The sequence below is a fragment of the Carassius gibelio genome, chromosome A5 (assembly GCF_023724105.1).
Source record: "Carassius gibelio isolate Cgi1373 ecotype wild population from Czech Republic chromosome A5, carGib1.2-hapl.c, whole genome shotgun sequence".
NCBI lineage: Eukaryota > Metazoa > Chordata > Actinopteri > Cypriniformes > Cyprinidae > Carassius > Carassius gibelio.
The window spans coordinates 38,462,281-38,596,755 of record NC_068375.1 but is presented as its reverse complement, the minus strand read 5'-3'; the positions used below and the strand labels follow the sequence as shown (position 1 = coordinate 38,596,755).

Genomic DNA, 134,475 nt, shown 5'->3' with positions numbered 1-134,475 from the left:
AAAACAAAAGCCAGAAATAAAATAAAATAAAGTTTTTCAGCTAGCTGCCAAGGAAATAAAATCATTTATTTAGTTTAACTTGTGCTAAAATAATTCAAAGTGAAGAAAAAAAAAAAAAGTCAAGTCAACATTTCTTATTTTCATTTAGCTTACCTTAACTAAAAAAACAAAAACAACTAAAACTGACGCTGGACTTTTGGTAGTTTCTAGGATAGCAAAGTCCACTAAAGGAGGTAGAGCTTTCTCACATTTGGCTCTCAAACTCTGGAATAGCCTTCCTGATAATGTTCGGGGTTCAAACACACTCTCTCTGTTTAAATCTAGATTAAAAACACATCTCTTTCACCAAACAATCGAATAATGTATCTCTTAAATTGGGACTTCAGTTGTATTTGATCAAATGCACATTCTTACTCTTTATCTTGGGTTAAACTAATTAATTTTACTTTATTGGAACAGCAGCTATGCTAATTAAGTCTATGTGTTTCTCTGTTTTGCCACAGGATTTACACATACATACATACATACGCACACACACACACACACTCACATTTAAAAAAGCTGATAAAAAAAAAAAACTAAAATTACAGAAACGCCCTAAAAAGTATTAACAACCAACAAATCCTGCATCAAACTGATGTTATTTGCACAAGCGTCAGCAAAAGCACCACAGAGGTCACTTGGAAAAGCATTTAGACGGAGTGTTTGGGAAAGGCAGGGTTGGCACAAACACAAACCCTCCGTCAGTCGGCTCTGAGGTCTCGTCCGGGGAGAGAAAGCGTGAGGAGAGGTCAGCAGCGGGCCACTGTGCGGCTCTTGGCCGGCTGTACGGAGAGCATGTGATTCCACAGATCCACAGTCAGAAGTGTTTTCTGTCCGGATCTGCGTCTACAATATGGCTTTTGTTTGAGATCTGAGCCACTGATGAAGAGTAATGGAGGATAGGAAATGATCAGATATATCCCATTAATTTCACATAAATGTCCATGACACACAGATAAAACTTCATTAAAACTGAAATTAGGTTACGAAGGGGACTTTTCTCACACACCGCAGTAACCTTCTGACCTCTGCTTACCTCAACATAACATAACATAATAATCATAATAATGTATGAATCTGCAAATTTAAACGATTATAACCATTCAGTCCTGTTTATTAAGTCATATTAGTTAAAATTGGTTAATTAATGAATGTTTAACTCACTAATGGGCTTTAAATAATATTTTTGTAACTATTTATATTTGTTAATGTCAGTTAATATATATACATATTAATTCATATTCATTAAATACTTATAAACAAGGTTTCATTTATTAAAGGTATTAATTAACATCAACTAACAATAAATATATTATTTTATAATTAAACATATCTGTTAATGTGATTGGATATGCTTTACATTAAGGTCTCTTAATGTTAGTTAATGCATCAACATTATTTTGCAATTAACAATGTTTTTACAATATTCTATAATCTTTGTTAAAGTTGGTTAACAACAAGATATTTTCATTGTTAGTCCAGGTTAGTCCTTAAATATTACAGAAAGTATTACAGTAAATATTAAAACTTTTGCAATTAACAATTAAAACGGTAAAAAATAGAATTATTAAATTGATGAAAAAAAAAGATCAACGTAAATGACAAAGTAAAACTGATTGTTAGTTTGTAATGTAAACCGATGGAAGTTTATTGTAAAGTGTAAGCGATGACTAAGCCTTCACTATGACATCATAGAGAGAAAATATAAGGCAATAAAAAAACTCCGTGCTAAAACATCCACATTAATAAAGACCTATATGCTACAACAGGACATCAATGGGGAAATATGCTTTTTGGCAGCAGAGTGGTTCAGTGTAGCTCTACCAGCTGACTAACTAGCCAAACCTTGACCTCACACTCTCGGCTAAAGCCATACATTAGATCCAGAGAAACAACAGCTTGAAGAGCGTAAACAACACGGCGCCACTGACAACAGAGGTTTACTAACATCTCATGAACTAGAATACGGCTTTTCTCAAAAAATGGCTAACAGCTGCAAGATGTCAAATATAGTCATTGCTTTATTATTATTATTATTATTCATGCACACGCAATGATAATTTAAAAGATTCAGTCACAAACATATTCCAATACTGTTGAAAAGTTTGTTCTCTGTAAGGTTTTTTTTTTTTTTTTTAAGAAGGCTGCATTTATTTGATCAAAAATACAGTAAAAACTGTCAAATTATGAATTATTATTATAATTTCAAACAATTGAATTCTGTTGTAATATACTGTACTAATACTAATTGATTGCTGTGGTCAAAGCTGAATTTTCAGCATCATTAGTCAAGTCTTTAGTGCCACATGATCTTCAGAAATCATTATAATATACTGGTTTGCTGCTCAAGAAACATTTCTGACTACTATCGATGTTGAAAACAGTTGTGCTGCTTCATATTTTTTCCATATAATTTTAGCATAAAGTTATTTGAAATAGAAACCATTTGTAACCTTATAAATGTGAATATACTACTATAAACTACTGGGGTGCCTCAGGGCTCTGTTCTTGGACCGCTTCTCTTCTCTGTCTACATGGCATCACTATGTTAAAAAAAACCTTGCTACGTGTACTGCATTAAGCTAACCAAGACTTGTTATAGCACTTGCATATCCTTGCTATTTGATTGCTTCTATTGTTCTCATATGTATGTCCCTTTGGATAAAAGCGTCTGCTAAATGACTAAATGTAAACTGACTTCAGTAGCATTATTTGCCTGTTTTTTCTTTATTAATCCTAGTCTTCCTGTGTCGGTCCTCTATGTTTGATGTATTCTAATGAAAAAGCCACATGGCACACATTATTGTTTACAAAGTCTTCCGATTGCACACAAAAAAAACATATCCATAAGAGGAAGCCAAGAGGATGCAAGTTATTAATAAAAGCATTAATCACGTAGAGCACGTTAGCGGGTCATGATCAAAGCAGTTGTTGCGCTTGTAGACATACACAAACACACTGACCTTGTGACATATACAAAGGGGAACACACCAAATTATATGACGCAAGCTCTGAGAATATGATTTTTCCCAGCAGGAATCCACACAAAACCTCAAGCAGAGGGAGAACAGACGCTGTGTGTCAGAAGTCAATTCCCCTTTGACATTCAGATGATGTTTTTATCTTTGGGCGAGCACAGATCCTGATCTCCACCCACAGACCGAACCAATAAAACCAACGGCCCACATCTGAATCTCATCAGCTGAGCTGCAAACTGACAATTATCATTCATTACAGTCAGAGATCCTGAAACACTGCTGGACACACGGTGATGAACTCCAAAGATCTCAGATGGAGTCACCGCAGAAAACAAGGCCGTGTGGGACAATGAATGAAATATCACATGCAGATGATTCTACTATTGGGCTCCACTGCAAAATATTGCTTATGTACACCCCCATTCTAATTTTTTTTCTTGGAAATATATATATTTTTTATTTAGCAAGGATGCATTAAATTGATCAAAAGTGACAGTCGAGGCATTTATAATAATCAATGAAATGCTGCTCTTTTGAACTGTTTGCAACACCAATAATGATCAGAAATGTTTCTTGAGGAATGATGCTGAAAATACATTATAGCAATAAATTAAATGTTAAAATTCACATATATACAGTATATTTAAAATATATTTCACAATTCAACAGTATTTTGTCAGTTTTTGCTCAAATAAATGTGACCTTGGGGAGTAGAAAAGACTTCTTTGAAAAACACTGACCCCAACTTTTAATGGTAATCTTCTACATGAAAATATTTAAAGGAATAGTTCAATTGTACATTAAAATGATTTATTAACCCCAAACTGTCTGTCTGTATCTGTGGAACACATATAATGTCATTTAATCCAAGTGAATGATGGCGGTCATGCTCAAAATACAAATGAAAACGAAAGTAGAAAAACCAAAATAGATCGTAAACGAAATAATCCTTTCTAGTAAGTCTAAATAGAAACAGAAAAGAGGTATTAAGTCTTCGCTGCTGACTAATCGCTTCTCCATTAGACAGTTATTATAGCCTGACAGTCACGATCACTATAAAAAAAATAAAGATGGATGAAAAAATAAGTGTATGTTTGGAACGACAAACAATATCTAAAAGATTCATTTAAGCCACAATTAACTCAGGATTACACACATTTCTAAGCTGAAATGGTGGTGCCAAAAGGCATTCAGCCTGAATAACTGAAGTATATAGAGTGTGAAACACAAAAGATCATCTGGGATTGCATGACACCACAGTTAAAAATGACCTGGGATAAACAAAAGCCCATCAGCATGTTTAGCTGCTGTTTGCTGTGTGTACGGTGTGTGTAATGCGACGCTCTGCCGCACAGACTGTTTACCTGAAAACTCCAGAGGAATCTGTTGTATAACATGCCACTGACAGACACAGATACATCCCAGCATTCCTTTCTCTTCTAATGACTAAAACAAAAGACTGCGGCCCAGTGACTTTAAGAGCTTTGCCATGCATCCACTTCATCCACACACACACACACACACACACACACACTGACCTAGCTAACTACACCAGGACAGGGTCGACAAGAGTTTTAAATACTTTTATTCAGCACTAAATTGATATATAATATAATCATATAATAAAATAATTATATAATAATCTTAAAAACTTTTAATATTTACAAATTCTGGTAAATTAAGTTTCAATATAATATAACTACAACAATTTTAAACAACATTTATTTTTGGATTACCGTTCTTCAATCAAGTCAAGTTCTTAAGGAAGTCCTGTATAATTAGACTGGTTTAGCATCTTCACGTCCACCAGAAACGATCAGATGTGTGTATTAGCAATAAATAAATGGCTGCTGAGAGCAAGAAATAAATAGACTGAATGACAATAATCTTTTATTGCAGAGTCCCCACCAACAACCGGTCGGAAGCAATCGTTTAACAGTCAACGAGTGAAAAGTGCTGCTTTAAAAACAGCAGCGGCGCTTTGTGGTGGTCGACCGATATATCGCCAATGCCGATATATCGGCCAATATTTGTAATTTTTCAATTGAATGCTTTAAACTTTAAACTCGTGATTTCAAATTATTCTGCGCATTATGCATTTGCCCACTGTCATATTCATGTCATTTTCACTGTGTGCTGTATGTATCTATAATGAGGCATACCTGGCTTTATTTGAAAAACATGATTCCCAGTGAACACAAACTTCCCAGAATACTGAGTGCCCTGATGGTTACAGTGTTTACTTTCTTTTTAATTATATTTTGATTTAATATTTATTTGTGAAAATACGGTCATCTAAAGTATAAGCATGTTTCTTTCACACATTTATTTTTTAATCCATTGTCAAATGACTTAAAATTATCGGTTTTATATCGGCTATCGGCCCCGCTGCTTTCCAAGATATCGGCTGTCAAAAAACACAAATTGTTTGACCACTAGCGCTTTGAAGGATGTGAACTTACACACGGATCTCCTCATCAGAGAGTATTCAGTGCACTGACAGACTGTGAGCTAAAGCACGCCGTCAACACGATAAAACCCTCTCCGACAAGCGGCATCCTTACCATGCATTCATCCTCTTAAAAAGTATCACCAATTAAAAATATCCAAGCTAGGGAACACCGGCCACATTACAACCTCAACTGAAGTCGGTGCAAGGAGACAAAATAAAAGAGGCCAATGAATGGAAACTGTGAAAGTAGAAGGAAAAATCCTCATAAAGATCACAGCCAAGTGTTAGCGATTGGAAATCCCCCATTTAAAAGATTCAAAGACTCGCTGATAAATCTGTAAAGGAACAGACAAGACACACCTGCTGATGGAAACGCTGACCTCACCGCTCTCGTCTACAGCCGAAAGAAAGACGCATTTCATGCATTCATTGCTCGTCTAACTGCAGCTCAAATGTTTCACAGGGAAATCTGGTTAATAAGTTTAAACCGGTGCTATTCATCTTATGCTTATCAAGAGCTTTTCACAGTTAAAATTGTTAACCCAGGGTCACTTAACCCTTTGTTAATTAGTGGTTAAAATAACCAGTATTGATTTTATGACGGCCGAAGTCAATATGGAGTAGAGTGGCCAATAGCCAATATAAAGCGTTTTGAACAGTAATACAACATGCAGCAGTTCTCAAATGCAATGTGTGTTTTATTTAACATAATGTATCCTCAAATAATTAGAAATAAATCATTTAAAAAGGAAATCTATTTAAAAACAATTGAACTTGATAAAAAGAGACAAATTTATCAGCCAATCACAAGCCTCAATCACAGATTCATACTGTATGCATCATCTATTTCAAATAAACACTTCTAAACAGGAAATAAATACAAAATGATCTGTGATTGGTCATTTAAGGTGGAAAGTGGGAAGCAGTTGACCGGATCAAAAACTAGTGGTCAACCACTATTGATTTTCAGATTGGACCAATGTCTATTTCTTAAAGAGCAAGGTAGCTGATATATAAGCCTATATAAATGATATAAAAAAATATTTCATTTAAAGATAGAAGAAAAAAAAAAACATGCACAATTGCTGAAATTAAGTAGACATTTTTACAGAATATTAACTCAATTATAAATACAAATTTAAAACCAAATGTAAAAGTGTGCAACACTGCTTAAGCCAGTGCTAAAAGTGTCCTTAAAGGGACAGTCCACCCAAAAATGACATTCCTGTCATCGTTTGCTCATCTTCATGTCATTCCAAACCTCTATGGGTTTCTTTCTTCTGCTGAACACAAAAGATATTTTGAAGAAAGCTGGTAAACAAACAGTTTCCGTTCCCACTGACTTCCGAAGCATCTTTAGACATACTACGAGAGCCAATGGAAACCAAGACCAGCACTTTTTGAAACGTCATTTTCTGTGTTCCACCAACGCTATCTTATGACCAATTCGTACGTATTTTACAAGGTGGCTTATTCGTACGAATTTGTACGACCTCACTTGTACGATTTTATACAATTTGTCTAACGGTTAGGTTCAGGGGAGGGGTTAGGTGTAGGTCATTCGTACAAATTCATACGAATTGTGCAACTCGTAAAATACGTACCATTTGGCAAAAATCGTATGAAATTGTACGAGTGTGGTCGTACGAATTCGTACGAATAAGCCACCTTGTAAAATACGTACGAATTGCCGTGAGATCGGGTTAGTCATACAGTTTTGAAATTACATGAGGACTATGCTAGAAATCCATGGTTAACTGTACATCTCTCTAGTGCAAAGCCTATTAGAGAGTTAAATGAGGGATTATCGTCTTCATAGAGTTTTATTATGGATTTACACAAGAGTCAACAGAGGAGATTAATCAGGCTTTTACAGGTAGTTAAGAGTTCAAAACCACCACAGAGCCAATTATTTGTGAAATCTCAACTCAGGACATGCTACGAGTCGACACACAGACTTTAATCAGCTTCATAAAAACAAACCCAGAGTCCCTTCCTGTTGCTCTCGTCTTCATTCAAATCATCCAGAATTCCACAATGACACGAAGGAAACAACAAGCTATTAGTAGGCCATAAAAGCATGTCATCTGATTGGCTCGGTTTGGTGCAACCAGAAGTGATGGCACTGTGAACCCAATCATATACTGCAATAACCTGTAACATCTGCTAGCCTTCAATACATCACCACCGACACTCACAGGGGCGAATGATGTTGCACAAAGGCACGTGGAATGTGGTTTGCATCATTCACTTACATTACTGATGTAACTGTTATAAAGTCCAAACGTGTGGTAGTTTTGTTCTAGCATTGTTCTTCTGTGTTCAGAATGCAAATCAGGAACCGAAACAATTAGTAAATAAACTAATGATCAATTTCAGATTAGGCAGGGGAAATGGCATTTCTCAGACGTTGCTCTTTAAAAGCACAGGACATTTACTTCTTCAACAATTCCCGAGGAGAAATGAGAAGGAACAAAACTGAGTCAATGCATGATATATAACAAGTATGGGGAGCTTATATTGAAAGCTAAAGCTAAACCCATCTCCAGTGTTATTTAAGCATTATTTATATACTATTATAGAATTTAGAAATATTATAAATTATTATTATATTAATCAGATACAATTCTAGAATGTATTATAAAAAATATATTTTGAAATTTAAATGAAATTTCGGTTTTCATTTTAGTTTTATTGTGATGTCATTTAAAAAAAAATATTTATCCATTTTTAGTTTCAGTAGTTTATTTGTTTTACTTGTCAGTCAGTTGGCAAGGCAGCATTTCTAAACTTGACATTTCTAAACATTTGACTTTTACATTTTTCATTTAATATTTGTATGTTTATTTTATTTTGTTTTATTTTAAATTGTGAAATGTCCTGAATTCAGAGTGAAATATTGTTACTAAAACAGCAACCCGAACCATTATTTTATTTTTTATACTATTATTGAATATAGTAAAATTACAAATTATTTATTTTTAGACACTATCTTTATTTTATTTATTTATTCAAAAATATATATATTAATTTTAGTTAAAAGGTTTTAGTAATTTTGTTGATGTCATTTTAAAAATGTTTACAATTTATTTGTATTAAATATGTTTATTCCTTTATATATTTAATTAATTTCTATTTCAGTTCTAGTTCCAGTAATTGAATTGATTACTTGTCTAACTTTTCAGCTGAGTGGCAAGGCAGCATTTACTACTATAGAAGTTATAAATATTACAATTATTTGTAAAAATATTTTTATATTTTCAGTTTTCATTTTAAATTTTAGTTTAGTTTATGTACAGTAATTTTGATGTTATGTTTTTTTTAAATATTTGTATTAAATAGTTTATTTCCATAGATCTTTATTTTTATTTCAGTTCTAGTTCCAGTAATTTACTTGTTTAACGTTTCAGTATTTTTTCAATATTTATAAAGTTTTTTTTTCTATTGCAAGGTTTTCATTTAATGTTTTAATTAAGTTTTATTTAGTTAATTGTGAAATGCATCGACAGCAACCCAAATCCAGTCATTTTAGCATTATTTATATACTATTATAGAATTTATAAAAATAAATATACATATTTAAATACTAAATCGAATCAACTAATATTAAAGCCATTAAAAAAATATTTGTATATTTTCAGTTTTCATTTTATTTTAAGTTTTAAAAATTCTGTTGCGATCTTTCATTTTTTAATATATATTTCTATATCCCTTTCATTGATTTTTATTCCTTTTTTTTCATTGTTTAATAATGTTAATACCTCAACACAAACTTGTTTTTCAGTTAGTTGATAAGGCAGCATTTCTGATTTTCAATTTCTAAAAAACAATTCAATTTTCTAGATTTTTTTAATTCAGTTTTATTTTAAAGAAAATCACCATTTCAGGTTTCTACTACAAAATATGACATTTTATTCAGTGTGTTACTTGCACTTGTACAGTTTCTTTTGCTTTGTTTTTTGTCAGCACAGATCATTTTATCTTGGGAGAACATGATGAGAAATGTTTGCATTTATGCCGAGATCTCTTCTGAAACTCAAGAGAGATTCTTCTTTCCGAGAGGAACATTAGGAGACTAAAGCGAAAGCTGGAAGTCAAACATCAACAGGTCGGGACGGATGGCCTGTTATCATTATCAGTTTCCAAGAGGGAAATATAGACAGGAAATCCATCTGAACGAGGGGAGGGGAGGCCTATCGGAAGCACAGAGTAAACAAACTCCTTTTTAATCATCCAGACTCGCGTCTTCAACCTAACGCTTTGATCTCGTACTCCATTAATGCATCCATCCCGGCCTCCCTATCATCCGTCCTCCTGAGAGATCAGACGGGACAGGAGATAGTTTGGAAGAAGAAAAGTGGAGAGTTACACGATAGATACGAGGCTGCCAAGACGTCTGCTGTCACGCTCCTCGTAATCCAAGAAGCCATTTCTGTAAGGTCACACGAGAAACATGAGGTCAGTTTGCAGATCGGCTGACGATAGTGAAGGTTAGGTGAGAGCTGGGCAGCCATCAGAAGTACTTCTTTTAGCTGAAAACTGAATTAAAACATATGCATAAACTGTAGAAAAAAAAACTTACATGCATTATCATTCAAAAGTTTGGGGTTGGTGCGATTGCTTAAGCAGATCTAAGCAGAAGAGCAAAATCTCCCCCGAACTCATTTGACCCATCATGCCACACAGAACTACTGTAAGAGGATCTGATCTTAGATCCGTAGCTTCAGTCAGGGGCTCAGTAGAACCTGATACGCCTCTTTGTGAGCGTTTACAAAGGTTAAGCTGACCTCTCCGCCACAAAGCGCCAAACAAACGTGAAGGGAAGGAGGAGGAAACTAATCTAATAGACTTAGAAGGAAAGCACACTCTTTAAAACGAGTTAGCATCGTTTAATTGACCCACCGGAGGCTCAAACCGGACCCTCGCATCCACTGCTAGATTCAAAAACAATTTGGAAATTAATTCTTCCCTCAACACAAGAGTGACTGAAGTGTCCAGATCTGTCATTGCATTTTTTTTTCGGCTAAAGCGTGCATGTGCATCTTCTTTACAATAAATGCATTGTCGTTTTATTGATTTAATGCAACACATCCTCACATTTAAATCATTAGGAATCATTTCTCAATTAGAGTAATGAAATGCATGATGATTCAGTGTGTGCAACGAATGTACCAGCTTTGCAAAATATGCTCTTCTTAGTATTTTTGTCTTCTTGTTTCCAGTCATCTGCTCCCGGCCAGGTTATGTTCACACACAGTGACTGACTCGAAGTTACCTCTCTCTTTTGGAAACAGGCTTGACTTAGTACGCTTTCTCGGGTTTGACAAACCTTCCTTCTGAAACGGGCCTCTGATCATCTCTTCCTCTTGACAAGTTACAGCACAAAATAAACACGAGTGAACATCGGAAGCTATCTTGTTTTAACCGTGGAAGGACGCCAGTACGCACCATTTTTGATGTTCAAGCCCACCGACGTTAATCTACTCGACTCTGGTTTGTTTGTCGGACAACAGAGCAGATTCTGGGTTGTGATTGGTCAGATGGCCTGTCAATCAAACTCCCGGAAAAGGGTCGATTCAGACTTTTCCCTCGCAATTCTGTATCGTTTCACCAAAACCAAATTAGAATTAGAATCTTTCTTTCTCAAAAGTCTTTTTATATCTCACTTTCTTTTCTCAAATATAAGAGATTTGCGAGATAAAGTCATTATAACCTTGTCTTTATCCTGTGGGGGAAACAAGCTTCTTAGTTTATAATATTTAGTCCATATTTAAATACATTTTGGGGGTTGCTGTGTTTCTTTATTGGCATAAACAGCACCAGACACAAGTTATGCTTAGGCTATGCATCTGGAGAATTATGAAAGACAACCGGTGTGGTAAAAAGACTTCACATCATGTGTTTTACTGACGTACAAATAGCACGTCTGTACTGGAATATTAGAACGATATATAATCTAATATATTTTTGGTTTAAACAGCAAAAGGTACCACTTGTGTCAAATCAAATTGCACATTTGTAATGCAAAATAAACAGAGCCTCCATTAAAGACCAGCGGCTGCGCCAAGAGGCCGTTTCTCCTTAAATAAAACATTTCCACCATCATCATGTCTGATCTTGTTTTTCTCTGCCTGTGATCCGCCGACCGGCCCAGAAAAGCCAGTCGAATTTGGGTAGCGCCGCTCGCCAACCTGTGTCCTGGAGAAACAACATGCTTAGGAAGATCAAATGGGACGGGAGATGTGTAATTACTGGTGGTTATGAAAACTGGCTGTCATCCTCAACGCGGCGAATTCAGAGCCGCCCGAGGACAGCGAGGCAGACACGCCTGGAAAAGCACTAATCCAGCACACTTATCTAAAGAGGCATGTTGCTTCACTCATTCAGTTTGGAATTCAACACAGAGGCAAATGAACCGTAGACTGTAGGGCCAGGTGACATATATTAAAAGTTCACCTTGTATTGGACTGGAAATATAAAATTAACAACACTGTCAACATCATAATGATTTCAGTGCACTTCTTATTTGGCTAAAAGAACATCTTTAGACAAATTTAGTTATTTCTTCCTCTGATTTTAGATTTGTTTCTCATATGAAATGAATACAGCACTCAATTTTAACCTTTCAGTAGAGTCATCGCTACAAACACAATTGTTATTTCTTTAAAAAATAATAATAGTAGTAAAAAAATGGTCTAGAAAATATTGTAAATATTATTTTCACTTGGTGAAAAAAAATTGTGGAAAACAGGCCTTTATTTTTATTTATTTTTATTTTTTTACTGTATTTAATTGGATAAAAAAGTAAGTTATAGAAGAAAAATATAATGTAAATATTCTTCCTGGAGTTAATTAGGCAAAAAACATGAATTGATTGACAAGATTATTTTATGTATTTCATGTGTGTGTGTATGTATATATATATATATATATATATATATATATATATATGAGAGAGAGAGAGAGAGAGAGAGATTTTCTAAATATTTTATAAAAGATTTAAAGTATATATTTTTCCTTGTAGCATTTGTTCAACAAAACATGCCTTTATTACTATTTTAACTTGATGTTATTTGTTTATGAAATATTTTTTAATCTAAATAGCAAAAGTGAAAAAAACTAAGCAATTGCAAGGCAAATACATATAAATATCCAGATTTATACATCAAATATTGTCAAAAGACCAAAAAATATAGAGATATAATTCCCCCGGCCCTAGTGCACTCCATAATTTGATGCACAGTATAAAAACAAGCTTTACAGAAGTAGATCATTGGACAGCATTCATCCCAGCAGGAGATAAAAGTCGTAATGTTGAATTCATGTGGGCCGGCCAAAGGAAAAAGTAAGGGAAGAAAAGATAGCAACTTCCCCCTACCCCCACCTGCTTCTATCACTTTGTCCCCTAGAGGAAGGGAACATTATGGAGGAGGACAATGCGCCAAAGCAAGCCAGGCCTGTTGCAACAGGTTGGCAGTGCAACAAAAAGCATCGGTCTGTGCGACATGCTCTCTGTAACCAAGAGACTGATACCCTTCTGTAAATCAGACACACATGCATGCATTATCTTTCTAATAATTAGTTCTTCCCAATTGACGTTTCTTAACCAATGCAAAGCACTCGTTCAAATACAACTGCCGTCTTCAGCACCTCGAGAGTTCACAAAACACCCTTTTACTGGGCTTGAACTTTCAACCTTTGAGTTACAAACCCACAATGTTCATTTGCACAGGCTTGCATTCATAATTTACACTTTGCATGTAGATACTAGTTACCGGCAGGCATGAATAACACCACAAAACATTTGTGAATTTGATAAAACAGCCTAAATAAACTCCCAGACTTTCACTGAGGAGAGACCAGAATATCACAGAGACTTGGAGGGTGGACTTTCTCCACTTGAAACAGTAAGAAGCCACCTAGCAACCACTCCGAACACCTTAGCAACCACCCACAACACAGCACCGTTTTGGACATGCGGCAAAAATCTAGTTACAACTTGCAACCCGAACAGAGAAGCTAAATGCATTTTGCCAATAAAAGAAATCTCCAGAAACACTTTTCTTTATCCGTGTCTAATGAAGCAATCATCTTTTAATGTGAACTGCAGTCAAATTCAAACACAACCTCATCAAGACGATCACAAACACGCATTGCACTAACTCGGTTTTAGTTTATTTTTTATGATGCAATAACTCTTTCCCACAGGGATAAAGGCTTTCAAGATCCATTTACAGTTAGTGCATCCCCTCTGGCTTGATCTGGATGGCTCTCGCAGAGAATCGCAGAACCTGCAGCCTTCAAAGCCTGAACATCTGGCAGTATGGCCTCAGAGAACAGACCTAACAGTTTACAACACCACAAATCTATCAGCTCCAATAAGACCCGGGCGGTTCTTGGCACTCGCACAGATGCATTCGATGACATCCCAGGTGAGCGATTCTGCATGCGAGATGACAACAGTTCTCCGAGGAGACACAACATTAGCGCTGTACACTATGCCATCATGTTATTGATCATGCAAAGAATTGTTGGTTGGCGTTTCTGGCACTACATGACTTGTATTATGGCCCAAAACTGTAAAATAAAAGTTATTGCATTTTTTATTTGTTAACCATTTTGCTAGAAGAGCATGCATTTGCTGTTTCTTTGGGACAAATGACACTTGCTTTTTTTCTAACAACTAATGCATTGGCATTCAGACAGTTTTAAGTGTTGTTCAGTCGTCCAAATACTTTTTTAGTGTCACTGTCTGCCAGTTTATGCCTCAAAGACCAAAATGATCATGCAAAGAACTGTTTTCTGATACTATATATGACAAAACATCTACAGTGACGTCAAAAATAAAGAGAATGTGATTGAGCGCTTGTGCCGTTTCTTTAATATAAATGACACTTGCTTTGATCTAACATCGAATACACTGACATTCAGACAATCTGAAAAGACTCCAAATACTTTATAATGCCAATGTCTGCCAGTTTAAGCCTCCAAGAGAAAAGATGCATGAGATACACAACTGGATTGCCTTACAGATCTTGCAAGCTGTGTTGGTTTTCGGAGGAATGCAATAGAACCTTTCAGTGAACAGTTCTTGAACCATTTTTCCCAGTATAAAGAAACATTTTAATAATCTAAAGAACTTTTTTCCACTGCAAAGAATGGAAAATTCCAAGAAGATGCCAACAAAGAACATCAGTCCAATGCATGACTGAAAAACCCTGAAAACATCTTCCAGCTCTTACCTGCATCAGTTTCCCTTCAGCATAGCCAGTGCTGCCCCCGGCGAACACCCCTTCTAGGGTGATGGGCCTGCTGGTGGGCTCCTGCTTCAGCAGTGACACCTTGATCATGGCTCGGGGTGTGGAGCGCTCGGACTCCACAGCAGCGGCTAGTTCCAGGCCCGTGTGACCCAACGCCACCTGCGAGGCAGCCATGAGCAGCCACGGCCAGAGCCCGGCCAGTCGCCGCACAGGGACCCTCATTGTCCTGGCCGCAGTGGCGGGCCCCAGCCATACATTATGCACTTTCCACAAAGCTATCCGTCCAATCAGAGCTCAGATAAACGACAGGAGAATCCTTAGAGGTCACTGAAACTGTCCAAAACAATCAGTGGCTTTTAGAGTGGGTAGTTTCTTTGTTTAAGCTCAGCAGGGTTGAGATTTGAAATAGAAGAACATTATAAACAATTTAAAGGAACTTCAGTTGGTGACTGGCCTGTGTCTCTGACAGAACATGACTGACAGAGTGATTGACAGCGGACAGCCTGCTGGCGCGAGCACTGATTTAAACCACAAAAAGAGTTTAATATGATCGCCTAAGGGTGAGATCAATAATATCACAGAGTTCCCCGTGGATTCCCGCGCGTCGTGATTGATAACGTGACGTCATAATGACTCCATTAGTGTGCGGTGCGCCGCGTCCACTTCAAAGGATTCCAAACATTCCAGAATGTAGCAGGTTGTAGCAGAATCCGCGTATCCTTCAGTGCAACAATGTCTCAGTTATATTCCACTCTGATCAAACACGCATCACGATCCCACTGAGAACGCCTGGAAATGTTTCCCTTGCGGTCCAAGATTTAAAAAAAACTGCGACGGAAAAAAATATACGTGTATGTATTATCCAAATAAAACCAGAACTTTGCGGGATCGATCGAGAAGACTATCAGGAGGGAGCCGTTTCTGAACACTCGTTTCCATGTTCCTAAATGAACTAAGACTTCACATTCACAAACCTGTTCGACTCTGGTTATATCTCCACGGATCCATGTCGAGAAATCCAGTCACTTCGAGAGTAGAATCCGCTCGCGCTGTCCCGAAGCCTCGGTGCTGTTGAACCGAGCAGCAGAACGCTGGAAAAGTTTCAAGTTGAGCGTGAACGCGAGTGTGTACCTGCTGACTGTCAGCGAGGGTGGAGCAGAACTTATCCGACCCATTAAACGCGTGCGCGCACACACACTCACACACACACACAAGTCTGGTTAACTACCCGTTTGGGCACTCGCCATAGGCGTAATGGTTTTTATACTGTACAAACGATAAAATGTATCGATCTACACCGACCGTACACCTAATCCTACCGCTCACACCAAACTTTCTGCATTTTTACATTATCATAAAAACTTATTTTGTATGATTTATAAGCGTGTTTCCCAATGGGGACCTCAATGTAGGTCCCCACGGTGACACAAGTCCCCATGAGTATGTTTGTATTCAGGTTTAATTCCTCGCCGGGATAGAAAAACATGTACACACATCACACACGCACACACTCTCTCTCTCTCTCTCTCTCTCTCTCTCTCTCTCTCACACACACACACACACTGCGCCCTCTAGCTGACATCTATGGAGTATAAAAATAAAGTAAGTAAAATACTTACATATAGCTAAACTATAAGGTTTATTTATTATTATTATTATATATATTTTTTAAAAAACTATTTTTTATTTAGTTTATTTTTATATTTTCTTTTGAAAAACAAAAAACAAACTATGTATATACAGTACTGTGCAAAAGTCTTAGGCCACCAGTATGGTGTAGGGTGGTGTTGGCGCAGTAGATAAGACCCGGGTTTGAATCCACTGTGAGAAACCAATGTGTCCCTGAGCAAGACACTTAACCCCTGTTGCTCCAGAGGTGTGCGCCCTCTGACATATATAGCAATTGTAAGTTGCTTTGGATAAAAGCGTCAGATAAATGTAGTATTTTCACAGACAAAAAATTGTTTTAAGTCAGTTATTTCTATCTTTTGCTGTAGTGTGTCAGTAGTAAAGATCAGTTTACATTTCCAAACATTATTTTTTGCCATTAATTGTAATCATCCAGTGAGATTTTTGTTTGCACAGTGAGTCTGACAACAGCCAGTGTTCACACAGAGATCTGATCACCATCAGTCTGTCTGGAGTAACATGAAGAAACAGAACAAACTGAGACAGACTCAATCCAGAAGAACTGTGCCTATGTCTTCAAGACACTTCAAGAAATTAATATATATTATATCAATATGCAGCAAATTATGAGTTTGAGGGAAAACCCTTATTTCACAGCGAATATGTGTTCCCTAATATAAATACATATATTTAACTACTGAGAGAACTACTGTAAAACCCAAACCCAGATAAAAAGAACTATTATGATTTTTAATAACAATTTACTATTATTATGAATTATGAACTGAACCGTTTTCACTAAAGACTGATTATTAAATAGATATTTACAACATGCTAACACTGATTGGATGTATTGACAAATTCATATTTTTATGAAGTTTATCATTCTGTTTTGGACTGATTTTTTTCTTCTCTTCGATTTTTATATAGTAAATGTAAGAATAACTTCAATAGCCCTAATATTTCCATGTGAAAGCTGGACTGAAGCAGCTTGGCTTTACTTGATTCTCCATCGATCCTTTTTTAGAAACATCAATGTGTCTCAAATCTGATCATCAGGATCTTTTGAGGAGTGTTTCTATTTCTTCATCTCTCAATCATCACTGGATTGCATCGTATTATATGTTTGGATCATTTATATCTTATCTTACTAAGACATATTATTGAAGAAACCTCAAAGTGCACGCTCTCTTGAGGACTGAGCTGTTTTGGGGATTGTTTATCAAAAGCCACAACTTTACCAGGAAGTTACTGCAGTTTACCTCTTAGAAGAGACTTATCAAACTAAACATCCATCATCATCAAGTCAAATAATCATTAAATGATCTGCAGAAGATGGAGACCAAATAAACGTCAATATAAACATTTCATAACAACATTATTACTTTTTAAAACGTCATTAGTCCATAATAGATACATCTTCGATTTAACAGATCATTAGAAATATTCTATAGCCTAAATATAAAAGTTGTGATCGTGAAGCATGTGTATCATCAAACTCTATGTAACTTTGTTAATGAAAACCGATTATTTAACGTCTTTACGTGTGTTTGTATTTACCATCGCCGAACGCGACCGTTACTGGAACCGTTATGCGCGTTCACACATGGAGTATGTTTAAACCGCATTAGAATGAGGCTCACTTGTCCTCTAAGCTCCAGCTTCAGAAGACATTTTATTCATATATATTGATTGATAAATAAACATTATGGAATATTTATTGGGAAAAAACATGAAAATGATTAGGCTTTGTGTTTTCTATTAATTCGGAAATTTACATTGCTTTATGAAACGCTTATTTTGACCATTTCGTTTTGGTCACCCTCTAAAAATTCCTTTAGAACTCATTTTGTTTAAAAAATATTTTGAAAAATCATTGAATATTTTTTATTATTATTATTTTTATTAATAGTCTTTGTGTTTTCTATTCGTTCGTTAATTTCCATTCCTTTATGAAACTCTTATTTGCGTTCTCTTTGGAATGTAGTACTGTTTTAGGCACTGCAGCTCACTGGTCACAAACAAACCTACAGATTAATGATCTAAATTCAACGTAGGGACAGCATTTGAATAACATAATATTTCCAGTTACTTATATATGACCAAAAATAAAGAACTATTTCAAATCAAGATCAAGCGGCGCGTGTCAGTGACGTCATTGCGCGTCGCTGAATGCGCGGTTGTGGCTACTTGCAAACGCTAACAACTCGTCGAAACAATCGTTGTTACTGAACATCTATAACTATTTATTTATTTATTTATTGATCAGAGCAACAGGGATGTCTCTGGAGACCGTCCCGAAAGATCTGCGTCATCTGAGAGCGTGTCTGCTATGCTCTCTCGTCAAGGTAAACGAGACATTCATCAAAACAGATGCTTTCATCATTGAGAAATGTACATGTTTACATATTCAGAGCAGATGAGTGTAGCACAAGACAACACTGACATAAACCTCTATAGATAGGCGTCCTCTGATGATGTTTTGAACATGTTATGAATATATTATGGTGAGTTGTGTGCCTGCTTCTTACAGTAATATAATGTACATTAAACATTATATTGTTAGATACTGTTAGTCATAGGCATTACAGTTACAACCCTTACTAGACTATATTTGATATGATTTCTCTATAATCTTCTCTGGTTTCAGACTATTGATCAGTTTGAGTACGACGGATGTGATAACTGTGAATCATACCTGCAGATGAAGGGCAATCGAGAGATGGTTTATGAATGCACAAGCTCTTCTTTCGATGGGTGCGTAATAACATTTTTTTTTTAGAAATCACTCCATGATCATCATTTACTCTCCCTTGCTTGCTTTCTTCCAGAGATATTTGGCAGAATGTATGAGCTGCTCTCATCCATGTAATGACAATAGGTGCTGATTCACATTTAAAAAGCATTATTACACTAACCAATGCAACTTAGGAAAGACAATTACACTGGTTTACAAAGTTATGGTGTGTTAAAACTGATATGCTATCTATCGTTGAGTCGATTATTCTTTTAAAAAACACATTAATGTCTGATTTCATTTGTGCACTGATGTGTGATGTCTTCATTGTAGTGTTATTGCTATGATGAGCCCAGAGGACAGTTGGGTGGCAAAATGGCAAAGAATCAGTGAGTATTTGAGTGCACTTCACCTGTGAGATCTTCAGAAGCAGCTATTTATGTAGCACTTTTACACAATACAGGAAAATAACAGTGTTAATGTTTTATCAATTATGAAACGACTTCAAGTTTAGCTATAAAGCAGCTTTACAAAGACACTAGTGTCATGAACAGTAATTCTCTGTCATTCCCTCAGGTAACTTCAAGCCAGGTGTCTATGCAGTAACAGTAACGGGTCGGTTACCTCCAGGTCAGTGTCTGATTTTGGTTGAATGGCTCTCTTATGACTGGAAATGACGGACATGTTGTATTTTCTGTGAAAACCTTTGCTGAAGATCCCTCGCGTGAGGTTGATGTTGTGTTTTGTCTCTCAGGTGTGGTGCGAGAGCTGAAGAGCAGAGGCGTCATCTACAGATCTAGAGACACGGCTGTTAAAACATGAAAACAGAAGTTTCTGGATCACTTGTTTGTAAAGCTAGACTCCTAACCAGCTGTTTTAGTTATTACTGATCTGTTATGCAATTTAATGTCTTTTGATTTTCTTTTTTTGCTTGCTTTTTTGGTATTTAAAACGATTATGGTTTTATAATGGATAAATGCACTTGGTTTAAACATGAATAAAGTTTTATAAACATTTTTTGAAATTCCTACTCCGACTGTGTTTATATACAGTGGTGTGAAAAAGTGTTGGCCCCCTTCCTGATTTTTATTTTTATTTTTTATGTTTGTCACACTTTAATGTTTCAGATCATCAAACAAATTTAAATATTAGTCAAAGATAACACAACATGCAGTTTTTAAATGAAGGGTTTTTTTAGTATTAAGGGAAACGAAATCCAAAACTACATGACCCTGTGTGAAGAAGTGTTTATATAATTTCTATAAAAATATCGGTGTGTGTGTGTGTGTGTGTGTGTGTGTGTCTATATATACAGGGGTTGGACGATGGAACTGAAAAACTGGCCAATATAGTGTTGGAGGTTTCATGGCTGTATTTGTGCAGCGTGGTGGCCAATCTTCAATAAGAACAGAATCTGACGGTTGAATTATCTGACAGTTTTACATAAACTAATGCAATGCACTCAACATAATGTGTGTTTAGCTGGCGCATCTGTGATCAGAACAGCAAGTCTTTGTGGTGTATCCAGGGCCACGTTGTCCAGAGTAATGTCAGCATACCATTATGAAGGATGAACCACATCCAACAGGAGTAGTGGTCCCCAGAGTGAAGCATGGGGTGAATCAGTGATGGTTTGGGCTGCAATATCATGGCATTCCCTAGGTTTAATACTTGTGCTAGATGGGCACGTCACTGCCAAGAAACCATTCTGGAGGACCATGTGCACCCAATGGTTCAAACATTGTACCCTGAAGGTGGTTCCGTGTATCAGATGATAATACACCGATATTACGATAATTCAAGTGTAATGTACAAGATTTTTTTTTTCTTTGTAAAAGGCAAAGTCAAACTTATAACATCTTAGTAGATAATTCAGTCTACTTTATTTTTGACAGAACATCCCATGTTTCGGTAGTGACAGTAATGCTTTTGGTGCTTAAAAGCAGAAAAAAGGTGTTCGGTAGTGACATTCCTTTGAGCTGCACACAGATTTTTCTGACTTTTGAGCAGATTTATCTCAAAATGATGGGGCCTATCTACTCACCCTGTAATTATGAGAGAGAGCGTGACACAAGAATATTTCCTGATCATAAATATAGGGGTGTAGTTCATTTCAGTCTCAGCCAATGGTTTCGGTAGTGACATGAAAATGCGGGACATTTTCATAATTTACTAGAAAATATAAAATAAATATTAATAATAATAATATAATTTTTGAACCACTTTTTAAAAGAGTCAACAATATATTTTACAAATATAAAACGACACTTTAAAAACTATTAAATAAATATTATATTATTATTATTATTTCTGGGCAGTCACTTCCCAATCGAAAGAACCCAATAAATGATGATTTTATATATTAACCTTACTAATATTTTAAGTATAATTTTGGGTTTCAATAGATAATATTAGGATCTAAGTACTGTTTTTTTTTTTTTTTTGGTTGTGGGAATATATATATATATATATATATATATATATATATATATATATATATATATATATATATATATATATATATATCCGAGCAGAAAGTCTCAAATTCATATTTGCATTAAATGTTGGATGCAATGCAAAAATAATATCTGAAAATATATTTTTGCTTGTTTTACAATACAAATGTAAAAATCCTTAAATCAAGATAGATTTACTTGATGAAGAAAATGAAGGTGTGAATTCTTGTTTTCTGAGAAACTGAGCAAACATGAGTTTATGCTTAAAACAAGAATGAATATCTGTCCATCTGCTTTTCAAGTAAATGTATCTGATTTAAGAATATTTTGACGTGCACTGGAAACAAGACCAAAATACTGATGAGGAACATCACCCTTTGTTTTTGTAGTGTGATCAGAAGTTACAGTAAAAGTTAATGTCATATTCAAGTGTTTGGGAGCAGAGCTGTTCAAACCTTAAGATTGTGCTTTTGTAAAATATTGTAAAGATTGTGTTTTAGCACTTTGCAGTGTTGCTATTACAACTAATTATCGGATTACATTTAGAGAAAATATTTAAATATAGTGTTCCCTTCTTTTTACTTCTTAAATATTATTACCTTGCTCTAAAAGTCTTAAATGCACCTTCATACACCAGCAGAAACCCTGTGTCATATTGAGAAGACACCAAGAGAGGACGCTGTCGCTCCTCAAAGTCCTGCTGATGGAAATAAAGCTGACACTGACTTCAGAAACAGACTAGAGTCTCAGATTCGGTAAAGGTTGTCACTGGGACTCATTATATGGTTAGTGATTTGAACACCCCACTTTTTGAGGATTTTATTCCTACCCTGTAATGCCTGAAAAATGTCCAGCCTGCTAAAACTGCTGGATATTTTGTTATGTTGTATTATTATATTCTTTCAGTTATCACATGCACAAATAATGCTTTCTGTCTCACACAAAAACTGAGGTGCAAAAGGAAAACAAAACCTGTGATAGCTGAAGGAAAACTGGTTGACAAAGATTGAATTCAAGATTTGGTGATCGAGCTTTAGGAGAGATTGACAAGACAGGGAACAGCTAATTATGTAAAGGATTTCTGAGTACAGCAAAGTAAAGGTTAAAGCAATTTAATTATTGATATATCCCTCATGAACCGAGTTAAGTAGATCTGAACAATTATGCATTTACTCTCATTATATCAAAACATGCAGGAAAATTCAGATTTTCCTCTATGTGCAACTATTCATAATATTGACAACTTCTGTACAGTTTTATAATCCCCAAATACAATTTGTTAGTCAGAAACTAATTTCTTTAACTAAAAAAAACTTATAATAAATATAATTTCATTCAAAATAAACTTCCATTTTTAGGCATTTATTTTGGCATGTCCAACTCTAAAAATCATGTAAGTGATTTTATTTAGATAAGCATATGGGCCATGAGTAATGTTTATGAAGATAATTAATGTCGTGATGTCTGTAGGTAATTGTCATGCAATGCAACAAAGCGTCACACTGATGCACATCTGTCAGAATCATTTACTTCATGAGCACTGCAACAAACCTTTGACTTATATATGAGCTTTCTGAAACCGTTTCTTTTTTAGATGTAGACGGGGAAAGTGTGCCGTGGTGGGCCTGATTTTTCCATGTCTGAGAAACACATCTACACCTCCGTCACGTTTTTGAGGGAACCATCACCTCCTTCACTCGAGCAAACAACAGTTACTGACTGACGCAGAAACGAGACTTCGTAGTCATTTCAGTCGTTTCATTGCAGCACCACACCGTCTGAGAAATGCCTTTAGTTCCCTGCACTTATCAGAAGTATTTTTACTGTAAATTTCACACACACACACACACACACACACACACACACACACACACTTCAAAATAAAACAAGCTCACTGTTCAAACAAGACATTTGACAAGAGGTTTGTACACTTTGAAATGATCAGCAATGAAAATATAATATCAGCATTTGAGTGGTATTTTATTTTCTCTGATGGAGTTCAGATATTTTGAAGTGTACCTGTAGTAAACAAGCAACACTGTACATGTGACATGAACACCAGAGAGGAAGTGGTTTCTCTAAAATTCTAATTGGAACTTCTTTTTTTTTAAGGTTACATGGTTGAGACAGAAAACAGCACTAAATGTCATTTTGAACGTCACTTACTAAACACGATGCATAAACATTAGTGAGTTTGACTGCTTGAATGAATCATAGTAAATCTAAAACTCATCAGGATCTGTAAGGTTTTATCACAGACCTGCGTCACTGCCTTTATCAAGATGTTCGATCAAGGTCATTATCAACAGAGATGTAAAGCTGAATCAGAAATAGCGTTCGTTTTGACACTGATCTTACTAATGATCATTATGATTACAGAGCTCATTTACATAGATGGACGGTTGAGTCTTCAAGTGCAAAGAAAATGTGTGTGAATATATGTCGAGAATTATATTTTATATATATTTAAATATACAGAAATTAATATATATAGAACAAATAAATTATATATTTATAGTTATATTTTTTAGTTATATTAATTTAGTTAAGTGTGGATATCCCCCCCCCCCATTTATTTATTTATTTATTTTTATCGGAAAATTCTATAATATGTTTCTAAAAAACAAAATTATCGGCAAGCATCTTGTTTTTTTAGCCTGAATATATAATTGTAATTTAAAAATATTTATTAATTCACAAAAAAAATAAAAAAAGAATAAATAGCCTTAATAAATAGTAAATAAGTCCTATGTTTATTTATTTATACATTTTTATTTATTTATTTTTTTGCTGTTGTACCCACCACAAAACTGATCTGAAGTCAGCGAGTTTTAATGGGGTTCATCACCTATTCAAATGAAGAAGAGAAAGTTACCTAAAATGTAGTAAATGAAACTCAAGAGTGAAAGTACGACTTCTCAGAACTTCTCATTAGTGCTCTGAAGAGAAATGCTAATTGAAATAATGTAAAATAAATATCACAGGTAATCAGTGTTTCGGATTCTTTAAAACAACACTAAAGCAAATGTGTTTCAAAAGAAGGTTCTTTACAGAAATGATGATGTTTTTTCCTATGGGTTTTAAGATCTTGTTTAGATTCAAACACATTTGAGCGCGAAAGCAGGTGAATTCGTCTTCCCTCCTCGATTTTTAAGTTCTGTTAGTTTTAACCACAGATACATAACAGCGACTCACTATGTAGGCTGTGTATGTGCACTTCAAAGTGTTTCAGTTTTGCACCCGAGTTTACACACTAAAACATGGTGCAAAAAAACACACCCACTCAGTTCAAAACCAGCAAGTCAGCATTCGACCAAAAAACCATTTACATACAACTCACATATATTACAAAATCCTAATCATGCTGATTGAATGCTGGCTTAAGTGTAATGATATAATGCACACGTCTCCATGCTGGTTGCATGCTCTTTATTTCGAATTTGTGTGCACATAAAATCAAATTTTTTATCATTTAAAACAAGTTCAAGAATGAAAGTCCTCATAATACACAAAAATGAGTTTGAGATAAAAACAAAGCTGAGTTTCTAAGCTTGATTGATAATCAAATGAAGAGAATTGAAGCCCAGATCCACACCAGCTTCCTGTTTCAAGATCAACCGTTGAGTCTCATGAGTCTCGTCACACTCCGATTGACCTGATTAAAAGCACGGTTCACTTTCAACTGTACAAAAACTACCCTAACCGTCACACGTGTGAAAATATTTAAGTTTTGACTAAAAAATATTTTGGTTGTGGGTTTTTTTTTTTTACTTCAACGGAATGGTGCAAAGGTTTTGTCACTTGCTATGTGAAGACAAATAAAATCATGGACATGATTCGAAAAGATAAAATGGTCCTGAAAAAGTAGTCACACTTTTTCTGTTCGCTGTCGAAAATTACAGCATTGGCAGCATTCTTCTGGTGGAAACGGCTGGTACTGCGCCCAAACAAAAACTTGGTCCTTTTTAGTGAGATCAACTTCAAATTCGGAACGAAGTTTGTTTAGATTCATGGCATTGATTTTTCATGCAGTTTTAAAGTAAAATATGTTTTGGAAAAATAAAAAAAGGTATTTTTGTGCATTTTTCATAATAATAAGCTTAAAAATGATTTTACTTCAATAATCTATCAAGCATTTTCTTTAAAAAGAGATCAAATCTGCGCTCCAAAGCATTAAAGATTTACGTCACTTTTGGAAATAATGTTGGAAAATGAAAATTTTTATTTTTTTTTGTAAATATAATTTTTAGGTCTAAAATCAAAAAGGGGTCAACAGATAAAAAATGGACCATGACTATTCCATAAATATAATTTAGTACCATAAAGTCCCTTCAAAACACAAAATATTAAATAAATATCAAAACGTAAAATTTTGTGTTTTTAATTTTATTAAAATAAAAAAAGTCACTTTTAACCTCAATGTCAGTGTTGTATTGATCTCTACATTGAAAGAAATTGAAAGAAATGTGGTATAGGATTAACTTCGAAACAGTTTAACTCAGAAATTGCTTGTAAATTAAATACATATAAGTGCAAGGATCTCATCTTATAAGGATTGTGTTTTGTGATGAATATAACCTTTAATCAATCAATAGAGCAATGAGAGTCTGAATCACTTCACTTATCAAACAAATCAGACCACATTATTAATCATGGTATGTTTCATAATATCCTCCGGTTGTAGTAAACACACACACACACACACACACACAGTTGGTCAATAGCAGGATCTCTGAGTGTCTCAGTCACACAATCTTCAGTGTCGTCGTGTGTGACCTCATTGTGACACGTCTGCCAGAACAAACGCTGTTGGCCGGTTCCTTCTATTGCCATATTTGGAGACGTGTGCACTAGAGAGAGTAGATGACTGATTTAATGAATGTGAGCAAAAAAAACCTCATCTCACAGCGTGGGTTGTCTGAATGATTTTGTATGAAAAAAAATCTGTGATCTTTAATGTGCATCTTTGGGATTTTTCCCACTTGTTTTATGTTCGAGCAGGTGAAAATAGTTCACCAGATCACTTACAAGCAGAGTAAAAGCTTACTTGCAAGACACTTGTAAATGAATTTTTTATATTAAATCATTTTGTAATAATCAGGCCAATAAAAGAGGCACTTGCAAATTTTGTAATATTTAACAGATTTGTAACATTCAGGCAAAAAAGGTACTTGCAAACTATTATGTCAAATTGAATAATTTTGTAATATTCAGGCCAACAAAAAAAAGAGGCTCTTGCACATAATTTTGTAATAATAAAGTAATTTGTAATATACATATATATATATATATATATATATATATATATATATATATATACATATATATATATATATATATATACATATATATACATATATATACATATATATACATATACATACATATATATACATATATATACATATACATACATATATATACATATATATACATATACATATATATATATATATATATATATATATATATATATATATATATATGTATATATATGTATATATATATATATATATATATATATATATATATGTATATATATATATATATATATATATACATATATATACATATACATATATATATATATATATATATATATATATATATATACATATACATATATATATATATATACATATACATATACATATATATATATATACATATATATATATATATATATATATATATATATATATATATATATATATATATATATATATATATATACACGCACACAGACAACAACAACAACAAAAAAGATACTTGCTAATTATTTTTTAACATTAAAGGATTTTGTAATAATTAGGCTAAAAAAATGAGGCACTTGCTAATTATTTTGGAATAGTAACTGTAATATTAATTTATGTAATATAAAAAACACGACACTTGCTAATTATTTTGTAATATGAAATAATTTATTTAATATTCAGGCAAAAAACAAGACACTTGCAAACTATTTCAATACATTAAGAATATCGTGGAAAAGTTCATTTATTTCAGTAATTCAACTCAAATTGTGAAACTCGTGTATTAAATAAATTCAGTGCACACAGACTGAAGTAGTTTGAGTCTTTGGTTCTTTCAATTGTGATGATTTTGGCTCACATTTAACAAAAACCCACCAATTCACCAATTAATCTCAACAAAATAGAATATAGTGACATGCCAATCAGCTAATCAACTCAAAACACCTGCAAAGGTTTCCTGAGCCTTCAGAATGGTCTCTCAGTTTGGTTCAGTAGGCTACACAATCATAGGTAAGACTGATCTGACACAAACATTCACAGAACGCTGTTCACAGAGTGCTGTATCCAAGCATGTTAACAGAAAGTTGACTGGAAGGAAAAAGTGTGGAAGAAAAAGATGCTCAACCAACCGAGAGAACCGCGGCATTATGAGGATTGTCAAGAAAAATCGATTCAAGAATTTGAGTGAACTTCACAAGGAATGGATTGATGCTGGGGTCAAGGCATCAAGAGCCACCAAAGTTGGTTAAATGACCATGGTGTTAGTGTGCTTGACTGGCCAGCAAACTCACCAGACCTGAACCCCAGAGAGAATATGGAGTATTGACAAGAGGAAGATGAGAAACAAGAGACCAAACACTGCAGATGAGCTGAAGGCCACTGTTAAAGAAACCTGTGCTTCCAGACCACCTCAGCAGTGGCACAAACTGATCACATCCATGCCACGCCGAATTGAGGCAGTAATTACAGCAAAATGAACCGCAACCAAGTATTGAGTACATGTACAGTAAATGAACATACTTTCCAGAAGAGCAACAACTCACTAAAGGTTACTTGTTATTTATTTTTTATGAAGTATTCTAATTTGTTGAGATGTGAATTGGTGGGTTTTTGTTAAATGTGAGCCAAAATCATCACAATTAAAAGAACCAAAGACTTAAACTACTTCAGTCTGTGTGCACTGAATTTATTTAATACACGAGTTTCACAATTTGAGTTGAATAACTGAAATAAATGAAAATTTCCCCGAAATTCTAATTTATTGAGATGCACCTGTATAATATTCAGGCATAAAAAAAATCAAGACATACATATACAGTGGGGATCGAAAGTTTGGGCACCCCTTGCAGAATCTGTGAAAATATGAGTAATTTTCAAAAAATAAGAGAGATCATACTAAATGCATGTTATTTTTTATTTAGTACTGTCTTCAGTAAGATATTGTACATAAAAGATATTAACATTTAGTCCACAAGACAAAAGAATTGCTGAAATTATTAAAATAACCCTACTCAAAAGTCTGTGAACCCTTGGTTCTTAGTACTGTGTTCTGTTACCTGATGATCCTCGACTGTCTTTCTGTTTTGTGATGGTTGTGCATGAGTCCCTTGTTTGTTCTGAACAGTTAAACTGAGCAGCGTTCTTCAGAAACATCTTTAAGGTCCTGCAGATTCTTCAGTTTTCCAGCATCTTTGCATATTTGAACCCTTTCCAGCAGTGACTTTATGATTTTGAGATGCATCTTATCACACTGAGGACATTTGAGGGACTCAAACACAACTATTTAAAAAGATTCAAACATTCACTGATGCTCCAGAAGGAAACAATATGCATTAAGAGCTGGGGGGTGAAAACTTTTGGAATTTAAAGATCAATGTAAATTGTAAATAATTTGTGTACCGGGAAACATATAAGTATCTTCTGTTGCTTATGAAGGGCAGAACTAAATGGAAAAAAATTACATTTCAACAAAATAAGACAAATTTGGCCAACTTCATCATGTTCAAAAGTTTTCACCCCCAGCTCTTAATGCATCTTGTTTCCTTCTGGAGCATCATTTAATGTTTGAATCTTTTTAAATAGTTGTGTTTGAGTCCCTCAAATGTCCTCAGTGTGATAAGATGCATCTCAAAATCATAAAGTCACTGCTGGAAAGGGTTCAAATATGCAAAGATGCTGGAAAACTGAAGAATCTGCAGGACCTTAAAGATTTTTCTGAAGAACGCTGCTCAGTTTAACTGTTCAGAACAAACAAGGGACTCATGCACAACCATCACAAAACAGAAAGACAGTCGAGGATCATCAGGTGACAGAACACAGTACTAAGAACCAAGGGTTCCCAAACTTTTGAGTGGGGTTATTTTAATAATTTCAGCAATTCTTTTTTCTTGTGGACTAAATGTTAATATATTTTATGTACAATATCTTACTCAGAACAATACTAAATAAAAAGTATTTAGTATGATCTCTCTTATTTTTTGAAAATTACTCATATTTTCACAGATTCTGCAAGGGGTGCCCAAACTTTCGATCCCCACTGTCTGTATATATATATATATATATATATATATATATATATATATATATATATATATATATATATATATATATATATATATACATTAATTATTCATTTTCAGGCACAAGACATTTGCTAAATATTTTGAAATATTACATTATTTTGTAATATTCAGACTCATACAGTAGTTTAGAGTCACATTTTAAAACCAGAGGAAGTAACAAACTGAGACCCCATCATCTGTAAAACACTGGTCAGCGTCGGTCCTGAGGACAGTTAGGACAGAGGGACAACGAATGAAGTGAACAAAGACACACGGGAGGACAGCAGGGAGGGGAAGCTGGTGCCAAACCAGAACTGCCTCGCTGTCAGCCAATCAGCTTTCAGCACAAGCACAGGTCACTTCCTGTTCAGACAGATCTAGAAGTTAACCTGTTACTTTAGCAATCACAGGAGTGAGAATCACATTGACTATCAACAGAATCACAAAAACATCTATTGATTTAACATTTGAAACCTTAGTGATACTGATACTTGATTTATTTGTGTGTGTGTGTGTGTATAATTTCCCTCTTGATAATTTCTATACAAATATAAAAACATGCAACAAATAAAAAAAGTAATTAAAATGAAAAAATATAAATATAATTTAGTTTTGTTAATAATTATGAAATGATATATATATATATATATTAAAAGATAAGGATAATTATTACTTATTAATTAAAATGAATATATTATTATAAATTATATGCAGTACTGTTATTCTGTATTGTCTACAGCTTTTTAATAAATAAAGTATAATTTAATCTGTCGAAATACATCCAAATAGGAAGCTGTATGCAATAAAATCAACTTTCAACTCCCATAATGTGCTGGATTTTAAAGTGAAAATGGATATTCAGCAAGAAAAACATTCATTTATCCTTCAAGAATTAAATGGATCATGGATAGTTAAGTATAAACAGCCGGATTAAACAGTGAATAATTAGCTGAGTATTGGTTAACACTAAACAAAATAGTTTATAGGTGGAGAATTTTTTTTTTCTTCTAAATGAACACTTACACACTAAGGGGATTTGACTTTCTATTGACATAAAATCACCTAAAAACAGAATGAGGTTTGATCTGTTTAACAATAATTGCTGTGGATGATATTTAGCTTCTATATGGACTAAACTGCACTGAAAGTCCACTTACTGCTGGATTAAATCACGACGGATCTTAAATTGCATACAAACCTTTTAATTTTCCTCATTAGCCATTTACTGTTACTAAAATTCTATTTAACAGTCTTAAATAGTGATATTTGCTACAGGGTTATTATAATTATTATAAGTGTGTGTGTGTGTGTGTGTGTGTGTGTGTGAAATAATTCAACTAAAACCATTATTATTATTACTTTAAATAAAATGAACTTTAAACTGAAATAAAATAAAATATGACATTTATTTATTTAAATAAAAATATTAATAAATAAATGTATATTAATTGACAAAATAAACAGTTATAATTTAGTAAATTTTAGCTAAAACTAACAAAATAAAACTAAAATATTTAATATAAATTAAATATATATTAAATTAATATAAACAAATAAAATATAATATAAAAGCTAAGATAAATAAAATAAAAATGTTATTAAAAATAAATTAATTAAATCTATATAGACATAAAACAAACTAATAAAAAATGAAATAAAGATACAAAAAAATTACTAAAACTTTAACCAAAGCGTTGAATATACAGGAAATACCTTACACACCAAACACATAAAAACTTTAATTTAAACATACTTAAACTTAGCCCCATGAACAGCATTGTTGTGTACATTTCAGAGATTTCAAAATAATATTTGCAATATTTACATTTAAAATAAAATGCATCTTAATTTTTAAATATTTAATCTGTATCCAAATATCTGATCTTAAAACAGTATTACTATATACTGAATATTAAATATGTATATATTTTTTATTTACACATTTAATTCTCGACCCTTTTTCCTCTTCTAAAAGAGAAAGACATTGAAACAGACGGGTACATGTGTCATAGCGAAACCCAACCAGACGAGAGGCGACTTCAGATCACATCTCTCTCACCACACCTTTTTCCACTCTGCTTTTTATAATTGTTCAAAAACCATGCGGCTCTGACCTCAAGCACACACACACACACACACACACACTTAAAAACCAAAAATCCCCAGCTCCCCAGCACTCGCTGTGTCAGGACTGTGCAAACAGACTTTGAAAGGCTAGTCTGATAACGTGAGCTGAGGAATTGAAACCCGGCCGGTGTTCCCCGTATGAAAATAAACGCTCAGGCCTTCAAACCCCAGCTATATCTGATGCCCTTGTTCAGACACAAAGAAGAAAGAGAAGCATCACATATAAACAATAAACCACTAAAGCAACAGAGCAGTCCTTTTCAAAACCACAATGTTAAAATCATTATTCATCTCTCAATATATCGACTGGTCTCCAGCTACAGCTTGTGTGCATGCATACATCACAATACATCTGACAGCAACACGCCGTTATTAAATACTATGTGAAATAAATAAACTACAAGCCACTTCTCATCAGACAGCATGCATGCATGCACAGTTTTTTTTGCAGGTGTTGCACACAGGAAATAACAGTCGGTTCGCTTCCTGTACCAGATCTGCATTACTCCTCTTTAAGGTCAACTTTACTTCATTTTAGCATGCTTTCAGAACTAATAACCTGGCTATTCCACACTCTTTAAACTGAGTGTATTGATCTGGATTCTGCTTTGAATGCAAACTCCTGCCATCGTTTCTCCCACACACTTTCCTCACTCATAATCTAGCCTCGGCTGATAGCTCACTTCCCTCTGAAGGGGATTGAAGAGACACGCTTTGGCGTTTCCCCTCGTGTTGCAACTCTTTAGCAATGGGAGAACAAACCGAAAGAGCTCAGGAGAACAGAAAGCAAGATAAGGCTGAATGCTGACTGGGAAATAGTCATCTTTGACATTTAGGTTCATTTGAACCATTTCATGTTTTAACATCAACTTGTGAAACATTTGGTCCCTCAGTTTTGAACATTTTGTTACATCAGTAGCTTGTATTTCAAGTTGAATCACTTGTGTTTTGAGATGAATCACTTGTATTTTATAATGAATTGCTTATATTTTAAGATGCATCACTTGTATTTTAAGATGAGTCGCTTGTGTTTTGAAATGAATCACTTTTATTTTAAAATGAATTACTTGTATTTTAAAAAGAACTGCTTGTGTTTGAAGTTTAATCACTTGCGTTTGAAGATGAATCGCAAAAGTGTCTGCTAAATGAATAAATACATTTTTAAATAGAGCAAAATAGCACACTAGTGCAACAGGCCTCAGTGATTGACAATAAAAAACACAAATGAGCATTAACCCGAATGAAGTCTCTTAAAGGGACAGTTCACCCAAAAAGGAAAAGGTTCTCATTTTCTCACCATCAAGTTCCTGCAAACCTGAATGAGTTTCTTTCGTCTGCTAAACACAATATACGATGTTTTAAAGAATGCTGGTAACCAAAAAGTTGACGGTACCCATTGACTTCCATAGTATTTTTTCCCCCAACTGTTTGGTTACCAACATCACTGAAATTCAAAATATATTTTTTATGTTCCACAGAAATTCATGAAGGTATCAGAGTGATTAAATCATTCATTTTTTGGATCTATTTAATTTAATTTTAATGTCTATTTTTTTTTTGAAGCATCCGTCTTCTCTCCCGAAACGGCACCTGTAAAATAAACGCTGCATTCAAACACGTCACAGCGAAGGAAATGCGAATACGTGAATACTGTATGTGTGTGTGGACATCAGCATGTGCTTAAACGAGTCGGGGGTCAAAAAGAGCAGCGAATGAAAATGAGGCGCAAGCCGCTGACTGTTATGCCTCTTCCTGTGTGGTCGAGAAACACGTGGTTGGCAGCGAGGTTAAATACGAGCACCACTTCTGTTTTAGGCCCATTTCTACTTGGGCTGAAGAAGAAGACGCCTGAAGAACCCTGGAGAAGAAGAAAGAGGGAAACATGGCCCTACTGGGCTTGATCTACAGAGGTATGGATGTATTTGAGCCATAAAATACAAGTTCTGATGGGTAACGTATGGTTATCGTTATACTGGGATGCGCAGGGAACAGGAAGCGATTAATTTGGTACAGTTTCTCTTGTTTCTTCTTTAATGTGCATAGGATTTTGCATTAATGTTCAGCATAAATATTTAACAGTTTTTCACTGTAATGTTCGAACTCTCCATTGAGATTCCATACATGCACTTTAAAAATTTAAAATATTTTTTTGTCAGTTTTTGTAATGCAATAGATTGTCAATTGTTTTTCAGTATTATTTATTAACGGACAATGTGTAGAATTCTTTTTAAAAAGAATGCATGTGCACTAGTTCCTGTTTAACAAAAATGTAAAAAATGCAAATTTTCTATCTTTGAAATTTTTTTTTTTTTTTTTTACACAAAACAACTGTAACCCCCCCCCCAAAAAATAGCATTTTAAAACAAATATCTGTAATAAAACACTTGGAAGAAAAAGCTTACTCATGTCGATCAATATGGCTGCCATCTGATGTGAGGAAGACGTTTGTGTTGCCACCGCCAGCATTCACGAATGACGCATTGTTTATTCTTAAATTGTTTTCATTAGAACTAACTCATTTTCAAAACAAAATTGCTGTATGGACTTTAACATAATTCAACAAATGCATGTTGCATTACATTTGTTGTTCATAACGTATTTTTAATAATCTAGTTCCATTGCAAAACAATTCTACTTTGCCTGTTGTGTGTTCAGATAGCAATCAATCAAACTCGATTTCCTGAAACGTTAAGAGTTTGAAGTCTGTGTAGAGTTTGGGTGTGGTTCACGAGCTGTGCAGAAGTGGAAGTGTGTGTGTGTGTGTGTGTGTGTTTATGTGAAATAGGAGTTTGAGATCTCCAGCGTTTCTCCAGAGGAGACGTGGACACCTGGACGTTTGGACATACAGTGCAGTCATCCATAAAGTAGAAAGCACTACTAAACCCCTCGCCACAGTGTAGTGTTTCCTACTTTATGGATGAGTGTACTGTTGGCTGCTGGGAAACTTCACGCCGCTCAACACTGAACACAGGAAAGAGAGAAAAGAGGAACTGGCTTGGTTTCGTAAAGCCGTGCACGTCTCATAGTGTCAATGCTCGTCCACGTGAGACGGCTGCACGCTTGTAGAAACTAAAGCCGGGGTTTTCTCTGATTGATGTTGTTGTAAAATCATTGAAAATGTCTTGTATGATGCATGTTGTCTACATTTTTTAACTCCAATAAAACAGAAACAAATAAAACACTTTTGTCTCCGAGATAAGGTTATTATTGTAAAAAAAAAAAAAAAAAGAAAAAAAAAAAATTGTCTCTTGCTACTTGAATTTTTATATATTAAACATAAAAAACATAATCATTTTAAATAATTTAAAAAAAAATTGTTTTACTGAAATAACAAAAAACTTTTTATTTATTAAACATTTTTGTTACTTGAAATATATTTTAACATAAAAGTTTTTTTTTTCATTATTTAAAACGTCAACTGAAATTAAAAACTAAAACTGAAATAAAGAATAAAAACTATAAAGACATATATAAACCATATAAAAAACAAAAACTACTTGCTAAACTCAAATAAAAACAGAAAATGTAAAAATAAAAACCTTTACGTATTACATCTTTTATATAAATAGCTATATGAGTCCATCACAACAGAAACCCATGTTATGTAAAAATATACTTTATTTCTGTAAAAAGTCCATATTGCAACAAGTCTTTCACTTCAAGTAAATCACTAAGACTTTCTCCACCAAGCAAGAAGCCCCTGTGACCATCCAAAAACAGTTTCGGCATGCACAAAAGAAACCCAAAAAATACTTTACCAAAAGGAGCCATATTTACAGGTGAGTTTCCAAAAAACGTATTACAAAAATGTACAAAATAAAACATCCTTCAACACAGACACAAGAATAGAGTCTCGTTCTCGCAGTATGAAAATATCACACCTCAAATCACAAAAATACCTTCTTCATGTACGGCAAAAACAAAGGTACGTGCAACTACAACGACACATAAATAGAATAAATAAGGCCGAGTATAGATGGAAACCCATCATGCATGCAGTCATTACAAACACAGCTGGAGTAAACTTGAAGTTAAGACTAAACGAGGTTTCATAAGGCTAGTTTTTATTATGGCCTAGGATATGAAGTTATGATGGTAAGATCTGCGGCCTGTGCGTTCCTCAGCTTTGCTGTGGCAGGAATCACAGCATGCGTCTGGATTATATAGTGCAGCGAGGGGAAAATCACCTGACTAGTTGATATTAGGGGCTGTACAGCGCACCACTACTCATAAAACGATTAAAGATGCTTGTTTGATGACATCTGCCATCTGCAATAACACTATGTTTGAGAAACGGTTGAAAATGTCACCTACTTCCTGTCTGTCAGGACATTTGGGCTCTAGCTCCGCCCCTCCAAGTGCCTGGCGTTCTGTGATTGGTTGCTGTTAGTGATGTGCAGAGCACCTCAAGCTTTGGCAAGATCGTGTGGTTTGGACAGTCTCGCCTGAGAAGAGCAAGAGCTGACTTAAGACGCGAAACCGATGAGCGCTTCGACCTGAGAAATGATTTCATGTGAGCCCTGTGAGACCACAAGAACCAACGGATCACGCTAGAGAAAACACACATTTCGCTCGCATTACATAGCAGTGTGAAGCTGAAGTGCGTGTGGTGTTGTGCTCACATGCTGTGTCTGTATTACAACGCTCCTAAAACGGAGGAAAGTTAAGACAGAGCTCATGCAGAAAGAAGCCAATGTTTCTGATGCTTTATCACACATTATATATGAGTGAATTATCATTGTTGCAATTGTAAAGTGAGTTCCATGTCGAAAAGGCCAAGCTGAACTAAAAAAAACAGTTCACTACGAACAATAAAATCTTCAGTGCAGCATCAGATGCACAATATCATGTTTAAAGAGAAAGATCAACATTTTCTGTATTGAAATGCTGTTTTAGCATGCAAATAACAAATTATATTGATATGAAAATTAAAATGCATGAAAATGTAACTGATGGCCAAAATAAGCTGAATTTATGGGAAGCCTGTTTCTGCAAACTGAATGAAACATAAAAAAGGTAATTGCGGCTTTTAATTTCACTATTTCTTTTAATCGCAGACCCTTTTTTTTCTCAGAATTGTGTGATAATTCAAACTTTATATCACGCAATTCTCAGAAATTACGTCAAGAATTGTGTGATGTAAAGTAGCAGCTGTGAGTTTTAGGATATAAACTCACAAATGTAAGAAAATAGTCTTTTTTCCCCCTCAGAATTGGACTTTATATCCATAAAAGTCAGAATTGCAAGAAAAGTCAGAATTGCGAGTAAAGTCAGAATTGCGAGAAAAGTCAGAATTGAGAGACAAGTCAGAATTGCGAGAAAAGTCAGAATTTCGAGAAAAGTCAGAATTGCGAGACAAGTCAGAATTGCGAGAAAAGCCAGAATTGAGAGTAAAGTCAGAATTGTGAGAAAAGTCAGAATTGCGAGTAAAGTCAGAATTGCGAGAAAAGCCAGAATTGAGAGTAAAGTCAGAATTGCGAGAAAAGTCAGAATTGCGAGAAAAGTCAGAATTGCGAGACAAGTCAGAATTGCGAGACAAGTCAGAATTGCGAGAAAAGTCCGAATTGTGAGAAAAGCACTGCAAATTTGGATTCCGCAATTCCAACTTTAGAACTTTAAATGTAAAGTTTATATCTTGGAATTTTGAGAAAAAAAGTCACAATTGTGAGATGTGAACTCGTGAGAAAAAGTCTGAATCACGAGATAAAAAGTCGCGAAAACCTTTATTTTATTTTTTATTCAGTGGCTTCCACACAGTAGTGTGTAGAATATAATAAAACAATATTTTAAGTAGAATACAACAACAATTCAATAATCTGAAACTGCGGAAAATATTGTGAGATGGATATGAAAAGGTTTTGGCCAGTCGGTGATCATTCAGATTTTCGCCAGTAAAAATGAATGAATTAATATGCAAAAATGTGAATTCAGTTCAGTCTGTATTGGTTTAACGAACTAACCGGTTTGTATTCCTCTACCTTTATCCGGATAAAGGCAGTCTTGGACCCTATTTGTAGTGCAAAATATATTTGTAGTGACAAAAAATTATTTTGTCGCCAACCTTTGCTTTATTTTAGTGTGTATGATGTTTGTGAACACTAGCAGATGATTAGTTCATGTCTAAATGCGGTTATATTGAAGTTAAGTGTTTATTTAGAATATATCGCTATCTTTTTACTCATTAAATGAGTATTTTTATAGCTTTTCAACAGGCATTTAATGGGTTTAAACCCATTTCCCAGCTTGCACATGCATTGCGATTATATTTGAAAGGAATAAACAGTCTGACACATGAAAGCGCTGGTAAATCTGCGTTATTATGGCAAACATCAGAGAATGAGAACGATTCTCCTACTGGACGGAGTCGGACACACACTCAAACTGACACCACATACGAGAAAAAGTGCAATCTGTAGATCTTCAGGCTCACAGCTACTCCTTCTTGCTGGAGCCCAGCTTTCTGAAGAGCTTCCTGCCCTTGGAGAAGAAGCCTTTCTTCTTTTTCTCGGACTGGGAGGCGGGCAGAGATGAGCTCAGGGTCGGTTTCTGCTCAGGATTGAGTTCTGGCTGAGCTGGTGGATTCAGGTCTAGTTGAGAGGAGCATACGGGAACAAGATGCTCAGACGATTCTGTCTGGCTCACCTGGGAGAAAAACAGACCAGAAGTGAAGGTGGGCAAGTCCCGTATTTTTCAGACTATAAGTCGCACTGGACTATAAGTCGCATTTATTTAGAACCAAGAGAAAACATTACCGTCTACAGCCGCTAGAGGGCGTTCTATGTCTTCAGTGTAGGATACAGGAGCACTGAGCAGCATAGAGCGCCCTCTGGCGGCTGTAGATGGTAATGTTTTCTCTTGGTTAATTTCTCTTCGTTCATGTCAAATTAATTTTGATAAGTCGCACCTGACTATAAATCGCAGGACCAGCCAAACTATGAAAAAAAAGTGCGACTTATAGTCCGGAAAATACGGTAGCTGAGATTTTAATACCATGTCATGTCATTCAAAACAAGAAAAAAAGGAAAGAAAAGAATTAAAATTACACAAGCTGTTTAAATGCACATAAGTGACCCTGGACCACTGTCAATTGTAAATTTTTCGAAATTGAGATTTATAGATCATCTGAAAGCTGAATAAATAATATTTTACATTGAAGTATGGTCTGTTAGGATCAGACAATATTTGGATCAATATACAATTACTAGAAAATCTGGAATCTAAGGGTGCAAAAAAAAAAAAACTAAATATTGAGAAAATCATCTTTAAAGTTGTTCAAATGAATTCTTAGCAATGCATATTACTAATCAAAAAATTAAGTTTATATATATATATATATATATATATATATATATATATATATATATATATATATATATATATACACATATATATATTTATATATATTTACAGTAGGGAATTTACAAAATTTCTTCATGGAACATGATTTTTACTTAATATCCTACTGATTTCTGTCATTAAAGAAAAATTGATAATTTTGACCTATGCAATGTATTTTTGTAAATATACCCCAGAGACTTAGGACTGCTTTTGTGCTCCAGGGTCACAAATGATAAAGATTTGAAAACTGTTTCTGGTAAGTTATTATTTAAGACGGTCATTAAGAAAGCTAAGAGAGTTAACTTTCTACCAATTACATGAGAGTTTATAAAATGAAATAAAATTCAGATTAAAATTAAGTAACAAACCAGCCATCAAATTTGCTTAAATGACAAATCAAACTCACTGAGGCATGTATCTCACTATGATTTTAAAGGGCTAGTTCAACAAAAAAATTTAATTCCTGTCATAATTTTCTCAGCCTCGTGTAGAACACAAAAAATTCTATTTTGAAGAATATTGGTGTCCAAACCAGGGTTATTATGTTATCTAAAATATGAACAAAAACTATAAATAGTCAAAAAGTCAGTCATAGAGGTTTGGAAAAAGAGGTTTGTCTCAGTGTCCTGTTCAGAGTCATATAGTGTATATATATATATATATATATATATATATATCTTCTAATGGGGCAGAGGAGATGCTAGCGAGGGTTTACTGCAGATCTGTCAAACACTTACGGTCACTGTTTAAAGTGAACACCTCTCCTCTGCTTCTGAAAACCATGCAAAAATAAAACAAACACACATAAGACGACATGCAGAACAAACGACAGCTGGAGAAACTAATGCTGTTAATCAATGACGGACAGAACAGAATGGAAAGAGCATGCAATAATTAACAGTAATCCATACAACACACACACACACACACACTCACTCACTCACACACACACGTTTGTTTTTGTGTAAAGTGTGTTCATCCCATAGGTGTAATGGTTTTTATTCTGTACAAACTGTATTTTCTATTGCCCTACACCAACCCTACACCTAACCCTAACCCTCACAGGAAACTTTGTGCATTTTTACTTTCTAAAAAAAACTCATTCTGTATGATTTAAAAGCATTTTGAAAAATGGGGACATGGGTTATGTCCTCATAAGTCACCCTCTCCTTGTAATACCTGTGTCATACCCATGTCATTATACAGAGTTGTGTCCTGATATGTCACAAAAACATGCGCACACACACACACACACTCTCTCTCTTTCTCTCTCTCACACACACACACACACACACACACCTGTGTATCCCTGCGCTTCTCTGTCTCCGTGTGCTCCACTCGCACAGTGTCCTCTTCCGTCTCTGGAAAAGCTTGCAGGAAGTTGGACGGCACGAGGCCTTTGTGTCCATTCAGATCCCCCTGAACACAACACATACCCATCATGCATTGCTGTTTGCTCAGTCATTCAGTAAAACGTGTTCATGCCCAGAAATACTGAGGTCCCAAAACTGAGCGATTCTGGGATACATTTACACTACATACAGTATGTGCACTTGTCCTGCATTTAATCAATAGCTGAGATAATTATCTTAATTTTAGATAACACTAGACTTTTTAAACAAGAAAAATGTAATAAAAAATGACTTTTGGTTTTGGAATGACAATATTTGAGTGGGTAAATAAAATAAATATATTTTTTAAAACAGATAATGCATTGATATCACTATAAAGAGGAAGCAGACACTTGGGAGGTCTCTTGTCAGATTATTGGAAAAAATAAAACAAATGATAATAAAAAAAAACTATTTAAAACGGTTATTTGAAATTAAGCTGAAATAAAACTAAATATAAATATTAGATGAAAACCTTAAAATGAAAACTAGAAATGTTGCTCTGGTAATAAGTGAAATAAGTTTAATATAAAGCACAAAAATTGTGAAGAATAAAACGAAAGCTTTATCTTAAATAATAAATAAAACCTGAATAGTAATATTTTTTAAATTAATAATAATAACAACAACAACAACAAAACTAATAAAAATATCAAAAGCACATTAATTATTAAAACTAAAATTAAAAAGTTATTATTTATAAATTTATATAAAAAGGCTATTTAAAATATAATTTCAACCTGTACTAATGCATTTTTAAAATCAAAACTTAGCTAACATGAACTAACTATGATCAAGTGGATTTTTATTAACTAACATTACATAAATTATTCATAAAAGTTGTAAAAAAATAAAAATAATGAATTGGTCTAAGGAAGGCTATTTTAAAGTGTTATCAAAACTAAAAGTATGTATAATAATACTTAATAATATTATAAATAAAGAAGGAGACGAATTAAGAGAAATTGATAAAGAAACAAAAAATACTGTAAATATTTAAAGTTCATTAAATTAATTCACAATATGCACACCCTCATTCTTAACCTAATGTGCTGAAAACAGCTCTGAGTTGCACGCATCCCTGGATATTTTGATCATAACGCAGACAAACATTCAATGTTTAGCTATATGCATCTATCTCACTGTTAGAGTGTTAAAACTCAATCTCTGTGCTGAAATTCATGCTCGACTAGTTTAAAAGCAATGCATTACAATATTGTGTTACTCCATAAAAAAGCAACTAAGTGGGTTACTTCGATACTTTTTATGAAAAGTAATGCATTAATTACTTTTGCATTAATTTTGTTACCTGGTATGGACACAGTTTGCGACGTGGCAAAGGACTATATCACTTTTATGACGCGTCTGTGTCTCATAATGATTCATGAGCCTGCTGTTTTCTTATCCTGTGATAAGATTACATGCTTGGCTTAATTATACACGACAACATGTGTGACACGCTTCAGACTGTGAGCACGCGTACACTAACTGAGAGAAATGTTCATGGATGGAAGGCTTTTTTGTTTTTGAGTCCAGCACAAATGCAGTTCATGCACTTAGTGAGTGTAACTTGATGCAACCAATCAAAAGGCTTATATAAACGCCGCAAAATAAGTTGGTGCAACAGCGAGTTCATTTATGTTTTTGATGCAAAGTGCACATGCAAATGGCGTACATTTATTCATGTTTTTAACTGAATGTGGGTGAAATGAAACTGCTTGAATCAAACTGAAGCTGTGTGTTGCCCGTCTCCCCTCTTCAGCGCATCACGCCCACTTTTTTGTGCATTATTCAAAATTGTGCTGAGAAATAACCGGTGCCAAAACAGGGGGTTTCATGACCCTCTAAAGGCCCTTTGACACCAAAAGTGAAATGAATCAGCCTCAGGCTGAAGGAATGCACCTTACTTCCAATTTCTCAGTGACTAAATGGAAAAACAAAGTAACTTGCATTACTTATTTGAAAAAGTAACTCAGATATTTTGTTGTACATTTAAAAGCAATGGGTTACTTCTCAATTTTAAATTAAATATATTAAAATTAAATAAATTACATTTAAGCATTTAGCAGATGCTTTTATCCAAAGCGACTTACAGTGCATTCAGGCTAACATTTTTTACCTAACATGTGTTCCCGAGGAATCGAACCCACAACCTTGTGCAACTAACACAATGCTCTACCAAAAAAAACCTCAATGTTGTATGGCCATGATTGTGTCAACTTTCACTCTATTTATTATCAATATATTAAAAAGACAGACTCACGTAGTAGAAGCCGTCGTCGTCCATGTCACCGAGCACATAGATGACGTCGCCGGCGCTGAAGGTCAGTTCAGCCTGGAGAAACCCATCATTAGACTACTGTAGACTAGAATAAGGATCTGTCTGTCATAGCTATAATGTCACCTCTATGTCTGCATTAGGAGAGCTCTCTCTCGGGTCGTAATCAAAGATGGCCACCATCCTGCGAGGTCTGGAGCTCCCCATCGGGCCGCCGGAGCGACTGAGGTCTGCAGGTCAAACACAACATCTGTAAAGATCCTAATTTGGAAATGAAGCAGCGCTCAAGGTGAAAATGACACAGAAAGTGACAGAAATGCCAGAAAATACATATTTATCTGATATCGAACATTTGATACATTTGTATTCACAGTATTCTAGGTTTATCTGGTGATGTTTGGTGTCTCTGAAGGAATGGCTCTCAAAACACGAAATGTTTATCACAATTATATCATAATCTGTCAGATTCAGAATTAGTTAATCTCCAAGTGTGTGTTTTTCGAGGAGCTCTACATACATACCTCTACGACATGGAGAACACAAAGAACATTTAAATAAGACTATTTTTCTATTTTTTTTTATAATTAATTGCTTTTGATTCTAGAATTGTGTGCATTATTTACAACTATGTTAATATTTGCTGTTTATTTGATTGAATGATTAATAGCCATTTTGTCCAGATTGACAATTTCAATGAATTAATTGATATATTTATTTGCATGATATATTTATTTGATATATTTATTTGCATTTGCATATTTTGCAATATATTTATTAGATTTTTATTTGCATGTAGATTACATGGTTAGAAAAAAAAATCTGCATAAAAAGCCTTATTATTTAAAAAGTTAGTCATAAACTTGACAAAATATAGAATAGACATACACCAGTCAAAAGTTTGCAGTAATTACTGTGTAACAAAATAATGTAATATTGTGAAATGTTATTACAATTTAAAATAACTGTTTTCTATTTGAAATGTATTTTAAAATGTAATTTATTCCTGTGATCAAAGCTGAATTTTTCAGCATCATTCCTCCAGTCTTCAGTGTCATAACGGTTGCTGAAAATTCAGCATTTCATCACATACATTAATTATATATTCAAATATATTCAAACCAAAAACTGTTATTTTAACTTGTAATAATATTTCACAATATTACTGATTTACTGTAAGTCTGATACATATGCTATGCAAACATCTAGCTTTATGTAAGCATGATTTTACGCATTAATGTATAAAGTTAGACTACAATTCATAGCAGAACACAACTAGCTGTAGTGAAACCCATCAGTCATCAGTTTCAGGTCAACAAGTGACACGGCAGGGGAATCGTTTAAAGACAATCTAGCTGTGCAAGTTAATTAAACCATTAATTAAATGGTTCAGAGACAGACATGAAAGAAACTCGGTCTCATTTGTGTAAAAAACAAACACTTCTGGTAAACCTCCTGCATTATAAACAGACGAGAAAGGCACTTAATGACACTCTTCAAGAGAAACACTTTTACGTTCGTGACAGAAATGACATGCAAAGTGAAGTAAGACAGAAGAGATGAGCACAGCTGTCAAATGAGAGACTGAGAGATGATTAGTGGTTAGATCAGAGATGAGGATGATTTAACAGGACATGTGTTAAACTGTCAGTCACATGCGGCTGGAAACAGGACGGGACAGGAGCAGCTCAAACCTTGACTGAAGCAGTCGACAGCAGACGTGTCGTCCAACACCGCAGCCGACTCCACTGGAGGAGGACAAAAGTGGGCGGGAGGGAAGGGTTAGACACAATCTGATTGGCTGTCTGACCTTGATTGACACTTGGGCTCATGAGGACGAAACAAAACAAAACAACCAGCCACAGAAGCCTTGAGGTTATTATTGCAGCATTCGTGAACCACACACACACACACACACACACACACTTCAGGAAGTCATCTTCAGAGAGATGGTGAGCTGTCCAAACATTAGAAAACACTAGAACATAGAAATCATTCCAGGTTCAACACAAGCTACGTTTGACAGCGTTTGTGACACTGTCGGTTAACACAAAAATATAAAATCACTATAAAATAAATTCACTATTGAGAGACAGAGGAGGTAGATGATTACTAAACATTTTTATTATTTAAATTTTCAGCTCCTTTTTTTCCTAAAAAGTAAAACAGCATTTGTGGCATAAAGTCAATTATCCCAAGTTCTTTTAGATTGTATACAATTATTATTTTTATATATTTTATTCATTTATTTATTTATTATTATTATTATTATTCATTTATCTTGAAATAATAGCATTTAATATATTATTTATGTATTATTAATATTATTATTATCATAGTTTGGAAAATAGTATTTGCGAAAGTCAGTTTCTACTTACTACTATAATGCTTTTATGTGTAAATTTATCTATTTATTTAGTGTTTTTTTTTGCTTATTTATCAAAACAAAAGTCAATTACCACAATAAATATATTAAATATTAAATATAAATATTATAAATATTATAATATATATATATATATATATATATATATATATATATATATATATATTTTTTTTTTTTTTTTTTTTAACAAGAAAAAAAAGCATTTGTGGCATAATGGCAATATATATTCAATTTAAATTAAAATTTTAAAATTTTAAAATTTTAATATTTTAATATTTTAATATTTTAATATTTTTATATTTTAATTAAATTAAATTAAATTAAATTAAATTAAATTAAATTAAATTAAATTAAATTAAATTATTAAATTGAATTAAATGCAATTAAATGCAATTAAATTAAATTTATGCATTTAGTAGACACTTTTATCCAAAGGGACACAGTGCATTAAGTCTATCAATGTTTTACCTATCACGTGTTCCCAGGGAATCGAACCCCCAACCTTGCGCTACCAATTGAGCTACAGGAAGACATACATATATATATACACACACACACACACACACACACACATATATATATATATAAATGATTGTTATTATTATTAGCCTATTTGTTTTTTCAGGTCCTTTTTGTCTATAAAAGAGAAATACAGCAGTTACAGTTCTAATAATCATTAGACAAATTAATGAGATTGATTCACATGCCATTGTAATTTAAATGTTTTAGAAGTGTTATTTATTAGTGGCCTTGTTAATAGACTTGAGCATGATATTTTTGGTTTACACCGTTTTTCGTATATTTTGATGCATCAGTTTTTTACACTAACATGCACTGAATCACACACAATAAGACCAGGAACATTTATTTGGACAGTAACTAAAAGGTTAATTATAAGTCTTTGCGATTCATAAATAACACTAGTGAGACTCAGTTTATCTAATGTTTTAGTCGGCCTTTGGTCAGAGTTCCTGAGGCAGAAGCAGAAAGCTGATGGGAGTGAGTTCAGCAAACCAAACGCAGGTGAAATCACACACCTTTCTTGGAGCGTCTAGGTTTCGGCGGCGCAGTGGGACGGTGTGGAAGCTGTGCATGTAAGCGGGCGTCTTTATGACATTTAAACAGGACACGTGGAAAAAAAGACAAGTAGCAGACAAGAATGAATGAGAAGCCAAAGAAAAGCAAAAACAAGAATAAGCATCAGCAATGAGGTGCCACGGTGAGAGAGGAGGAAAGAAAGAGCTGATCCACCCCTGCAGCAAAGCATCCTGGGAAACCAGATCCATAATATGCATATACACTTCACAACTTCATTAGGCTTATGACTTTTTTTTATTTTTTACATCATTTTATGCTATTCATTTCTTCACATGCAACACTTTTTAAGGCAAGACACTACCAGTGAAAAGTAAAAAATGTTTAACTGATAAATTTCACTATACTTCCACAGTTAATTAATCACACTGCTTTAAGACAAGCTGAAATATGCTAATAAATGACACATTATAATATAATTAAATATGCACTCATTTACATATATATTTCCAGAACACTGGACAAAGCCAGGTTAAAAATCTTGGTAATTTCGTTCACATTTTAATGTTTTTTTTTTTTTTGTATTTCTATTTTTATTACTCTGTAAATCGGAAAATACAGTCAAAATACAGAAAAAAAAAATAATTTCACCATGTTTTTAGGGATAAAATGTAATGTGAATCAGGTGAATAATATATAAAAATTCAGTACATATTTCCCAATATAGATAGGAATAAAACTGTAAAGTTTGGTGTTTGTAAGTGCTACTGAAGTGGAGAAAAATCTATTTGATTATCGTTTAACAATCTACATTGTAACTGAAACCTAAAGACACAAATACACTAAGTCTGACAAAGATAAAAAAAAAATATTAATTGACTAATGCATGAAAAAGCAATGGTTTTGCAAAAAAAAAACAGAGAAAAACCACTGCATGCATCTTTATGGATTACATAAAAGCACTGCTATCATTTAAAGACTTGATTTTAAGTTCCTCAAAGCTGTGACCTGGAAACATATTTTAAAGCTCGTGTCTACAGATGTGATTCTAGCTATGCTGAATCACGGCTTGTTCGTTGAACGATTACAGGGAGTTAAGAGATTTATTTTGATTTTAGAAACAAATAATGTGACCTCAAATAAATGCCAGTCAGACTACAGCTCTGCTCCAAAACCTAGTCAGTTTTCTATCTAGACAGCACTTTGTGAGGCTAGGCAGCGACGCTATGCTAATGCTTTTGAATGATTTCAGCTGAGTTTGATGTTAGCATATGCTCAGGAATCAAATAAGAACTAAAATGTCATTGCACACACAGGTATTTTGTGATAATCATACCTATCTTCTCCATCGACGCCTCGGTGGAGAGGAAGCCCTGCTTCAGGAGCTGGTCTCTGGTCTCCTCATCATCAACCTGGATCTCTGAAACCATGTTACACGGCACAAAGCCACGACGGCCACCCAGCTCGCCTCGGTAGAAACCATCTGCATCTTTGTCCCCATAAACCTGCGGAGCAGAAACACTGCAACTTTACTCTGTTTCAGATGCTTTAAGAACAACAAAATCATGTTTTCTGTGAATTATACTAATGTTATGCACTACAGATGTAAGCTAATGTGGGTGAGAATTTACAGTGTGTAAGCATTTCTGTCTATGCAGTTTTACCTATAAAGCCAACTTTATAAAATTTATAAGGCCTCAACCTGACCTTTTATCAAAATAAGTATTTATATCTAATCTTAAGAAGACATTTAATGGCACATAAAGAGTGATGACTACTATTAATATAATTGTATGTAAGTATCTGCTCATTTATTTACATTACAATCATCAGAATTTCATCATTTTTTGGTCATATAAATATTAGCATCTGCACCAATTTGCATATTTCTGCTTATTTTGGGCCTCTGAATAAAACTGATCATACTATATGAGCCATAAAAACCTGATGTATCAAATATGTGACCCTGGAACTAAAAACCAGTCTTACGTGTAATTTTTTCGATAAATAATCTGCATAAATAATCTTTCCATTGATGCATGGTTTGTTAGGATCGGACAATATTTGGCTGAGATACAACTATTTGAAAATCTGGAATCTGAGGGTGCAAAAAAATCTAAATATTGAGAAAATCATCTTTAAAGTTGTACAAATTAATTCTTATCTTTGCATATTACTAGTCAAAAATTAAGTTTTGATATATTCATGGTAGAAAACGAAACACAATCTTTACTTAATATCCTAATGATTTTTGGCATAAAAGAAAAACCTATTTTTGATCCATAGAGTTTTTTTGGCTATTGCTAAAACTATACCAAAGCAACTTACGACTGCTTTAGTGCTCCAGGGTCACATGTGATTCAAAACATATATTCAATTCAATTCTTTTGTCCAAAGGTTGAGTTTAAACTGTTCCACGTCTATTATTGACTATTATTTCACATTAAAGAATAATAAATGCATGTGTGAAATCACTTCAAACTGAGTCATACCTTGATAATCTGGCCCTCTTTAAAGGGAAGCTCCTCTTCAGCGGCGTCAGGATTGGGGGACATGAATGCAGGATCATACGGGAAGAGGGCAACAAACACTCTCACCTCATCTTCTCCAGATGTTCTGGCCTCTGTATCACCAAGGAGTCAAGAGATTATTTCACAGGACATATCATGTGACTTACACCTCTAGGATTTACGCAGCAACACACTGGTGGTTGATCTGGACATGCCTTTATCACATTTCGTGAAGCTGAATTCATTACGCTTGGGAAACATTACTGTCAGTAACCTGATGCTTGTGGTCATCCCTGCCTGAAAACCATAATGGTGCGGCCCAGGCGTGTCCTTAAGTGAGGTAATCATACTAAAACCTCCTGATCCTAAGCTGCCATGAGCCGCTACAGAAACGTGTGCACATGATTCATCCGTACAGAGTGAGAACGACAGGAAGAAAGACAAAAGTAGATAAAAGTGTCTACTTAATGGATAAATGCAACTGCAAAGATAAAAGTAGATGTATAGCAAAACACAAAAGCACCAAAACGCACGCCACTGTATTTTTCCAGCACTCTTTACTGGACATGCATGCTGTTCTGTATAATGGAGTCTGACAGCACGACCCAAGCATCTGTCAGGGTCATCGGGTCAAAGGTCAGCACCCTGAAGTCATCAGAATCAATTTCCTGTTTCTAGATGAGTTGGAAGAGGGTGTGCGAGGAATATAGTGTAAAACAGAGCTGTATAATCAATCAGTGGTGCTAATAGGTGTCAGTCGTGTCTGTGTTAAGCTCCAGGAGTGAGATGTGTTCATCTCGTTAGAGAGGATCAAGACCATCTGTAGCAACAATCAAGGGCAGAGCAAAGGAAACTGGACACTTCACAACCTCTGTGTGATATATGAAGGGCAAATATGAAGAAAAAGGAGCTAACCTTTGGGAAAACCACCTTTTGGGGGTGTCCTTGAAGGAAATGATGGTTACTTTATATTACTCAAGTATCCATAAATGCAAATATATGGGTTTTCAATTAAATTAAATGTCTGATCACATCAAAAAGTAACAGCACTCTTCAACAAGCCAGTTCTGAATATATTACACGCCAAACTTTAAAGGGGTAATTCACCCATAAATTAAAATTACCCCATGATTTACACTCCCTCAAGTCATCCTAGGTGTATATGGCTTATACAATTAGAGTTATATAAAAAAAAAATATCCTGGCTCCTCCAAGCTTTAAAATGGCAGTGAATGAGTATTTCTTGTCAATAGTCCAAAAGAAGTCCAATAAAGCGCATCCATCCATCGTAAAAAGCGTCCTACACGGCTCCGGGAGACGCATAAAGGCCTCCTAAAGCAAATCGATTCATTTTTGCAAGAAAAATATCCATATTTAAAAGTTTATAAATCTTTCTTAAAAGTTTGATGATGTAGGATGCTGTCGTAGCGTGATGTCCGCTGAGAATTTGGAAAACCAGTCTCCTCTTGGCTCATGTCGAAACCCTCCTATTTTTCTTTACAAATCCTCGTTTTGTGCTTCTAATTCGTGCTTCTAATTTTCCTCTCTCCTCTACTCTTCCGCATTTGTCACTTTTCACTGGACCTTACACTTCGTCCTACATCATCCGCCGGAATGAACTCGCGTACGACAGTTAGCGGAAGGTTATTTATGATTTATAAAGTTTCAAAGATGGGTATTTTTTCTTATAAAAACAGATCGATTTGCTGCAGGAGGCCTTTATTTACCCCCTGGAACCATGTGAGGCACTATTTTTTCTTGGATTGATGCGCTTTATTGGACTTCTTTCAGACTATTCATAGAAAAACACCCCATTCACTGCCATTATAAAGCTTGGAAGAGCCATAATTTTTTTTTATATGACTCAGATTGGATGAAAAAATATTGTCATATACACCAATAATGTCTTGAGTGCGAGTCAATTAGGGGATAATTTTCATTTTTTGGGTGAACTATCCCTTTACTACTTTGTGTTAAGAGGTTTGATCAAATCACTAACCCTAAGAGTGAAACACAACATAGAACACAACTAATTAGTTTTAAGCAAAACAGAAGTCATAAAATTGAGACTATGCTAGATACATGTGTCGGTTTAGCTAAAACTATGTTTGAAGAAGAATGGTTAAGAGCAGTTTTAAGATGGGTTGATTGGCAAGACTCAGAAATGTATAAATGAGAGAGAGAGAGAGAGAGAGAGAGAGTGAGAGAGAGAGAGAGAGAGAAAGAGAGAGAGAGAGAGAGAGAAAGAGAGAGACAGAAAAGGATGTGATCTAAATGGAAGCTGAATGCAGTTCACGGTGAGAGAGAGAGAGGGAAGTGAGAAAGTCTTACCTCTGTGCAGTCTAATTTCAGAGCGTGGCGATTTTGGAGTGACATCGCACCACATTGCACCTGGATCTGCCAACGATGCTTCTCTTCCACCTGCCTCCTGGTTTTCGAGAGACAAACAGTTAGATAATGACACATGTGGGATTCAGCCACTGACTTATATCATAGTAACACTTCATATTAGTGAACACACATTCACTTTATCCTTGATAAACTTCTAATTTGCTGCTTACTGATAGCAAGCAAGGTAGTTGTTTGCAGTAGTTATGTTTTGGTATATGGCAGGGTTGAGGGATCTAGAATATTGTCATGTCAAATAAGGGATTAATATGTCCTTTATAAGTACTAATAAACAGCCAATATGCTAGTAAAATACATGCTAATAAGCAACTAGTTAATAGTGAATAGTGTTCTCTAATCTAACGTGTTACCAACATCGCATTGGAACAACTGAAACATCACACAATCTGGTTTAAATCAGGTCAAGTTTGTGGTTATGATGCGATTCAACATTCACTCCCCCCACCTTCACATTTGTAACATTTGCAGTACACAGTATTCCTGTGTCCAGCTTACTTTGCTTAGCTTGCTACCTGTTAACCAAAAGGCCTGAAATGGTTTACACAACTATATGCAAAAGCTTCTAGCCATGGACAATGGACCAAACATCTGTATCTGCACACCAGAGTATTTAAAGAAGCCACATATAAACACAATATGAAGTTCTGGCTTCTTAGGCTAATTGCAAATAGCAAATGTTTTTTTTTTTTTAATTGAATTAGCAATTAGCCCGGAGCCCTGAAACACACACAAGTGAAAAAAGCCATTGCTCAAGCAACATTTGATACCAGATCAACAGAAGCAGCAATTGGGGTTGTTCTTTGTAGCAACACAGTGGAATTATGGGAACAAACAGGAGATCCCTGTGCAAGCACAACATACAGTTACATACAGTCCAGTCTCTACCTTAACTGCTCAAGCAGTCTCTGGACAACCTTGAATATGTGGGTTGGAAGAATCCCAGTTGTATAAAGGAAAGGAGATGCACTACAGCAAGTAAAACTACTGAGCAATAATGCACAGCCACAGTCTTAGCACAGCAATGTTCCAACTGAACACTGGGGAGAATAAGACGTAGGACAAATGCAAGAATAAGATGTAGGACAAATGCATAGAGCAGCTACACAACTACAAACACGAAGATGCTTCGACTAGAGACTGGGTAAAAGGGTGTAGGGTACAAAGTCAACTGCAAGGAGAATGAAGTACAGGCTTAAACCTTTTGCATCCACAGTGAAACTAGTGTTGGAGAGTCATTGTATACTTGTTGTAATCCCATATGCCACAGCAGCTGCCAGTATGTGATAAATGAATCCATTTGAACTGTTAGCTCCATGTAGAGTTGGGAATATATAACTATATAATCTTTTTTTTTTTTTTTTTTCATTTTTTGTCTTTCAGTTACATTAATGGGATAGTTTACCCCAAAATTTTTATTCTGTTATTAATTACTCAAACTCATGTCTTTCCAAACCCACAAAACCTTTATTCATCTTCGGAACACAAATTAAGATATTTTTGATGAAATCCAAGAGCTTTCTGACCCTCCATAGACAGCAAGGTAACTACCACGTCCAAGGCACAGACATGTGACCAGAACATTAAAGGGGGGGTGAAATGCTATTTCATGCATACTGAGTTTTTTACACTGTTAAAGAGTTGGATTCCCATGCTAAACATGGACAAAGTTTCAAAAATTAAGTTGTACATTTGAAGGAGTATTTCTGTTCCCAAAATACTCCTTCCGGTTTGTCACAAGTTTTGGATAGTTTTTTTCGAGTATGGCTCTGTGTGACGTTAGATGGAGCGGAATTTCCTTATATGTGTCCTGAGGCACTTCTGCCGGAAGAGCGCGCGCTCCCGTATAGCAGAGCACTGAGAGCACAACAGACTTCACTGATCAGAGCGAGAGCGTCGCGAAATGTCACAAAAGGAGGAGTGTCTTTGGTTGCCAGGGCAAGACAACCCTGCACAGATTACCAAAGAAAAACAGCATTAAGGGACCAGTGGATGGAGTTTATTTTTACAGAGCATCAACGGAGTTGTGCAAGTGTTTGTGTTTGTTCCCTGCATTTCGAAGATGCTTGTTTTACAAACAAGGCCCAGTTTGACGCCGGATTTGCGTATCGTTTATTTCTTAAGGATGATGCAATCCCAACGAAAAAGGGTCACGATCGTGTGTTGGAACCGCAGGCGGTGAGTAAAACTGCTTCAAATATCTCTACCTCCTTGTTAGTGCGTCCCCTCCCATCAGAGACCCGGGTTCGAGCCCCGCTCGGAGCGAGTCGTTGCTGCTGCTGCTCTCGTTCAGTTTCAGCCTCTGGATCTGATTCTGGATCATAAATAAATGGCTGAATCTGACTGTAAGCCATGGTTTGTTTTGGATGTTTTTTCCCTCACGGTAATGTCACAGCTTCCAAACACTCTCAACGCAAAAGCTTACTCGCGCTCGTGATTCTTTAGCTCCGCCCACACGTCATGCCTCCAGCCGCTCGTGTTTTTCCGGGAAAAATCAGTACAGACTATCTTTCTCTTATGAATATAATAAAACTAAAGACTTTTTGGAGTTATGAAGGATGCAGTAGTACTACTCTATAGGTACTCAAGATTAACAGGATATTGAGTGAAAACGAGCATTTCACCCCCCCCTTTAACAAAATGGTCCATGTGACATCATTGATTCAACCGTAATTTTAGGAAGCTATGATAATTTGTTTTTTTACATTTATTTGTTTTCTGTCCCTTTCTGAATATAGATCCAGGCTTCGGGCACACATCTTTTCTATGCCCAAACATACACACTACACACTGACTAGAATTAAAAAGTGAAAAAGCATAAAGGGACCCCTTTAAAGAAATAGCTCAGGTCCTTAAGATTGCTATTGCTAACTCCAACAATAACTCCAACTCTGGCCCTTGAGGTCCACTTTCCTGCAGATTTTAGCTCCAACCTTAATCAAACACACTTGAAACAGCTAATCAAGGTCTTCAAGATTACAGGCAAGTGAGTTTGTTCAAAGTTGGAGCTAAGCTCTGCAGGAGAGTGGACCTTGAGAGCCAGAGTTGAGAACCCCAGCTCTAAGTCTTCCAACAAGTTACAGTGAACTGATCAGAATAGTGACAGATGTGAGACTTTTCTTCTCTTTCAGGACGCAAAAGGTTTTAGCCATGCCCTAAATGGATGGGCAGGCTCTAAAAAAAGATCATCTAAAGGGAAAGATGGCTGTGTTACAACAGGAGATGGATGGACAGAGGATAACCCACCCATGAGCGGCTGCTTGGAAGCAGCTCTGGCTGGGGTCTGCATTTCAGGGGCAAGTGCTGGTACTCATTGTTACTGCCTTCCACCCACCACTCCGAGCTCATTTGGTCTAACACCACTTCTCCAGGATCAAACAGCTGATGCTCCTCGTCATTATCGGTTCCATACTCTACGTCAATCTCTGTTGAGCGTCCAGTGGGCGACTTCACACGGTGTATGGTCTTGCTAAGCAAATACGGTCCCTGCACTGTTCCTGAAGTCATCTGGCTATGGAGCAAGGCTTCTCTCCTGAGTCGGTCGCCATGGCCTTTGTGTGGTTTGCGGCGTGCAGCCACACTAACAGAACTATGCCCAGCATACAGACTACTGTCAGAGTCCTCTTCCTCCTCTTCCTCCTCCTCATCCATATAGCTGATGGTGTCCACGGTGTCAGCGTAATGCACTCTGGGTCTACTCCTGACTTGCGCAGTCCCTTTGCACCTCTCTACGGGCGAATCAGATTCCATTTTATGTCTACGATTGTGATGGTTTGGAGAATGTCGTCGACTCTCATGTCCACACTGACGGTTCTTGCCAGAAGCAGTCCGGCTTGGGGAAGATCTAGAGTGGGATTCCGATTCAGTGTTGTCTTCCTCTTCTGTAACTTCTGGAATGCTGAAGAGCTGCTTGTTGTGGTAGGCTTGAGGAGGGAGCTTTATAATCCTCTCTAAAATGTCTTCATCGCTGTCAGTTTCCCACATTTCGGACTGGGGTTGTTTTAGAGGAGCATTGGGAGTTACCAGAGTAGGAAAAGGAGCAAGGTGATAGTTCAAGAACACACAGACGAGGCAAAAGTTTCGTTCGGTGTCAAAAGTGGAAAGTAGAATAAAACGAGAAAAAGAAACAAGAAAATTTAAATGCAACAGAGGAAATATAAGAACAGAAAAAAACTAAATGATAAGCATGGCTAACACTGTGTCCCAACAAGTTTCCACTTGGAAAATCGGAGCATATTCAATGTTTAACATAGAGTTATATTGATCAGTGACATTTCACTGTGAGCATGATGACCAGGTGCACTACCAACAAAATATCCTGGAAACTGCCACATCGCAATAGGACTCAACATTTTGTCCAAAGGTTCACTGAGGAATACTACAGCATTCATGTGCATGTACATACCCTGCCTGATGGAGCTGTACTGTAACCTCTGGAGGGGACGTCACCAATAGGCTCCGAGTGCAGATCATCCTCCTCTTCCTCCAGTATATCAGACAAATCAGACCGACTGCTCTCCCCGTGGTAGTCTGGGGGAGGGTCCATAAGGCCACCAGCATAGACCTCATAGGGTTTCACAAAAACAACAACTTCAACACAGTTTTCTCAAGACACTAGGACAGGGGTGTCCAATGTTGCTCCTAAAGGGCTACCGTCCTGCAGAATTAAGTTGCAACTTGCTCCAACACACATGTCTGGAAATTTCTAGTAATTCCAAAGACCTTGATTAGCTGGTTCAGGTGTATTTAATTGGGGTAAGAACTTAACTTTGTAAAATAGTGGCCCTCCAGGAGCAGGACTAGGCACCCTGCTCTAGGACAACACTTAGTATTTCAGTTATTGAAAGTGCATCTCTGCCGGAATAAATTCAAATATTAAGCAAGGGAAATGATCTCTGAGGGCACTGGCAAGATACTCAACATGAGCACAGTCCAAAGTTATAATGACTCAACAGGGACACACATAGTCTCCAGATTTGGTTTGGAAACTGACCTTTATTCGAGGTTGAGGTACAGGCCGCAGGAACTCCTCTATGGACACAAGCCTGGTGTTTTCCCTGTCCTCCTCGGCCTCTGACTCAAAGGGTGATGGATTGGGAGGCCTCAGTGGGTGCGTATCTGGAACATCGAGAGGGTCCTTTCCTGGAATGTTCACTTTTGGGGAGGTAGTATTGGATGGTGGTGTGTGAAGTTTGGCACGGGGGTCCTCCAAGAAGTCGGAGAGAGAGGCAACAGGACGCTGACCTCCTGGGCTTTCGGTCTCTCTGCCTGGGTTCTGCACAGCAGAAGCCACACTGGACTGCACTGGCACTGATGCAGGTACAACAACAGGTGCAGGTATGGGCACAGGCATGGCGACAGGTGCCACAGGACCTGGCACGGTCATGGACACTGGTGTGGTCAAGGGAGCAGGTACGGCCATGGACGTTGGTGTAGCAACAGACATGATAATGGGTGCAGGTGTAACCAGGGGTGCAGATAAACTCACCTGTGGATGGAGATGCTTTATTAGCTTAACCCTAAACAGAACCATACATCCCAGATCTCTGCACACAGACAGTGTATCTCAACTCATGTAAAACCAATTATTGTGAAAAAGCATAGGCTGAAGCAGTGGATGAAGCTTAGAGCTAAACTTTACTGGTCTAAGGCCAAAATTGAAACATCTGAACTTTAGCGGAAAGCTCTGTTTTCTAAAGAATAAAAATTATTCAGGAGAGCTAAATTAGACATACAATACTTTTGTGCGACGAACAGATCAAAATTTTACCTCCACTGAAGTTCTCAATTCTCTTTTGTGTTTAAGTATTTTTAATTATGGCACAAGGACATGCCCCAGGGTTACATGTAGAAGGTAATGTTCAGTGAATAATGGTCTGTCCATTATGCAATACTACTGTCTGCCTTAAGAAATTTCGGAACCAAGCAATCTAGCCATAGAGTACCATGTTATAATACTTGTAAGGTGCTCTTTATCATTTATGGATCTTGGTGGCATAAATCCCCATTCATTTTCACTATATGGAAAAGAGCAGCACGGACATTCTGCTAAACATCTCCTTTTGCATCCAACAGAATACAGAAACTGGAACAACACGTAGATAAAGGATGACAACTTTTCAAGAGTATATGCTTTATAATTACTTCTTGTTTTTGTTTTTTTGTTAAACTCACCATTGAGTTAGTACGTGAAGCATATAGTGGCAGTGCCTCCTGTCCTGGCATTGCAACCGTCAGAGGTGCAGCTGATGATGGGTATGCCCAGGCTTCTACATAAGATGCAGTAGACGAAGGGACCTCACGAGCGCCTGCATTGGGTGGATTGACATAGACGCCCCGAACAGGACCAATGGTATGCTCGTCCAGTGTAGCAGCGTGTGGCAGAATGGGTGTTTTGGCAGCAGAGAGAGATGTGGCACAGACAGCGGGATCTGGGTTGGCACTGGCCATGAGGACACTGGCGGTGGCTGGCACAGACTGGCATTGAGGCAGTGAGACACCGGACATGATGGCAGGCAATTTGGTGGGCACATTCACCGGCAAGGAGTCCAACGACTCACCAAAAGCTGACATGGTCCGTACGGTGAGCTCATGAGCCGCCTGTAATGTCTGGATCTGAGATGGACCAATCAGAGCGCTGCCTGCTGTGGGTGACGACACCTCCAATACCTGAAGGCACAGGTGAAAGAGTTTTACACACTTATATTGTATGGATTTCTATATAAAAATATAAAGTGCTTTTCAGAAGAATTTTTTGGTTCACCTTCTTCTTGTCAGCATAGATGGTGTAGCCAGTGACTCGTACACCATTGGACGTCCCAGCGGCATCTATAGTAACAGGCAGCCAACTGATCTGAGCTATTCCCGGAGATGGGCCCTGCTCCAACTGCACATCCAGAGGAGCATCAGGAGGACCTGGAAGACAAGGCAAAGGGTCAAAAGTCAAACCAAAGGAAGTTCAAATAAAAATCGAAATAGATACTTGTTCCTGGTCTTGTCATGAACATCATCAGCGAATCTTTGCATCTCACCTGCGGTCAGGGTTGTGAAAGAGGTCACTGCGGTTTTGCGTTCTCGGCACTCCTGTGGTAGTTCCCATGCTGTGCGGTGCGGCCTAGCTTCCACTTTAATGTTGTAATGCATTTTGGGTGTGAGGTTACTGAGGCACAGTGAATAGCATCCTGCCTTTACCAGCTCGCACTCCTCATCGTTCAAAGACACAATGTGCACATAGTTACTGTTGCTAGGCAGCCAGGTTAGACTGGCTGAGGTAGCCGTTACGCGTTCAACGCGCAGGTGAGTCGGCGCCACGCACACGTCCCGTCCAACTAGTATAGTGCAACGCAGCTGATCCGAGTTGCCTCGCTCCGTCAGGCACTGCACCGCAATCCGATATGCCTTCTGCGCCAAATCTAGCCTCTCCAGAACGGCCTTCGTTTGGCTACCAAATGGCACATTGAGCCGCAACTCGTGGTCCACGTAGATGTTATAGCTAAACACAGAACCCCAGCCAACCGGGACCAGCGGAGACTCCCAGCCAATGATGATACTCTTGGCTAACTGCTTAATTAGCGTTAGCTTGCGGGGGTAAGGCACAGTGTCCACCCCAACCTCTTCTAGATCCAAGTCCAAGCCGTTAGTGAGCGGGGCGGCCAGGGCAGGGTTAGAGGGGTTCGCTTTGGCATTGTCACCAGGAGCCGAGGCTGTTGTGGAGGTCTCTGTCCTCTCGGAGGCGCTGTGGGCAAAACGTAAGTGGTGTCGGTGCAGTCGCTCGCTGCCGCTGTGGAAACTGCTCTCCTGGAAGGAATTATGGGAAATATCGCCTGCCTGGTTATGGTGTGAGCTCATGAAGTCGTCATCTGACACACACTCCACAAAGTTAGAGGGAACGAGGCCTCTTCTGCCGTCCATCAGCTCTCCTACAGAGGGCGACAGAAAAAGGGTGCAACACATTAGTGTTAGTTGCAGGTAATGTTGTTGAAGGATATTTATTACACGGCTCTGTGGAATACTTGATTCTGATTGGTCAGTCATTCCAAGGTATCCCTCGATAACAACTGGTAAAAGCTAATAACACAGGCTAACTGAAGTCGGCATTACAGTCTTGTCAGGAAAAACTTTTCTGGGTGGAAACTTTGTGTTTGGTTAGTTAATGAAATATTAAAACTCAATTCAATATTATATGTGCAATTATTTTATTATATAATCCTGGTATCGTGAACTTGCCCTCTCGTTTAGTACAAAAGCAGCTGCTGCCATTTTGCGACGCTTGTTTTGTACACCGTAATGGGTGATAAGATAACTAAGAAACTGGTGAGATATCTTTTATCGCCATAATCATTTATGTTGTGAAATATTGTACAATAAGTTGTATGACTGCACCATATCCCTTAAATGTCCATTTACCGTATTTTCTGGACTATAAGTTGCACTTTTTTTCATTGTTTGGCTGGTCCTGCGACTTATAGTCAGGTGCGACTTATTTATCAGTATTAATTTGACATGAACCAAGAGAAATGAACCAAGAGAAAACATTACCGTCTCCAGCCACCAGAGGGCGCTCTATGCTGCTCAGTTCTCCTGTAGTCTACACTGAAGACATAGAGCGCCCTCTCGTGGCTGGAGACGGTAATGTTTTCTCTTGGTTCTTGGTTCTAAATAAATGCGACTTATAGTCCAGTGCGACTTATATATGTTTTTTTCCTTGTCATGACGTATTTTTGGACAGATGCGACATATACTCAGGTGTGACTTATAGTCCGAAAAATACGGTAGTTTGAACTTGCCACTTGCTCACAACTGCTTTGTTTACAGAAGCTTTGCGTTCAAATATTTCAACTCAAATCTCTGATTCACGTCAGGGTCCTGATCACCCTGTTGAGGGTTATTCTGCGATAACAACCGGCTGGATGTACATTATCCTATACTTAAACCAGATTTTTAGAAGTTAAGAAGTGAGAATTGAATTAAATTTTTACATTTTCTGATTAAAAGCGTGATGAGAAGTACACACACACACGCACACAAACAATTAATAATTGTTTATACAGTATATATATGTTTATATCTATATAAACATATTTAAACATTTTCAATATTTCTGAAAAAACTATTTTACTATTACATAAATCAATGATTTAAAAACAACTGTAAATGAAACATTTAAAAATTATAAAAATAAATTAATTCAATATATTTTGTAAATATACATACATTTTCAGTATTTATGAAAAACGAATTTATCATTAATTACAAAAAAACAATGATTTAAGAAATATAAAGTAAGAACATAAGCATATTATTGCTTATTAAAAATTAATGATTCCATTTTTTTTTTTTTTTTTTATGTAAACAACACTGAGTTACACACAGTGAATGAGCTCTACAAAAGTCAGCTCATTTGTCTGTTTGTAACCATGATAATTAAAAAAAATAAATAAATAAAAGTAATACACCATTTAAATAAATAAACTGACCCTCATAGAAGCCGTCATCATCCATGTCCCCATAGACGTATATGTACTCCCCTGCTGTGAGGGGCAGCTCGACCTCTGGGTTATCATTAGGACCCTCATATGGATTGTAACTGCATTTAGACAATAAAACAAGGCTCCATTTAAAGTGTCATTTAATCAATGTTTAGATACTTTCCTAATTGAATATGCAGAGACAAGTGTATAATTCAAGCAAATCATTAATAGGTTGATTTTCTCCACGCAGCTTAGCACATGCTGTAAGCTCCTAAAGACAAATCAATAAATTAAGATGAATGCTGTTTACCTGTAACGTGCGATGAAGACCTGGAGTTTTGCTGCTCCTTTAGTGACCGTATACGGCGCCGGAGAAATGTCAATGTCCAACTCCTCAACTTCACTAGCAGTGTCCACCTGAAACACACATCAACACACTCAGAATATTATAAAAAGTACACTGAATGCATGAAACAGGTTTTATGCCTCCTTAAAAAAACACTTGTGGGGTGTGAAAAAAGGGTCATAAATGAGTTTAAAATGGTACCAAGGCTATTTACATTTTTATTTTTAAATTAAATACTCTATAAGATGATATAAAGTAACTTTGGTGAAAATAGCCAAGAATAAGATGATGTTCATTTCTTCCAACATTAACATTTTAAACAGAACTTTTACATTAATTTTATAGTATTTTAAAATAATTTTAAAAGGGTTCTATGTAATATAACATTGTTGTGCCACATAAAGTTGTTGTGATATTTGTTGAGCCTTTATCTAAAAAATTTTTTTACCTCATGCGGATAGTCAAAGCTTTTGAATTTAAAATTGGATTAGAATTAAAATAAATATTAACTTAAATAAAATATTAAAAAACTGAAAAACAAAGAAGCAAAAACAATAAAAATATTTTTAAAAATTTTCATTTTGTTCAAATAAAACAAAAAAAAAAGTTTAGACAGAAAAAAACTAAATTACTATAACTTTAAAACTCTAAAATTAAATATTAAATTTATATATATATATATATATATATATATATATATATATATATATATATATATATATATATATATATAATGCAACTTATCATATAATTGTGCATAGTTAGGATAGTAAAATCAATAGGCTGGTCATCTTTTAATGAAAAAGATGAACCACTACCCATTTGATTTTCTGTTGTTGTCTTTCCATTTAAATGCAATTTTATTAATCTAATTACAAAGATGTCAAAACGGACGGATTGCATGACAATCTTATCTTCAAAAGCATTTGACCAAGTCTCTAAAAACCAATAAAAACTATGCATGCATTGTGCTCATTTACTTAAAAAGACAAAAATTGTCCTATACAGCACCCGTAAGTAAATAATAATAACATGTCTGTGGTTTGTTAAACTTGCAGAGTCATCATCTAAATATAGTGCTGCTGTGAGTAAGAAGTAAATGGAGGCATGCAGGCAGTATTTATAGCTCAAGGGTAAAACCTTTTATGGATAATCACTTACAACTACTACAACCTTCATAATCCAGCAGCACTGCTCAGGATTATCTCACTGAATATCAGCTTTAGACAGCTGCACGAGCACCACGAGCGCCTGCACTCTGACCTGGGAACAGTTTTTAAACTTCACCGCTAAAGCTCAAACAACAATCCCAGGTAAACTCATTCATGGAATCGAACCCAGACAACAGACCAACAAATTATCTGTATTCTAGACGATTCTACATAAAAACAGTGCAGCAAAAGATATAGCTCATTTATAACGTTTTTTGTTTGGATGTTTAACATTTTAAAGTCCAAGTTCATGTAAAAAAAAAAAAAGGTCACCAACCTCTGTACTAGACACATGCACTTATAAGCAGTGTTTTTTTTTTTTTTAAATATCATTAATATACTATTTTACTATTAATTATATTTGGGATGAAATAAAAAAAAAATCTGTATATGTATTATTTTAATTTTAATTTTATTTTTGTCATTTTTATTTTATTTATTTATTGTTTTAAATATATGACTATTTAGCATTTACATTTTTTATTATTATAGTATTTATATTGTGATTTTTTTTTTCAGTTTTAATTACATTTTAATTTACATTTTAGCAGACGCTTTTATCCAAAGTGACTTACAAATGAGGACAATAGAAGCAATCTAAATCAACAAAAGAGTAATGATATAAGTGCTATAACAAGTCTCAGTTAGGTTAACACAGTACACGTAGCAAGGGCTTTCTAAATAGTATAATAAATAAAAAGGAAACTGATAGAATAGAAAAAGAATAGAGCAAAAATTTTATTTTTAATTTTAACTCAAAAGCTGGTTTAGTCCATCTTTGAGCCAATAATAATACTTTGACCCAAAACAATAAATGTAAAAAAATAAAATAAAATAAATAAATAAATAAATATATATATATATATATATATATATATATATATATATATATATATATATAGTTTTAGTCAACAGAGCACTAATCAAGATATGTATGAACCATTATATTACATGCTCTTTTTGCATCTGTTAAATGCATTCATGTAAACAATGGTCGTTCCTCTCACCTCATGTGTAGGGCTGGTCTTTTGGGGGCTGGCCGGGTGAGATCCAGCTGATTTGGGTGAGAGGCGAGTGGTCTCAGATTTGGGGGGTGTAGGGCTGGACGTGGAGCCGGACCTGATGGACACGCTGATGGTGGGCAGCTCTCTGTGTTTGACGGTCGGTGAGCGTTCGGGACGTGACAGTTCAGCCGCGTGTGGCGTGGAGCCCATCCGCAAAACCGCAGCCACATCTAACACACAATGAGTGCAGAGAAATGCAACTTAAATTATGCTGATCATAAATGATTTTTATTAGAAAAAAAGCTTATTTCAAAATGAGAATTATAGGATATGTCCTAGGGATGCACCGATATATCGGCCAAATATCGGTATCGGCTGATTAAAGCAATTATCGGCACTTTTCAGCCGACGATCATGGCCGATAATATCATGTCAACCAAAAGCAGGCGGAAAAACTTGTCAGACACTAATTTGCATTAGACACATGCACTTATAAGCAGTGTTTTTTTTTTTTATATCATTAATATACTATTTTACTATTAATTATATTTGGGATGAAATAAAAAAAAAATCTGTATATGTATTATTTAAATTTTTTACAGTTTTAGTCATTTTATTTTTGTCATTTTTATTATATTTATTCATTGTTTTAAATATATGACTATTTAGCATTTACATTTTTTATTATTATAGTATTTATATTATGATTTTTTTTTTCAGTTTTAATTACATTTTAATTTACATTTTAGGAGACGCTTTTATCCAAATTGACTTACAAATGAGGACAATAGAAGCAATCTAAATCAACAAAAGAGCAATGATATAAGTGCTAAAACAAGTCTCAGTTAGGTTAACACAGTACACGTAGCAAGGGCTTTCTAAATAGTATAATAAATAAAAAGGAAACTGATAGAATAGAAAAAGAATAGAGCAAAAAGTGCAGAGAAATGCAACTTAAATTATGCTGATCATAAATGATTTTTATTAGAAAAAAAGCTTATTTCAAAATGAGAATTATAGGATATGTCCTAGGGATGCACCGATATATCGGCCAAATATCGGTATCGGCTGGTTAAAGCAATTATCGGCACTTTTCAGCCGACGATCATGGCCGATAATATCATGTCAACCAAAAGCAGGTGGAAAAACTTGTCAGACACTAATTTGCATGAAGAAAATGTATCCTGTGTCAAGTTTATGCCCAAGTTAAAGAAATAATAATGCATTTAACGCAGCACCATTAACATGTGTAACACACCTCCCAACCAATAATCGCAAAGTTCTGCTACTTCTAATAAGAAACAAGTCTCAGCTCTCAAATAATGTCCATTTAATCACAAAATTCAAACAATAAATGCCATTTTGATGCTCTTTAATGTGTCGTGACAGAACACTGAGGCCGATTTAGTTCAAGTGGAGTCTCTTCCACACACAATTCTTTCCACTTACTTATAGTGTGAAATAAACTTAAATGAACATCAGAAGTTACAGTACAATGATACAGTACAACTTAATCAAATCTATGATATCTCATCTAATTAATTAATCTGTGTTTCAACTGAAAGAACATATCAACATATCATATATGTATGTTTCACTAAATCTGTCATAAAGACAAGTTTTTATTAAAACTCCCTTATTTGCAATCGGTTTATGTTTTTATTTGAGTGTGATTATCTCACATGAAAATAAATAGCATTTTTTTGTCGACAATTTTAATATGCTGTACCAAATGTAGTGTAGTTAACAGCATTAATTAAGAAATTTTTTTTTTTTTTTAAGAAAACTAAACTATCGGTTTTGGCAGATATCAATGTGAAAAATCGGTTATCGGTATTGACTGAGAAATCAGTGCATCCCTAGAATGTCCTTAATAAGACCGTAATATAAGCATGCATATGTGTGTGTGCGCAGATGTGGGATAATGCTTTGAGCTGCGGTTTACATGCATGTGTTTATGTGTCTAGTCGACCCCGTGATCTACAGGTTAGAATCAGGGTTGTTTTGAACGTAAACCATCTGCTTGCATAAGAGTCCCGAACCCCGTCACTATGAGACTACAGTAGAAATCACTCTTTTACCTTCACCACCTCCTTCCAATCACATTCATGCATCATCTGCATGCTATAAAATGGCATTTTAATTAAGCATTTAGATCTGCAGCTTTAACAAAATTCATAAGAAGCTAATTAAAAAACAAAAAAATGCATAGCAGTGCATGTTAACATTTAAACATGCTGTTATTCATGTGATGTGATATAATGCACCCAAACCTGCAGCAGAAGATCAGGGCTATGATCAGAATGGAGCACGCATTTTACACAACCAGCCAAAAGTTCGGATTAAGTACATTTTTTTATAATTTGAAACATTTTTATAAACTGCTTACCAAAGCGCATTGATTTGATTAAATAATAAAGTAAAGTAAAAAGCTAATATTGTGAAATGTAAAATTTATTCAGGTGATGGGAAGGCTGAATTTTTAACAGCCATAAGTTACTGCTCAATTATTAATAATTGTTCTTATTATCAATGGTAAAAACTGTTTTAGCTGATTAAAATTAGTTTGGAAACCGACATTTTTTTTTCAGAATTGTATGATGAATATAAAGTTACAATGGCCAGCATTTATTTCACATAATAAACTAATCAGAAAAGAGTGACAATAAAGATATTCATAATGTTACAAAATATTTATATTTCAAATAAATGCTGTTTTTTTTTACTTTCTATTCATCAAGAATCCTCAAAAATTAAATAATAAAAATAATAAAATAAAATGTATCAGTTTCCACAAAAATATTGTGCAGCACAACTGTTTTCAACATTGATAATAATCAGAAATGTTTCTTGAGCAGCAAATCAGTATATTAGAATGATTTCTGAAGATCAAATGATGCTGAAAATACAGTTTTGATCACATTAATAAATTACAGTTTAACAGATATTCACATAGAAAACAGCTATTTTAAATTGTAATAATTTAACTTTTTTTGCTTTATTTTGACCAGTTAAAGCAGACTTGGTGAGCAGAACCGACTTCGGTAACACTTTAGAATAAGGTTCCATTAGTTAATGTTAGTTAATGTATTAATTAATATGAACAAACAATGAATAATACATTTATTACTGTATTTAGTCATCTTAGTTAATGTTAGTTAATGAAAATACAGTTATTCATTGTTAGTTCATGGTAATTCACAGTGCATTAACTAATGTTAACAAGCACAACTTTTGATTTAAATAATGCATTAGTAAATGTTGAAATTAACATGAACTAAGACTTATAAATGCTGTAGAAGGATTGTTCTTGCTTAGTTCATGTTAACGAAAGTAGTTAACTAACATTAACTAATGGAACCTTATTCTAAAGTGTTACCCTGACTTCTTTTAAAAAACTTTGTAATTATTCAAAACTTTTGACTGGTAGTGTATGTATAGATAAGCACTAATGCAAAAATAATTAACATTCTGAACATCCTCAATCAAGCAACAGCTCAGATATTCTGACTGATCCACCAGAATAAAGCAGCAAATCATTTCCTCACAAAACTGAGAGGCATGCAATGTGCTAACAACTGCATAAGTGATAATATGACAAAAACCAAACCAAACCAAACCTATTCTAACAAGATGAGATCTGCAAACAGTACCAGCGCCAACACATAAAACGCCAATCAAATCACAAAGTGGTTCAGGTTAGGGGTGCGTGCTATTACCGATCTTTATATATTGTCTAGCTCAGGACTGATCATATTAATATCTTCATGGATGTTATTCATGCAGGCGGACACGAGAAGTCTCAGCCTAGAACCAAACTGAATTCAATAGTACCAGACTCAGAGGCATCACAGAGGGCTTCATTACCCTCCAAACTCCAGAACGCAATGTCTTCCCATGAGGCATTTGTGCCTGGAAAAAGAGGGGTTAATGCAGACGCAATGCACTTATGGATCTCAGACACTCATCCAAAACCTAGTGAGCTGCCGACTTAGACATCATAGATGCGATCCAACACAAAAGCTGGTCCAAAAGGTAAGCAGCGATACTACGTTACCTTAAAAGACAGCTTGTTTTGGCCATGCTCTATGGCAAACTAATGTAGGGCGTATGCAAACCCAGAACTAAAGCATAACAGCGACACACAATTCTTCAGTAAACAGCCTTGAACCAAACCAATCAGCTGGAAATTAAATCAACAACATTACGAACTTTGATCTGAATTTAGATCTGAAAGGATACAAAAGGATCTGTTATGTGTTGGGTAATGATCAGTATTTTAGCGTACCTGTCTCACCGGGCAGGCCGACCCCATTGGTCAGCTGGGTCAGGCTGGGGCTGGACAACAGGTCGGGGCCCGACAGGTCGATCTTTGAGGCCTGGACCCTGAATTTATCCAATTCCTGTGACAGCATCCCAAACTGCTCGCTCTGACTGCGGCATTTCTCCTCCAGCTCCCGAACTTTTGCCTACAAACAGGATCGACATTAATATGCAAATATTAGTTAATATCCACGAGCACGCATTAATATGTTAAACACATCAGCTTGTCGGATGAAGAAATGCAGATACTATTAATCAGCCAAAGCGATGAATGATGCACATGTGGGGTTAGCCAACCAACTTCGTAACACACTGATTAACCACCATAGTACGATGCACTGTTGTGGAAACTAACTAGCCAGTCGCGACTGTTTCCCAAACATCTCCTCATCTCCGTCGTTTGAACCACATTAGTTTCTATACTTAAGGGCCCTTGTTAATGATGTCACACACATGTGTTGGAGTAATAACTTCTCCTAATTACCGTATTTTCCGGACTATAAGTCACACTTTTTTTCATAGTTTGGTTGGTCCTGCGACTTATAGTCAGATGCAACTTATTTATCAAAATTAATTTGATATGAACAAAGAGAAATGAACTAAGAGAAAAAACATTACCGTCTACAGCCGCCAGAGGGCGCTCTATACTGCTCAGTGCTCCTGTAGTCTCCCCCTAATAAACATAGAGCGCCCTCTGGCGGCTGTAGACGGTAATGTTTTCTCTTGGTTCTAAATAAATGCGACTTATAGTTCAGTGCGACTTATATATGTTTTTTTCCTCGTCATGACGTATTTTTGGATCTCTGAGATGCTGTAGTATTGAATATGGCACCTGATGACTAATTTACCATGTTTTGTTCCCTAACAATTTGCTTTATTTGATGTTTGATTCATCGTTGGTGTCCTCTTACGTCATACTCCTGGGTTCCCTTAGGCATTTATGTGCATGCACACTCTTCAAAAACGTTTAAAACAAAAATGTAATGTAAATATATTTAAATTGAATGGAAGATATAGATTGTCATGCATGTTAGATTGCTTATTGTGCCCAAAAGCATAATTTATTTAATGGGGTCATATGACGATGCTAAAAAAGAAAGTTATTGTTTGTATTTGGTGTAATGCAATGTGTTTATGAGGTTTAAGGTTAAAAAACACAGTATTTTCCACATCCTGTACATTATTGTTTCTCCTCTATGCCCCGCCTTTCTGAAAATGTTGATTTTACCAAAGCTCATCATTCTGAAAAGCGAGGTGTGCTCTGATTGGCCAGCTATCCAGTGCGTTGTGATTGGCTGAATATCTCAAGCATGTGACGGAAATGTTATGCCCCTTAATACTGAGGACGAGACAAAACCAATAAAACCCATTACAAACAGGGCATTTGTTGCTTTTGGGAAACGTACCCCAGATCATGTGATGATGCGATAATGATGACAATCTATAATCGTGTCAAATTATACATTATGTACCTAAATGAAAACATTTAACTCCGAAGTCAATCTGAGCTCTCAATGTTTTTGGTTTTCAAGATATTTTTTGTGAACTTTAGTAGGAGGTGCTCTCAAAAACGAGTGCTCTCAAAAAAGAGTTTGAGACTACAGAAATTATTTTTAACAAAAAAAAAAAGTTTTCTTATAAATATTATTTACAATGCAGCAGATGAAAACCACACGTCTGGAGTTTATTGTAAAGTGTCTGTGTCTATTCAAATCAATAACCATAAGCTCTACTTATTTTGGAAAATTTGAATTTATTCTCATTTGGTGATATTTGTGTTATTAAAAGTGTGTGGTTTTTCTAGATAACTACAATACATTGAGCCTGCTCTAATCACCATGACATATGCACAGTCTTTGTTTAAAAAAGCACCTTGCAACACATTAGAGCTTCATAAATAAAGCAGTGATTGAAAAGGAGGGACGCAGGGCAAAGGAAAGGGGTCTAAAGCCATTTTACTAAGTTTAAAACACAAGTGTGCCATAAAAGCATTAAAAACTCAAGAGTTTGAGAGAGTACGGTGAGCTAGTTTCACTTCCGGCTCTGTGGTTCAGTTTCCTGGCACACTTGAGAGCACAGGGCTCAAACACACACACACAAACACACAAACACACACACACACACACACACTGGCCGACTGTCACTTATTCAGTCCTTGCTCAAACTCTAAAAATAAAGAGCTTCCTGTAAAACTCTCACCTCAAAAGTCTGTGTGTCACATTCAAACTTTAAGTGTCACATTTAATGTGAAGATATTCAATAGAAAATACTTCACAAAATGCATGGGCACATTGCAACACAAAAAGCTGATCAACTCCAGCTAATAAAAAGAAACTTTTAGCAGTGTTTGTGGCCCTGTTGTACTTATTTGAGTGCTAAAACCTTGTCTAGTTGAGAAAACCTTCTTGCATAAACCACACACACACACACACACACACACACGAGCAAGCTCTAGGAACTAAAGCTAAGTTGGCTCTAAAGGGCCGAATGAATGCGTTGTGAGTGCGTCTGATACCTGCATGCAGTCCAGTGTGTTCTGGTTAGCGGCCAACAAAACACAAAATATAGGACAGAAAGAGAGAGAGGAAACATCATGCAAAAGCAGTCAGAGCAGATATTAAATTAGATTATTAAATGCTTCAGTCCAGGACCTGTCGCACCACATCACTGTTGAGTGCATCTAAAGCCTTGAGACTCAAATGCACAAAAACTAGAGCATTATGAAGTTATTTTTAAGTTTCACGGCTTCATACTATATTTTTCCAGATCAAATCCAAGGACATTCATGCAAAAAAAATCTGAGCAGGGCACGCTCAGAAAACAATCAGGAACCTGCTTGCACCATCAAGATCAAGGGTTAGATTCCCTCGGATACTGATAGAGTATAAAGGTCAAACGCAATGTCACTTTGGACAAAAGAAAGAAAAATTCTGCTTTGAGCACGTATATATTTATTTTATTTTATTCAGTACTGCTCATTTATTTTATTGCACTTATTTAATTGTATTAAAATTTGAATAGATGCTATGTCATAATAGTTTGTGAAACAACTCAAAGTACTTAAGAAAATAAATAAAAATTGGACTAGTAGGTAAACAGGGCCCTCTGTAGGATGCAGATACAATCATCAGTGATGCTGTTTAAAGAGGGAAACAGGAAATGCAACACATCAAACAGGAAGTGCACACACTGTACTCTACCAGCTCTCTGTGCAATACAAGCTGCACCAGATCCTGAGAAAGACACAATCCAGTTAAACAACACACACATACAAAACTATTCAAAGCCTCAGTCAGCTTCTATCATCCACTCATCACGGCTCCTTAGCTAACGCACGTTAAATGGTTCATTTAACAAGAAACTGACATGACGTAAACTATCACAAAGCAAGGAGATGTGAAACTCACCTCCAGCATTTGCACGACACCTTCATGTTCTCTTTTAGCAAATAACTGAGCCTGCAGAAGCAGAAGACACTCTTCAACACAAAATCAGGCATGACATGATGTCAACTCGAATGAATGTGCACCAAATGTGATTCATCACAATCTTGATTAGAACCAGATGTTTGAGTTTGCATTCAGGAATACAAAGCACAAACAGTCCTGTATTACATTGCCATTACTGACCCGCTGGAGTCGCTTGATCTCATCCTGTTTGAACCTGAGGATAGCCAGGGCCTGCTCATGCTCCAGTTCCAGCTGCTGCCTGCGCTCGGCGACCTCTCGCATGTGCTGCCGTCACACACACACACACACACACACACACAAACCCATTACACACCGAATGCAATGTGAACGTGTCGGGAAACACACTGAACGTGAGAGTTTTACCTTCAGGACCTGCTCTAGGTTCTCCAGCTTTGCACGGAGTCGCTGGTTCTCCTCCAGAACTGAACTACGCTGAGCGTTCAAAACACAGAGCTGTTCCTTCAGCTCCTCATTTTCAGCCTGCGACTACAGAAACACAGAGAAACGCTGACCTTTAACACCCGGAGGGAGCAGAGACACACATGGAGGAATTAAACTGCTGAAAATGTCCTCACCCTCAGGCTGAGTCTGTTTCTTCATCAGATTTGGAGAAATGCATCAGTGTCTCATCAAAGGATGCTCTGTAGTGAATGGGTGCCGTCAGAATGAGAGTCCAAACAGCTGATAAACACATCACAATAATCCACACCAGTCCATCAGTCAATGTCTCGAGAAGACAAAAGCTGCGTGTTTATAAGAAACGAATCCATCATTAAGATGTATTTAACTTTAAATAGCAGCTAAAATATGAGTCCATAATGAAAAAGTGATCTGAATAAGGAGAGAAATCTGCACTGATCAAGCACCGTTTACAAGCCAAAATAGCTCTAAACAAATACGAGTGTGGATTTTAATGTGAGAGGGCAACAAGAGATGGACTTTTTCACTGGAGGAAGCGTTTTTATGGATTATAGATGTGGATTATTGTGATGTTTTTATCACCTGCTTGGACTCTCACTCTGACGGCCCCCATTCACTGCAGAGCATCCACTGATGAGACACTGATGCAATGCAACATTTCTCCAAATCTGATGAAGAAACAAACTCATCCTGATCTTGGATGGCCCGAGGGCCAGTTCATTTTTCGTCATTCTTGTCTGAACTACTCATTTATTTTTGATATAAGGATGTTTGACCTGGTCGAGCAGCTGAGCCTTTCTCCTGAGGAGTTCTGCCTCCTCCACTAAGTGCTCATTTCTGCTGCGCTCGTCCACTAGCTGGTTCTCCTGTGAACAAACACACACGCAGCGTGTTTTCCAGCCTTACATGTAGGAGATATGAACTGGAAGCATTGAAAAAATGAGAAAAACACTCACCAAATCGAGACATCGTTTCTGTCTCTTCCGCACCTCATGCTCAAGAACTTCACATTCTTTCCTCTTCTTGCCCAACTCACTTTCCTGAAGAAACACGGATATGTGCATCACATTAAAAAAACACCTGTGCAGTCATGCATGATTACTGAGCAAGGGGGAAAATAAAAGAATAAATGTTTTTAATCTTTCAGAGAACGACAATTTCTAAAACAGAAAATTGTACAGCTTATAAATGCCAGTAAAAGATTTTTAAAATTTATTTGGAAAAGGATGCATTAATTTATTCAGATGTCTTAAAATGTAACTTAAAATGTAAGTTCAAGATAAATATATTCTTTAAGAAATTTAATTTGCTCAGTGGCAGAGAACTGACTTTTTTGGCATTTACTTTAATTCATTTATTAGTTTTTTAAATATAATTTAGTTATAGTTTAACACTGTAAAGCTGCTTTGACACAATCTGTATATTATACAAAGTCTATTATAAATAAGGATGACTTGTTTCTTTTTTTTTCAACAATTCAGAAAATAGCAATTTCTAAAACAATATTTTACAGCTGAAAAAATAAATCAACATGATTTTCAGGATTTTTAAAGATTTTCATGACTTTTCCATCATGTGCATATTTTTCTCCATTTAATTCATATTTTTGTCCCATACTCCCATGAATTCAGGTATTTTGGCATTTTTTTGGGTCATGGTGCAAAATCAGTGCATATATAATGATTTATATATTTGATGTAAGTCTGTGATCATGTGACATTTGTCAAAAATTGTCAACCAGTAACTGAAGACGTTCTTCTGTGGTCCGCTCTTCCTGGTGGGTGGAGCCTGTGCCCTGTTCGGGCTTCACTTGTGTCTCTGACTCCTCCCCCTCTGCAGGAGTCTCCTCCCCTTTAACAGGGGCCTCATCTACTACTGTGGGCGGGGCTTCAAACACAACCTGAAAAAAGAAAAAAACAATAAACACTTATCAATGTGTTACTTGCCATTTCTTTATTATCGTTTGTGAAATTTACCAGCAATTTCTGAAATTTGCTGTTATTTCAATAAAATTTGAATTAAAATAGTTTTTACCCATTTTTTTTAGTGCACTAGATAATAAATAAATAAATAAATTTCTTTACTCTAGTGAGAATGAGAGTATTCACACATTACAGTACTGATAATTAAGGGATGTGGTGTCATGATTTTTACATTTGTCAAAAATTGTCAACAGGAAATGTGAAATGCAATCCCTTACCTATTTCTGAGTAAAACGGTATATTTAAAAAGAAAAACAAATGTAATTTCTTGTCAGATTTTATGATATTCGTTCTTCAACAGTCATTAATAAAGTCCACTTGGCTAGTTTCTGTCTAAAGCATCAGTCGTGGGAAAAGATGACATTTGCTCTCAGTTCCTCTTTACTCAGCAGGTCAAGGGTCAAATGCCTTAGTGGCTAATTTTAGTGACCATACCTACTTATGCTTTAAGTGGAGCTATTGCACCGCGGCCAAAGCCACGACCTGCTAACAGGATCAAACAGCCAATGAGCCATCCTTCAGCTTCCTCAGCATCACACACATCTGTTATAGAAGTTATATTCTACCAAGAGAGATGCATAGCGATGAGGAATTATCACAACAGTCTGCTTCAGGAAGCTCAAATCCCATTCATGCTCACCAAAGAGAAACTGAATAGCATTAACCTCTCAAAGAAGATGATAGAAGCTATTGAAATCTAGTCAGTGATTTAAAGTTTTAAATGCATGTTTATTTTTATAATAAACTTCAAATATAGTGTTAACTTCTTACACACATGCACCATGGAAAGTCCTGATGCTTTGCAAAAAATGGCTAATATTGCCTAATTTGATAATGCTAAGTTTAGGAACATAAATAAAATCTTTCCATCATGCACAGTTTTTTTCCCCAAAATAAAAAATATTTTTCAGCTTTAATGCAATTATAAAAAAAAATAAAAAAAAATTCAAATGTTAAATGTATCAGTTTTAATTAGTGATGTAACGATTCACTCAACTCACGATTCAATTCAATTCAAAATTATAAATTTTTTTACAAAATAAAATTTAAGTCAAATTATACATTTAATATGTCCTTTTATCATAGCTTGGAGAAAATTCTATACATTTCTTTGTAAAATTGAAATATAACACTATAATAACATAGCACTTGCATATTATTGCTCTTTTGTTGGTTTTGATTGCCTCTATTGAGCTCATTTTTAAGCTGCTTTAGATAAAAGTGTCTGCAAAATGACAACATTTGAATAATATATAAAGGTGAATAACAAAACAAAATTGAAATTGTAAAACAAGCTCCAAATTAAATAAATAAGTTGCACAAATAAAAGAAATCTCTTCATAAGGCTTTGTCTGTGTTCTTTCTATTTTAAAATTAGAAGCAACCACTGCATTTTAATCAGGATCCAAACAAAGATGCTGCATGCATTCAACATGAAATGCATGGTTAATTAATCGTTACATCCCTAGTTTTAATGAGCAAAACAAGCATCCAAAATGTATTATTTAACTTACAATATTTAAAGCTATTGCAAAAATATGTTCAAATACTCAATTTAATTTCCAAAAACTTTACAAAATCAGTTTTTTTTCCACTAAATCGGTTTGGATGCAGTGACGTTCCCAGACATGTGTCAGAAAACATATGCTTATGTTTGCATTTTCTTGTGTCTTTGACTATAATTCTAACCTTGAAATCAGGATTGGGCATAAAATAATGTCATGCATTAGAAAATGGGCTAAGAATTGATCGAATAGTTGAAATGTGCATCAGATCCAGACAGGAATCAAGTGTTTGTGGTGTTTTTCTGCCGATTAAGAGAAAATACAAGACGAATACACCTTAAAAATGGTTGTCAAAAGCAGAAACGCTCCAAAATGCATCATTTTAAGAAAATGCGACATGCAAAACAGACACTAATTTTGCCAAAGGCAGCACAGAATATTAGATTTCATTCAAGCCAATTGTTATTAATGAATGTCATCATGAAACAAATGGTTGTTGCTCCGTAATACAAAACCTACCAAGCAAAACAAGTTTACACAGCCATGCAAAATGATAAACCTGCCTGAAGCGCTCCCAATCAGCAGCATAAAAACCTCATTAGCTCAAATTAACAGCTTATAACACACCACTCCTGAAATCTCCAACATCTGTGGCGGGCCAAAATGATTCTCATGATGAAACTGAAATGAGTGACTCATTCGGTGTCCTGCTATTATTTTTCATTAGCACGCTTTAAAACTTTTTTGTGCTTTTGAGTTAAACCTCCTCTTTTTTTGACTGAGCGTGCATCTTCTGTCCCCGAAACACCCGTATAATGACAGATTAGTGCATGCACTTTTAATTAAACTGTATTTAACTGTTGGGATGCGCTGGATAGATGATCAAAAACACATCTTAAACGCATAATTCTGAATTCTGCGGAAAACAGAGGAAGATATTACATTTTGAGTGAACTCTCTCTTAATCAAAGTGCATTAATCAAAGATAATCCACTAAAATACAAAGATTATTGAAAGTACATCAAGACAATGGTTTTGTATAACTAGTTTTCAGAAATGCATTTACAAGAGTTATAGTAAAATTAAAACAACATGCTTATTCTGAGGTGTACATATTCAAATATATAAAATAATAAGGAGCATATTACATTTGATTGTGTTTTAAAAAAGGAAAAAATGCTTACTGACAAAAGGGGCGAAAACTAGGATAGTGGCGAATTTTAAAAATGTAAAAGCACAACTAATTAGTATTTGGGGTGAAAGTAATTAGTCTATTAATATGCCATAAATTGATTTTGTTGTAAATGTGCCTGACATGACTGTTACACTGAATGATATTTTAGTGGGTATCTTCTGCAAATCAGGGGGAAAATGTATATTTATTTTTTGCACAGAAAAACTAAAACAAAATTGCAATTAAATAAAACAATTTTAATTGGGGGGTGGACAACAATTCAAAGCAGTATTACACTCACTGTTTTTATGCTTACTCTTTTCCATCTTCGACCCATATACAAATGATATCTCACATTAATATTAAACATTATTTGCGTTTCATTTTGTTGACATATTTTAAAAGTTTTTACAGAGAGGATTTTCCTTTGATCACTCCATAGATTAAAAAATACTGTCAACAGTCTTTAAAAAAAAAAAAAAAAAAAAATTTCACTATGTTTATTGAAACAAAATGTCAAAAAACATTTCAGGTGAATGACATATGAACAAACCCCTCAGTGAAACCCTTCAGAAATACAGATAGGAATAAAAATTGTATAACATTTGGTATATTTAAGTGCTGCCGAAGTGGAGAAAAACTCTCAGCTTTCAAAGATATGTATTGGCATTGAAATCTACAGATGCAAAAAAATAAGTGTAATAAAATGAAGGTTTAATTGTGTATTTTTGATGAAGTCTGAAAGAAGACATGATTTGGAAGCAAAATTGCCCCCTGCATGAAAAAACAATGATTTGCTTGTGGCATCTTGCCTTCTCTTACGTAATATCACTGGCAGCACTGTTTCCTGTGATTCTGCACATTTTTAACCTAGCATCTTGTTTCCGTCTCAGTCATTAACATGCTAATTGCTATTGCTAGCCACCGACAGGTTGAATTACGGTTGAATATCGATCTAGTGAACACTTTGCTAGACAAAAACTTGTCCTGAACAAAATGTTGAATCGGTTATTTTTCCTAGAAGTTTAAATATGCACATCTGCTAAACATTTGTCAACTTTTAGTAAAACACTAGCATATAGATATTAGCCTCAAAGCTAACATGCATAAAACTCTCATTCTGATTAGATGAAATCTGCACTCACAAATCTTTACTCTACATTTAATGCAAAACTAACCCTTTAAATTAAAACTAAACCAACAAAACTAACACACATTATTGGTTAAACTGTGTTTTATTAAATCTTCATGCACAGGCCTGATGGTGGCTAAAGCTAAAACTTGTTCACCATCCTTTTCGGCAGTAACTTTAAGAATTAAAGCTCAGTCAAATATCTGAAATCTGAAACCGAACCTTCGGTTTAAGCCTTGTTTTATGTGCACTTAGGCAGTTCGACCCCATACGCCGGCCTCTGTTCGCTATAAGCACATTGCTGTAATCCCCGTGGACTACTGAAACGGGTAACTAGATCACTTCTTTAAAAAGCACCTTAATGGATTGGCCTGCCTGCCGCTGGTTTGCTTTAAAATTAAATGCATCAACTGTCTTCATGCATCTCTTACTTCTGCTATTGCAATCTGTTTGCATATTCAAACTCACACATCTGGCTGAGCCGAATTGCTGTAAAACACCAAATTTTGTTATGCACCATCCAAACTAGACGTAAAAGTGACTCTACTGTTGCTATTCTTTCATGCACAATAGTGCACACATTTAATGCATGCAGGAACAAAACAGCACAAGCCAGATTTGAGACGCTGGAAGGGCTGTAATTATACAGCAGCGCTCATCTGCTGATGAGGACAGGTGAGTGTTATAATCGCTCAGGCACTGGCGCGCGCACACACACTCTTCAGTCTCATATAACACATGCATGTTACATCATTACCGCATTCATGCAATTATCACGGCTACAGGATGTGTTCGACTCGGCAAAGGCATGTAAAAGTGGCCTACCCCTGTCCTGTGAGCCGATGGAAAGAAAAGTGTCCGCGTTTGGGACGGCTGCGGGAATCTTTGGTTCGCTTTGGGCTGAAGTCGTAGCTACCATCCAAAACCCTCTCAACGCTACCACGGCAACAGCTAGAGGATTAAGGGACCGTACCATTCTGCTGTCAAAGGGGATTAGAGCACACACAACATGGCCCCTTTCTTTCTGTGTGTGTGTGTGTGTGTGTGTGTGTGTGTCGCATATGACCAGATTACCCTGTACCGCTATTCTCATCCAGGCTTTACAGAGACGGCGAGGACAGCTGAGATTGAAACTTCATATTGTCAGTAAAGTGTGTGCAACAACGACTAGCAGTCGAAACTTTAGCCATTTCACTAACTTACCACAAGCATTTAGCTAGAAGCCTTTTGCACACGTATGCACACAATGTACACGTGCAAAGAAAATGCATATTGATCAGAAATATTGATTGAATATCCTTGATGCCTTGAAGGAATAGTTCACCAAAAAAATTAACTTTAGTGAAGATCTACTAAGGCCTCAGGCCATCCAAGATGTAGATGAGTTTGTTTCTTCATCAGATTTGGAGAAATGCATCAGTGTCTTATCAATGGATGCTCTGGAGTGAATGGGTGCCGTCAGAATAAGAGTCCAAACAGCTGATAAAAACATCACAATAATCCACACCACTCCAGTCCATCAGTTAACATCTTGTGAAGAGAAACGTCACGTGTTCGGAAGAACCAAATCCATCATTATAAACATATTAATAAGATTTATTAACTTTAAACCATTGCTTCTGGCCAAAACACGAGTCCATTATTCCATAACGATGCTTCCTTCGGTGAAAAAGTCAATTTTCTGTTCCCTCTCAGAATCCACACACATGGATTACTTGTGTTTGGACTCTCGTTCTGACGGCACCCATTCACTGCAGAGCATCCACTGATGAGACACTGATGCAGTGCTACATATCTCCAAATCTGATGAAGAAACAAACTCATCTACATCTTGGATGACCTCAGGATGAACACATTTTAATTTTTGGGTGAACTTTACCATTAAAGGTGACCATTTTTGCAGCACTGAAAGCACTTAACTAGAAAAAAGTCATAAATTGTGTTAATTAAACACTCGTACTGCACCTGCTTCACCCTTTATTGCCATTGGCCACAGTACAGGAAAGCATTCTCTCTCTCTCTCTTTCACACACACACACACACACACACACACACACACACACACACACAATAATCCGACTCCTGACTAGCCGTTTTCACAGAACAGATGACTCTGCTCAGGAAGAATCCTGTAGATATCCGTTTATATCAATAACACTTGAGAGCACAGAGAGACGGCTGGGCAATAACAGCATTACATCAGTTTCCCAGTGCACTGAGAGGATTACTCCAGGTTAGTTTGACGAAGCCCAGAGGTTCTCCATAGAAAAGACAAACAACCACTAAAATAATCAAAACTAGACTCATTTTCTGAAATAAACTTCACAAAAAAAAAAAAAAATGCATTCAAATCAAACCGAAAAATTGCACTTTAAATGAACAATATGTACACTGAGGGCTGAAAGGGAAAATTAAAAATGTTGACCAAGGTTATTATATATAACTAAAACCATAAAAAAAAATATATATATATATATAAATATAATATAAAATTATATATATATATATAAATATAATATAAAATTATATATATATATATATATATATATATATATATATATATATATTTTTTTTTTTTTTTTTTTTTTTTTTCTTGAAATAAAACATTAATCAAAATAGGTGTGTAAAAATAAATAAATAAATAAATTACTAGAACTTTAGATAAAAAAAACAAACAAATAATAATATCTCAATAATACTAAAATAACACTGGAATTGACCCATTAAAATAATACATATATATTTTTCCTGTGTTGTATCAGAAAGCATTTGTTTTTGCTCTCATCCTGCCGAATAAAATAAAATAAAATAAAATAAAATAAACCAGACTAAAAATTGTTTGCAATAATCAACATCGAACACTACGAAGAGGGAACTGAGAGCTGAAATATATGAGCAACTACTCAGAAATCATTTTACATTTTTTAATTATTACAAATAATGCACCTGGTCAGATATTTGAAGATCTTTATAAGAACAAGTAGATTATATATATATATATATATATATATATATATATATATATATATATATATATATATATATATATAAGTATACCATTTTTTCTTTAAATAAAATATTAATTTATCAAAATAGGTATAAAAAAAAAAATTATTAGAACTTTAGATAAAAAAACTACAAATAATAATATCTCAATAATACTAAAATAACACTGCAATTGACCCATTTAAATAATACATATATTTTTGTTTTCCTGTGTTGTATCAGAGAGCTTGTGTTTTTGCTCTCACCCTGCCGTCTCGGTCCTGTCTCTCTGAAGGGTTTTCTCCTGTCACACTGCTCCTGTCTCTGCTGGAGGTGACAGACAGCTGTCTCTGCAGACGCAGCACCTCCTTCTGAGACTCCTTCAGGAGACGCTCAAACTCACTGACGCCCACAGGACCCTGAGACCGAGAGAGATGAGACGATCAGTCAACTCAAAGACATTCACAGCTTTTTGTTGGTGGGACAAATTAATTTCTGTGCCAGGTTCAGACTCCAAACTTCTGTGCATGTACTGAAAGCGTGTGTTGAGTCAAAGCTGACTCTGTGCAGTACATGACATCTCCAGCAGGTGGAGACAGAAGTCATAAAAATGAAAATGAGCGAGAGCACATAAGCAAGTGCACAGAAATCATGTTAGATATTTAGTCATTACAAACAGAATGTTGGGCAGATATTTTAAGGCTTTTTTTAACTGTATTATATCAAAAATAAAATATTAAAATAATAAAATAAGGCTGGCTAAATATTGTTTGCAATAATCAACAGTGAACACTCCTGAAATGTGAAAAGAGCTGAAGTATATGCAATACAGCTGCAGGCAAAATAAAATAAAATAAAATAAAATAGAATAGAATAAAATAAAATAAAATAAAATAAAATAAAATAAAATAAAATAAAATAAAATAAAATAAAATAAAATAAAATAAAATAAAATAAAATAAAATAAAATAAAATAAAATAAAATAAAATAAAATAAAATAAAATAAAATAAAATAAAATAAAATAGAACAAAACAAAACAAAATAAAATAAAACAAAAAAAACAAAATAAAAAATAAAATAAAATTTGTTTGCAATAATCAACATTGAACACTACAAAGAGGGAACTGAGAGCTGAAATATATGAGCAACTACTCAGAAATAATTTTACATTTTTTAACTATTAAAAATAATGCACCTGGTCTAATATTTGAAGATCTTTTTAGGAACAAGAAGAAAAAAAAACTATATAAACAGATCAATTCTTATTCTGAAAATAAATAAATAGCCATTAGCCAAAATAAAATAAATTGCCATCAAATAAAAACATTATGCTAATAAATAAATAAATAAATATAGGACTATCATTGTGGACTAGACTCTGAAGATTGAGCTCTAGCTGACATTCTGATGCAGAACAGGTTTCATTAAAATAAGACTGCAAGTGGTTCAGTGAGGAGGTGTGTGTGTGTGTGTGTGTACCGTCCCCTGTCCCAGCCGTGTCTCCAGCTGTCTGCACTCGTGCTGCAGCGCTGCGATCTGCTTGTCTTTACACAGCAGTGTGTCTGCGTGCAGCGCCAGGTCTCTGGCTCTCTGACGGGCGAACGCTCGCTTGTACTGCTCCACAGCGCCCGCTCTCACCGGCATCGGAGTATTCACCTGCAAACAGTCATCTTCAACATCTACAGAGCTATGAAATACTCCAGCTGTCAGTCACATCAGTCCACCAATCAGAACTGACAGAGAGGACACGCCCTCAGATGAACCAGCCAATCAGATGCTTCCTTGGACTTTCTGAAGGAAGTATCAGAGCTTGCAATAAATGCACGAATTAAACCAATCAGAGTTCGATATGTAAATTTCACAAATGATGTCATCACTGATTAAACAGTGAAGTCCGGCACAACTATAACAATGATGACACTTTAATATAAAGTTTATAAAAACATAAATTAAAGAAAAAAAAAAAAGAAGGTTAGAGAAGAATTCCGAATTAAAAAACAAAAAGACGAGGAACTTTAATATAGTGTTGACTGAAAAACTCGATCTGGATGCTAAAATAGTTATTAAAACAATTAAACATTAAAACAATTTACACACTTTTCTTTTTAAACAAAGTTTATAAAAACAGACACAATATCTAAAACTAAAATAATAATAACAATAATAAAATATTTTTAATTATTTAATAATAATAATAATAATCATTATTATAAATGATTAATTTTTAAAAACAGACACAATATCTAAAGCTAAAATAATAATAATAATAATAATAATAATAAAATATCTTTAATTATTTAATAATAATAATAATCATTATTATAAATGATTAATTTTTAAAAACAGACACAATATCTAAATCTAAAATAATAATAATAATAATAATAATAATTAATAATAATTTTAATTATTTAATAATAATAATAATCATCATCATCATTATTATAAATGATTAATTATTATATTTTTAACTGCAAATAAATGTTAGTAAAAAGAAGAGGACATTTAATATAGTAAAGTAAAATTTTTGTGAAAATGACTGTAAAACACATCTTTAGTATTTTGACATGTGAAATAAATAGAAGAGCACAGACTCAAAGACAGAATCAGCTGATCCAGGAACAGAGGGTGTGTCTGTAGTCCAGTGTGTGTGTGTGTGTGTGTGTGTGACAGGTGTTGTGCTGTGCTGTGAGCGTCGCTCATTACCCATGAGCACCTGGGAGCTGACAGGTGGCCGTATAAGTGGACTAGAGTTACAGTGTAACAGACAGTCGCTGTCTTTATGTCCAAACTGTCTCTCTCTCTCTCTTACACACACACACACACACACACACACACATCATCATTCTCTTCTCTACTACAGCATGTAACCAGTTTTGTCGCTCTACATCAAACGTCAGACGCTAAAAGACAAGACTCTGATGATAACAACAGACCAGTGATTAAATAAAGGAACACCTTCATCAAAAATGTACATGTTTTGCAAGCATTCACCTATCCTCTATCGCTTTTAAAGTGTATAGTGCACGTAACATCTTCAACCTAAAGCAAAATAGCCTCAAAATTGACGCATGCATGAAAAAAACTGCAGTATAAGAGCTAAAAATCATGCTGTGGCGCATCAACTCCTCACACTAAACCATGTGAAGACGCAGATTTGTGTACGCACCACTTTCAGGTTGGCTTCCTGTAGTTTCCGTGCTCTGTCCTCCAGACGTCTGGCGATGACGGCGAGCTCCGTGTTCTTCTTCCTCAGCCTCTTCACCTTCTCCTCGGTCTCTGGAGAACTGCTCTTCCTCTGAGGAAACACGGATGGATTTGGAGAACAAAGAAAGAAGCTGAGAGACTGAAAACAACATTAAAGATGTTCAAAGTGCTGACACAGAAACAGCTCGTCTTTAAAAACACGATATTAAAAAAAGTGTCGCACCAGGACAGATTGAGAACGGCGCACAAGCTAACTTTTGTTTCAAGTAAAAAAAGTTGGTCACACTTTAGTCTGGGGACCAATTTTATTTAACAATGACCTTTATGAGTTTTGCCTCAAACTGCTAATTTGCTGCTTATTAACGGTTAGTAAGGTAGTTTAGAATTAACTGAACTAAAATATGCTCATGCAAAATAATGCATTAATATGTATTTTATAAGTACTATTAAACAGCCAATGTTATAGTAATATGCACGCTAATAAGCAACCAGTTAATAATGAAAATTTGTAATTAAAATAAAGTGCTACCAATTTTTTATTAGTTTTAGTTAAAAACTAAAAACTATATATTTTGTGTGTGTGAAAAAAAAGAAAAATCTATATATAGAGTCTAAGAATATATATTAAAACCAAAATGTATTCAGAAACCTTCAACATTTCACACATTATTGTACAGTTTATTTGCTAAAAGTTTAGAAAACGGTAATAAAATATGACAAGAACTCAAAAACGGTGTTAAAACATTAATCTTGATTATGTTAGATAACACTTAATCAGATCACTGGTAGTCCACTGTATGATGAATTTGGGGGTATAATATGTCACAGTTTACTGTGTGTGTGTGTGTGTGTATGTACAGTACAGACCAAAAGTTTGGAAACATTACTATTTTTAATGTTTTTGAAAGAAGTTTCTTCTGCTCATCAAGCCTGCATTATTTGATCAAAAATACAGAAAAAACAGTAATATTGTGAAATATTATTACAATTTAAAATAATAGTTTTAAAATGTATTATACTTTAAATGATCATTTATTTCTGTGATGCAAAGCTGAATTTTTAGGATCATTATCACATGATCCTTTAGAAATCATTCTAATATGATGATTCATGATCAAAGTTGGAAACAGTTCTGCTGCTTAATATTTTTTCTGAACATCTGATACTTTTTTAGAAAAAAAAAAAAAGAAGCTATGTTTTTAAAATATTAATATTTTGTAATAACAATATACACTACTGGTCAGTAATTTGGGGTCAGTAATTTTTTTATTTATTTTTTTAAAATAAAATCAATACTTTTATTCAGCAAGGATGTGTTAAATTGATAAAAAGTGATAGTAAAGAAAATATATTATTAGAATTTTTATTTTTAATAAATGCAGTTCTTTTTAACCTTTTATTGATCAAATATATTAGACAGCAGAACTGTTTCCAACACTCATAATAAATCAGAATATGAGAATGATTTCTAAATGATCATGTGATCGACTGATGTTACATGTGACACTGAAGATGGAGGAATGATGCTGAAAATTCAGCTTTGCATCACAGGAATAAATTATTTTTTTAAAGTATATTCAAATAGAAAACTATTATTTTAAGTTGTAATAATATTTCACAATATTGCTGTTTTTTCTGTATTTTTGATCAAATAAATGCAGGCTTGATGAGCAGAAGAAACTTCTTTCAAAAACATTAAAATAGTAATGTTTCCAAACTTTTGGTCTGTACTGTATATATATATGTTCCGTTACAAATTCTACATTTTCATCATTTTCACTGAACATACTGAACAAACAAATCCCGTAAATGACAAATGCAAATAAAGTGCACACATGGCGGATGATGGAGATGTTGAAGGAGCCTCACCAGTATCTTGTTCTCGTCTCTGAGAGCGTTGCATGATTTCTCCATCTCCTCCAGCGCTCGCAGCAGCTCTGAGTTCTGACGCAGCAGGACACCGTGATCCCTGCCGTTCTGACCGGAGCAAACACACCACAAGAGCAGTTTCAGAGCTAGCATGACCAGGACAGACGGACACACACTTCATCTGAGCAGTGGAGCCTGAAGAGACGCTTCATTCATCTGTCACCGCTGAGAGAGAACCAGATACAGAAGACGAACCCTGTGATGCAAATCCAGCAAAATAACCTCATGAAGGCGCTGGTTTTAGAAAGTGAAGGGGTGTTTTAGGCACAGCTTTGATTTCAGCAGAGTGTGTGATGTCAGCTGGAACATGTGTCTCTTCAGGATGAAGGCTGTTTTCAGTGCATACAGCATTTTTACAACATGCAATGCTTTTTGTTAAAGAAATTAATGCTTTTATTCAACAAGGACACATTAAATTGATCAAAGATGACAGTAATGATGTTACAAATGATTCCGATTTCAAATAAATGCTTTTTTTAATTCATAACGGCACAAAAATGTATTAAAGCTTGCTCAAAAATATGAAGCGGTGCGACTGTTTTCAACATTGATAATAATAAGACGTTTCTTGAGCAGCAAATCATCATATAAGAGTGATTTCTGAAGATCATGTGACACTGAAAACACACATTTACACAGAAAATAAAATATTTTAAACTGTATTAACATCTCACAATTTTACTGTTGTTGTTTTTTTTATATTGAGTGACTAAAAAAAAAAAAAAAAAAATTTAAACCTGTCCTGATATTTCAGGTTTGTCTTATTTTATCTCGACTGAAAGACAAAATCATGTCACAAAGCATTAAAACTAGAGTGCTTCAGCTTCATCTTCACTCTAATGTTGATGCCTCTGCAATATACACACAGCTTTTAACAGCACAAGTTAATCAGATTTGATTCAATCACAACACACTGATATACATGATAATATTTAGAGCCAGAGAGACTGAGACCACAAACAAGGGTGAAAAGATCCCATCTTCATCCTCAATGCAGAACTGTGCAGGTCATTTAGCAGCAGATACATATTCATACACATTAACATGCATAAGAACACAATACAGCAGCAATAGCATGCAATACAGTATTTTTTTAAATTATAAAAACTGTGATTTAGAGCAATTGAAAAAAATAAAATACAGATTTGTAGGGCTGCACATTTTGGCCACAATTTTGTGATTATGTAATTATATGTTTAATTATTATTATCATCATTATTGCATTTTACTTTTATATTTAATTATTTTATTTACATTTTTAATTGGTACATTTTGTTCCTCCTCAGTCTCGTTCGAGGTGGTTCTTGTATTTGTTTGTTTCTTAATAAGTGAAAAATTATTATTTGTTTTTAATCTCAGCATATTTGATTTTATAATTGCATTAAGCAATGCCAAAAATGTGTTTTTATTTTGAATAATTATGCAAGGTTGCATAAATTAAAATTATTATTTATTATTATTATAAAAACAAATAATAATGCTTCACTTTTATGTTATTTTAATAATTTGTATTTTTCACCTCAGTTCAAGGTGGTTCTGGTATTTGTTTCTGTTTGTTACTAAATAAAATCAATCGATCAATCAATCAAATTTAATACCAAATAGAAAATAATAGTTATTTTAAATGATAGAAATGTTGCACAATATTACGGTTTCTACTGCACTTTAATGTATACAGACGTATTATTACTGCAAAAACACCATAAAAACAACAAAAATGATCTTTAAAGTGCACTGAATTCAAGCCATTTGAAATAAAGCATATGAGAGAAAGAGGAATTGTGAGGAACAGACCCAAAAATAAATTGATATTCACTGAAAATCTTCATTCTTTTTGTATGGAAAGCAGCGGAATGAACATTCAAACTATTTCCTCATTTGCTTTTCATCAAAAGATTACAGTATATGAGTTAGGAAAGACACATGACCCCAATAAGAGCCACAAGCTCTAAATCAGCCGAATTATAATATTCATGAGAGTTATTCTTCTATGAGATTAATGTCTGAAATGAATCATAATATGATATAATGATAATCTAATATTAATAACATTAAAAAATAATGAAAATTACAAAAAAAAAAAAAAAACATCTATGCTTTAGAGAAATGTGTTTAATAGTCTTAGAAAGGCTTCATTTTCATTCTCCAAAATATAATCTCTTATTTATTTTAAATGATCATAACTATAATACCAGACTGAATGTGATTTATGATTTATAATGTGCATCATTCTATTGCATTATTTTCATTACAACTCACTCTAAAATACTGTATTACTGTAATTTTAATCTAATGTGAATCACATTAAGAATGACTGAGAAATGAGAGTTACAAAAAAAAAAGAAATACATTTAAATGGAAAAAAGTTTGAGTTTACATCTTGTAGTTAATAACTCGCATTGTGAGATCTAAGCTTGCAATTGTAAGGAAAAATGTCAGAAATGGAGTTTATTAATTGCAATTACAAGTTTACATCACACAATTCTGACTTTTTTAACAGAAACAAAGTTTAAATGTTACAAATTAATAACTTAGAATTGAGATCTAATCTCGCAATTGAAGGGAAAAAAGTCTGAAAATGAAAATACATTACAAGTTTATATCTAACTCGTAATTGCGAGAAAAAAGTCTAAAATTACAAGTGCACTTCTCTCATTTCACGGCTTGTTTCTCCGAATTCTGACTATACATCTTGTAATTAATAACTTGCAACTGCCAGATACAAACTCACAACTCAAAGAAGAAATTGCAAGCAAGTTTGATAACTTCTGCACTTGTTACTGCATTGACAAACACACACAAGTTTCAGGCGGAGAAAAGATGTCTGCTGGAGTTCCCATCATGCCTCTCTCTCTCTTCCTCTCTAATCAACGCAGATACAAGCAGAGATAATTATTTTTGGTTTATTACTCCAGGGAAATAACATTAACAAACACATGAGGACTGAAGCGCAGGTGAGGAGAGACACAGGTGGAGCTGTTCTCAGATCAGTGACGACACAATCATGTTTCAGGGCTCTTTCCTGAAGCGCGTCGGCCCCTGGGTTACCAGCACAAAGACTCGTCTTTAACAAATTGAGCCGTTTCAGCCAAGAACTCCACGGGAAGTCAATTAATCAGACCGAATTCAGCACGAGAAAAAAAAGCTCATCTAACAAAGGTCTGCCGGAGCAAATCTGAGCTCGTTATTGTGCCATATTGTGGGTGACTAACTGACCCTGGAAGGAAAAAGATGGAGAAATGCAATGCAAATTTGAACATTATCACTGTTCATGGCATAAATGAAGCACTGGAAAAAAGAGCACACAAATACAACAAAATCATGCAGATGTTACATACAAATGTTTTTAATTGCTTAAACTGTTTAAGGAATAGTTTGCCTGAAATCATAATGTTCATATTAAACATATAGAGGACATTAAATCTACAGAAGGCGGCAAAATTTGCACTATTATTATATTTTTATGTTACCTTTTTATTCTTTTGGGAGCTTGAAAAGTCAAAGTTCTTTGACAAATTGATTGTACTCCACTATTGTAAGTCATTTTGGATAAAAGCGTCTGCTAAATGTGACTCTGGACCACAAAACCAGTCTCTAGTGTCAATTATTTTTTTCAAAAATGAGATTTAAAGCTTATTAAATAAGATTTCCATTCATGTACGGTTTTTAGGATCAGACAATATTTGGCTGAGATACAACTATTTGAAAATCTGGAATCTGAGGATGCAAAAAAATCTAAATATTGAGAAAATCATCTTTAAAGTTGTTCAAATGAATTCTAAGCAATGCATATTACTAATCAAACATTAAGTTTTGATATATTTTCGGTAGGAAATTTACAAAACATCTTCATGGAACACGATCTTTATTTAATATCCTAATGATTTTTGGCATAAAAGAAAAATCAATAATTTTGACCCATATAATGTTTTTTTTTTTTGTTTTTGTTTTTTTGGGCTATTGCTAAAAATATACCCCAGTGACTTAAGACTGCTTTTGTGCTTCAGGGTCACAAATGCATAAATGTAAATGCAAATGAAAGTCCTCATCACGGCCTGACTTTATTATATAGAAAGAGCAACATCCTACCAAACTATGATTTCATTTGAGAAAATCTATCGCTGTATCATTTACACAGAAACTTCCATTCAACCCCGTCAAAATAAAAGTCATTGGTTTAATTTGAAGAAATTGTGACAGAAATAATACAGAAATACACTACTTTTCAAGGTAGGAATAATAATGTTATTTTAGAATAATAATAATAATAATTATATGGAATAGTGACAATTTTCCCTCATTGTTAGAATTTTAACCCTTTGAGGTCTGAGGTCTCTGCACAAGAAATAAACTCTAAAATAGTACTGAAAAAGTCCTGAAATAAAGGTTTGGAAAGAGGAAAGCGGATTTTTATTTTCAGGTGAACTACCCTCTAAACAGTGACTCTCCGTTAGACTCCAGCAGTGAGAAGCGACAGCGCTGTGAGATGAATAATAAGTTGAGAATATGTCAGGACATCAGTTTTGATGTGACAGTCAAACTGTGACAAGCCAGAAATACTTGACTGGGTTCACCGTCTAGAAATGGAGTGGGGTTTTTAAACATACTCAGTGTGGGTGAGAGAAAGAGTTTAAACATGCATTGTAATACACTCACACACACACACACACACACACACAAAGGCACTCATACACACACATTAACTTATAAAAACTATAAAAACTTTAAATTGAAGCATACAAAGCATCCATGAAAGAAACAACTGTCGTGAATCTTTACACTTCTAAAGACTTTCATCTAAGTGGAAAATTCATAGAATATCAGAAGTGCATTTATCTTTATGCATTTAGCAGACGCTTTAATGCAAAGCATGCATACATACATACAGACAATAAAAATGACAAAAAATGTTCAACAAAAACTACTAAAACATTTAAAAATTAAAATAGAAAATTTCAAATAAACTTACTTTAATGTATTAATAAAAACTATAAAATTATCCTAATAATATTATTATTTATCATCTTTGTTTAGTAATGTACTAAAATCAAGTCTAAAATAAAAAAGTTAAAAACTATACATAGACAGATGTGTTTTTTTTTAAACAAAACTACTAAAAATGACAAAAACAATGGGATAAAAGTACTATAGCTAAAATTAAAACAAAGAAAGAAAATAATAAAAATGGATTCAAAATTATATATAGTAATACATGTTATAATATAATAATAAAATCTATAATAATATCTAGATGCTAAAATAACTGTGGAAGTGACAAACACAATCACCTGTGCTTTCTTCCACTATTGTGCATGAAAAAAAACAAAAGCTGAATAATTGCATTTTCAAAAGGGCATAAAAAATGTTAATAAAAATAATAATGAAGTCAAATTTTTCTAATTTCACCCACTACTGGTGGTGCAGAAAAATGACATGTTGGACTCTGAGTAAAGGGGAAACACCATCATATTATGCAGATTACTTTCATGTCCATCTAGCAATGTATTTTAATTTCTCCCTGGACTCTAGGCCGTTTTTCAGTGAGTATCTTATATAAACACAAGAGCACATCGAGTACAGCTGCTTTAAATATAAATGCATCCTGACATAAATCTATATGATATTTCCTTCAGTCATGATCTCTCCATGGAAATACTGGATTAGAGGACATTGTAGTGCACATGTAGAGTTAAGAGACTCAGAAATGACATTAAATACAGCACATTCACTATAGACTTTGTCTTAGTAAAAAATAACCTTGCACTTCTCTTCTTAAAACACTGTAGAGATGCATGTGACCAAATCAGCCTCTGGCAGGTCAAAGGAAAACACAGACATCAGCATTTTACCATCAACAAACCCCCAGAGACAAGAAACCACGAGCACACCGGCTGTTACGAGCAACAGAATAATAAAACGTGTGCGTGTGTGATCCCTACAGACACACACACACACACACTCCAGACGTCTGCAAGAGACAAATGTCTGAGTGTATTACAATGCATGTTTAAAATAGATTGATGAGCTCGGTCTGACTATCCACAGGGACATTAATAACTCAAGATGTACCTTATATTGTAATTTTCCTCTATAAAGAAGAGACCAGGAGAATTAGGGAGTTGTGTTTCATCTCTAGTAAGACTGATCATAAACAAACACCAAACATGAAGCATTACATTTTGGTGCACAAATAATTCTGCATAGTTTGTTCCTAAAATAGGTAAACTAGAATGCATTTAACCTTTAAGTAAGCAGAAACTGTAAATAATTGTAAATAAATGAAGATGAAAGTTTTACAAGAAAATGCTATTTTAGTCTTTTACTTTAAAATGTTGTTTAATTCAATGTGCTACTTTTTTCGCATGTTACTGTGCAATGCTGTTTTTTCATAATTAACTGTGAAATGTAAGATTTCTGAGTGACAATTGTTAATACACCATTTTATTTTATAGATTTTAAAAAATACAATTTAACAACTTAAATAGTAGATTATATCAATTTAAAAACAATATTTATGAGTGATGTGAAAGACATTTCATCTGAATAGAATAAAAATAGCAGCATAACTATTAACTAGCAATTGCAATTTACTAATTCATTCCCTCGGTTTTTTAAGTCTTGTGCACGATTTAGCAAATCGAGCGAATGCTATTGTAAATCGAGGGAACGCAATAGTAATCGTGTGCAAGTTTTAGTAAATTGAGGGAACGAATTAGTAAATAGTGCACACAATTTATTTATTTTTTCTTGCATGTCATGTGCGGGGCTCCGTATTATCATTATTATTTTAATTACATTTATTTATTTCACTATTATTATTATTATTAAATAACATACCATAAAACATTAAATAATAGTAATAATACGTTTTATTTATAATGCGTTGCAATAGTTCAGCCTGGAGGAAACAAAGGCGTTGACAAGCTTTTCTGCATCTGCTAGAGTGAGCAGGGGACTACGTTTGGTGATGTTCCTCAGGTGGAAGAAAGAGGTCTTACACAGATGTTTAATGTGGTCCTCAAAGGTCAGATGAGAGTCCATTTTAACACCCAGGCTGGCGACTGATGTTGAAATTGAAATATCCTTTGGAGTTGTTTAGCTGCAAGAAATTTTGCTTTGTTCACGCCTTTATTTCCTCCAGGCGGGTGGTCAGAGTGGAAGCTGACTTGGTCTTGATGTAGAGTTGAGTGTCATCAGTGTTGCAATGAAAAGAAAATCCATGCTGGCTGATTACATGACTGAAGGGGAGCATGTAAAGGATAAACAGAATGGGGCCGAACACTGAGCCTTGAGGGACACCACAGGTGACGGAAGGATTTAACCTCTGCTAATGCAACATGCTCAGTTCTTCCAGTGAGGTAAGATGAGAACTAGTTTTACACAGAAACAGAAAGATCAGTGGTGGAGTGGAATTTCTCAAACAGTTTATTTTGTTTTAAATGGACCAGAAGCTCCCAGGATGTGGGTCTACAGTCGGGATAGACAGGACGGGGGAGCTGTATCGGTCGAAGCAGATGTTATCAATTTTCGATCATCTCTCCTCTCTAGCTCCTGAATGACAATGAGTTTGTGATTTAAGGATGTAATTGATAGTAGAAAAAAAGTTGCTTGGATTTACCAGGGCTATTATTAATGATATTGGAGTAGAACTGTGACCGTGCATCTCTCAAAGACCTCGCAAAGGCTTTCTGATGCTCTCTGGAGACTTGTCTGTAAACAGTAAGTCCTGAATCCAATCAAGGACACACCCAGCTGTCTTCATCTTCTGCAGTTCACCAGTTTACCAGGAAACTCATCGTGAAAAGATGACAGTTCTAGTTCTGATAGGAGCATCGAAGTCTAAAAGACTGTTCAGAGATTGAGAAATCAACAGAAGAGAGATGCTGGAGGTCTATAGTCAAAGTGTCTAATGTAGGTTGATCTTATTGATTACGATTTTATGGTAAAATAACAATTGAGTATTTAAGAACATATACTGTGAAATAATATTATAATAATGACAATAACAAAATAATAATAATTTATTATTTAATATTTACTACTGTAATATTTGACTGTAAAATAAAAAATAAAATTTAAGGAAAATATAATACTGTAATGAAAAAAATAAAAAAATTTAATGATAATAATAATTAAATATTTTCCTTTAAAATAAACAAAATTACGTATTTTAGAATAATATAAAATAGAGAACTTAAACTTTCTTTTGTTGACAACAGACAGTAAGCACTTGAGCGTTATTTTGATGTAGTGCAGCACTAGTTTGAGCAGCGTGACACTGATCATTCAGACACAGTTGCTTCTCTATACAGCGAAACACTGAAGGTCATATCGTTCAGCATTCACTAGCACTTGTGTTTCAGACAAAACAGTGCATGACATTTACAATCAGAAATGTCTACACAAAATTACTGACCTTTATCTGAAAGCAAAGCAAAGAGACAACGGTGTAAAACACAATCAGCTGTGGTCATGCAGCAATGAGTTCAGTGTGCATTCATAAATCACTGCATTATAACTAAAAAAAGTATGAGAGGTTGCTCATTAAATAAGCTCCATGTGAAGGAGCTTTAGTCAACCTAACATTCAAGAATAAACTCTCTGCTGATGCATGACTGACAGCTCAGAGACGCTGTTATGTACAGCTGTGATAAGAGCGTCTGCGTCCTAACATATACTCCAATAACCAGACAATAAAGCTCATTATATTCATCCCTTCTCCCGTCCCATTCAATCAAACACCATCATACATCCTGTGATTCGTTTCCATTAAAAAGAAAACAGGCTGCATTTGTCTAAAGTGTCAGAATATAAATTAGAATTGGATATTAGTGTCTGTGACGCGAAAACCTGCTTCTGAGAACAATCGGCACATGTGCATGACAATAAGACGCTGTTCGTTTTCCACTATCATTATTCCAAAATTCTCCCTTGAGGGAATTCCTATTATACACGGAATTCTATATCCTCGCTGTTGGAATGCCTTGGAATGCGGAGTAATTTCATTCCATCCTCTAAATTGGAATGGGATCGGTGTTGTCCTGCTTTGGAGTGGATGTGAAGGGTGAGATGTGATTTCCGACCCGAGCGAAATGCTAGCCTGTGGCACTATGAAATAATTGTCTTAAAAATGGCGACTGTTCGGACTAGGAAGAATTTAATTTAGGAGAAACCTCAACAGTCCTTCACCTGGTTTAAAAACAGCTTCCAGAAACATCCGCTGGTGTTGGAAAGCCATCAGTGCCATATAGAAATATAAGCACATTTTTTTTCGTAATGTGTCTGTGTCCTGTTGGAACTGCACAAATGAAGCACACAACAGAATCAGGTCAATCCCAAATCGAAATCAATTAAATTGGCCATTTGTAGGGTTTGGATTTGTAAAAAAAAAAAATAAAAAAAATAAAAAATAAAAATAAAAATAAAAATAAAATAAAATAAAATAAAATAAAATAAAAATAAATAAAATAAAATAAAATAAAAAGAAATAAAATAAAAGAAATAAAATAAAATAAAATAAAATAAAATCTTTCATTGATATATCCCATACCAACTTTCTGGTTAAATTAAATAAGCTGTCTAGTAGGTCACTGTTGCCATGTTTGTTGGTCTGTGACATAAATAAACAACTCTGGCAAATGCAAAAATAAGTAAATTATATTTTTATATATTTTTTTTTTTCTCAATCATGATTAATCCCACTTAACATTAAAGTTTTTAAATTATATATATATCATTTACTTGATGACATAATTATATTTCATCAAGTGAATGGGCATAAACGTTCCAAACCTGTATAATTTCCTGTCTTCTGTTGAACACAAAAGAAGATATTTTGAAAAATGTTGGGATCTGAACAGTTGATGAGCACCATGGACTTCGGAAGTGACGATGTAGAAAATGTAGAATGTAGAAACAACAAAGACCGCATTTAAAGACAGCATAAATCACCTCTTTGGTAACTCCATGAATTAACTGATGACATGCGTACAACGTTGCATAATCACGGTTTCTTTTGTGCTTAAATATGAATGATACAGGCTACAGCACACGCCGCCGCATTTGTGTAGTCATAAAGACGTTCTATATATATATATATATATATATATATATATATATATATATATATATATATATATATTATATGATTATTATAGATATATTATTAAAAATATGTATCAGTAAAAATACTTAAGACTCCTTACTATTAGTCTGAATTCCCTGCATGCAACTAGACTTAAAAAATGTCTGCATTAATATTCTGTGCTGCTTTTCATCAGACTTCAAACGGACGCATGTCTGCACTCAGCTCCCTCAATGAAGTCCTTGAACTTCCTGAAGTTTTAGTGGTTTAGGGAAAAAAAATGAAGTGGTGATTCTTTTTCTTTTTTGCTGTCTGAGCACACCATGTGCTCTTCAAATCAGATCTGGAGGCTGGATGTGGAGCAGGAGAATAAAGCTTCCTGATCCAGCGAACAGCTTCCTGTGACACACAGGGAGCCACGCCGTCGTATTTCCACACTGTGCTGTGAATAAAAGTCATTAAGTTCTGTGTGCTACTCTACAGCATGTTAAACAGATCATATTCTACACCTGAATAGCTTTTTATACTCCCCTTCTGCCCCAACAGCAAGCAGCAATTAGTTTGCCATTTTCTACCATTTTTCTGACAATGAGGTCATCATCTGTTGTTAATGACGCCACAAACACATGCAGATACAAGACATTGTTCTCTCATGTACTTCATGAATCTGTGTGTGAGGAGCACTAGTCATTCATTCACCTCACTAGTGTTTCATTCAGCACAGTTGGGTCAACTTCTATAGTGGTGAAAAGGAAACTATATCTAACATAAACCAATTTACTGCAACAGCAAAATAAATCCACAATTGCATTTCTGACTTTCCAAAAGAGGAGAATAATACTAGTGTCACAAAAAAATCATCACAGTCTGTGAAAAGGGGCCATTGTTTTTGTTTTCTGACAAAGCTGAGAAATTAATAAAATAGAAATATTAGAAAAATATTAGACAAAAACAAAACAAACAAACAAAAAAACTTCAGAAGCTTAAATTAAAATAACAAGTGTTGGCTTGGCAACTAAATGAAATTAAGTTGAAGTAAAACAGAAATAAAATGAAGCTAAATAGAAATATATATATATATAAAATAAAAATTAAACTTTAAATAAAAGCTCAAATAAAATTCTAAATAGATAATACTATATACTGAAAATAATGCTCATACAGGAAGAAACGACAATTACATAATTATAGCATATGGTCCACATCTAAAAAAAGAAAACAACTTCCAAGAACAAAAATACAGTCTGTGTGGAAACTGCAACTTTATTTAGCTCACATCTGCCCGCGGAGCTGAACAAAGCCAGACACACTCTCTCTCACACACACACACACACACACACACACACACACCGCCGGTATAATTAAACACCCCCACACCGCATGTCTCTGTTATTGCCTCCCAGATCTTCACATCAGCACCTATTACAAAGAATAAGATTAAAATATTGACTGCTTTAACACATGCTTTCACGTCTCCTCTGAGCTGTGATTAACGCCTGAGCATTTAATTGAAACCCCTGACTAGTGTGTGGTCGACTCCAAATCTAATCCTAAATGAGCAGCACACTAGACATATAATGAAAAACAACCCAAAAAGCCCCTGAGGACGAGTAAGGGGTCTCCTGGATCCCTCTTTAAGGAGAAACACAACAGTTCTGTTCCCTAGCATGCTGTCTACAGCCTACATAGATAGCTGACTTCTGAGCAACCCCCTACAGACACACTCGCAAGTATATGCATCTTTTTTTTATATTTTACTCGCCATTTATTACAAATTATTTATATATATATATATTTATATATATATTTATATATATATATATATATATATATATATATATATATATATATATATATATAAATACACACACACACACACACACACACACACACACACACACACGTGTATTTAGATACATAATAAATATACACAGTACACAGACATATGTAAACAAAAACATCCACTACTCTGGATGCAATTAATCGCAATTAATTTTTTGACCACACTACTTTTAATACAATAAAATAACATAGCTGAATAAATAAAATAGCTGAATAAAATAAAAATAAAATACAGAAATATTATTAAATTGATAAAAACTATGCAGGCATTAAAAAAAATCTAAAAATGACAAAAACTTTAAATTAAACTTAAAACTGACTCTTAACATTAATAAAAACTATAATAGTATCTCAATGATAGTAAAATAATGCTTAAGATTGACAGTGCAATATGAGATGCATAATAATGTAAAAAAAAAACACATGCATGCAAATATTGGGTAAAATAGCACATTCTGATCAAGGTTTTTTGATACTGAAAGAAGTCAAACTATTTATTTACACATATGTTGCATTAAAATGCAGCTTATGTAGCTCACTATGAAAAACAGTGATAAAACAGAGAAACCTGTGCAATATTGAGGCAGAGGTTACAGCAGCACTGAGGTGGATAATACGAGCCAAAACCCCCCGAACTCATATATAAGTCATGAAGAGAGACCCTTAAGTGCCGTTTGCTTCCCTCACGTGATTTGTCACGGTGTGTGTGTGTGTGTGTGTGTGTGTGTGTGTGTGTGTGTGTGTTGGGGGTTTCATGAGGAAGTATGCAGACATCAGCAGCACTAAAATCACATCAGGTTTCTCCATCCAATTTCATCCAGACCTTTTCTTACAGCACACACACTAACATCTCTAAGTCACCTACATTCACTCACATGTCCTCCAGCTGTTGTCTGCTCCAGGCGCTTTGCACTGAAGAGGGTAAACTGGACAAGGCCCCAGGTGCACGCTATCTGCTTTGACACACACACACACACACACTTTGAAAAGCTCTTGACTGTCACAATATAGCTAAAGATGATGATAATAATCCACAGAAATCCTCCGCTGCAGGTCAAACTCATCTCTGAATCCCTTGAATCTAGAAGTCAATACAATTCTGTCGGCGTTATGTTGTGAATTTCTAGACTATGTCCACATGCATCGGTAGATTTATATAAAAGACCGATCAGTTGAATAATCATTCATGCAATTAAAAAGAAAAATTGTTTGCACGTGGCTAGAATGAACACAGTAAAAGTGTGTTCTATGCAAATATATGTTAAAATGTAGTTTATTCCTGTGCTCAAATCTGTATTTTCAGCATCATTCCTCCAGTCTTCAGTGTCACATGATCTTCAGAAATCATAATAAAATGATGATTTACTGCTCGAGAAACATTTCTGATTATTATCAGTGTTGAAAACAGTTGTGCTGCTTCATATATTTGTTTTGGAAATCATGATACATTTTAATATTCAGGGTTCTTTTACGAAAATAAAGTTAAAGGAACAGCATTTATTTGAAAAGGAAATCTTTTGTAACATTGTAAATGTCTTTAATATCACTTTTGATCAATTTAATGCATCCTTGCTGTTTAAAAGCATTAACTTCTTTAAAACACACACACACACACAAGGAACCACTGTTATGGCTATTGAAATGCTCCAGACCTTTATTTTCAGAAGTTTCCCCCTTGCTGTGATCCATGCTATGATAATGAAGCATGACCCCATCAGTGAGGAATAACTCAAAAGCAGTGAGTACAGCAGATCTTTAATGCAGGTATTTGGCCTGTCCTTGCCTCGTATAATCACATGCTAATATAACGCAAATACCAGGGTCATCGCTTAAATAATGACCTGACTACAGCCTGACTTCAGCACACAGAGGCTGTTTTTACACCCAACTTGACAAGTTGTCAAGTGTGGTTGATGTCAGTTTGGTTCGTTTGGGTGGTATGATGTGTTTTTATCTCAGTATGGTTCCTCAGTGTATACTGGAGTTTGGAGAAACTCTGGCATTTCAACAATTAATATATTCAACATTACACTTTTATTCCAAACTGAACTGCATTGCATTCAAGGGGGTCAAGAAGTACCTTTAATTAGTTCAAAACTACATTTTTTTTTGCATATGCATGAATATGCAATTCGCATATAATCACAAAATGTGCAAGACTTGTACTTTTTGTTTTAAGAGGACATGCATAAACTATGATGTTTGAAATGAACGGTTTTATTCAGCAGTGATGCATCGATTAAAAGTAACAGTAAAGACATTTATAATGTTACAAAAGATTTCTATTTCAGATAAATGCTGTTCTTTACATTGAAGAAAATGTAAATGCATCACAATTTCCACTTAAATATTAAGCTGTTTTCATTACTGATAATAATCAGAAAAGTTTCTTGAGCAATAAATCAAAATATCAGAATGATTTCTGAAGATCATGTGACACTGAAGACTGGAGGAATGATGCTGAAAATACAGCGGAGCATCACAGAAATAAATTACACTTTAACAGAGATTAAGACAGAAAACAGTTATTTTAAACTGGAATAATATTTCACAATATTACAGTTTTTCCTGTATTTTTTATCAAATAAATAAATTCAGACTTAGTGAGTAGAAGGGACTTATTGTACGATTGTAAAATACTGATTATATCAAAGCATCATGTGTCAAACAGGATAAATAGATTGTCAATACACACAAACAAACACAGAAATCGACTTAACTTCGAATGATTGCTGCTTTATCAACACAATTACAGAGCGTTGCTGAGTGACTCTGCTTTAGACATCAAGCATGCAAAAGTCGCAGCCATCAGATCATCACATGTATTTCACAGCGGCTCAGTAATTGGGTCTAGTGTCTTGTTTAAGAACGGGGGTTGTATTTGCCCTCTAATCCCGTCACCCTCAAACCGCCCCAGACCCCGACCGCTTCAAACGCTCATAAACCCTTAATCTGGTCATGTGTTTCCTACAGCACTACAAACTCCACGTCTGACATCGCCTCACATCGAGAGCCTAATATTTCCTTCACAGCAGGATACGCACAATATTTATGGAAGTGGCCTAAAGCTTCGACACACACACACACACACACAGTTTATGCACACAGAAAAAAAAAGTCAGAATTGTGAAATAGAATTGCTTGTTACATTCACCCAATTTATAAATAATTACTTATTTATTAGATGCAGATTCAATCCAAAACAAAATTAATTTCAACATGAAATACTGTTTGCACACCAATTTTTGACATGTTTGATATGCTGAATATGATATATTCAATGAGAAAATACAAAACATACAAAAAAAGACAATAGTTTTATATTTCACCATTTTTAATTTGATTACATCATTCGCAAAGCTTCATGGGATTGTAGTTCTTTGCCTCAGTAAAGTCATTAAGTCTGGTCTTTATGTCTTTATTTTGTTTTGTTTTTTTGTTTCAAATCAAAGTTTGTGGTTTATAACTCTATAACAAGGACTGACTTAAATACCTACAGGAGAAAAATAATGACTTTTAATGAGAAAAACACTATTAAAATATTACTATAATCAAATTCATAAAGTGCCAACCTTCCACTAGAAGATCTTGTCCTATGTAACTTTCAGTAAGGGATTCCCATCGACCAATGGGTCTTCGATGTGCAGACACACATTCAGTAGAATAAACACACATTAATAGCTCCATTAACACAGTGGGGTGTCATGAGCTCTCATCGAAACAGCTGACCTCGTGTATGTAACACCCACAGAGCTGCAAAATACATGCCAAAGAATAACAGCGCTAATGCACTTTCATTCACAATGCTGAAGAGGTCTGTCCTCCAACATTGATGGACACAACTGTGATTTGATTATTTAATAAACTCTTGCATTTAAGCATATCAACGATTCAATTCAAACTGACTTTAGAGAAAGCATGTCTTAACTTTCTCTCCCATTTAGCAAACAGTTGGAGATTTAGCTTATTTTCAAATTAGAGTAAATCGATGCTGCATGACTAGATAAGGACGCATTTTATCAAAGTACTAAAATAGGGCCATATCAAATCAGTTTTATTTTTTCCCAAACTCAATTTCTCAACTCCTTTTTAATGGTTAAATTAAATTGCATTAATTAAAAAGCATGTCTAATTAATTAAAATCATAAAACTTATAATTGTTCACAACCGTTTATTAAAAGTTTTTTTTTTTAATTACATGTTTAGGGCCCTATGAAATGTTTTATTTTTTTCTGCACCATATGTTTTATTGTTACCAAATTCTTTGTTTTAGCATGTCTAATTATTTAAATGCATAACAACAACTTAATTTTTTTTATTTTTTTTTTTCTTAAAATAGCCTTTCCCCTTAGAAAATCTGTTGTGTATTTACACTTTTCTGGTTATACAAATGAAGGCATTAAACATTAATTTTACTTTTAATTATTAAAAATTAAGCAAACTTTACTATTTACTATCAAAAATAAAACATGGAAGAAATGTTGTGATTATTCCTTAAAAAATAATGTTTGTTTCTTTTTAGTAGTAGTAGGTTATGTGCAATCTGCTGAACAATAGGAATACATTTCTGGCAAATACTTGTCTTTATATTAAACAGGACTTTTATTTTGAAGGGTTGCCATGAATACCTTTACAGTTCTGTGCATGTGATATGACGCTAGTTTTACTCAAATCAAACGGTCAAATGCTCATGAAGCGACTCCACATTTTCTCCATCGTGGAAATCATAGAGCTCTACTAAAAGAACAATACAAACTCAGTATAAAGGACTGTCCCCTCATCATCACCTCAACATTTTCCTTAAATAATAAACTTACATGCGCGCACACATGCACACACACACACACGTCTATAACAAATAAACATATATAAGAAAAAAAAAGCTAATAATAAATTAGCCTACACTTTCTAATATTCACAACTCACTGACTACCGACATTTCTGCTCAAGATCAGAGGTGCACTACAACATCTTTGTCACCAAAAGTTTGATTACAGGCACTAAATTGAGTCATCGGAGATGATCCCAAACTAACCAGTGACCATCTGTGTCTCTGACCGGTGAAACATCCATTGCGAAGTAGATTTCCAGCCTGATCTCACAATCAAACGTACATATTTAGACGTAAATTAAAACTTTCCAATACGTATGTGCCTTTACGTATTTACAGTGTCATTTACGTATTATCTGGACGTAATTACAGGTTCGATACGTATCGAAATTTACGTAAAAACAACCTCAAATACGTACAGATAGAACGTGTTCTCTGACCAGTCAGTTATCCATAGAAATTTGCTCATGAAGCTGCTTTTCAATGCGCATATGATTAATTTTTTTAATATTTATGTATATTTTCCCTTTTTATGATTTCTTTTTGGATAAATGTAAGATCCCTATACCTCACCAGAACCTAAACCTACCCATTTTGTACAGAATGTTAAAAGAATAAATCATAAAACACAATTTTAGTAAAAATATAACATTAAAACGTTTTTTGAGCCACTAACGTTAATCTTACACCTACCCCTAAACCTACCCATAACCATTTCTTAAAACTACATAACGTTACTGTTATAAATAAACAAATAACAGAAAAACAAACATAACATTAATCATTTATTTGTTTTTTGCGAAAAAATTTCTAAAGTGGTACCAAAAGTAGTTCAAATGTTAATGAGTTCCAGTCGCAGTCTTCTCTGGAGGTAATAGTTTTTATAGGGTACAGAGAATTTAATTTATTAATCCGTGAAATTATGAATCTGTCTTCTCTCCGTGAAGGCGCACTGGCGCAAAAAAAAAATCAACTGAAACACGACATGTCGCAATCTGTGACGAATTATGTGAGAACCAATGAGAGTTCAATATCAGTGCCGTAAACCATGTCGTAACGTTCCTGTGGCGCACTGGCGCTATTTTCAAATTCGAAATTTCGAATCATAACGAGCGCGGGCTTTGACTGTGATGGACGCTGTTGCTGAGAATGAAGATGAAGATCGATTGATATGGATATGTTCCTTGCAAACATCTGGATTCTAAAGATATGGAAATGTTATTCCTATTAAGTAGATGAGTAAACTGGTTACGATTAATTCAATAAAAACATTTATTGATATGACAATTTAATACAACAGATTTAAATCATTAAAGCCACGATTTTAATATTAATACATGGGAATTCGTATGTAACGAATCATCACTAGACGGGGAATCCATTTTGCAGGCTTTAATGAATAACTCGTGGTCGTACAGGCAGGGATCAGAACCAGCAAACACAATAGTAGAGATAACCAGAATCGTCGTCAAACACAGGCAAAAGATCGGGGTAGCAAGCAATATTCAGAGTCCAATAAACAATCCAAGGTCAAGAGGCAGGCAGCAATGGTTCAAGAGACGGTAGACAAACAGAACTGGTAAACAGGAAATCAAACATGGGAAATAACGCTTGGAAATGTCAGCCGGAGCAAAACAAGACTTCGCGTTAAACTGATGTGGTTGTGCAGCTTATATAGCAGTACTCATGAGCTGCACCTGTGTGGTGATCAGAGTCCAATGCACGGGGTAGATGGGAAGTGTAGTTGTGAGTGAGTGCGTGAGTGTCAATATTCCGGAGATGGAGCCCTCTGCTGGCCAGTAGGGGGAATCACGGGGTTCGTCTCCGTGACATAGTATAAATTCACACTTTACGTTAGATTATGTAAGTTTTTTTAGCTGCTAACACGTAAGTATTTGTACGTTTTACTGCTATAAATACGTTTAAGTTGTACGTTTTTATGTGCATGAAAACGTAAGTAAATGTACGTGTGGTAGAACCACATTTAACGTAAAAATACACACGTATACTCATGAGATCACGTTGAGATTTCTGTGTCTGAGAGTGAAATGTCAAACAAACATCCCAGCGGTGAGAGTCGATACAGATGTGTGTCTGTCTGAGCACCAATGTGGGCAATGTTTACAGAATACTAATGCATTGTGGGAGTCCCAACAGCACAGTCCAGACTGATGAGGTGTTAAACGAGCCGCTAATAAGCCAAATCAGAGAGAGATAGAGCGAGAGAGAGAGAGAGAGAGAGAGAGAGAGAGAGAGAGTGAGCGAGACAAAGGCATGACGTTTTTTCACAGGATTTTTTCAGTTTCAAACGTCTCTGGAAATGTGCCGGCTAAAACAGTGCAATGTGTTGGAAATGAACCATTACATATAAGAAGATCACCGAAAAAGAACAATGTAAAAGCTGATTTTGCCATCATTTCACACAGTACATAAACCCTGTAAAGCTTGATATATGACGGCATCAAAATGTAATGTTGAGATCATTGCTGAAGCTTTTATCGCAGTATATTGTATTATAACAATATTGAAATAAGTTGAAAAAAAAAAGTGTTGTTATACTATAACAAGTATAATAACTTTTTTCCTATGACAAAAAGAACTCTATACATTTTTATGCACTGCTTTATTGTAATTAAATGTTCAAAGTAAATGTTTCTGTAACACTTTATTTTAGGGTCTCTTATTAACTAGTTGTTAGCATACATATTTAGCATAGCATGCATGTTAGCATGCATATTACCGGTCCATTAAATAGCACAGTTACAACTCATTACAAATTCAACAATTACCGCATCAAGAAGTTTTACGGCAGGTTTTATGGAAGTAAACTGAATGAAACCAGGCTGGATGTAAATCCATGTAAATCACTGAGATCTTTATAACAGTACAACAAATACTGACATAAAATGATATATCTCATTTTATGTCATTCTATGTCTCCAAAAATATGTCTTGGTAAAATGAGAATGAAATGATCCAAACATATAACACAATGCAATCCAATGATTACTGAGAGATTAACAAATAAATGCTCCTCAAAAGATCTGTGGCCATTTGTACGATTACACTAAAAACCTTTTCACTGTTAAAAAAAGTCTAAAGTGTCAATCAGACGACAGAAGGCATGTGCAACCAGTTTTGATTATGTTGATCATTTAGAGGCCCTAGAAATATGATCAAGTTGGATTTATTTGGGTTAAAGCAAACCGGGTCTGTGTGAATAACTCTACAAATGAGTAAAAAGATATATATTGTTTTTGTAAAAATGGCTCATTTTTAGCTTGAAGATTAATTAATATATTAAACACTAAGACATTGTAAATGCTAAATACTATATGCTATTGTAAATGGTATAAAATGTCATTTCAGTTAATATAGTATTATTATAAAAAAAATTAATACCATAAATTAGTTAAAGTGATACGTTTGAATTTAATACATTTCTAAAAATCAAAGTATCAATATACAATATTATAATACATTAGGGCTATTTATAGGTGCTATAAATATATATATTTATTATTATTATTATTCATTTAAATATTGTGTCACATTTCTCTATATATGACCCTGGAGCACAAAAGCAGTCTTATGGGGTATATTTGTAGCAAAATTTGGGTCAAAATTATAGATTTTTCTTTTATGTCAAAAATCTTTAGACCATTAAGTTAAGATCATGTTCCATGAAGATATTTTGTAAATTCTAGGTTCATATAGTAATATGCATTGCTAAGAATTCATTTGAACAACTTAAAAGATGATTTTCTCAGTACTTTTTTCAGATTTTTTTGCACCCTCAGATTCCAGATTTTCTAATAGCTTCATCTCGGCCAAATATTGTCCGATCATAACAAACCATACAACAATGAAAATGTGATTTATTCCACTTTCAGATGATGTATAAAACTAAATCTCAAACATAAGGGGAGAAATTGACCCCTTATGACTGGTTTTGTGTAAAAGCTGCTTTGAAACTATCTGTATTGTAAGTATAAAATGCTATATACAGATAGAGCAGATATATAATATATCACAGTACAGTAGTAAAGAATCTCAAACACACCCAAGGACACGGCAGCTGCTTCACCTTGACACTAAAGTCAGCTAGACGGACCGCGTCTGACCAGAATTAATATCCAAGGACGGACAGAGACAGGACACATTTTCAGAGGACGCGATCTGTCTCTGATCTGGTTTTCCTAATCTTATTCATCGCTCTGTATCAATGTGTGTTGGCTGGAAAGGTTACTGAAGGAGTCTGTAAAGGTCAGAGTTCAGGAATAAAGCAAATGAAAGTGACAAACACAAAAGGTCAGCTGATCCATCATCGACACGCCCCCTTCATAACCACCTCATAAGACACGCCCCCTTCATAACCACCCCCATAAGACACGCCCCTTCCATGAATATAATTAAAGAAACGGCCAGAACATGTGACACGCTGTTCATCAGCACAGAACGTCATTTCAATTCATCATTCTTTTAAAAAAAGGCAACAGTACAAATATACATTTTGTAAAACATTGCAAAAACAAAAAAGCAACTGTTTACAAAGACAAAAGTCAGTAACATATGATACAACTTGAAGTAAGGTTATACTTAACTAAAACCATAAACATATTTTTGAAATGAAGTAAACGCTAACTGAAATGAAATAGAATATAACAACTTCAACTTATTTTATTTCAGCTAGTTGGTAAGGCAACATTTCTCGTTTTCACTTAGTTTACAGTATCTTGATGTACTAGGGTTTAATACATTTAATAAATAAATACATTTCATTAAAAAATAGTTTTAAGGCAAGCTTATATATATATAGCGCATTTCATACAAAATGGTAAATTCGAAGAGATTTAAATAATAATTATATAAATAATCTTAAAATAATTACAACAGTATCATAAGAAATAAATAAGTAAAATTGTTAATATAAAATGGTTAAAAAATTTAATATATTAAAACTGAAAATTGAAACTGGATTTTTTTTTACAAATTTAACAAAAAAAATACTAAAGGTCGAATACGACAAAATTACTAAAACATTAACTAAATTTAAATAGAAAACAGAAAATAATTCAAGATTATTAATAAAAAAAACTAAACTAATTGAAGGTATAAATAAATAAAACAACTACAATAGAATCTCAATAATACTAAAATCATCTAAAAGTATGATATAGACAACATTACTGATTAAAAAACATTATTTTTGTAAATATTTAATGAGTGTTTTATGAACAACGTTAGCATAATGCTGATTTAAACACAAGCTTTCACTGTAACTTACAAGAGAAGTGTTTAAAGACAGACTTCAGGCACTGCACATAAAATATCAAATTAAAGCATCATTAGATGTGGTTTCTGTTTTGTGTTGAACATCAATCAGAGCTCAGATGTCGTGCCATGAACACAATGAGTCCCCTTGACCCAGTAAAATGACAAATAATGATGGAAATACACGACATGCTCTGAAAAGACAACAGATTCAGAAGCTGCACAGAGACTGAGAGGGTGGACAATAACAGTCAAGTCAACATGAGATCAGAACTGCCTCTATTTAAGCTGTCATCATCTAGACTACACAATTTATTAGTTAATGTTAACCAACAGCCAAACAGCTGAAAACAGTCACTCAGAATCAGTCATTTAATGCTGGTTAATACTTAAATAAAATGGCAAAACCAGCAAAAAAAGATGCGCATGGAAAAAGAAGCATCACCATATGGATATGTGAAGATGCCATGGAGGATAAACGTGGCCTTCACGTCCTGGATATTTTTTAGTATAGAAGCTTTTTTCCACCATCAGACAAAAATAAATAAATAAATAAAATAAATAAACATGGTAATTGCAACTTCCCCCCCCCCCCTCAGATATCGGTTTACATCTTGTAATTCTGTTTTTGTTTTCATCATGGAAGAAAATAAAAAAGTAACTAACTTTTTATCTGGTGCAATTGCAAGTTTATATCTTGCAATTCTGTTGTTGTTGTTTTTTTGTTTAGTTTTTTTTTTTTGCAATTCTGACTTCATTTCTCTCAATTCTTTTTTTATTTATTTTTTGCATTCTGACTTCATATCTCACAATTAATATTTTTTACTTCATATCTCTCAATTCTGAATTTTTTTTTTATTTTTATTTTTAGGACATCCTATCTCGATATTCAGATTTTTTCCCACCATGGAATAAAAAATAACTCAAGTTTATATTTCACAATTCTGACTTTTTTTATATATATTGTATAAAACAGAACTGAACTATAAAGTCAACTTTTACTCAACTTTTAAAACAGCCTTTAAAAAAATACTTTATTTGAGAGTTTACATCTCATACTTCTTTCTTTTCTTTTTTTCTGCCATGGAATTAAGAATAAAAAAAGTTAAACTTGTAAATCGCACAGTTGTGACTTTTTTCCTCATAACTGCAGGTTTATTATACATTTCACAATTTTAAGTTTATATTTTGCAATTTCAATTCATCACGCGTTTCTTTATATTCCTTATAAAAAAAAGTTAGAACTGTGAGATAAAAAGTCGTAATTACCTCTTTATTTTTCATCCTGTGGCTGAACAAGCTTCCATAATTTAGTTACAGGACTCACTACACAACTTTATTGATAAACCAATTATCATCACCTGAAATCTTCAAGATACAGTTGTCACGTCAGTAAATAACTGAACTCTGTGTGTACAGAATGAGACAAACTACTCTGAAGATAAGTGACAACCACATCTGGCCATGCACAAACACACACACACAGAAAGATAGGACCAGAGAGCAGTCATTAATATTCATACAGCTGCATTCTGATGTCACATGTAAATAAATAAATAATGCTGCCAGCCCTCTGATCTTTTCTGAAATGTATGAGGCTGTGTGAATTTTACAATAATGAGATGAGCTCACAGTGTATAATGAGTGTGTGTGGGTGCACTAGAGTATCAGAAACTATCCTGTAATGTGATTTCATACACATAGCAGCACATATGCATAAATGCATCATAACTGGATCATGACTGAAACTGCACCAAAACTCCAAGCGAGACTCAGAGCAACCACAATATTTTGCATAAAGAAAATGAAGTCTATTTTAGGAAGCATGGTTATTATTATAAAGTAATGACATTCATGACTTTTCCTCCTAATTTAGAATTATTAATGCAAAGAAGTAAATTAATTAAATAGATTTTTTTAATCATCAATGATGAGACATTTAATTAGACAAATTAAGTTGTTGTAGTTTTTTTCCCCACATAGTAAAAAAAAAATATTTTGCATCATAATAATGATAAATTTGATGGGAAACATGTTTAATTTGTATAAAAATAAATGTTACATTCACAATTATTCCCCAAAAAAGTTATTGTCATTATTCTAAATAAAATTGTGTATTTTGTTCATTTGAGTTCTGGATGAAATAGGACAAAGGCCATATTTTAGTATAATCAAGATATACTTTTTATGAATATTTTGAATTTGTAATTTTTTGATTTTTTTCCTTTTATTTAATTTTCATTTAAGTTAAAGATTAAGCAAATTACTACAATATATATTATAACAATTTTTTCTTCATTTTTTTAGTTTTTTTCAATCAAGTCAATATAGATATTATTATTATTTTGTTTTGTTTTAGTTTTAGTACACATTGAACTAAATCGCATTTCTCAACTATATTTTATTTTATTTCAGTTTTATTTAAAACATTTTAAGAAATGTTTTAAGTTTTAGTAAACTAATAACCCTGGTTCTCCACAGGTCCACTTCATCAGAATTCTCTGTTTTGCTCTGGATGTGTTTCTAAAGCGTTCTGGGAGGAGGTGTTTTGATTCCATTTCAATCCAATGGAAATGTTTCCTTTATTTGACATCCAGAGCATTCCCAAACGGGACAGCGATGGACTGGTCTACAGTCAGAATCAGCTGATTCTGTTCTTTCAAAGCACATCAGAGCGTCGGGTGTGATCGCTCGGGTCACGCTTACAGTTGCTTTGATCGTTCGGTTCCCAAAGTCCCAAAAGCCCCTTTGAGGGGGATCAGAAATGCGGGGTAACCACAGTCCTTCGGGTTTGTGTGTGTGTGTGTGGAAGCCACTGAGCTTTGATGGACACAACTTGCTGCCAAACTGGATACAGCTCAAGAGGGTGAAAATAACACACACACACACACACACACACACATCTGAATGAAAGCAGGGAAACGCAACCATCTCGCATTAAAAGAAACCCAGTTTTAAAGACCAAACCCATTTAGGTTTAGCTAAAAACCAGGACGCAAGCCTCAAATATCTGTGTGATGGATCTCCTGTCATGTAACGTCCCACAGCTCAGACCCAAAATAGCAAGAAACTGCCTATAATAATGAGAGCAGACAGTCAATACGACCTTAAGCACGGCTCATTACAACCACCGTCCTGTTCAGATGTGAAACGACCCTATTCTGAACTAAACTCAGCCGGATCCATGAGAAAACCACTCATCTAGGGTCAAAATGAAGATAATGGAGATGGAAAGGACTATTTGCTGGTTTGACACAGTGCTTATTTGTTCTCTACCTCTAAACTGAGCTGTCGAGATCATCCAAGGGCTCTTTGAAAGAAAACCTATTTCTGGTCAGGTCAGACTGAAGGAGAATCTACTTCATTTTGGGAAAACTGAAATCAATCTTCTCCGAGCGCTCCAGAGGAAAAGCAGAGTATGGAGAGGAAAAGGGAGAATCTGGATCGATATATAAAAGAAATCAAATCTCCTTTAAAAACCCCCTCACACACACACACACACACACAGCTCAGTGCTATTAATCAGATAACATGACTGCTCATGTTCTCAAAGAGCTCCATCCATTCTGATATTATTGATCTTTTACGACAGCCAAAGACACTAAAGAAGATTTGCAAGAATTACAAGTTATAACAGGCTTTTATTGTTGCAAAAAGGATGTTGTGCTCTTTAAATAAGATCTGTTTGTGTACTATGTGATTGAATAACACTGAAAAAATGAGCAGGTCATATTTCAAAACTAAAAAGAAAGAAATAAAGTATATTTTATAGTTAATAAATGAAGCTTAAACTTTAAGGACATTACATTAAAGCAATATGGAAAAAAAACTGATCTACTTTTAAACATTGTGTTAATATTTTGAATTAGATTTAAAAAGGTTTTATTTATTTATATATTATACTTTTTATCTCTGTAAAGATTTCATTACGATTTAGCTTTAGTTAATTTATTTTTAGTTCCTTTACTACTTTAAAGCACTAAACAAAAATGAGAAATTTTGCTTTGACGACTCCCTGAATTGATATGCATTTTTATATTTAAGTTTCTTTCATGTAATGCTATTTTATGGCTTTAGTTTTAGTTAACAATAATAACTGATCACAACTAATTAACATTACCTCCCATATTAGCATATAACTTTAATGATGTATAGGTTGTGACAAACTCTGTTGTAAGTGTGATTCGAGGCTGTAGTGTGAGACAGGACTGTAGATGTCAGATCTATTCTCAGTCAGAGATTTACTGTGCTAAAGTGTCACCTTGGCCACCCAGTGCAGTCGGTGGGCGTTTGGCAATCTGACAGGTGCGATGTGTGTGTGTGTGTGTGTGTGTGTGTGTTTCATGCATGGTTTAACTTAAGAAAATGCCCTACAAATCTGCACAGCCCTCTTCTACAGACAAAAATGACAAGAGCTTCTGACAATCTCCAGTTCCAGTCTGTTGTGTTATGTTCCAGTGAGTGCTGGGCTGGTTTTTCATATAAAGATACAGAAAAATATATAAAGATAAAAGTTTCACATAGATTAAAGAGCAAAAGAACTAAAAAGATCAACATGTTTCACTTTACAATATAACCTCTTATGCATATACTCTTATACAATAACCATTAACATTAACAATGAGCAATAGCTACATTTGCAATAGAAGTTATTAATTTTTGTTTTCCTGTTAGCGATTAAATAACATAGTTGCAACTTTAGATTTTAACAACGTGTTATTAAATATTGGAACACCTAAGATTAATGAATGTTCAGAAAAATATTTTTTAATGGCAGTTTATGTTGACTAATGAAGACTTAATGTAAAGTGTGAACGAACAAGAAAGAATCAAAACATTTTCAGAACAATATCTAGGGCATGTTGTAGTCCAGATTAAAATAAATATTAAAAAGTTTGAAAATAAATAGCCTATTGAGTCTAAATATTTCAGTATTTGGCTGTGATGAACCATACCAAATCCAAGAATTTGGATGGCTATTTAAATGTTTTCGAAAGTAGTCCAGCTGCTTTATTTATGGGGTTTCGAGAGTAAAGGCTGCATTTTCTGCAGTTTAGCGCCATCTGCTGTCAGAGAGAGAATGTGCTTTCATTCAGCCCATCTCTCACTTGTTCCTCCATGTGCTTCTCATGCATGCTTGTTTACATCGGAGCGCACACGAGTCTTTTAAGCAGCATACAGTGGTGTTGTGCATTTTGACCAGTCGATGGGAAAAGTATTCTTAAAATGCATTCCAAATTCAGAATAATTTGTAATATAGAATTATTGGTGGTATTTAGAAGTGCCCACGATAACAATATTGTGCAAATTAATTACTGTGATATATCGCACTACCGAATTACCGGCACATGTCTAGTCACATGTGTTTTTCCACCTGAGGCTCATTATTAGGGTTATAAGAACTGGGAAATCTTCGAAGTGCCTGCTCTTGCCCGAGTGACTGTTATAGAGCCCGACCGATATTATCGGCCGATATGAGCTAATTGCATTTAAATCGGCATCGGCGTTTATAACGGCCGATGAAACATGAGAAACGGAGTCTCATGCTTCACTCATGTTATGAGTGTTGCATAGTTTGCCCACCAGAGGGCGGTCTGCAACTCCAGAGTTGACAACAGCGCCAGAAATTCACTACAGAAGAAAGCGATCAGCCAAGCCACCCAGGTGAGTCCGTCGTTCGTCATGTGAAATGATTGTAATTTTAGTTCATACACTGTATATAAAAACGGTGTGGTAGTTCTAGCTAACGGTCCTATCATTATCACTTCTAAATATTCTGCAACATCACTTACAGCCGCTAATGCATTGCTATATTAGATTAGCCACAAAGCTAATACCATGTTTATCAGTGGAAGAGCGCGAACGTTAATAAGAGGTCAAACTATAACGTTAGCGTTTAACTTATTCTATCAATCTTTTCTCATTTTTGCCTATGTAGGAGATCCCTGTTTATTATAATTCTAATTCTAATGATGACATGAGTAATGATACATGGTGATTTTATTAATACACATGCTTATTCTTTCTCTGTCTCTCTTTCTGCCCTACAGATACCTGAAAAAGGTGAATGCTGTAGCAGCAAAGTGTGGGACTACTTCTGCAAATACTTTAACTTTAGTATTATAATTTATTTACAGTACACACACAGACAGTTAAAACCAGCTTCAACTGGAAGAAAGTAAAAGTGTTAAATGTTTAAAACCAGACTGTTTTTTGATCATTAAAAAAATCTATACTTTTGATGTGCAATTGTTTAGTCATTGAGACTGTAATCTAAGGCTTTTTTTTTACATAAATCCCTTCTGGAAAATGGTTTATACAGCCCACATACATAGAACAGGCAGATATTTTGCTATTGAATGTTGTGTAAGTGCAGTTTATAGGAAATGGGTCTAATATCCAGTTTATTTTCAAAATCAAAATATCGGCTTATAAATCGGCTCTTTTCGAGTTAATATCGGCATCGGCCACCAAAAATCCATATCGGTCGGGCTCTAGACTGTTACTTTACTGTTTTTTGTTTGTTATGTTAATTTTGTTTGCATCTATTTCAGACCTTGAGCAGTCCCCTGTCATGCATGCTTTCACTTCTGACTTCCTTTAATATGGACTGTTTGAACTCCTTTGTTAATTACAATGTTTCAGTGAATTAATTCCTTCACTACTCGGCCGTTCGTGTTGGCTCTCATTCGTGTTGCAATTGTGAGCCAGTTTGGGGGCTCGTCCGGGATCTTTCACAATCTTATCGGATGGTCTCTTATTTTGTATATGAAGAGAGTCATGAACTACCAGCGTTGTGTCCTTGAACAAGTCACTGAATTTCTGGTTACTCCTGTGGTATTGTATCTGAAATAAGTCCACTCTAGCTCTTCTAAAGTTACACAACTACACCGTAATCAATTCGATAAGTGCTGTGTTTGCCATCCAAAAACTGATTCAGCCCTTGGCAGATGGGACACACAGCCAAAAATAACATCATTAACATCAGCCTTTTAAGCACAGCGAGTCCTGTGAAGAAATGTGATGAATAAAACAGGGATGGAGCGACAAAGAAGAAACAGCAAACACAGCATGTAATGAAGTGAAAGATTTAAAAGAGATGAAGAAAACATGAAGAGGGGGGTTTCTTCAGAGACCACCTGTCTGTGCAGGATGAAAACTAATAATCTGAAGACAAAACTAAACGCAGTAAGAGAGAGAGAAAACATATGTGATGTGTTCGGTTCACGCATGTCCTGAGGATTAATATTAAATGTTCTTAGGTTCAGTACAACATATCAAACCTCTTAAAGCTTTTAACTCACCAGCAGACCCCATTTCACTACAACAGCTGAACTTATTCAGAATGTCAGAAACATTTAAGGCTGCAAAAGACCAACAACTTAATCTGTTAACATGACCATCATCAATATTTGTATTTTCATTTTTCTGTACGCATTACAGCAATTGTTTCAGATGGTTTACATTTATGCATCTGGCAAAATGCATTGCATTCAATGCAGTTCTATCAGTTCTTGCAGTTTTTCAAGTTCAATCCTTAAATTTCAGTTCAACTTCAATACTGATCCTCCAGGTAATACTACCAACAAAAACACAATGATTTGAATGTGAAAAAGAAGGGAATCTTTATAAGAAAATAAGAAAACGGCATTTCAAAGAGTCAATGCCTGCAATGATTCAATGTTTGATTGAAATTGTATATTTTGGACGTTCAAGTGAATTTGCGCAGAATTTCTGTGCTGATTAAATGCAGCCCTTCTTCCCCTTCAAGTATTGACATAGGAGAACACAATCTGTAATTGACCATTTGAAAGCATATCATAACCAGCTAACCGCTGACTGAGGATACAAACCTCCAATCTGCTGTCTGACATGAGGAGAGAAGAGAGAAACATTTCAATTCTCACATTAAAAAGAATAGTTCACACAACAATTACAACTTATTTACTTTGTTTCATTCAAATCTGTATGATCTTCAATACAAAAGAAGATGTTAAGCAGAATGTTCAGTGTCTGAACTGTGTCTGCCCCCCACAGGGCTGGAGAGTATGTCAGAAATCGGTCAGGACGATATAAGGGCACCACACCACATCCCTGCCCCCAATTCAAACATGCATGAGCCAAAATACATCTTTCTATTCTTTTCTATATAAATAAGGCCTACACACACACAACACATGGATTTTGGCTAGACTTAAAACAAGAAAAAGAGCAACTTTAGAGAAACAAGTCAACATTATATATGGACTTTTATAGAGGCAGAAAAACAAAGTGATTTAAGAACTGTTGTATTGCGTGTAATAAAGATTTAAAGGGGGGGTGAAATGCTATTTCATGCATACTGAGTTTTTTAAACTGTTAAAGAGTTGGATTCCCATGCTAAACATGGACAAAGTTTCAAAAATTAAGTTGTACGTTTGAAGGAGTATTTCTGTTCCAAAAATACTACTTCCGGTTTGTCACAAGTTTCGGAAAGTTTTTTTCGAGTATGGCTCTGTGTGACGTTAGATGGAGCGGAATTTCCTTATATGGGTCCTGAGGCACTTCTGCCGGAAGAGTGCGCGCTCACGTATAGCAGAGCACTGAGAGCACAACAGACTTCACTGATCAGAGCGAGAGCGTCGCGAAATGTCACAAAAGAAGTGTGTTTTTGGTTGCCAGGGCAAGACAACCCTGCACAGATTACCAAAGAAAAAAAACAGCATTAAGGGACCAGTGGATGGAGTTTATTTTTACAGAGCATCAACGGAGCTGTGCAAGTGTTTGTGTTTGTTCCCTGCATTTCGAAGATGCTTGTTTTACAAACAAGGCCCAGTTTGACGACGGATTTGCGTATCGTTTATTTCTTAAGGATGATGCAATCCCAACGAAAAAGGGTCACGATCGTGTGTTGGAACCACAGGCGGTGAGTAAAACTGCTTCAAATATCTCTGCCTTCTTGTTAGTGCGTCTGCCTCCCATCGGAGACCCAGGTTCGAGCCCCGCTCGGAGCGAGTCGTTGCTGCTGCTGCTCTCGTTCAGTTTCAGCCTCGGGATCTGATTCTGGATCATAAATAAACGGCTGAATCTGACTGTTAGCCATGGTTTGTTTTGGATGATGGTTTTTCCCTCAAGGTAATGTCAGAGCTTCCACATGCTCTCAACTCAAAAGCCTACTCGCGCTCGTGATTCTTTAGCTCCGCCCACACGTCACGCCTCCAGCCACTCGTGTTTTTCCGGGAAAAATCAGTACAGACTATCTTTCTCTTATGAATATAATAAAACTAAAGACTTTTTGGAGTTATGAAGGATGCAGTACTACTCTATAGGTTCTCAAGATTAACAGGATATTGAGTGAAAACCAGCATTTCACCCCCCCTTTAAAGGAATTGTCCACTCAAAAGTAATTTACTCTCTCTCATATTGTCAGGACTTTGTATTTTTTGTTATTTGATTTTCACACAATGACATTTCAGACTGATCACAAATGTCAAGCTTCAAAAGGCACAAAAACAAGGATAAAAGTAGTGCATCTAAGAAACAAATACATCACGTTAACTTTAAATCATCACTTCTGGCTAATCCAAAAAAAACGCTTCCTCCAGTGAAAAAGCCCATCTCATGACGTCTCTCATAAAAATCCACACACATATTTGTTTAGAGCTGTTTTGGCTTTTAAACGGTGCTTGATCTCTGCAGATTTCTCTCCTGAGTCAAACAAGACAACGTTATTATTCATCAGTTAAAAGTAAAAAATGACTTGATGGATTTGTTTGCTACAAACAGCATTTGGCTTTTCAAGACATTAACTGATGGACTGGAGTGCTGTGGATTATTGTGATGTTTTTATCAGCTGTTTGGACTCATTCTGACGGCACCCATTCACTGCAGAGCATCCACTGCTGAGAAACTGATGCAATGCTACATTTCTACAAACCTGATGAAGAAACAAACTCATCTACATCTTAGATGGCTTAAGGGAGAGTAGCCTACCAAGCTACAGTATTTAAAGTAGTTAAACAATAGTCAAGTTACTCTTTTGAAAAAAGTAGCAATATGAGGGCAATATCTTAAAACAGATAGAAATCTCAAAGTGCTTTACAAGAACAATTAAAACGACAAATTACACCATATAAAAATTATACAAAAGCAAAAAAAAAAAAAGAGATGCATTCAAAACAACTAAAAATAAAATAATGTAAAACAAACATTCAAATAAAACCAAAAACATTATAATAAATATCTATGAATTGCTACACCATTAAAAAATATAATGCATTAAAACACCTTACAATACTTTTATGCATTTTAACTTTGGTTACAATTATTTATGAAAAGCTATAATGCATTATAACTTACTATATGAATACCTTTATAACACATTGTAAAGGCTTTGAGTAAAGAGACACCATATAGATTTGAGATTCAATTATTCAATTATGTGACAAAAAAAATAGTCATGATTTCATGTTTTGTCATGTTACACATTGTGGCACATTAATGTTAAAAACAACATAAAAGCTACTTCCATTCTATAGAAAAAGTGCAGTTAAGCACTGCTAGTTTTACTAGTTTCTGAGAAAAGAGCATGTTTCCAGGTCAAGGTCACTTAAACCACGCCTGAACGCTTTCAGAATGATCACGGAGGTCAGAAACAGAAACAACACAATCTGCAGTGCTGCTATTGATTTTCAATGAGGCTGCATTAAGTGAATCACACTGAGTCTGCAGCAGCGGTGAATATGGGTTGAGGTCAATGGGGTGCCGTCAAATGCATTACAGTAAAGATGCAAGAATCAAACTGACAGTTCAGTAAACACCTGCAGTACTATTCTGCATGTGTTTGGGATCCACACGTTCTGTTTTGAGTAGACCTCTGACAATGAACAGCAAATTAATACAAGAACAACTGGGTGAAATACTACAGGGATTTTCACACTAGGCTTAAACATGGGTTAACCCTGAATGATGAAAAGTTTTAACCCTGGGTCAAGCTATAATTTACATCTTGATAATGGGTTTGCACTGCTTTTAACCATACGCAGAACTATAGAGCGTTCTAGAACAGTCAACCAGTCATTACTTGCATAGATGCGATGAGATGCATGAGCTTGGTAAACGTTCATATACTGGGATTAGTGTCAGCTTTCAGGTAAAAATGCATGCAAACCTTTGAAAAGATCTACATAGACACTGTCTGAGATATAAATTGCGACATTTCCACATAAACACATATATTGCATGATCAATGCACATTATACTTTTACATATCATTAACTTCATAGATATGCAACTTGATGTGAAATCTCAAACCTAAATACCCAATATTAATTATTGATAAAGAATAAGTATAAATAGTGAGAAATATGGGACAAGGTAAAGCAATTTAACACCAATCAAGGGTTAAATGACTAAATGGCCTAAAAATAGAACAGTATTAAGTAAGCAGCAAGGTAATGCAATATTATATTAAAGGTTAAAAATGGCTTTAAAAAAAAGAATAGACATAATATCAAATGGATCAAACTAGTAATAGAAAGACTATAAGAGGCCCGCAAAATCTGCACACATAAATCATATTTTCAACCAGCAAAACGCACCTTTCCGAAGCCTCCCGCCTCACATCCGTTAAGCCCTTCATAGAGAGAGTGATGCCGTTTGCACAGAACAGCGGATGGCACCGTCATGCTACTGTTCCCAATAGTCGTGGTGGATGATCCCAGGTTCATCCCGCTCCGTGCATCTGAGGCTAGCACCCTCTCCTCTGGCTTTGCTCTGTCGGGATGCCCGGGTCCAGCCGGAGACTCAGGTTCACCACTATTCATCTCCGGCGTGGGTGAACCGTGCTGAGGTGATTCAGAGGGGTCTGGCCTAGTACATAAGTCATGCATTACTCCGTTTATCAGTGCAATGACAGGTTTCAAGGATGTTTCAAGAAGGGATATTTTAGCAACTCAGAACATGGAGGAAAAATAACACGTCTATTAATCTCCCAAGTCTTGAAGAAATGCTTCATCTAGAGTCATCTATAGTCTCTTCTGGTCCAGTTTTTAAATGCACAGCAATAAGATGCTTATCAATGACCCAAAACAATTCATTAATGCAAGTCAGGAAGCAAAAAAGCAGCACAGCTGTTGCAAATTCTTAAAGAGACGTTGCCAAGCTCAAGTGCATCACTCTTAAAATAACTCCTCTATTATATAAAATGTAGGAATGTCAGTGTTTTGTAAAAAAACTACAACACGCATTTCCATTACAAAATGAAATCCTAGATTGCAAGACGAAGCTCTGATGATCCCAGTGAGTTGCCGTCATCCATAATTTGCTCGACCTCTTCCTACTGTGGATATAAAAGGATTCAAGGACTGAAAAGGAGACAACTGGTTTGTGTAAAGACCAGTTTGAAGCCAACGCAATAGGTGACGTCTTATTTTCTAACAGGTCTCTTAATTTCCTCTCTCTCTATGTCCTGGATTTGCACTCGGCTCATTGCACCCTCCTCTCATCCTTATCTCCTCAGCTCGGATGTGCCAGTTCATGAAGGAGCGATCCTGGTTCTCAGTGATGCTTCAGCGGTCACGCTGGATCTCGGTGCTCTGCCTAAACGTGTGTTTGGTGAGATAACAACATTAAGATGAAGAGGAGGAGAGCGTGTGGTTGAGCGAGCGAGCAAAGGAGAGCGAGTGAGAGACATACGGGGAAGTGCGAGGTCCTCCAATCACACTCAAGCAGGCTCTGGGAGGGAGCCAATCCCGGCGGAGCAGGGTGGTTTCCATGGAGATGATGCTGGAATGTTGTCGCTCTATTGATTGTTAAAGAGGCAGCGCTGCTCGATGGAAAGGACCAAAGGACGGCCACGCGCACTTTCTCCAATATTAACATTGAGAGACAATGGTAGCAATGACGTATGGTGTCTGGAATGTGGAATTAAACAGGAGAGTGTAGAAATATAAGAATACACAAGTGCACTTTACTGTCCATTGAAATAGTGTAAATGAGGTTCATATGTTCATAGTTTCTGTTTATAGTGTACATACACTTTTATATAATCCACCTTTATAATATGTCCACAGTACACCTATTTGTATATCATGCTGATAGTATTTAAAATCTGTAAATTATGTAGTACATAATACTTATCTGTGAAGTTATTGTACATATTGTAGACCTTCTGTACTTACTGCTTATTGCACTTCTGGTTAGATGCTAACTGCATTTCGTTGCCTTGTACCTTACATGTGCAGTGACAAAGTTGAATATCTAATCTAATCAATACATTATTACTAGGGATTCTGTTATGCATGCTGCTGATCTTATTGTGAACTATTTATCAAGTGCAAGTCTTCAAAATCTTGAATTAAACATAATTTGTTGTTCTGCCTCAGAAAAGACTGATGTCAGTATTAGTCATCTATATTCAGTCATCGGCAGATAAAAAGGTAACTAAATAAAATTAAATAAAAACTGAAATAAACAATTACTAAACAAAACATTTAAATCAAAATGAATAAAAATAAAGGCAAATTGAAAATATTAATAAAAACTGTAATAGTATATAAATAAAACAAGCACCAATAGAGATGCACCATACAGTGGGCCTACGCTACAATACGTCTAGAGTGCCCTCTACTGGATAAGATGGCAAAAATAACGGTCTAACCATAGAGTGTAAGAAATGCGCTACACATGGCATTTTAAAAATGGATCGGATATTTTATTTATAGTTCGATTACGGATATTTCACGTCATGTTCGAATGCATTTTCGAATATTGAATAAAAAGTGACAGCCCTAGTCTGAGTTATATAAAAAATATCCTTGCTCTTCCAAGCGTTATAACGGCTGGTTTTCCAAGCTATTATGAGTGATATTGAATAGACCAAAAGAAATCCAATGAAGTGCATCTATCCATCATAGAATTGAATAAAAGCCTCCAGAAGCGAAACAATGAATTTTTGTACAAAAATATCCATATTTAAAATTTCTGAAATTCATTTTTGGGTGAATTATCCCTTTAACGCAAACTAAAACGGAAACTAAAATTAAAACCACTTAAAAAAAAAAAAAAAAGTAAAAAATAAACATTTTTGTTACAAATAAAAAAAAAAAGTTTTATTTCAGCTAGTTGCCCAAGACAGCATTTCTCATTTTGAGTTTTACTTGAAATACTAAAATAACTAAAACTTATATTCAACTAAAATTAAAACAGAAAATCAAAAAATAAAACCGATTTTAAAATATTAATAAAAATATCATTATAATTGATGACAGACAGACGCTACATACAGAAGCAAATAAAGTGCCGTGAAACTCCCAGCGGTTTTTAATCTAATTATCCTGCAATGCTATCCACTATTGCATTGCTTACTCTCACATGAAAAACACTGCGCTAATTGCCTCTCCACTGAGCAAACACACACAGAGATAGAGTAAACCCCCTGTGTGTGTGTGTCTGAGGTAAAACACACACTCCATTAACATCTCATTAGACATCAGGTCTTCATACAAAGAGACACAATTTCATGGGGTGGCTGCGGTGCTCTTGGCTGACTTTATCTATTACTATGCTCGGATGGCACGTGGCATGCAATGATGAAATACTGAGGGAATTCACTAGACATCCCACCTGACTGCAATTTCTTTTAAGCTTTTGAAAAGGTTTGCAGACGTTTCAGAAGTTCAGACGCAGAACAGCGTGAAGGATAGATCTTCAGTGCAAGAGTACAGGCAGCAGGAGATTTAGCTTTTCTTTCTAATATATAAATGAGATTAATCTTCAGTGTCTTGGCTTCAAATCTTTTCCAATCAGCCTAAACAAGCTGACTCATGTAACATACAGAGAGATTCAAATATCTCTACATGTAGTATATACAACTTTTCCCGCATACAAATACCTTACACTCTCGATATAGTAAATCTCAACTGCTTGATTGCTTGTAACATCACAATATGTAACTATATTATAGAAATCGCCAGCTTTTATACAAAATTAAAAACATATGTTTGTAAAACTATGTTCACTTTCATACAGTACACGCACATAAAGTGACATACAATATAAATCTCAGCTGGTTATGTAAACTATATTATTCCTCAGTTGTAATCTGAATCTGATAAATGTGACTATAAGACATGAAGATATTAAGATTTTATAAACATTAACATCATGATCTGCTTTAAAAAGCTGCTTTAAAACAATGTGTATTGTGAAAAGAATTATACAAATAAAAAATGACTGATTTTGACATCAATCTATGAATACAAAGATGTGGCGAGAAGAAAAGAGGAAAGGGGAAAATACAGTCCTGTATTTGAAATAAAATATTAAAGATGAATAAAAGAACAATTAAAAAAAAAAAAAAAAATTATATTATATTATATTATATCTATATATCTATCTATCTATCTATCTATCTATCTATCTATATATATATATATATATATATATATATATAAAACTCTAACCCTAACAAATAAAATAAAATAATAATTAAATAAAAAAATAAAAAATAATAATACAAAATAAAAGCAAAATTAAAATTAAATTGAAATTAAATTAAATTATCCACTATTTAAAAATTAAAATTAAAATTAAAATTACAATTAAATTGAGCCATGAAGTTCAGAAGCAGGTCTTCCAGAGACACAGCAGGTTTATTTTTTCCAGCATGAAAAAGCTTGAGACATCCATGGACTCTTTGTCATGAGGTGAACGTGCGTCTGCTGCTGTTTGAGTTGATCTCAAGCTAATATCAATAATTCAGAACTGCTCTGTGTAACCTCGCACCAGTTTTTGGGAGTGAATGACCCAGTTATTCCACAAACAGACCCCAGCGACTCTATTAGCTCAAAATAAAACATGAGCAACATCCAACCTCAAAACAACAATCTGTCACTACATTTCACTGACAACCAACACTGACTCACCAAAAATATTGATGAGAAAAACTTGATTCTAAAACTATATAACTTAACCGTAATCTATATGTGAATATTTAATCGAATGTGTTATTGCGTCAAAAAGATCTGTGAAGGACAAAGGAAGAGGAAAAACTTATAAAAAAAATATTTTTTAAAACTTAGCAAACTTTTGAACAGTAGTGTATAAGCCTTTTTCTTAAAACACACACACACACCCACACACACACACTAACCATATGTCAGTTTCTTCTTATATCCCACCAGCTGCGTTGCATACCTATAATGCCATAGTATATTCAAGGCTATTTAAAGTCTTTCTTAATTCAGATCAGATTAACCTAATGCTGTCTGTTCATGTCATACCATATTAATCACGCTGCTTTATTTCTAAAACGAATGTGTACATTCAAAATATGCTAAATAAACACACAAATCACACATTCATTATTTGTTTTGATCTGGTCTTTCACATAAAGATTCGCAGCATCAAAACACAGGTTAATAAACTACTTTTGAAAGAAGCAGAATACAGCATGCACACTTATGCACAGATGCATATTGAAAATATTGCATTTATGCACAATTACATGCATGTAAATTTTCTGAAAATATAAAATACGCAAATGAGCTATATTTGAAAAATGGTAGCTACAGTCCATTTACATCAACCAGATGTACCATTTGTATTTGTTTTTAATTAGTTTTTTGTTTGTTTAGTTGTTTTTTTTGCCACAAAAATGCTAAAATGCTAAATGAAATGCTGAATTACACATGCACTGGAGTAAGCATGTAGGAGTAAACATGAAGCATGCTACTCTTTCGGTGTTTATCATTGCTTATTGTATGCGGTTTCACATTCTCTCAAGAGTATGCAGAATTACAGACATTAAAGAGCCACAATTATCTCATTAACCACACTGTAAAAAATACTACAGTAAAAACCTGTTAATTGGTTATCAGTAAGTTTTTAATACTATATTTGGTTAATAATTACATTTAATGTCATTTTACAGTATAATACTGTTAAAGTTACGGTTTTTGGAAGTGAAAATGAAAAATTCATGTATAACAGTAAAAAAAACAAACATAAATTGACACTGGATGTTCCCTGGAAGACATTTCACATTTTATTTTTATTTTATTTTTTCATTTAAATGACCGTTTCATCTCAGTTTTTTTATTTTTATGGTTACATTTAATGTTGTTAAATTAATGTTTATTGCATTATGTCCATATCATGTGTGATACCAGAATGGTGTTTAATGTTTGGGTGAATGACCTTCCACACACACACACACACACATTTTTTATATACGTGTTTTTATATACGGATATCCTAAAGGATTCATTAGTAGCTGTTTATATTTACTGCAAGAAACACTAAATGATTGAAATGAAGCCGTCTTTTCTGCATGTGCTTGATATATTTTTCAGACCACAGTCGCTGTGTTTAGTGGTCCGATCTGTGCAAGTGACACCTCAGAGAAGCTCTTTTGTGACCTCAGATTTCATGCAGATATCTGAGCCAGTACTGCTTCACACCAATGGAGCCACTGCAGTCTGCTTCCAGGTCACAAAGTCAGGGCAACATGGTTAACATTGATTTGCACACAACACCACCTTCAGAGCTCTGGAACCAGCATCCTTCAGAAGACTTCAGAGATTTATTCAACAGGCCAAACTCTTACTGACAATAATGCATGATGTACTAGTCCAGTAAGTATGGAAGACTTTTTTCCACGACATAAAAAAAAAAGAATGGCAACTTCTCAAAATTCATACTTTTCCCCATTATGCATTACATATCTGCTTTGTCTCATAATTCTGACTTTAGATATCTTGCAAATCTGAGTTTTTATCTCACAATTCTGAGTGTTTAATCTGACAATTCTGAGTTTATAGATTCTGAAAAAAAAAATACAGAAATGTGATATAAAGTCACAATATTACTCTAAATATCCACAACTAATTTATTTATTTTTAACATAGGGGCCTATATTTAAAGCAAAAACATTGTTTCTTCAACAGAGCTACATTACATTAATTATACTTTTGTTTATTAGTCCTAATTTCTCATTAAACACAGATGTCAAACACATGTCTTTCTGATTCGTATGACTGTGCAGATGCAAGTCTCTAGACCAGAAACATGCTTTGCATTGATTTTAATCGCTGAGACACAATCAATTCTATTCAGAAACAATTGGTGCCTTGCTTACATTGAACCAAGATCCAATAATCCAGAGCTTATACATCATAAGACCCCATGCAGAACTGTTGAGTGCATAAACATAAGTCAATCAAGTTCGACTTTTACCCACTATCCGTCTCTTTCCAGGAACACTCTTAAAAATAAAAGTGCTTCACGATGCCATAGAAGAAGCTTTCTGTCTAAATGGTTCCATAAAGAACATTTAACATCTGAAGAACCTTTCTGTTTCACAAAAGTTTCTTTGAGGTGAAAGGAGATTCAACAAAGCTGGATATATTTCAAGCCTGAACACAAGCAAATACTGCCTTTTCAATCCAAACACATGAAAGAGAAAAGAGAGCAATGCAGATAAATGCAAACCATCTTTGCATTAAGTAGCAAATTTCAGAACACAACTATGCATGAAATCCTGCTTGAGCATTTAAAAGAAAGCTCTCAACAAAAAAAGAAGAAGAAATCAACAAACATCCATGAACATAAAGTTCTTACCAGATCATCCATATTGTCCTCTGAACATCTGGAAGGTGAGCACTTCTCCAATCCTTCATCAGATGAACACGGCTCAGGTAAATCCTCGGTGGGAGATGAGCTGGGAGGACACGTTTCGCAGTTCTGCTTCTTTTTCTTCTTCATAGGTTGAGGAGAATCATTCGGGGATGTCTGGGTTAGCGAACGAGAGCGGAATAGAGCGAGTTTTCCTACCTTACAGTATTCTGGGTTGCTCTGGCCTTGCGCGAGCAGATGCACACAACTCTTCGACCTCGGTCTGGATGGTTTCACAGCATGGGACGTCCCACTGTGAGCTTCCAGCAGGTGGCACAGGAAGTAGCTCTTCTCTAATTCCACTTCCTGCTGAAGGACAGCGACCTGCCGACCGTCTGCCTGAGCACGCAGAGTCTTTAAGAGTTCCTCGAGTTTCCGATATGCCGCCCCGTTGCCCTTACATCCAAGTTTGAGACCTTGAAACGCCGATCTCCCGGCGATCTCATCCGCTAGCCGACGATGCACTTCTTGGGTTTGCCTGAGCGTCAAGTTCTCGCTACGTTTCAACTCCGGGCTCCGCCAGCGTAACAGACGCCGGACCTCCGCCGCACGCTCTCGACCCAGAGCTTCCCGCTGCCTCAGCAGCTCCAGCGTCTTCTGCTGCTGGAGTCTGTAGGTCAGCTCTCTCAGCGCTCGCTCTCGCTCCTCACGAGCCTCCTCACGTTGCCTCCGCAGCTCCAGAGAGAAGCGCCGGTGGGCCTGCTGGCTGCGGCTGCGCTCCACCTCTAACGCCGCATGGAGACGCTCCACGTCCCGCCACGGATCGGAGCCGGAATCACGCTTGCAGCTGCTGCGCTTCTTGGAGGAGAGAATCGGAGGGTTAGTGGTATCACAGATTTCACCCATGATGGCATTAATGGAGGGCACACAAGAAGCAGCATGCAGGTGGGATGGAAATGATGATGTTGTACGGCAGACAGCATGCACATAATCCAACATGCAAACTGAAAAGAGTAGAGAAGAAAGACGATTACGTGCATGGAGACAGAAAACTCAGAAAGTTGTTATACTTCTCCCTAAAAAAAAAAAATTGTGTTACTTTTCTTAGAAAGTAATGCGTTGTTACTTTTTCTTATCTGGGCTGGGCTTGTTTGTTTGTTTTTAATATAAAAAGTTATATTATCAGCAAATGTACAATCCCTTTCAGACCACAAGTGAAAGGAATAAGCCTCAGGCTGAAGGAAATGTAAATTCATGTTTGTACAGTAGAGGCCACGAAACACACGTGTACTGCGCTTGTTTGAACAAGCAAAACTAAACTATAAAAACTCCTCCACAGTCAAACTCATTGTTATATACAACTTCAAAGATTTAGAACAATAATAATAAAATGGATGTTTGTTCAATTAAGTGTTTTTATTTGTGCAATGTGCATATAGCCTACATTATTTGCAACAAAATGTATTTGTTTACAAAACAATTTTAAATATTTCAGCATACTGAACACTGAATATTAAACTCAGTCGGGTGTGATTGGGAGACAGATGAGACAGATGGCAACTTACAGTCTTTTACACACAGAATAATGTTAAACATGCAGGCTACATCTCACCTGTGTGGCACAGAAAACACCAAAACCTGCAGAGAAAACGCGTTCAGTGTTACTGGTTTGATTGTTCACGACACACACACACACACACACACACACACACACACACACAGAGAGAGAGAGAGAGAGAGAGAGAGAGAGAGAGAGAGAGATCAAATGAAACACAATGATACAGTAACACACAGTCAGTCACACTGTTACATTGACACATTGATACAAGAGCTCGATGATACACAAACAAAGCGATACAATGTATCATATATGTCCCGAGAAACGTCATCCTGCAGTTAGTCTCTCCTCAGAAGCGTGTCGGTTTCTCCAGAGACTTTAAACGAGCAGGAAATAAACACACTGACCTTCCTCTTCACGAAATCTTCAGGATGCGCTTCATGTGTTCATCCAGCTCCTCTGGAAACCTCCGAGAGACGCGTTCGAGCTCGCGTTGATCCTGTCGCGCGTTGTTTGCTGAACGCGTCTTAAGCACCAGTTGCTTCAGTGCACGACATCATCGAGGTCCACCAGAGCTTCCCCGAGCACACAGCGCCCGCTGCTGGACACCCGGAGACAGTGCAACTCACACACTTTTGACTATTTAGTCGTGGTGGGGGGTTTCTGTATCCCAGGTGATTAAAAAAAGGTCCTTCGTTCAAAATTTTTTGAGGGGGGGCAACATATGGCAGACGTATATATACTGAATTTAGTCACAGTTATCACAGTTTGATGATAAATATATGTGCACACTACAAAAGGACACAGGCTATCATTTACAAACTTAATCTCATGCAATCAATGTCTTGCATTTAAAACAGTTCATATAAGGAATATAAGCATAAACCATAAGCGCCACCACACTCACTAATGCATACAGTATGCATCGACATGTAATTAAGAGAATTAGTGTTATCAATATGTCAATTTATTATAAGAAACACAAGACTTTAACAGCCAATGACATTTACAGCTGGTAAGTTGTACTCTACTTTTTAGTGTTAATCATCATCTAACTCAACCCATCAAGAGCTACACTTAGACTTAGATGTTATATGAATATGGTCCCTGAAACGTAGGTTTTATTAGCTGTCAATAATAATAAATAAATAAGCATTATAGGCACAAATACAAATGTACTTTTAGAAATTGTTTTTGAAAAATATGGTGTTATTGTTTTGGCAAGCTTAAATTAAAACTTCTATGAAAACTTGTGTGATATTCCTTTAAAATAATGTTTTAGTAGATCTTTTTTCAGTGGTGGACGAAGTACAAAAATCAAGTACTTGAGTAAAAGTACAGATACGTATAATAAAATATTACTCCAGTAAAAGTAAAAGTACTCCTTTTTAAATTTTACTCAAGTGAAAGTACAAAAGTACTAAATTTTTTATGTACTTAAGTAAAAAAAGTACTGAAAGATAGATGTTTGCAATTTTATATAGGCTAATTTAATTTTATATTAGCACTTTTTTTTATATAATCCTACAGATCAAAATACCTGGGATTTTTTCCAAAATAACCACTATAGAGTCAAGATATATTTTTGTTGTTGATATGGACTACACTGACGAGAGTGATGTTAACTGTGAAGCTTACACTGTGATGTACCTGAGAGAAAACAGAGATGACCATCTGATTTTCACCAGTAAGAACAAAGTTTTTTAAAGCTTGTTGTTTTACAGAACATCACAGTTATATATGACATGATAATAAGGCCTGAAGATTTTAAGGAAAATATAATTATATTTTCATAATGATTTTTTCCTTCTCAAACCTTGTCTGGGGTGTAAAAACACCACTGGCCAAACGTGGTGCATCTCTTCCCCTCTTTAATAATTACTTTAGTTACCATGTTCTGAACATCACATCCTTTCTTTTGTCCCTAGATGTTATCTATATAAATATATATAGGTGGTTGAATAAAAATATTTGGACATTATTTATAAAAATTACCTCAAGTTAGCACCAGCAAGCTTGTTAGCTAGACAGTTAGCATCAGCTACAATATTTACTTATTTTCAGTACGGTTATGAATAACGTCCTTAATAACAATGGTTAAATAACAAATAACAAAGTTTAGAGCTCTACTGATGATTAAGTCTAGAGTGTTTCCACCTTTGTGTGTGGGTCCATGTACATGCTGAATCGACAGGTAAAAAAAAAAAGCCTCAAGTCCAAATATTTTTTTATCACCAATTAACTGTTTGACAAACACTTTCTGCTTCGAAGTCCCGATCTGAATAAACCGAGTCGCGAACAGGCTCCGAAGTCCCGATCTAAATCAACCGAGTCGCGAACAGGCTCCGAAGTCCCGATCTGAATAAACCGAGTCGCGAACAGGATCCGAAGTGCCGATCTGAATAAACCGAGTCGCGAACAGGCTCCGAAGTGCCGATCTGAATAAACCGAGTCGCGAACAGGATCCGAAGTGGCGATCTGAATCAACCGAGTCGCGAACAGGCTCCGAAGTGCCGATCTGAATCAACCGAGTCGCGAACAGGCTCCGAAGTCCCGATCTAAATCAACCGAGTCGCGAACAGGCTCCGAAGTGCCGATCTAAATCAACCGAGTCGCGAACAGGCTCCGAAGTGCCGATCTGAATAAACCGAGTCGCGAACAGGCTCCGAAGTGCCGATCTGAATCAACCGAGTCGCGAACAGGCTCCGAAGTCCCGATCTAAATCAACCGAGTCGCGAACAGGCTCCGAAGTCCCGATCTAAATCAACCGAGTCGCGAACAGGCTCCGAAGTGCCGATCTGAATAAACCGAGTCGCGAACAGGCTCCGAAGTGCCGATCTGAATAAACCGAGTCGCGAACAGGCTCCGAAGTCCCGATCTGAATCAACCGAGTCGCGAACAGGCTCCGAAGTCCCGATCTAAATCAACCGAGTCGCGAACAGGCTCCGAAGTCCCGATCTAAATCAACCGAGTCGCGAACAGGCTCCGAAGTCCCGATCTGAATCAACCGAGTCGCGAACAGGCTCCGAATTGCCGATCTGAAAACTTCGACCAAAGAATGTAAAAAATAACTAAATTTCTGTAATAACTCTATACTCTAATAACTAAAAAAATGTATGAAAGACTCAGATCACGTATCTAAAAATAAATCGCTATAGTAAAAGAGAAATAATAAGAGGAGTGAAGTTTCCTACCGTTCTGCAGTGTTTGGTCCTCATGCGCGTCTGACGCTCCGCGTTTACAGCGCCAAATTAATCATCTTTGCTAATTATTATACATTTACTTTATTGTCAGCTTCAGGTACTTCATTTATTATTGTTCAATGAACTGTTTGAAACAAAAAAAAGGTTGTATTTCAGTAATAATTCTAAATTATCAAAATAAAATATATAAAATAATGGTTTCTATTTTAATATCCTTTAAAATATAATCTATTTCTGTGATGTGCAGCTGTATTTTCAGCATCATTCCTCCAGTCTTCAGTGTCACATGATCTTCAGAAATCATGAAAATATGATGATTTATTATTAGAACTATTAATAGTTGTGCTACAAAATTTTGGAATCTGTGATACTTTTTTCAGGATTCTTTGATGAATAAAAAGTTAAAATTAAATAAATAAACTTGAGTAAAAGTTCAGATACGTATAATAAAATATTACTCCAGTAAAAGTAAAAGTACTCCTTTTTCAATTTTACTCAAGTGAAAGTACAATTTGTTATGTACTTAAGTAAACAAGTACTGAAAGATAGATGTTTGCAATGTTATATAGGCTAATTTAATTTTATATTAGCACTTTTTTTTATTTTTATAATCCTACTGCTCAAAATACCTGGGATTTTTTCCAAAATAACCACTATAGAGTCAAGATATATTTTTGATGTTGATATGGACTTTTGTTTTAAAGTGTTTTAAAGTTTGTGCTTTTACAGAGCATCACAGTTATATATGACATGATAATAAGGCCTGAAGTTAGGAAGAACATTTTAAGGAAAATATAATTATATTTTCATAATGATTCTTTCCTTCTCAAACCTTGTCTGTGGTGTAAAAACACCCCTGACCAAACGGGGTGCATCTCTTCCCCTCTTTAATAATTACTGTAGTTACCATGTTCTGAACATCACATCCTTTCTTTTGTCCCTAGATGTAATCTATATAAATATATATATAGGTGGTTGAATAAAAATATTTGGACATTATTTATAAAAATTACCTCAAGTTAGCACCAGCAAGCTTGTTAGCTAGACAGTTAGCATCAGCTACAATATTTACTTATTTTCAGTACGGTTGTGAATAACGTCCTTAATAACAATGGTTAAATAACAAATAACAAAGTTTAGAGCTCTACTGATGATTAAGTCTAGAGTGTTTCCACCTTTGTGTGTGGGTCCATGTACATGCTGAATCGACAGGTAAAAAAAAAAAGCCTCAAGTCCAAATATTAACTGTTTGACAAACACTTTCTGCTTCGATGTCCAGATCTGAATCAACCGAGTCGCGAACATGCTCCGAAGTGCCGATCTGAATCAACCGAGTCGCGAACAGGCTCCGAAGTGCCGATCTGATTCAACCGAGTCGCGAACAGGCTCCGAAGTCCCGATCTGAATCAACCGAGTCGCGAACAGGCTCCGAAGTGCCGATCTGAATAAACCGAGTCGCGAACAGGATCCGAAGTGGCGATCTGAATCAACCGAGTCGCGAACAGGCTCCGAAGTGCCGATCTGAATAAACCGAGTCGCGAACAGGCTCCGAAGTCCCGATCTGAATCAACCGAGTCGCGAACAGGCTCCGAATTGCCGATCTGAAAACTTCGACCAAAGAATGTAAAAAATAACTAAATTTCTGTAATAACTCTATACTCTAATAACTAAAAAAATGTATGAAAGACTCAGATCACGTATCTAAAAATAAATCGCTATAGTAAAAGAGAAATAATAAGAGGAGTGAAGTTTCCTACCGTTCTGCAGTGTTTGGTCCTCATGCGCGTCTGACGCTCCGCGTTTACAGCGCCAAATTAATCATCTTTGCTAATTATTATACATTTACTTTATTGTCAGCTTCAGGTACTTCATTTATTATTGTTCAATGAACTGTTTGAAACAAAAAAAAGGTTGTATTTCAGTAATAATTCTAAATTATCAAAATAAAATATATAAAATAATGGTTTCTATTTTAATATCCTTTAAAATATAATCTATTTCTGTGATGTGCAGCTGTATTTTCAGCATCATTCCTCCAGTCTTCAGTGTCACATGATCTTCAGAAATCATGAAAATATGATGATTTATTATTAGAACTATTAATAGTTGTGCTACAAAATATTATTTTGGAATCTGTGATACTTTTTTCAGGATTCTTTGATGAATAAAAAGTTAAAATTAAATAAATAAACTTGAGTAAAAGTTCAGATACGTATAATAAAATATTACTCCAGTAAAAGTAAAAGTACTCCTTTTTCAATTTTACTCAAGTGAAAGTACAATTTGTTATGTACTTAAGTAAACAAGTACTGAAAGATAGATGTTTGCAATGTTATATAGGCTAATTTAATTTTATATTAGCACTTTTTTTTATTTTTATAATCCTACTGCTCAAAATACCTGGGATTTTTTCCAAAATAACCACTATAGAGTCAAGATATATTTTTGATGTTGATATGGACTTTTGTTTTAAAGTGTTTTAAAGTTTGTGCTTTTACAGAGCATCACAGTTATATATGACATGATAATAAGGCCTGAAGTTAGGAAGAACATTTTAAGGAAAATATAATTATATTTTCATAATGATTCTTTCCTTCTCAAACCTTGTCTGTGGTGTAAAAACACCCCTGACCAAACGGGGTGCATCTCTTCCCCTCTTTAATAATTACTGTAGTTACCATGTTCTGAACATCACATCCTTTCTTTTGTCCCTAGATGTAATCTATATAAATATATATATAGGTGGTTGAATAAAAAATATTTGGACGTTATTTATAAAAATTACCTCAAGTTAGCACCAGCAAGCTTGTTAGCTAGACATTTAGCATCAGCTACAATATTTACTTATTTTCAGTACGGTTATTAATAAACATTCATGTCTGTCTAACGTTACTCGTCTAGTTAATCCAAACAATATACATATGTATAACGTTACTGTTGATACACAATATAAAAACAGACATCATGGTAGCATTTTAATAAAACTGTTAATATTACGGAAGCGGGGAATTTGGACATGCATGAGTTATTTTATTTAATCTGTGTAATAAAGGTTATTTTATTTTTTATTTTTTAACCTAAAACACAGCGACGCTGATTGATGTGTCTGCATCGTTTGCACTCGAGCATTTCAGTGGGCTTAAATAGATCACTCTTTACAGTGGATTTAGTTCCCAAACAACTGACAATTTTGACCTAAATATGATTTTCAGTTACAATAATTAATCCTAAATTTCGACATTAATAACTTACTTTTAACAACATCAGACGCATGCGCGCTCACAAGATCTGCCGGTTCTTACTGACTCGCACTAAACGGTTCATTTGAATCAGTGAGTGGTCGACTCCAGAACAGCTGCAATCGGATCATTCTAATTCGTAAACGAATCGTTTGGTGCGATTCGCGATCCGATTTAAAAGTATATTTTGAAAAGACTCAGTTCGTTCATGAATCAGACACCGCTTCTGCGTGTCGGAGCACGTGATATATTATAGGGAGTAACAATATGTTTTATAAAATGTAGTGAAGTTAAAAGTACGATCTTATGCTTTGGAATGTAGTGAAGTAAAAGTAAAAGTTACTCAAAATAAAA

The 134,475-nt window shown here is 35.1% G+C and overlaps 3 protein-coding genes across 4 annotated transcripts in view; 1 reads left to right on the top strand and 2 right to left on the bottom strand.

Moving 5' to 3' along the window:
* Window positions 1-16,028, bottom strand: part of LOC128014899 (E3 ubiquitin-protein ligase RNF43) — a 59,596-nt gene extending 43,568 nt beyond the window's left edge. The window contains exon 1 of one of the 2 annotated variants that reach the window (XM_052598597.1): window positions 14,715-16,028. In XM_052598597.1, the coding sequence (XP_052454557.1) occupies window positions 14,715-14,954 (240 nt within the window). In that variant the 5' untranslated portion in view covers window positions 14,955-16,028. The remainder of the gene's footprint in view (window positions 1-14,714) is intronic. The other variant, XM_052598596.1, reaches the window with a different exon arrangement.
* A 2,474-nt stretch (window positions 16,029-18,502) lies between these two features.
* Window positions 18,503-20,122, top strand: LOC127988133 (transcription elongation factor SPT4). The gene is made up of 5 exons (XM_052590705.1): window positions 18,503-18,709; window positions 19,012-19,118; window positions 19,432-19,487; window positions 19,675-19,728; window positions 19,853-20,122. Exons 1-5 carry the CDS (start codon window positions 18,641-18,643, stop codon window positions 19,918-19,920), a joined length of 354 nt encoding a protein of 117 aa, XP_052446665.1. The 5' UTR covers window positions 18,503-18,640; the 3' UTR covers window positions 19,921-20,122.
* A 15,473-nt stretch (window positions 20,123-35,595) lies between these two features.
* On the bottom strand, window positions 35,596-128,273 carry LOC128014898 (peripheral-type benzodiazepine receptor-associated protein 1-like). Its single transcript, XM_052598595.1, has 35 exons — window positions 128,087-128,273; window positions 127,734-127,759; window positions 126,341-127,125; window positions 126,128-126,265; window positions 85,437-85,544; window positions 83,530-83,658; window positions 81,840-82,016; window positions 80,625-80,777; window positions 73,319-73,480; window positions 72,537-72,620; window positions 72,357-72,446; window positions 71,524-71,646; window positions 71,320-71,424; window positions 71,098-71,148; window positions 70,891-70,923; window positions 67,656-67,836; window positions 67,202-67,279; window positions 63,371-63,597; window positions 61,117-61,223; window positions 60,813-60,922; window positions 58,368-59,255; window positions 58,100-58,251; window positions 57,511-58,005; window positions 56,330-56,824; window positions 55,742-55,900; window positions 54,583-55,326; window positions 51,262-51,358; window positions 48,913-49,043; window positions 47,757-47,925; window positions 46,423-46,491; window positions 44,694-44,747; window positions 43,129-43,232; window positions 42,988-43,059; window positions 40,633-40,752; window positions 35,596-38,637 (listed from the first exon to the last, which is right to left on the bottom strand). Exons 3-35 carry the CDS (start codon window positions 127,118-127,120, stop codon window positions 38,428-38,430), a joined length of 6,795 nt encoding a protein of 2,264 aa, XP_052454555.1. The 5' UTR covers window positions 127,121-127,125; window positions 127,734-127,759; window positions 128,087-128,273; the 3' UTR covers window positions 35,596-38,427.
* Window positions 128,274-134,475: the final 6,202 nt, after the last annotated feature.

Excerpts from the sequence above, each read along its gene's own strand:
- LOC127988133 (XM_052590705.1), top strand. The coding sequence starts at position 18,641 with ATGTCTCTGGAGACCGTCCCGAAAGATCTGCGTCATCTGAGAGCGTGT. Across the intron at positions 19,488-19,674 it reads GGCAAAATGGCAAAGAATCA|GTAACTTCAAGCCAGGTGTC; the intron begins GTGAGTATTTGA and ends TCATTCCCTCAG. Across the intron at positions 19,729-19,852 it reads AACGGGTCGGTTACCTCCAG|GTGTGGTGCGAGAGCTGAAG; the intron begins GTCAGTGTCTGA and ends TTTGTCTCTCAG.
- LOC128014898 (XM_052598595.1), bottom strand. The coding sequence starts at position 127,120 with ATGTTGGATTATGTGCATGCTGTCTGCCGTACAACATCATCATTTCCA. Across the intron at positions 67,280-67,655 it reads CGGCCTGCCCGGTGAGACAG|GCACAAATGCCTCATGGGAA; the intron begins GTACGCTAAAAT and ends CTCTTTTTCCAG. Across the intron at positions 46,492-47,756 it reads GGCGTCGATGGAGAAGATAG|ACGCCCGCTTACATGCACAG; the intron begins GTATGATTATCA and ends AATGTCATAAAG.